We start from the raw sequence: 144,179 nt of genomic DNA, 5'->3' as shown, positions 1-144,179 counted from the left end.
AAAATTTTAATAAGTTACTTCTATTAAATTGCATCCTAGTAGGGATTTATAGCCTTGTAAAATATCAACTATTTTGGCTGGATTTGCTGTTTAGATGCCCCTTAATATTCGTCGTCTCACGTTTGCGTCTAGTACAACAGTGACAGTGAGGTCACAATAGATCCACAACCAACCTTAGGCCAACTCGATCATCTAGGAAGAGAAACCTTCTCAGAAGATCGAATTCCGTTATACAATGTATGTAAATCGAGTAAACCGGAAGAACATATCCCATAACAAACAAGTTTTTTTTAAGTTTTCTCAAAACACTGCGACACAAACCTGTGCACGTATGTGCCATAAATCCTTCTCTAGTGAAACTCATCACTCGCACACTTAAACATGGTCGCCGCCATCTTGGAAGATAAATCTTCCAGCTTCGAGACGGAAGAGGTAGAAGATCTTCTAAGAGCAGAAGAACTGCAAATCGAGTGACCGAAAGTTATATTCTAGAAGAAGAAGAGTGCAAATCGAGTTGGCTTCTTGCGCACTAAGTGCCGATATATTGCGTCTTTTTTCTTGGGTTGCAAGCGTCCACGACGATCCGTTTGTAAATGGATGGAGAAAATCCATTTATAACAATTAAACAATAGTTTGTTTTTATGTATTTATTTTTCGTATGATATATACAGTTGTAGAACGTTTAAAGGTAGACTTTTAAACAGGATTGATCTTGCATTTATATTTAGGAAATTTTTGTCTGTGTACATATATTTCTTATCACATTACGTGCATATTTAATACTATACACGCATATTGATTCGTTCCACATAACACAACATAAGACATTCGGGAAGATTATGTACCTGTATTCAAATATTGTCTATGTCCTTTCGGCGTGCTAACGGCAAATTGGATATTTGCGTTCGTGTTGTTTATTAGGTGCTAAGTGGAGATAGACCAAGAATTCTTGCCTGATTGACTTGATTTGATTATGATTTGTCATCACTCCTCACTAAATGATATAAACTCCGTGTACATTGTTTACGTATAATATATAGTACCACAATAGTATTCTTCATTCGTATCTTTTGTACGGTTATAATGTTTTGTAGTGACATTTCCTTTAGTCGATATTAATGCAATTTCATTTCTGTAAATCTACACTACACCCACACGCGAGGTTTGAATTATTGATGTCTTTTAAAAGCAGTTGTACATGAACAGTTCCCATTTCGCGTTCGTTGTGTGTGGTTCCTGTGAAGTCCACGAGTGCGTAAATGGTAACAGTGTGTATACCCTAAACATCGTGATGTAACTTAAACATAACTTCCTTGTAAAAGGCGACCACAATGTATCCGTATTAAATATTTGAGGTAAAAAACAATTATTTCAAGATATATGTTATTTCCCATCATTTGTCGTTTGCGATACAGGGGCTTAACACGTCCCATCATATGACCAAGGATAAAAAATTAACACTATAGTCCGACCCATAGATCACTTACTGGGTCATCTCATAATGAACGTTCCAAGCCCCTATGCTTCCATTTAAGATTCCAAGCGTACGTATGCAGACGCAGGCGAGGTGTTCCGTTGGATCCTAGGTGAGGTGTTCCGATTGGATCCCATGGTACAATTGTAGGTGTTCGTCGACTATCGACATGAAAAAAAGTACAATGATGGAACAACACTGTGAGGAAATATTCTATCTACTTTTACGATATGAAATTCGATATGCTCGATAGTCTATGATATACCTGGTGGATCCGTTGATATATCTGGTGATTTCATTGTCATTCCTGAATGTTCCATTGATATACCTGGTGGTTCCATTGATATACCTTGTGGTTCCATTGATATACCTGGTGGATCCGTTGATATACCTTTTAAGCCTCGTGTTTGGCAACTTAAGAATCTTCTCCTCGGGTTGAGATTCCCCTGTCTCATCCCCAAGGGCGTGGAAGATTCTATTATTTTCACATGCTTCACAAGATTATCCTTCGGTTGCTAGGGAAAAGATAAATCGATCAAATACTGAGGGGTAAAGGCAGCTAGCAGGTGCTTTATGATGCTGCTCACAGTTACGTAACGTTATCATTTATGTTGAGTAACAATGTCGTAAATGATGACGTCATCAATTTTGACGCACATTCCAAGGAGCATTTTAGATGGTGAGATTAAAAAATCATAGAAACTTACATTTGCTTCCAAATATGTGAGAAAAAATAATCAACCATGGATCTTTCCGCGAACGAGATATCCCTGTCCACGAAAAAGACCCATATTAGATTATTTAAGCCTCAAAGATCAATAAATAGGCTGTTACAGACCACGCCACACAGAAAACCCGTGGGATCGGCTGGGAACACCCCAACGTATTGGACCAGGTGAGCAATCTGTTGAAGCGGCAGATAAAGGAAGCCATCTGGATACCCGGCAGTGGGCAAGTACTAAATCGAGATGAGGGGGCACATAGACTCTCACACATATATGACAAGGTATTACTCAAAGAGTATCAAAACAGTCATTTCGGTCCAATTGCAATACTACAGCACAGTATTGTACACTGCAGTATAGCCGAATTCGACATCGACGTTTTACGCCCTTATGTACACATGCTGTTCTGCTCATTTGTCTGCTGAATGTGACAGTGTACAAACCATACTAGTCATCGAAACGTCACGTATAAACATTCATTGGTTATGTAATAACATCCTTTCATAAACAATATTTCGTTTCTTGCCAGGAATAAAACTCTGATCACCAATACAGCAGCCACGTGGGTCTCGGCTTTTCTTTCGGTGCCTATTCTGTGTGAAACTTTCAATTTATTCTCCGAAACTGAAACAAAAGTAGTTAGCCTTTCATCTGAAAATAACATAAATTCAAACCAAATGTTCTGGATAAACGAAATTTATTTGAACACAAATCCACCGTTATGTAGTTTTGATCTTCAATGGTAATTACGGCTTTGCAGGTTATAAAGAAAATGTTTGATATTTTTATTACCGTTTCCATCACGTGTATAACAGCGATGAGTGATTGTTTCTCTAATGAAACTTCTCATAATTCAAAATTAACTTCTTAATTCATAGTGAACGCATGAATTAATTTTGTCATTTATTTGAACGTGCGGCTAGCGTAACTTGTTTACACAATTAAAATGTCATATCAACCTTCCTTTTTCCTGTTAACGTTTTTTTGCTTTGTTTTTTTTTTCCCACTCTGTATAACACCATTTGTTTTTGATGAATTCCGAGTTTCATCACCGTCTCGGGATCATCTTAAATGATTCATTATACAGCATTTACCGGAACCTTTAAAATAATGCTCATAAATACACGCACAGAAAACAAAATAATTATCGAAACCTCATAATCATAGTAAAATCCTTGAAAAAACAGTGACAGTGGAAACTTTCCATAGTTACTAATGTCGTTCATTACAGTTAGTTTAGATAAAACTAAAATTAAAGTAACATGTTATCAATAACAACTGAACTCTCGTGTTTCAGGTTCATTTAGTATTAGACTCGTGGCAATCACAATATCACATTTTTCAGTCAGTAGACCCTTTTCAAACACGAGTCGAACTTCTAGTTCTTGTAGGTAACGGTTATGTTTTTACTTATCACATGTAACAGATCGGACACTGACTTAAATGTCCTGCGCTCAAATCTCAAAAACATAACCACAAAAAACAGTAGCTAATTGATCGTCCTCTGATAATTGATCGTTATCACTAACAGTAGCTAATTGATCGTCCTCGTTGACAACAATTGCTAATTGATCGTCCTCGCTGACAACAATTGCTAATTGATCGTCCTCGCTGATAACAATCGCTAATTGATCGTCCTCGCTGACAATTGCTAATTGATCGTCCTCGCTAACAGTAGCTAATTGATCGTCCTCGTTGACAACAATTGCTAGTTGATCGTCCTCGCTGATAACAATCGCTAATTGATCGTCCTCGCTGACAATTGCTAATTGATCGTCCTCGCTAACAGTAGCTAATTGATCGTCCTCGTTGACAACAATTGCTAGTTGATCGTCCTCGCTAACAGCTGCTAATTGATCGTCCTCGCTGACAACAGTAGCTTATTGATCGTCCTCGCTGACAACAGAAGCTAATTGATCATCCTTGCTGACAGCAGCTGCTAGTTGGTCGTCCTCGATGACAACAGCTGCTAATTGATCGTCATCACTAACAGTAGCTAATTGATCGTCCTCGCTTACAACAGTAGCTTATTGATCGTCCTCGCCGACAACAGAAGCTAATTGATCGTCCTTGCTGACAAGTTGCTTATTGATCGTCCTCACTGACAACAGAAACTAGTTGATCGTCCTCGCTGACAACAGTAGCTAATTGATCGTCCTCGCTGACAACAGCCGCTTATTGATCGTCATCACTGACAAAATAAACTCACTTGTCCTCCCTGAGAGCAGTCGCTAGATTGTCCTCGCTGATTCGTCCTACGTGACAATAGTTTTTAATTTCTCCTCGCTGACATAAGTAGTTAATCATAGAATTGTAACCTCGCTGAAAGCAGTATTTGCATTTGTCCTTTCTGACAACAGTAGCTACATGTAGATCGTCTTCAATCGATGACAACAAACTAATTTATCAACGCTGACAATACCCATTTCGAATGCGTTAGTAAAATCTTTGTGAAACGAAACAAAAGTAACGATGTGCCCCTGCTACAAAGTAGGCTAGCTAATTATAATTTGCTTTCTTTTTAACCTGACACTCGTCAATGATAGTTCCACCTTCTCCTACCGTTTAGATTTTTTACTGGGAATTTACCGAGTGTATGATTGGCGTCATTGTGGGAGCAGTACCGTCGTCTCAATCACAGGCGCTTGCATAGAAAATGAGAATTAACAACAGGCCCAGGGGCCTTAACGGTCATCTGACTCAAAATCAAAAATGTGTTTTTCAATATGGCGGCCATCTTGGATTTCAGATCGGCCCGAAAAATAACATTTGGTGGGGATCATCTCAGGATCATTTCTGGCAAGTTTCAGCCCAATAGCACTGGTGGAACTTGAGAAGAAGTTTAAAATGTGTTTTTCAAGATGGCGGCTATGGTGGCCATCTTGGATTTCGGACCGACCCGAAATATAACAACACTTGGTCGGGATCATATCAGGATCATTTCAGGCAAGTTTCAGCTCAATAGCGCTGGTGGAACTTGAGAAGAAGTTTACAATGTGTTTTTCAAGATGGTGGCCATCTTGGATTTCGGACCGACCCGAAAAATAACAACACTTGGTCGGGATCATATCAGGATCATTTCAGGCAAGTTTCAGCTCAATAGCACTGGTGGAACTTGAGAAGAAGTTTAAAATGTGTTTTTCAAGATGGCGGCTATGGCGGCCATCTTGGATTTCGGACCGACCCAAAAAATAACAACACTTGGTGGGGATCATCTCAGGATCATTTCTGGCGAGTTTCAGTCCAACAGCACTGGTGGAACTTGAGACGAAGTTTAAAATGTGTTTTTCAAGATGGCGGCTATGGCGGCCATCTTGGATTTCCGACCGACCCGAAAAGTAACAAGACTTGGTGGGGATCATCTCAGGATCATTTCAGGCAAGTTTCAGCTCAATAGCAATGGTGGAACTTGAGAAGAAGTTTAAAATGTGTTTTCAAAATGGCGGCTATGGCGGCCATCTTGGATTTCGGACCGACCCGAAAAATAACAACACTTGGTCAGGACCATCTCAGGATCATTTCTGGCAAGTTTCAGCTTAATCCCACTGGTGGAACTTGAGAAGAAGATTGAAATGTGAAAAGTTTACGGACGGCGAACGGTGCACGGCGGACGACGACGGACGAAGCACGATGGCTATAGGTCATCGTGACCCTTCGGGTCAGATGACCTAAAAAAAAATGATATCAGTGGTATGTGTACCGTGTAATACGGAAGGCCGGAAACTCCGTCACGAGCGAAACGGCATCCCATCTCACTTCAATCGACTACAAAACACCTTTATTCAAACTGACACGGTGCACACTATATGCGACCGTCATCAGGAAACATTCATCTTTACCTACCGTGTCACTCAATACGAATTGTTACATCCAAAACACAAGAATCCGTGAAAACATCGCCGAATTTCTCGCTCTGAACGCCATTTTTCAAACGGCTCCCTCAGCCTGTCCAGATTCTTCATTTACATACGAAGTTGAAAGGTCATGTGATTGTATAATCCGCTGTCGCCAGGTGCACTTTCTGGGGTCATCTCGGCATACTTTATTTTACATGTGCATGTACAGGACGTCGTTTGCGAGATCACGGACTAATAAGATAGCATGTGTTAATGCCAGTGATGAGATCGTCCTTTTCTTTTCTTCAACTGCATCATTTCGGTAGTTGTTGAACTTCGTTTTGAAATCGAAAGATTGCATGTAACGGTGCTCAGTAACTTGTTCAAGACAGGACCGGGGCATTATACCACGAACTAGCAGTATCAGTTGAAATTTTCCGAAGTTAAAATTTGGATGGGGTAATAGCTGATAGTTGTTTGATATTTTATTTTTTATTGAACTTGCCATCTATTTAGGGTTATGCCTATCTTCAATTTAAAAAAAAATGGATCACTACATGACTAGTTAAAAAATATATAGACCACACACAAAACATGTATCGGTAAGAATAAGAGGTTATTCTAGGTGTTCTGGCGTTAGCCCTAATTACTATAAAATTCTGGCGTTGACACAAAATAACTACTACTACCCCTCAAGTATTCTTTTCTTTATCATTTAAATTCAGTTTCTTTATTCTGTAAGCACTTCAGCCAGTAATTACATAGATAATCAGTATTACAAAGAATACTTTACAATGCGTTAAACTCTCTCTCCCCCCCCCCCCCCCCCCCTTCAAAACCCCCTAAAATTGTCAAAGTCAGGGTACCTTAAAAAATGATTTCCCGTATCAATCAGCGAAATGATAGTATAAAATCATCAAAAAAACATCTCTCATATACTTGTTTTTATAAAACACACCAGGTATGAATCAATCGTGAAATACACTAGAATGCAGGATTTAGCATTTACCTGCTAAATTTTTTTAGGGAGATTACCCCCGGACACCCCCTCCCCTCACCTCCCCTCCCCCTATAATTTCGAACGCACCCTAATTGAAAATCCTGTGTCCGCCCCTGATTGTTGACACTAAGCGGCCAAATGTTATCAAGTTTATTAAAATCAAAATCAAGTAAATGAGTAATACTGTTTCGAAAATTTGAATAAAAAGGGGTTTAAAATAAAATGAAACTCCTCAATATTTCGATAATCATACAGTGATAGATCTATAGGTAAGTCCCGAGTCTTGTATGTACTCCTAAAATTTTGATTGAACTCAAAGAATTTCTGGCAAACATTAAATCTTGGCAAACATTAAATCTAACATTGTGGGAAATGAAAATAAATTGAAAATGGATCATTGATCACAACGTACAAATCGTTGGGCAGGTCTGAAGTATGATCTTCGTATTTGACGACGACATGATATTTGTAAAATGTGTAGAAAGAAATGAACAGGTCTGAAGTAAGTAATGTTGGTACACATGTATACGTTCCGGTAACCTGATGACAGTCTTATTCGTGATTCACTTTTCTTTTTGTTCGTCCAGATTTCAGTAAACTGACAAAAGTAAATCTATAAATAAGCATTTTGTTCTACCTTTGTGACGAAAGTATGCGAATCTATTTCCCATTTATATTTTTTTTTTTTTTTTCAAGTATAAAATGTCTAGGCCTTCTACGTGAATGTGATTGCAGAATAGGCATTCTTGACTTCGTTTGCTTTTCCTGTGTACTGTCATATACGTTGCATGGTACTCTCACGTTCAAAATGATAAATAATTTATGATTATAAATCATCATTCATTGACGAAACTTTTCAAATAATCGTAAATTAGACGAAACTCTTCAGCGAGCCGAAGCGTTTTCCGGACAAAATGCATGCGGAGATGACCCCCAAAAGTGCACCCGATGACTTGACGATTATATAATCGCGTAACCTTTCAACCCCATATGTAAATGAAGAATCTGGACAGGCTGAGGAAGCCGTTGGAAATTTCGGCGATGTTTTCACGGATAATTGTTTTTTGGATGTAACAATTCGTATTAAGTGACACGGTAAGTTAAAGACGAATGTTTCCCGATGACGGTCGCATATATAGTGTGCACCGTGTCATTGTGAATAAATATGTTTTTTAGTCGATTGAAGTGCGATGGGGTGCCGTTTCGCTCGTGACGAAGTTTCCGGCCTTGTGCTCAACAGATTACACATACCACTGTCAAATAAAAAAATTGAAAATCACATTTCCTATGCAAGTGCCTGTGGTCTCGATCGCTGTGTATTTTACCTTGACGTAAGCTCCGATCACAATGACAAATATATTTTACAGATGATCGACTAAAATCGAATGAAATAATTAATCAATTGCTGATGAGTTTCATTTTAGCTACCGTATATCAACATTTTTTTAGTTATTTAATTATATAGTTGAGAACATTACATTAATACATAATTTGACCTAGATTTGCATTGCGGGCGTCATCGATGAACCACAATACAGTACACTTACCCCTGAGATACTTTGTCGTAGTTTTGAATTAAAGAGTATTTATAAGTCAATATAATTCGTTGTCCTCGTTTTACTTACTATGGGCTGTCGTTTCGTGTATTCTTCGGTAATCGTATGGGTTTTTTTCCTTTTGTTGTTTTGTTGTCTGTTTTTTTTTTCTTTTTTTTTCTAAATGCTCAAGAGTCAAGTACCAGATTCATTATACCATGTTAACTCACCGGAACCACTAGATTACAATATCTTTTTTAAATGAAGTCAGCGTTCTCTCGTTATTCCGGTGATTGGTGACAAATGTTCAGGCTGTATTCAACAAGGATCATTGAGGGAATTCTATAATGAGTTTATACTCTCGGGTTTGAATAGATATCGTCCGGCGATCTGGCAATGATATCAAATATACATGCATATGTATGTAGGACATAGCGCATTGTATTTCCCATACGAATACTATTCATTGTAATTCTGTCAGATGTCCCAATACAATAAACTTCTGGTGTATTACAAAACGCAGGTTCCATAGGAATTGAAACCTTCTACAGGGACAATAATATGTTCAGGTCAAAACTGAATATTTTATACATTGTTTTATGCCTAGTTTTCGCATTTAGCTCAACATTTTGTTCTTCGGTGAGTCTGATTGTAAAGGCAATGCCTCGTCAGGATGTAATACCTCAGACTGGAGCAGAACACACAGCAGTACTAATATATTAATGTCTATTTTTAAGTGAAATGTACCATGGATCCAAGTCCGATGTTGTATCGATTACCATATATTTCCCTGGGGGTTCATATCCTGTAAATATACGTTTAGTAAACTAATATATGCATACCCATAGCGACCAATGCCAAATGCAACAAGAGGCCCATGGGGCCTGTATCGCTCACCTGGTTGGATTTGACCAAATGTCAAAATAATGTTCATGTTCAATTTGTTAATACATATACAAAAATGTACTCTCTGAAAGACCATATGGGTTATTTTTACACCATAATGGTGTTTAAAGAAACTAAGTCCCTTAGGGTGGGGAAAACCCTTTGGCCTATTTTTACATAAGAATTGTGTTTATCCCTTAATGCCCAGCGATACTATACATAGTTATGGGATTGAGGGTCACAGTAACCATTTATGCAAAATCTGTTCCCCCATCACCACGGATGTTTCTGGATGTTCCTGACCAAATTTAGTTAAAATCCATTCGTAACTTAATGACTAATAGCGACTTAAAGGATTAACCCCTATTTTCCCTATCGGACCCCACTCCTCAGTCCCCTGGGGATTCAGAGTAAAAATTTATACCAACTCGGTTCCCCTTCTCCAATGAATATTCCTGACCATATTTGGTTAAAATCCATTTAAAACTTTATGACTAGTAGCAATTAAAAGACTAATCTCTATTTCCCCTACTTGGCCCCGCCCCTTAGGCCCCTAGGGGTACAGAGTAAAAATTTATATATAAACTCTGTTCCCCCTCCCCTCAAGGTTGTTCCTGACCAAATTTGGTGAAAAGCTATTCAATACTTTAGGACTAGTAGCGATTTAAAGGAGTAACCCTATTTCCCCTATTTAGCCCCGCCCCTCAGGCCCCTGGGGGTTGAGAATAAAGATTTAAACAAACTCTGTTCCTCTTCCCCCAAGGATATTTCTGACCAAATTTGGTTCAAATTCATTAATAACTTTATGACTAGAAGCGATTTAAAGGATTAACCCTATTTCCCCTATTTGGCCCCGCCCCTCAGGCCCCATGGGGTTCAGAGTAAAAATTTATACAAACTCTGTTTCCTTTCTGCCAAGGATGTTCCTGACCAAATTTAATTCAAATTCATTCATAACTTTATGACTAGAAGCGATTTAAAGGAGTAACCCTATTTCCCCTATTTGGCCCCGCCCCTCAGGCCCCTGGGGGTTCAGAGTAAAAATGTATACAAACTCTGTTCCCTTTCTGCCAAGGATGTTACTGACCAAATTTGGTTCAAATTCATTCATAACTTTATGACTAGTAGCGATTTAAAGGAGTAACCCTATTTCCCCTACTTGGCCCCGCCCCTCAGGCCCCTGGGGGTTCAGAGTAAAAATTTATACAAACTCTGTTCACCTTCTGCCAAGGATGTTCCTGACCAAATTTGGTTAAAATTCATTCATAACTTTATGACTAGTAGCGATTTAAAGGATTAACCTTATTTCCCCTATTTGACCCCGCCCCTCAGGCCCCTGGGGGTTCAGAGTAAAAATGTATACAAACTCTGTTCCCCTTCCCCCAAGGATGTTCCTGACCAAATTTGGTGAAAATCCATTCAATACTTTAGGACTAGTAGCAATTTAAAGACAAGAGGCCCATGGGCCTTAACGGTCACCTGAGATTTGAAATATTTCAGTTAATTTAATTTACCCTTTTTGGCCCCGCCCATCAGCCCTCAGGGGTCAGTCAGGGCCAACATATGCATATTATCAAACTTTCATCCCATGCTAAAAATGTTAACCAAGTTAGAATGAATTCCAATAGAAATCAAACAAATCAGTCAAAAATGTAATTTCCCCATATAAACTATAGTAAAATTTAACCCCTCCCCAGAGGGCAAACTTATGACCCCCGGGTCATTAAATTAATAAATTTTAGTAGAGCACTTTAAGACCCTTCCAACTATGAAGAGTATTTGATTCTACCTTATTTCGGTCTTTAGAAAAAGATTTTTGAAATTTCAGCCAATTTGACCATTTTTAGCCCCGTCCATCAGCCCCTCCGGGTCAATCAGGGCCAACATGTGCATACCCTCAAACTGCCATCCCAAGCTGATAATGTTAACCAAATTAGAATGAATTCCAATAGAAATCAAACAAATTATAGTCAAATTGTGATTTCCCTATATAAACTATAGTAAAGTTTACCCCTTCCCCAGGGGCAAACTTGAGACCCCGGGGTCAAGAAATTCACAATTTTAGTAAAGCATCTTAAGACCCTTCAAACTATAAAGAGTATTTGATTCCAACTTATTTCGGTCTTGAGAAGAAGATTTTTGAAATTTCAGTCAATTTGGCCCTTTTTAGCCCCGCCCATCAGCCCCTGGGGGTCAGTCAGGGCCAACATGTGCATGCCATCAAACTGTCATCCCATGCTGATAATGTTAACCAAATTAGAATGAATTCCAATAGAAATAAAACAAATAAAAGTCAAAAATGTGATTTCCCTATATAAACTATAGTAAAGTTTACCCCCTCCCCAGGGGCAAACGTGAGACCCCTGGGTCATGAAATTTACAATTTTGGTAAAGCACCTTAAGACCCTTCCATCTATGAAGAGTGTTTGATTCCACCATATCTGAGAGTAGAGAAGAAGATTTTTGAAGTTTTAGTCAATTTGACCCTTTTTAGCCCCGCCCCTGAGGCCCCTGGGGGGTGGGGACCATATAATTTACAATTTTGGTTGACCTTTAGCCATAGAAGCTTCCTGCCAAATTTCATTGAATTTGGTTTAGGGGTTTTGGAGAAGAAGTCGAAAATGTAAATTGTTTACGGACGCACGACGGACGACGGACGACGCATGACGGACGACGGACGACGCACGACGCACGACGACGGACAAAAGGGGATTAGAATAGGTCACTTGAGACTTTGTCTCAGGTGACCTAAAAAAGTTGACGGACGACGGACGACGGACGCTGCACCATGGCATAAGCTCACCGGCCCTTCGGGCCAGGTGAGCTAAAAACAAGAGGCCCATGGGCCTTAATGATAATCTAACATGCAGATGGGAGAATGAGCAACTTTCCATTTTTAGTAAAATTCCAGTAATAATCTGTTTTCCATGAGCGTAGTTTTGATCAGAAATAGGCAAGTCTACTAGTAGGTATAGTAAATCAAAAAGTATTTAAAGTTAAATTTGAGCTAAATTCTGCATATGATGCTCCTCTCTTTTGTCCTTAGAGGTCAAACTAACATTACTTATTTAAGAAATCATTGAACCACTTTCAGTCATTAATATCAACCAAAAGGTTTAGACCTGCCAATTTCCTTTTTGGATCTCATCCCTCCATTCCCATTTATTTAAGAAATGATTGCCAATTTACCCAATTTAATTAAGACATGGGTGGTTTTCTTGATGATCATGATGTTTAAGACCAAAGGTTGCAATCTATTGGAGCATCAAGGAGTACCCTTTTAAAACAATTTTAGAGAAGTTCCCCTTATGGGACCTCTAAACCTTTGTTTCCTGAGGTGGAACCTACCTCATTTATTTCAGGGGAGGTGTAGGAATCTTAAAATAAAAAGTTTACAAAAGGAGCATGACGACAGACAAGACACCATGGCAGCATGTCTCTTCTGGTCAGCTGGCCTAAAATAGTATATCTTATACAGCTGTATTGTAATTTTTTTACATTGATTAAGTATTTATTCAGCAAAATGTCCAAGGTGCCTTAAGAGCAAGTCAAGGTCAGTTGGATGGAGTAGGGGATACTATGAGGAAGGTGGTTTAAATCCTTAAAGACAAGTACAGAAGTATTTTACCTTTAATCAAGGGTAATGGTAACTTAGTAATTAGCAGAATATATTACTAATAATTATACATGCATCATAGATACAATTTTCATACAGGTACATGTTAATATATCTTGTCTGTGATGTGTTACTCCAAGAAACATAATGTTGTCAAATCATTCAAATGTCTTCCTTTAATATTATCAATCGTCATTTATGACAATATACACCAAACTGACCAGCACTGCTCAAACCTAGTTTAATTTGATAATTATTACTGGCTTCATATACACCCTACACACCTCACACACACGTATGATGATGATATCTAGTAGTTTATATAATGTTTTATCTATCTTTATGAAACAGTATGTAAACTGTCTCCCAGGTATTTTCTCAGTTAAGTATGCACAGAATGTGTTCCCTTAATGTGTTAAGTTAAAATTTCATTAAAATCTTGAGCTCTGATACATGCATCAATATACTTTTTTTTATAATTAAATATTGAAAAATTACCTGTGGCTATAGTCACACTGCTTTACACGTATACATGTATTTACAGTATCAAAACAATTAATTCTGTTGTCAATTAGGCTTATCATTCAGACAAGCATAATTCATCAAACTGCATACATAATTTAATGGAAATTGGTCAAGAATGTAAATACTGAATAGAATTCAAGACCTACAACAAATGTATACAAGAGGCCCAATGGGCCTGTATCGCTCACCTGCCTCTACACAAAATTGCATTTGATTGAGGTCATTTCTACAGATACTATGCTGATAACAACTTTATTTAAATATCAGAGTAAGCCAGGTTTATTCATGTCAATATATTTTCTAGTCCGTCATTCCAGCATACTATCGGCCTAAGATCGGTTCTTGGCGACTCTTGGCTCTAAGCATGCTACAGACAGGCCCAATATCAAGTCCATTGGCCTCTTGGTTATTGAGAAGTTGTTTGAATATTATAGCCTATTTGACCCATGTGACCTTGAATGAAGGTCAAGGTCATCTATTTGAACAAACTTGGTAGCCCTTCACCCAAGCATGCTACAGGCCCAATATCAAGTCCCTGGGCATCTTGGTTATTGAGAAGAAGTTGTTTGAAGATTATAGCCTATTTGACCCATGTGACCTTGAATGAAGGTCAATGTCATTCATTTGAACAAACTTGGTAGCCTTTCATCCCAGCATGCTGCAGGCCCAATATCAAGTCCCTGGGCCTCTTGGTTATTGAGAAGTCGTTTGAAGATTATAGCCTATTTGACCCATGTGACCTTGAATGATGGTCAAGGTCATTTATTTGAACAAACTTGGTAGCCCTTCATCCCAGCATGCTACAGGCCCAATATCAAGTCCATGGGCCTCTTGGTTATTGAGGAGAAGTCGTTTGAAGATTACAGCCGATTTGACCCATGTGACCTTGAATGATGGTCAAAGTCATTTATTTGAACAAACTTGGTAGCCCTTCACCCCAGCATGCTACAGGCCCAATATCAAGTCCCTGGGCCTCTTGCTTATTGAGAAGTTATTTGAAGATTATAACCTATTTGACCCATGTGACCTAGAATGAAGGTCAAGGTCATTTATTTGAGCAAACTTGGTAGCCCTTCACCCCAGCATGCTACAGGCCCAATATCAAGTCCTGGGGCCTCTTGGTTATTGTGAAGAAGTCGTTTGAAGATTATAACCTATTTGACCCATGTGACCTAGAATGAAGGTCAAGGTCATTTATTTGAGCAAACTTGGTAGCCCTTCACCCCAGCATGCTACAGGCCCAATATCAAGTCCTGGGGCCTCTTGGTTATTGTGAAGAAGTCGTTTGAAGATTATAACCTATTTGACCCATGTGACCTAGAATGAAGGTCAAGGTCATTTATTTGAGCAAACTTGGTAGCCCTTCACCCCAGCATGCTACAGGCCCAATATCAAGTCCTGGGGCCTCTTGGTTATTGTGAAGAAGTCGTTTGAAGATTATAGCCTATTTGACCCATGTGACCTTGAATGAAGGTCTAGGTCATTTATTTGAAAAACCTTGGTAGCCCTTCACCCCAGCATGCTACAGGCCCAATATATAGTCCCTGGGCCTCTTGGTTATTGAGAAGAAGTTGTTTAAAGATTATAGCCTATTTGACCCATGTGACCTTGAATGAAGGTCAAGGTCATTTATTTGAACAAACTTGGTAGTCCTTCACCCCAGCATACTTCAGGCCCAATATCGAGTCCCTGTGCCTCTCGGTTATTGAGAAGAAGTCGTTTGAATATTATAACCTATTTGACCCATGTGACCTTGAATGAAGGTCAAGGTCATTTATTTGAACAAACTTAGTAGCCCTTCATCCCAGCATGCTACAGGCCCAATATCAAGTCCTGGGGCCTCTTGGTTATTGAGAAGAAGTCGTTTGAAGATTATAGCTTATTTGACCCCTGTGACCTTGAATGAAGGTCAAGGTTAATTATTTGAACAAACTTGGTAGCCCTTCACCCCAGCATGCTACAGACCCAATATGAAGTTCCTGGGCCTCTTGGTTATTGAGAAGAAGTTGTTTAAATGAAAAAGTTGACGCCGAACATGACGGACGACGCACCACGGCATAAGCTCACTTGCCCTTCGGGCAGGTGAGCTAATAAATACAATAATCAGAGAAGGGACATCAGTCATATCTTAACAAGAGTACTCATAGGTACAAAGCTCACCTCATATTGCAGGTACAAAGCTCACCTCATATTGTAGGTACAAAGCTGACCCTAATATTGTATATCACTATACCTTTCAACTGGAATCTATATTGCAATATATTGGTATTTTAATTAATACATATGGCAATATTTAAAGGCAAAATTGATACATTGTACCATTACTAGGAAACATGTTTGATTCCAGGAAATAATAGTTAACCCTCCCACCAAACCTGAAACCAAATATTAGGACCCTAGTACACTTATAAATGAGTTTATTGATGCATTACAGAACTTGCACCAAAAAAGAGTACCGCATGGCAGAACAGTATACATCTGTCGAATATATACATGTACATGTACTATCTTGCAATAAAATCAGATTTAAAGAACCTTAAGAGTGGTTAGCTTGTATGCTATAAATCTCACCGCTCACTACAAAATCAATATTGGATTTTCTAACGATTTGAGAAAAACAAGTAATTAAAAGTCTTCACCTTCATTAAACAGAACTTGTTATCATAATTATGAAGCCTTTCAAGTTTCAAAGAAATCAATAGAGAAATGTAGGAGATCTCCCGACAAGATTGAAGTATTAGATAAAAACTAAGAGTAATAAATTTTGCAACAATAGTTCAATCAAAGATCTTTTCAAGGAAACATATCATGATTTTAAAGCCAACCAAGTTTAAAGAAATTGGTTGCAAAATGTAGAAGGAGATCTGAAAAAACTGGAAGACTGAAATAAACAAAGTTGAATCAAAATATTTTTCGCGAAAACAATTTCATATGTTCATAAAGTTTCAAAGGAAATTGTAATAGGTCAAAAAATGTAGATCTACGGTCAAAAAAAGGTTACGCCAGACAGGCGGACAACGCCATACCATTACACTCTCGTCAAATTTTGATGGGCATATAAAAACTTCACATTAAATTTGACATTAAAAGATTAAAACGGCATTTTTTCCCGAAAAGTGACCAAACTCGTGACTACAAAAAATATTCCCTCCACTGCATTGAATATGTACCATATTGAGGATTCAGGACTTTATAAGGTACACTTTGCACAATACAATCACAGATATAATGCCATACATCCGCCATAGATAGTTCAGCAGTGATTTGGAAGATTTCTGCATGATAAATACATGGTAAGATCTACTAGAAGATATTCGCATCAATGTATCATTATTTCACAAACAGCACCATAATGACAACAAGAGGCCCAGGGGCCTTAACGGTCATCTGACTATAAATTAAAGACCCTTATACTATTGTAGTATGCATTCTCTGTAGCAGGTTTAGTGGCAGGCCATGGTGGCCATCCTGAATTTCTGACTGACCCAATAAATAACAACACTTGGCCAGAACCATCTCAGGATCATTTCTGGTAAGTTACAGCTGAATCCCACTGATGGAATTTGAGAAGAAGTTTGAAATAGGTGTTGTTCAGGAAAACCATGATTGCGCAATCATGTTACAAAATGGCTGCCGTGGCTGCCATGTCAAAGTTTTTACGAAGCCGAAAAATAACAACACTTTATTGGCTCTCCTTCCTTAACATCCTCACCAATTTCCAGCTCAATCGCACCAGTGGAACTGGAGAAGAAGTTAAAAATGTGTTTTTCAAGATGGTTGCCATGGTGGCCATCTTGGATTTCGGAACGGCCCGAAAAATAACAACACTTGGTCAGCATCATATCAGGATCATTTCAGGCAAGTTTCAGCCCAACAGCACTGGTGGAACTTGAGAAGAAGTTTAAAATGTGTTTTTCAAGATGGCGGCTATGGCGGCCATCTTAATTTCGGACCGACCCGAAAAATAACAACACTTGGTCGGGATCATTTCAGGATCATTTCTGGCAAGTTTCAGCCCAACAGCACTGGTGGAACTTGAGAAGAAGTTTAAAATGTGTTTTCAAAATGGCGGCCATCTTGGATTTCGGACCGACCCGAAAAATAACAACACTTGGTTGGGATCATATCAGGATCATTTCAGGCAAGTTTCAGCTCAATAGCACTGGTGGAACTTGAGAAGAAGTTTAAAATGTGTTTTCAAAATGGCGGCTATGGCGGCCATCTTGGATTTCGGACCGACCCGAAAAATAACAACGCTTGGTCAGGATCATATCAGGATCATTTCAGGCAAGTTTCAGCTCAATAGCACTGGTGGAACTTGAGAAGAAGTTTAAAATGTGTTTTTCAAGATGGCGGCTATGGCGGCCATCTTGGATTTCGGACTGACCTAAAAAATAACAACACTTGGTCATGATCATATCAGGATCATTTCAGGCAAGTTTCAGCTCAATAGCACTGGTGGAACTTGAGAAGAAGTTTAAAATGTGTTTTTCAAGATGGCGGCTATGGCGGCCATCTTGGATTTCGGACTGACCCAAAAAATAACAACACTTGGTCGGGATCATCTCAGGATTATTTCTGGCAAGTTTCAGCCCAACAGCACTGGTGGAACTTGAGAAGAAGTTTAAAATGTGTTTTCAAAATGGCGGCTATGGCGGCCATCTTGGATTTCGGACCGACCCAAAAAATAACAACACTTGGTCAGGATTATATCAGGATCATATCAGGCAAGTTTCAACTCAATGGCACCAGTGGAACTTGAGAAGAAGTTTAAAATGTGTTTTTCAAGATGGCGGCTATGGCGGCCATCTTGGATTTCAGACCGACCCGAAAAATAACAACACTTGGTCGGGATCATCTCAGGATCATTTCTGGCAAGTTTCAGCGCAACAGCACTGGTGGAACTTGAGAAGAAGTTTAAAATGTGTTTTCAAAATGGCGGCTATGGCGGCCATCTTGGATTTCGGACCGACCCAAAAAATAACAACACTTGGTCAGAATTATATCAGGATCATATCAGGCAAGTTTCAACTCAATGGCACCAGTGGAACTTGAGAAGAAGTTTAAAATGTGTTTTTCAAGATGGCGGCTATGGCGGCCATCTTGGATTTCAGACCGACCCGAAAAATAACAACACTTGGTCGGGATCATCTCAGGATCATTTCTGGCAAGTTTCAGCGCAACAGCACTGGTGGAACTTGAGAAGAAGTTTAAAATGTGTTTTCAAAATGGCGGCTATGGCGGCCATCTTGGATTTCGGACTGACCCGAAAAATAACAACACTTGGTCAGGACCATCACAGGATCATTTCAGGCAAGTTTCAGCTTAATCCCACTGGTGGAACTTGAGAAGAAGATTGAAATGTGAAAAGTTTACGCACGGCGGACGGCGGACGGCGCACGGCGCACGGCGACGGACGAAGTATGATGACTATAGGTCATCCTGACCCTTCGGGTCAGATGACCTAAAAATGTATATACTGCTCAGCACTTTAAAACTTGATATTGTATCACAAGGTTCTGTCAAAATAGTTAAGTTTTAATTCTTTATCACAGTCTAACATCTTAATTCTTTATCAAAAGTAAATTTTCAAGTAGCTTTTAATCTTAAGTCAAAATCTTCACAAACTTTTTATCAAAAGTCCAAAATCTTGGCCAGCTACTTATTCTGTATATAAATTCAAAAGTCTTTACTGATATTTTGTTTATTTGAAAGGGCAGAATTTCATTATCTTAAAAACATCGTTTGAAGTCTCAAGTTCTTTTCAGAAGTTCAAATTTTTAACTCTTTAAGAAATCACCAGTCTGAATTAATTAATTTAAATCCAAGATCTAAACAAACTTATCAGAAGCCAAAAAGCTTAATCATTTTACAGAAGCACTATCAATTAATATTGTGCTTTTGTAAAATATAAAAAAATAAAGTCTCTGGGCACAAATAAGAACAATAATTATATATAAAGTGTCTTCCACAAAATATAAATACTATATCAATATTCCTTTACCATCAAGATTTACACGAGGAAGGAGGAGTAGCCTCCCTTACAGTGAATCTCCCTAATACAAGTCAATCTGGTATCTAATGGTCTGTTGGAGAAGAAAGGATCAAACTTTTTATGTCTCATCACAAACTGTTCTCGGATAGATGCATTGTTGGACTGGTCATCTTCACTGCCAACAACAGCATTGAATGAAATGCTAGGTTCGTGTGTGTTAAAGGTTAGTGAAAAACATCCTTCCTGGGTGTCACGGAACAGTGAATTGTAACTAGATATATGGTGAGGTAAAACTGGTCCCAATATCTCCAAGATGTGAACAGATTTTATCTGTTTATTGTTGTCCATTTGTTTGACCAAGGAATGTTTTACCTGTTGAAAGAGAAATAAACTCTTGATCGTAACCTAAAATAAACTTCACATCAAATATTTCAGCTGGTTGGCCATCATGTTCAACTTTATCGTAATCTCAGTTTACTCTAGGCCTGCATTTTCATCCATGATGTACTCTAATCAGCCAACAGGCCTGTATGTTCGCCTATAATGTACTCTCATCTCGCAGAACCAAATGTTCACGCATGTACTCTCATCGCATTGGACTGAATGTTCATACATCAGATAGCACACCTGAATTTTCACACTTGTTCACATATGTACTCTCAGATCACAGGACTAAATGTCCACACATGTTCAAACATGTACTCTCAGATCACAGGACTAAATGTCCACACATGTTCAAACATGTACTCTCAGATCACAGGACTAAATGTCCACACATGTTCACACATGTTCTCTCGGATCACAAGGCAGAATATGTAAATCTTTGTTTTGACTTTTAACAGTTAATTGGATGGATAACAAACAAAGAATTCATTACCCATCACGTCAGTAACAAAACAACTCATTACCCAACCCAACATCTTAATATGCTGTGATTCAAATCAGCATACAAATGAATGTATCTTCCCTGTGACAAACATACAGATATATCAATCTTCCCTATCACAATTAAAAATGTTACTGACCTTGTGAGATTTGAGGGTGGCTCCTTTGAATGAGGTAGGGGCAAGGATGGTAGGAGGCAGACCAGCCTGGGGTCCCGAGATAGCCACACAGCTGCGGCAGTTGAGAAGGTAGTTATACAGTCCCTGAACATCAGGGCCAGTCACACAAACAGTAGACTCTGGCCTGTTGTCAATCATCTTGAATCCTTCTCTCTGTCTTCATATAGTTAAAGGGACAAATTTCTAACAGATCTTTAACTACATGAAGTACCAACACTAAAATATACTAACTAAACTTTTGAATAACTATACATTTAGGACCGATAGTAAAAGATATTAATTATAACATAAGAAATTCTCCCTAATTACATATATGTAAAAGGGCGCATGATTGATTAAATTTAAATCACTGTTTCCACTAGGGATCAAACCAGGGATCTCTGGCTTACTAGTCTAATGCTCTACACATCGAGCTTAAGAGAAGATCTCAGCTAGCTGAACAGAAATTCTTTTAACTTCATTTCCATTTCTATTTTTTTAACTACATGTTTAATATCGATCACAGATACAAAAGTTCTGACTCCTACACATTTTAAAGTTAAAGGCAACTGTTCATACAAAATGTTTAACATGTATGTCTAGGTTTGCTTCTTAAAAAGGATACATCTTAACCTTGTTAGGTTCAAGTGATGGGAACTGCTTTTTGTCAAGACCTATACTCTCTAACCAAACTGAGGCCCCTTCATCTGTATCAATCATGTCATCATCATCATCATCTACATGTTGATATGGTTGCGCATGCTTCTGATGCCTGATGTAGAAAGAAGCAGTTATTGTTTTTATACACTGTCTGGGATAACATCAGGTTATACAGATATATGATTGACAGGTCAAAGCCACGTGATGCAATACCAATGTTTTCACCCCGGCCCTCACACCTTATAATTATCACAGTATCACAACCCTATGATGTTTCTACAAACTTTTTGACTTGGCCCTGAGGCCCCAAAATTATCACAGCTGTATGACATTTCTAGCTGTTTTTACCCCATAGGTTTCATATTCACATGTTTATGTTACAAATATATTTCTCCTGATGTAGAGATAAAGGGATGTCAACCAAATCTAATCCACAGTCATCACAGGTATTAAAACATACCATATTTGACCTAATAAGGGCGCAGGGCGCGGGTAATTGACAGTGGGGGCGCCCTTATTAAGATTAGTTATTCTGAAGTTTTATGAAACAGACTATACCTTATAGCAGAATACCCAAGGTTGTGGAAACGGTAAAATATTCAGTCATAAAAATATTCCAGATGAAGATATCTATTCATTATCATATATTAAGCTTAAACATCACTTGAATACTCCTGTAAACTTGTAAACCATGCCAGCTGATCTTTTGACCAGAGAATGTGTGTTCCACCATTTATGTTCAAATGGAACTCTTTTGTGTTCTATTTATAGAAACAGGTGATTTCCCAGATCATATCAGACATCGTTTTCTTTGACCTAATAATTGATTTACAATGTCTTTTACTAGCTTTCTGTTCTGAACAAAAGTTATTTATCAACAAGAATGAAGTCTTTACTTTATCTTCAAATAAAGATGGTAAGTTATTATTTGTATGTGTGTTTAGTTTTGGGTGCTCTTTGCACTGACATGTCATCTGTAGCCTGTAGGAATACACAAAATGTGGCGAAAACATGTGTTCCAGTTACTTAATTTGCTGAAGAAAATTGAACACATAAAGTAGCAAAATATTTCACATGAATTATTACTTTTGAACACCATTTTGACACTCAGTCAAAGATTTAGTTCCTTGAAAAAAGGTAGGGGCGCCCTTATTAGGTCAAATACGGTATGTGAAATTGGCTGGTCAAATACGGTATGTGAAATTGGCTATCTCATGATAGTACATTACCCAGGTTCCTGCTGACTTTCTGATTCTGTGTCTGGGTTGATGCTGCTCCTCCTTCGATCTAGTAGTGGCATGGTAAATGATATATCTGTAGGGTAATATAAATGTTTGAAAAAGCAAAAACGTTTGAGACTTGATAAATGCATGTTGATTGTAATATTCTGCAAGCCAAAATAATATACTCTGTTTTTACACGTATGTGAACAAATAAACAATGTTGCATATTTGAAGTTGTTATGATAAAATTTGTCTAAACCATTGCATGGTATATACTTCACAGGTCCTTCAGTTGAGGTGAGCTAATAGCCTATCAAATTTCAAACAGCATTCTAACTAGAATACTGACAGGTCAACAAGGGCACCATCAAGTTGCTATATGTCTCAAATAACCTTAACCTTTGGTCCAGTGACCTTGATCAAATTTGGTCAGTTGACTTCTCATTTAATTTTGACTTACGGTACTTTGCTTCATAATGTCATAACAAAATGTTAATCAGTGAAAAGATACAAAGTTTGACCTTGACCTTTAATCTGGGACCCAGAGGCACTGACATCTGACTAAGACCATTTGTTAGCTGACTTATTGTGTGAAAACTACCATCAATTTTGCTTTGTAATTTCAAAATGTAAGTAAAAAGCTACACAATTTGTCCTTGAACTTTGACCTTGCAATTGACTGTTAAGCTTTCGACCTTGATGCTTGGTCAGTTGAGTTATTGTTTAATTCTGTCCGTACAAAGCATAGAAATAACTTTAGGGTTGTCCAGTATGTGAACTTTATTTTAGGAATTTTCTATCCCTGTTGTAATGATCCATCTACATTGCATAAATACATGTGTATAAAGCTAAACAAGAGGCCCGTTGGCCTTAACAGTCACCTGAATTTTGATATATTTCAGCATATTTGATCCCTGGGACCCTGAATTAAGGTTAAGGTCATTTATTTGAACAATCGTTATAGCCCTTTACCCATGAATACTACAAACCCATATCAGGTGTCTGGGCCTCTTGTGAATTAGTTATCAAAAAGTAGCTGTTTAAAAATTTTAGCATATCTGACCCCTGTGACCTTAAATGTCAATGGCGATCATTTGAACAATCTTTAGCTCTTAATTACCCCCAGAATGCTACTAATGCAATATCAGGTCTCTGGGCCAGTTGGTTATCAAGAAGAAGTTGTTTAAAGATTTTAGCATATTTGACCCCTGTGACCTTAAATGAAAGTCAAGGTCATCCATTTGAACAAACTTGGTAGCCTTTCATCCGAGCATGCTACAGACCAAAGGCGATCACAACAGGTCAACTGACTGAGACTTTGTCTCTGGGGACCTAAAAAAGCTATTTGTATTAAGCATCTTACCTTCACCTTTCAGTGATTCTCTCATGCCCCTGGTTGTTGGGCTGAGTAGGGCACTGAGAGTTGTCTGTCCTGCTATTGTTGATGCTCGGAAAAGCACAGAGAACTGGTGAGTGCACACATAGAAGTAGGGACAGTGCTGGGCACGCAGCTGATGGAAAACTGAGGTGAAGCTCTCAGTCCTGTAATAATGGCAGTAGATACATTTTAACAAAACAAATTTCCATACAAAAATTAAGGGTTCAGAGCAATCAGTGGTCATCCAGAGTATTATAGATAAGTATTTCCTAGAAATCTCTAATAGAAAATTTGTGGAGCACTCAAACTTGCAACTTCATGTGTTATGCCTAATTTTTTTGTTTTTCATTTCAAAGTATTTTTTGAAAAACCAATTAATTTAACAGGAATTGGGAAGCAGGCTATACCTATACAAACCCTCTCCCTTGGGTTACACACATTTGAAACAATAACAGAATTATAATTCTGTCATTAAACCTATATTTTCATTATATATTAAATCATGACAAAATTTCAAAAATATGTTTTATGGTAGAATATATAACCAGTGATGATATTAAAACTGGGAAACTCCCCACTCAGACTGATTACAGGTAATCTCTAATGTGATGCTCCACTCTCTATATGTAAATGAGCTGGCCGCTGCGGATAATATGTCATGCTACATGCATGCGTGAACTTGTTTTGAAGAATGGCAGACTGGCGATCAAAGCCACACATCAGAATTAAGCCATAAAAAAAGTCAATCAGAAATCATCATGAAAGAAACTTCTCAGCATTTGATAAACAAACCCATGCTTTTCTGTTTATCATCCTGGATACCGGGTTGTAACTTGGTATGTGTAGAGGGTTACTATGTTCACGCTATTTTTTTCAGATGTTTATTACTGTAAGTCACTTATATTTCGCGTGGGATTTATTTTAGCGTTATTTCGCGAGGAGAGTCAAACGCAAATTCAAATCCCTCGCGAATATTTGTATAAGAATGACAAGAATACTGAGTGACGTCGGTTTTGAATCTACCGTAATCTTTAGTTGGTGAGCAAACATCATCGTTAAAGTAATCACAGAATGATAGATTATATACGGATATGTTTTTATATCACAAAACACCAAAATTTCACACACAAAACAAACCCACTGAACACTGATATTGTGGTTGAACTCCGACTTAATTAACTTCTAGACGACGTTTTACATGTAGTTAATTTAAGTACAATAGATACGGTCCCGAGGATCCAGGATGGTCACCCCGAATAGGTCGTACTTTATTACCCACGTTGTTGTAAGTTATGTAAGGTTACATGTATACATAGCACTTCACATGGCTTGATTCTCGAAAAAATCTTTACCATAACAAAGTTGAAATCAAACAAATTTTTTACTTAATTCAAACATTCAGAGCAAATAATCGCCTGGAGTATAAATCATTCGCAATAGACTGTCCCGAGAACTGTTCATCGGTATCACTGTATACACACGTACGTTAATTACAATGTACGTTAATTACTCACGACCTATTGTAGTCCCGTCATCGTCCAGGCATTCTTAATGAGCAGTAGGTTTTGTTCAATGTCTGACACCGGCTTTGTAAGCCATTTAGCATGTATACAGGTACGGTAAATACAATTCAGTATGGCCAGACACAGATATCAGACGATTGAATCACATGACTTTTCTTGTACCGTCACATGACTCTCATAATCAAAATGGCTACCAACATGGAAAAATCGCTGATCTGTTAACGTCATTCGCGAATTTAAAGTCATTATGAGATCAGAATTCGCGAAATTATGTATTCGCGAATAAGTAAAATTAGGTGAGTTCGCGAAATTAAGTACTCACGGAATATAAGTGATTTACAGTACATGCTTCATTTTAGAGTTGTTGACGCTACTCTGCATATTTGAAGGAAATTAAATGAAGATAAACCTGTAGGGGATTATGAAGTTTAGCTTGATAAAGTTTAAGATCTATAAACAAAAACATTGAGAGGCTTTAACATATTAGCACTGCCTTGGAACATTAAGTTTTTAGTATTAGTCTTTTTTAATGGATATAAAAAGTTCTGATAGATGCCTACTAATTAAAAAAACACACTACTATTTATAATGTATACTATACATATATTTAGGATGTCAAGTCAACTTGCAAATGCTTCCATATTAAACACTACTTCTATGTATGTTTTAAGCATAAAATGTAGATGAGATTTCCATGGTACTTAATACCACATGTACACTGATTGTGTATTACCTTTGTGTTAGGGAGATTTCAGACTGAGGTTCTCTGATCTGAACTTAACAGTTACACTTATTAAATGGAGATTTCTCAACTTACCAGTCTGATTGTAGCGCTGTTTGTACCACATTATCTAGTCCTATACTTGCTGTCCTGTGTTTTAAAGGAGAGGTAGATACAAAATCAGTGGAATTTACATCACATATAATTGTTGTTTTAATACATCATTAGCAATGCCAGGTCATAGTTCATGAACATTAGTATCAAAATGTATATAATAACATAGTTCATGAACATTAGTATCAAAATGTATATAATAACTATCAGATCTACAAATCTAGAAATCTAAAATTATTTTACAGCTGCAAGGTAGATACAAATTAAAAGCTAGTATGGGTTCTCTGTAATACCGACGGTATTTGCACAGAAGTAAATTAAACAAAAATGTTTCCGAACTTAAGTGCTGTACGCACTGGTGCAATTTTCTAACATATATGACTACCATGAATAAATGGTATACATGTTTTGACATGTAATTTTTTTTCTTCTTGAAAAACTAAGTGATTGATGAATACTTTTGAAGTGGCCATGAGTCAAGGTCAAGTTTGCTGCTACTGTTTTAAACATAAATTTTGCAGGAAAACATCAGATTTATTAATTACCTTAATTTAGCGTCTGGTACAATTCTTGGAAAGAGTTTCATCCATGGAAGACTAGGGTAAATCCAGTACAAACCAGACTCCTGGAAGTAAGCCTTTCTCTCAGATTCCTGCACCGCCACCTGGAGTGCAAGGATGCAAATGAGTTTGATTTTCAATGAAGTTCAGTGGGGCTTCACATTTAATCTGTAATAAATGTCTTTTTGTCAAATAAAGAAGTTGGTAGTAAATAGCTGTCAAAACTGATGAAACATCCAGTAGGTAAAACAAATATCCCATGGGGAGCATGATACTTGGTTTGTTTGGTTTGTTTTAAGGACGTGCCAGGTTTGGAGGTGGAGGAAAGCAGGAGTACCCAGAGAAAAACCACCGGCCTACAGTCAGAACCTGGCAACTGCCCCACGTAGGTTTCAAACTTGCAACCCAGAGGTGGAGGGCTAGTGATAAAGTGTCGGGACACCTTAACCACTCGGCCACCGCGGCCCCATGATACATGCACATCCTTGTATATGCAAAGATATTTACCTATATGAGAAATGGAGCTGATATTCCAAGTAAAGTTCCTGTGAGGGATGGTGTTATAAACCTGAGAATATGGAGTACTTGTGTTATCAGGGCATCCAGTTGACCCTTGAGATTAAGCAATCTTAGAAATTAACTAAGCATTTCTCAAAAATCTGAAGGATCAAAACACATCTTCTAAACCCAAGAGTCAAATATTATTTTGGGGAGTCAACGACATAGTTTCAAGGGTCTACTGGATGCCCTGGTTATGTAAAATTCTTATGAGGGATGGTTATACATGTACGTACACCTGTGTATATTTACGGGGAACCTGTAATGTGTTAAGTTTGTATGAGAGATGGTGTGTGTTTCTAGAGAACCTGTAAATTGTGTTACCTACATACAGTTCCTATAAGAGATGGTGGTAAAATTGTACATACCTGTGTAGTTGGCGTTCCTGTGAGGAACTGACTAATTCCCCTAGCTTCATCTACAGTACGTAGTTGTGTGCACCATAATAAGGGCTTTTCTGATATTACCCTTAGTTTCACTTTCAGACTCCAGTCTACAGGAATGATTTCATTTCTTATAATATCTTGTTTAACTTCCTCTTGAAGTTCAATACATTTCTGAAAAAATAAATGTATGATATGATTATCACTTTGTCTGATTCAATATAGTGTTGTGAATATATATTGGAACACTTGAAGTTTATCTGATATCTTGTTAATTAGTTATAGAATTGACACAACATTAAAAATAAGAAATATTCCACAAAACTCATTTTGTAACTCTGGTACTAGTAAAAGAACTCATTGTACTTGGCTATGGTAAAATACTAGCCACTTTTTAAAGACTTGACCAAGAAGAATATCTTCTAGTTAAGAAATCCAGAGAAAGATAATCATAATAGCGAAGACAAAATGCAAAAATTTACTTCTGTATACAAAACATGCAGTTACCTGTGAAGATTGTGCTTTTTGCTTTTCCTTGAAAAACTTTTCAATAAAATCAAACTGTGACTTGCTGTCATCATCATCTAAGGAATAAGGTTCATTCTGGCTAGGATTAGATGTGGATCTCTCAATTTGTAGTGATCTTGAACACTGGTTTCCTTCATTTTCCTGTTCCTATATGATTGATAATATTTAGTAAATTACACAGACAAATTATACAGTATATAAAACAGGGCTTTTCTGTGATTTGGGAAAGGGCCTTAATTTTGTCTCATTTTGGGAAGAAAATTGGTAAATTGCCAGATTATTGGGAAAGATTTTTTCAGGAGGAAAAAAGACATTGGAAATATTTTTAAATAGCTATATATTATTTGTAATTGAAATAAGTTCTTGTCACGTTCAGTGTCTCTTGCTGTATAAATCAGAGTCTCTGTTTAAATCTGCAGTCATCACAAAGTAATGATATTAAATCAGGGCATTTTCTGGCGGCTTTTTGGGGCCATTAATAGGCCCATTCCCAATTGAAATTATTTCATATTTAAGCCAAATTCCCAAAATTTGCAGTTTACTCCTGAAAAAATCTTTTCAAATTCATTAATTTTCTTCCCAGAATGAGACAAAAAGGCCCCTTCCCAAACCAGTTAGAAAAAGCCCTGTATTAGCAAAAGATTATAATAAAAAATTTCAAAAGACCGCTTGTACAAGTTAAAAGAAACAGTATAAGCTGATGAATAATGATTAAAAACCTACACCATGCAACTAGGGTAGCTATATATAGGACCCTTCAGTGTTGGTTTAGTTTGGTTTATTTTGTTCAACGTCCTATTAAACATCCAGGGTCATTTAAAGACTTGCCTGATTTAATTTGCAGGTGGAGGGAAAGCCGGAGTACCAGGAGAAAAGCCACTCCTACACCTGTAGATAGTATACATATCTGTCCCATGCTGGTTTTGAACTTGCAACCCTGAAGTGGAGGGCTAGTGATAAAGTGTCGTGACACGGCCACAGCGGCCCCCTGTTAATGTTGCTAATGGCCGGCCAAAATTACAGAAATTGAGGAGGAAAGTCATATAGAAAAAACAAGGATGGGTAGTATTGCAACAGCAATACAAAGTCCCCTGCCTGAGCTAGGACTGCACCTATTTATTTCGCATTTTTATAACTACATGTTATACTGAACATGTATACCAAGTTTCGTTAAAATCGGAGTAGTACTTTAGAAGGAGTTGCCCGGACAAGCCTCAGCCAATGGGAAGCTGGCGGCCATTTTGAAAATTGGTTTTTCGAAAAAAAAAAAGAAAAAAATGTGGGATACACAACTACATGTTATACTGAATATGTATACCAAGTTTTGTTATAATCGGAGTAGTACTTTAGAAGGAGTTGCCCGGACAAGCCTCAGCCAATGGGACGCCGGCGGCCATTTTGAAAAATGGTTTTTCGAAAAAAAAAAAGAAAAAAAATGGGGATACACAACTTCATGTTATACTGATCATGTATACCAAGTTTCGTTAAAATCGGAGTAGTACTTTAGAAGGAGTTGCCCGGACAAGCCTCAGCCAATGGGAAGCCGACGGCCATTTCGAAGAAAAAAAAAGAAAAAAAATGTGGGATACACAACTACATGTTGTACTGATCATGTATACCAAGTTTCGTTAAAATCGGAGTAGCACTAGTACTTTAGGAGGAGTTGTCCGGACAAGCCTCAACCAATGAGAAGCCGGCGGCCATTTTGAAAAATGTTTTTTTGGAGAAAAAAAATGTGGGATGCACAATAACATGTTATACTGATCATGTATACCAAGTTCCGTTAAGATCGGAGTAGTACTTTAGAAGGAGTTGTCCGGACAACTGTTGCGTGACAGACAGACAGACGGACGGAGGGTAAACCTAAAGTCCCCTCGTTTTTCAAACGGCAGGGGACTAATAAAAAAAATGCCCTAGCTTGGGCCTTGCAAATTGTCTGTCAGGTGAGTTCTGAAGTATTCTGATAGATGATGTTTCAAGGTTCAACAACACATCTCGACAGTGTGATCAGGAAAGTTTGATGATTATGATTTGTTTAAATTATTTGAACAAAATTTTAAAGCCGCATACTCCCAAACAACCTAAAATTCAAGTTGCACACATGTATTAATGGCAATCCAAGATGCTCATTCACGCTCTCCTAACATTAAAATGACCACTGGCCTGGACGCTTGACGGGGGGAGTCCTTGAGACATCAGTGTATAAAATAACTTGTCGCATCTATATTTATAGCGAGATTTGTCATGGAGCCGAGAACGAGGATATAACGTGCATTGCACATAAACTACACACATGGCCGTTGTTTACATATCGAGCATACGTGAACATTGCCTAATAATGCTTTAATTTAAACATATTAACTGAATATTTGCGTAATACCCAGGTAACTGAACAAAATAAACAAGCATAGTTTACATTTAAAATATAGCAATATGCATACAACAAAACATTGATAAAATCTTAGATCGGTGAAGTTGAAAATGTTCAAAAGCTAACCAGCAATCCAAAAGACGTCCGAAAAAATTGGAATTTGAATCTATTCCCTTTTCTTCTCTCGTTATGTTCCAAAGAATAATTTCCTTTCCTAAGGAAATCCTCAGGGTTTTGCCAATTCCACACACTTTTGTGTCTTTTTTTTGGCAGAATCTATCTGCTTTTTCTCAGTTCCACGCTTGCTGCATTCTGCCATTTTGTATGGACTGTAAAACCTGCCGTTGCATTAATATTGTGGGACTAATTTTCAGAGAAACTTGGTCCAGCAGCCACAGTTAATTATTATTTTGGGGAATTCCCCGTATACTTTCATAAATACACATTTTCTTTCAGTTTCTGATTCATGATAATCTGTTAGGTATGTATCAAGTCCGAAAACTGTAAAAAGCTCAAAATGTAAACATTGATCTATTCATGAGTGTATGTGGCTTTAATTTGTAATTTTGTATCCATTCATCCCAGCTACATGCTAAATTAATTGACCAAAAACATCAGCTGCATGCTAAATTAATTGACCAAAAACTCAAACACATGACCCTTGGTTCAGTTGCATCGGTAATTGAGCAAATATCTATGTATAAACATGCTAGTCCTTCATCCTGGTATGGCCATTCTAGCTAGTGCAATTATGTTATATATTGTGACAAATGCTGTTTTCAACATATTGAATTGGACTCGGCCAGTGGCCATGTTTCACGGGACGAATAGTTATATATCGGAATAACGACTCAAAGGCCTGTGTGTAATACTTTAAATAATGTGTATTCAGTAAAACATGTACGAATACGATGTCATACACATGGGCGCAATAAGATAAGACATGAGCAATGATAAAACAGAGTGTCAAAAACAAGTCCATTCATTACAACAAACAGGCCCAGTCTGCCTGAACAAAGGCAGACGATTTACAAAGAAAACTCTGTGATGACTTGACCTAACACTATTACGCATGTTACGACTCGACTTCACACTAGCTATTACGCATGTTACGACTTGACTTCACACTATTACCTTAAGAACACAAGACATCTCGACTACATAGATTGACATCTCTCTCTCGTGACAAGACATTCCGACCCACACACACGCTAACAATGAATAGGTGCCCGAGCCGGTTATCCAGGTGTGACGGCTAAATATAGATTGTCTCACCTGGAGAGCGGCACGTGCACATGAACATGACAATAAATAAAGGCACTCGTTCACTCACATAAACACACGTATCTATACATACATACACAGGCTAACAATTACATGTCATACGATAAATAAAAACTAACTACGTGACAATATTATGAATATACCCAAGATATACGTAGCTCTTGGTTATTGAGAATCAAAGAAGCTAACTCAATATTAAGATTTAAATATAACATTGTTTAAGCTAGATTTTAACGACAGACAAAAATCCAATAGATAGACTGGTGTCAATATATATAACTTTATAATAGCTAGGAAGTGCATGCCTGAATGCCTCAATTTCATATTTTGGGATCAATTGAAACTAGAAAAGATAATTGAGATAGGTACAAATGTAACTTAGGAATTTCACCCTGGCATATAGCTAAACTTAAAGGCATATTCCCTCTAGCCTCACTCTGAAGCTAGAAGGCGACCATACAACCATGTACAGTATTTACAATTAAATTAAAACCTGGCCTGCTACATAGGGTTATGACAAACAGTGTGGACTTACAGTCCATTTACAGACTATTAGTTTATAAATAAAGAGTATACAGCATTGAATGTACTTGTACATCTGTAACCTAAGTTTCAATATAAGGCCTAGACTAGTAGCTAGCTAGTGCAAAGAAATAGCCACTTGTTAAAAATTACTTAAAAACATCAATTGGTGAACATAATGTACGTTTTAAAAACAGATTTATAATTGGATAATGTGATTGATCGACCCCTATTTAATATTTATCTATTTATCCAAGTATCACTTTGTCCCGTTAATGTCATGATCATTTATATTAATTCTTAATGTTTATACCTTTTCTTCTGTTCTTCCAAGAAATGTAAACAAAACGTTTTCTTGCAAATCAATTGAACTTGGTGACATTTCTGTATGTTCAGACTTCCGTCTCTTTGATGGAGAGTCGGTTTGACTTTCCTGTGGCTGCGAAAAAGGATTCCTCCTCTTTGAGTTTGGCTGCAAAAACGCATTTTTGGGGCTGAAGATGGCAGACAGTTTGTCGGGTGTTTTTTCAGTGGTCTTTTGCAGCGCGATTCTTTTCTTCTTCCGATGTTTTTTCATAATATCTGAAGGTTTTTTCCATGTTGGTGAGCTTTTTGGGTCATCCATTGCTAAACGTTAAATACATACCGTGTGTGAGCCTCCGTGTATCGTAGGATTTACATTCACTTTTCCCGCTATGTTATCAAACTTCTTATCAACGTTGAGCAAAATGAACATATTATTGTGCGTCAACGATACAAGCGTTCTTTAGATATGGATCGAGGGATATTCCAAACTGTTTCCAGTTCCGGACAATCCAAGGAGATGCTTTTTAAAATCATTGAAATTCAAGCCCGATTAAAGATACGACGTGTCGTTGAATATTTTGATAACGACCATTTTTCTTAATCAAATATGATATAGAAAATATGAAAAAGAAAGTACTAAAATTCGGCTCTCTTTTTTTTTTATTAATTTCTTTTCAATTATGTTTTCTCAGATAACATGTACACTGCATCCTCAATTCATTGTTAAGGAATGTTTTCGAATTTCTTTTGACAATGTGCTAATTTGTTCTAATCAATTTTGTCTGTAAACATCTATAGCCTGTACAATTTAGTCAAGTTTGTTTACTTTTTTTTTAATTTTCACTTATTATTTTATGAAATTTTACTTCTGTGCTCCTTATGAAGTAGCCTTAGCCTGATATTGATACAAGCTTAAGTTTTCCATGCATTTTTTAATTAATTGTAAGGGGGATCCTAATCGTATAACCATACGATTATAACTCTATACACTGTGACTTGTACTGCATGCGCTAAGTTGTTTGTTGTTGTTTTTTTTTCAATGTTTTTGTTTGCCGTATAATTTGATCTTGTTTGTAACAATTTTTTTATTGACTCAAAAATGACATTATCAGTCTATAACGAAAACAATGTCGTCACTATTTGAAACGTCGCTTTTGATTTGCAGATAAAAGGTATAACAATTGCTAAGAGATAAGAGATCATCAAATATAACAGACTTTCACAGGGATTTTGTATATAAATGAAATTATAAGGAATATATTTTATGTCCATCACCACAGATGCATGCAAGATATTGGAACATTCACTTTTTACATGGCAGTGTTTTGCTGTTTTGTGTATCTGTTGCACTGATTAACTGCCTTCAGAGGGTCCAGAACACTGCAGCATGCACACCTCGTTTCTACGGGACGCCAAATTAACATATATTCAATCAATTGAACCTACCTTCAATTATTTGAAGATAGGTTCAATTAGTTGTAGATAGGTTTAATTCAATTGAAGATAGGTTCAATTCAATTGAAGATATGTCCACTTATTTGTATATATCTTTAATTATTTAAATAAACCTATATGAACCAATAAAGATCATCCAATGGTGGGCGTCAAAATCTGTCTGTGATCTCTTGTGTTGGGTCATTGTTTACTAAACACGTGGACATGTATATATATCGGTGTGTGTGTGTGTTCGTTATAAAACCCTACTAACGAGAGCATCCAAAAAACTTTAGTGTGCAAACATCAAATTTGACACGTAGGAATGCATTGTTCATAGCCGGACCGGTGCGCATATGCGAAATTCAGTGTGAATGCGCAATGACTATTTTCATTTCTGTTTTAATGTCGACCAGAATAAAAAATGCAATCCTGAAAGGCCGTATAGTAGCTTTTAACGAATTAAAGCATGTTTACATTGGGTGAAAATTGGTTTGATTTTTTTTTTCAATTGAAACGTATCTTTTAACCCAAATTCAAAATAAAACTTTGAACTGATGCAAACAGAATATGCCATCTCCTTCGTTATTTGCATGATGGCATCATTCACAGGCAGGAGTTTAAATTTGAAAGTTGTAATTAAAGTCCTCATCAAATAATGATTCTGCTGCTTACAATAATAATTTTCATTTCGATATGAATTACATGCACTGTATGTAATGTATTTTAAACTGAATCTAATGCGAAACCCCTTTTTCTGCCTTTTAAAAATGTCTACAACATCATCTTTGTTTATTTTGATGTCCCCGTGGATGTGCAGGAGCGCTAACGCGGATAGGCGTTTCTCCCCAGTGGTTGCCCTCAAGCACGTTTTAGACTCAAAATCACATATACACCTTTTTAATTAAAATTGAAAACGAATATCATTTTCTTATGGAATGTCCCTTATACTCAGAAATTAGGGTGTTTTTTTGTATCGGAAATATTATGTTAGACCTAATATGTTTAAATTGATAGCTGTCTTGTCATCAGAGAGCTGTACATGCAGCATTCAAAACATGGCCATATATATTTACAAAGCAAATGAATTAAGAAATGAAATACTGTTTAACTAAGAGACATATGAAATAACGTGTACCGGTATTATTATCATTCGCTTACTTCATGGTAATACTGTTTTTCATGCTTTAATGTTCTGACGTGAATACTGTGACGAAATGTTTCATTTATCAGTGTATCAGTTGTCGTTGGCTGAAATCGTACCAGTACTATTATATCTATAACTGTACCTACTGAGTATTAATCCTAGTATGTATTGACTTTTTTAGCCTATCTATAACAAAGGAGTCCATTGGCAGCAGGTCATATGATATTACTTTTTTGTGACAAGCTGGGATGGGGAACCCAGTACGTCTCCCGAGGCTAAAATTAATTAATTAAAACAGCTTGTATTTCAATTAATTTGCAACAGTTATGTTTGTAGAATTTAAGTTATATTTTTATCGTAACCGCACATACAATAATGTCTTAATAATTTGGCTACTGTGATTATGTATAGCTATTCCTCAACCGAATTACAAGTCAAGGTATTGTAATTGGCGTTTGCCTGACATTCATACAGTTTTCACAGATCTTTGGATCCAGCATCTGTTCTCAAAAAAGATTTCCAAACTCCGACTATTTCTAATACATTGTCAAATAATTCAGTATCCGACAATAATTTGTATTTTACAACGCTGCAACTTGCAAGTGATTACATTGTTGTACTGGTCTATTATCTTATTATTTGTTAGAATCACGTCACTTGACACATATACTTTTGGGTTTAGTTTGGTATGGTTTATTTTGTTTAACGTCCTATCAGAGACGTATATACCTGATATACAAGTCTCTGGTCCTATATATTAACATCTGAACCATTTGACCCAGTGCCTGGGAGTCAGTGCCTGGGAGTTGACCAGCGAGTCGATCTTTTGTAATGAAAACCGTCTAATGTATAGGTATTTTTTTTCTTGGGGAGGTGGGGAACATGCCAGAACGATAAAAAAAACCCGTTAAACAACGTAATCTGGATTCAAAATACACGTCATCATAATGATTTTAATGTAGCGGGGGATGTTATCGTATATGTACTGACAGGTTAAGCTGACAGGGTTAAGCTTAACGCTAACTATATGCCGTGTCTGTACTATCAGACTATGTGTACCCGTGTCACCTTGACCTTTGCTAGTCCTCTGTTCACGTGTGCTCTCTGGTCGATGTTTTTGTCGTGCATTGTTCGTAGTCGCTTGCTTTTTCGTCAGTGTCTGTCGTGCCTGTGTATCCTCTGTCGTGATTGGTCCTTATTGTTTTTGTTAAAAGGTGGGATAAATTCAGGGTGGTGTACAACATCTAACAGTCACCCCGGACTAATGTTCTAACCTAGAGTCGCGAGTAGAGGTTGTAACCTAAATCGAGATCGTATACTCGGCAGTCTGATGGATTAGTTTCCTGTGTGCTGTCACGTCTTCCTCGCCAGTACTACATGTAATGTAGCGTTAGGGTATGTAGGGTCTTGGGTGGGTAGTATCAGTCGGGATGTTGGGTTTAGTTAGGTCGTACAGGTATGGGGGTGGCTTTAGGTTAGGATGTTTATTATATAGCTAGGCATATGCTGCTGTCCGTTTATATGTAATTTCATGTTGTAAATGTTTGTCATCATTAATAAATGGTTAATTGTAGTTCAAGACGTTTGTTCTCTCTCTATACGACAGATACAAGTTATCCATCGAACCTGGGTTGTTGGTCCACAAGGGCAAGTCGGGTGCGGTTTGACGTACGCAAACTGGGCCCGACACGCTCCTGTTACATTAATCAGCGACCTATATACTAGTATATAGGTCTCTGCATTAACAAGACGTTTCAATCTCGGTCTTAGCATTGTATATCACAGGACGTCTCCGGTCTTAGTGCCTGATCGCTTTTTCATTATTTTTAGATGTTTGACTTCTTTTTGGAAATTGATGTGCACAACTGCGTTTTTGCGTCGATGGTAACTACGCCACTGAGAATTAAAAAAAAAAAAAAAAAACAAGAATTCACTTTTCCCGCAATATTATCAAACTTTTAACAAACGTTGAGCAAAATGATCATCCTATCAAGCGTAACCGATCCAAACGTTCTGTAGATAGGCATTGGGGATATTCTAAATTGTCCGCTGTTCTGGACACGGCATATTCCGGTAGGAAGTACAGGCTCCTAGGATGCTTATTGACATTAAGTCCGAATACGGATACGTTGTTTTAGTAGTAGCTTCCACATGGATCCTCTTAAACTGGATGGCAATGAAGGTATTCGAGGCACGACGAATATATTCTATACCGGTGAGAAAACATCCTTGACATTCATTTATCAAACATACATGGAACTTGTACTTAAGCGGTCAGACCGATTATTGCAGCTACGATGACGTATTCTTTTTTTTTACCTGGATATGAAATATTACTTATAAATTAGTATATCTTGAAGGAATTTATGAAATATCAGTGAACTGTAGACAATGAGTCTGTAGATATTGTCCATAGCTTTCAAAGCAAAAAACCCTTCTGACTGGAGCAGATAAGTAGGTCAGTCAACATAAAAGCAAGCAACACTCAATTCTAAATTTAGAAACGACGCTACGTACCCGTTCTATATAATAACCCTGTCAGATCTACTGTAGGCCAAGAGCACACCCTTTTTTTTACAAAGATGGAAGCGTTTACCTTGTCTTCTGACTTCGGATATGTTGTCCTTGTTGTTGTTGCAACCGTTTTCCTGTTGCAATGGTTAGGGATACAAGTTGTTATGGCCAGGAAGAAGTATGAAGTTTCTGTAAGTTGGTATTTGTTGTGCAAAATTTTATCTAGCCAAAACCAGAAAGGTTTATGGCCATTGTTATGATGCCAAGCGATAATGTGCTCGTCAATTCGCTGAGTAGGTCTAATCGTGGAGTATCGTCCACTGGAATGGCAGTGGTTGCATTAGCCTGAGTTTCCTCTGGACATAGGTGTCAGGGCCAGAGGAAACTCGGGCTACGGTTGCATCGATATCATTGAAAGATTTGTTTACCAGCTACCGGTATCACATTCACTAGCTGATCAGGTCTGTTTGTTTGGAAACAAATTTTTAAAACATAGCTATGACAATGTGCTGTGGTATAATGTAGAGTAATGTTATTGTCCTTGTTTGCAATTTTTTTTTTCTGAATATTAAATGCAATCACAGTTGACATCACAGTCATATACATATGCATTGTACATACAATCCTGTGATGATGAGTTAAGTTTATTGTATCTATAGAAATGTCTAACTCTATGATAAAACAAATAAATAAATGAAGTATCATCTATCATATACAATTAAGAATGATGCATAAGGAGCCTATACCGTAGATATATTAATACCGAAAGGGTTTTTACTTTTAACATAGTATAAAATTCCAATAATATGTATACATAAGGTCTCACCAAAAATCCAAGTAATGAATATACGGTATGCGTAAAAATGGAGAGTTGTTTCGGCTTTAGGGTCGCCATCATTAGAACTGATGACAGCTACGTATACCCTATAGCCGAAAACATGTAAAGAATGCTCTTCAATAAATCGGGCCATTGATGAATGAATCTCTGTGTTGGGCTCACCATTTTTACACATATAGAAATAACAATGTATTTTTGAAATAAGTCTATTGTACTACTTATAATGAGCAAGGTTTTTATAACTTTAATTTTTAGAACTATAGAGTAGATATTTAAACAATGTGTTTTACAATCAAGGTTCCAGTCTAGCATTAATATTTATCTTTCTTTGTATACAGTAGGATATTCGTGCTCACTAATTAATACAGTTTTGTTTTCTCGTGACCTTTTGTTATTTATCTTTCCTGTCAGGTAATGAAATCATTTTTTTAACTTTTCAGTACCCTAGGATGTACAGTGATAATGATGACCGATTCAACTGTGTACAGAGAGCACATCAGAACACGTATGTAAATTGGTTACATTTAAAAGAAAAAATATCAGAAATTGAATGAATATTATTGAAAGAATTGCTTGATAAATTCTGATACAGGATACTAGAAAATCTCCCCCTTGTTTGAAAATTAGGAATCGGCCATATCCTGGAGGCCAAAATCGTCAAGCTCAATTTTAGTCCAAATATTGTCAATTGCGCATGCTCCCCCTTTCCATTTTTATGATGTTTTGTAGTGATTGCATATTTCATATGTTTTGTTTAATTTGCTCCAGGTTGGAAGTGTATCCCACATACCTAATACTGCAGATATTTGGAGGCCTCTATGCACCGGTAAGCACCAGCATATTAAACATTGATTTGTTTTTTTTTACCAAATGTAAATACAGTATTTTTTTAAGCAATATTTTATTTTCTGTCATTTACACAATGAAGTTTGGAAAACAAGCTATATACCATTAATAATTCTCCTCATTTGAATATGACAAAAAAAAATGCAGTTTTCTAGATTAACAGTGTTGTCTGTGTAATATGATGTATTTTTCTGTTGTAGAAACTTGGGGCTCTCTGTGGCCTGATCTGGTTGGCTGGACGAGTGGCCTATGCATTGGGATATTATACTGGTGGTATGTTCAAATATTTCTTCAATTTGTGATACAAAAATAGATTTCAGGTTAAATTGGCAAGGACATCGATACAGCTTTATTTTTGTGTGCTGAGAGAAATTTTTACTCTGATGTTTATGAGCATATTTCATTATGAGACATATCATTTTCTTTTGACTTATATACATGTATATGCTGTGGCTAATCTAATTGGTAAATTTTAATTATTTACTGCAATGTTGTCAGCTTATACAGTATGCTTTGGTCTGGTCATTTATATTACACCTGTATATCAGTATATCAGATTAAATTGTTAGAAAATCAAAAATATTAGAATCACCAAACCTTCATTACTGAAATCAATATTTGGAAGCTGAAACAAAAAATATAATACATGTAGTATCTAAACTTGTATAAATGTGATATGTGTACAATACAATTTAATGGTATTCTACAAGATGACCCTGATACCACTCCTTCATCTTTGATTTTGAAGGGATATGACTAGTTAATACATTACTGCAGGTAGCTGACACTGCTGGTGTTGTACACTTCACACTATTGGATCTTGTGTCAATAACACAAGCAGAGTTATGTCCCTTCATATAGTATGACATAATTTATATATCCAATTTTGTCAAGGAAGAGAATGTTATAATTCTAGTATTTTTCTCCACAATAACAATGTGCAGAACTATTATATAAATTTGCAAAAGAGAAAAAGAAAAGAAAAAGAAAGAAAAGAGATACCAGTAGGTTGTTGGAATGCACATAGCAAATAGCAATATGGATGACTACATACAAATCGTAATTATCTCAAAACTTATTCTTCAACATCAGATAATCAGATATCATTTTTCATTTTGTAGACCCAGAGAAGAGAAATAGAGGAGCTTTTGGATACATTGGCTTGCTGACTCTACTCGTCTGTACCGTGATGTTTGGTCTATCACTCCTAGGTTTCATCTAATCCACCATCAAAAATATCTCCTATGGAACTTCATTTGTGCAAACACTTTCACTGCAGCAATATTATGGTGATTGAGGACTTTGATGTTGAGTACCACAAACTCATATACAGTGTATATAACCAATTAGGATAATCACATACCAATCTTATATACTAACTCTCTTTGTCCTATCATATCAGGAAACTCATAACAGTTTAGAATGTATTCAATTATTGAATATAGGCCTATAGGAATTCAAATAATGAATATTCATTCCTTAATTACATCTTATGACAAATCCAAATAACAAAGTTTAGTTTCTGTGGAAGGAAACTGAGTGCCCTGTCATGTACAGCTTTGTACATATGTATGTGGTCTATGATATGTGTCATGTTTTGTAAATTCATATTCTCAGGAATGTTAGAAACTTTTTGTCATCCTCACAAATGCAGCTGATGCCATTTCTCTGTTCTTGTTTTGTTTATTGAATCATTTGGACATATTTTTACATAAGGATATTTGATATTTGATATATCCTATCATGGTTGTGTGTTCTATCATGATGTCTACATTTATAGAGGTTACACAACGAGTGATTGTTGTTGGATATGGAATTTATTTCACTTGAGTAAGTTATTTTTTTTTAAGATTTAAAAGACACGTCTTTTGTAATTTTTAAAAAATAACTTAAGAGTGTGAAATAAAAATCACGAGTCGCGTGACCTGTTTAAAAGGGAACGTGGCCTAGTCTAATTTTGCGTATGCAAAAAAATGCACTAGTGGAATATAACATACCAGTCAGCACATTTATACAATGGCCTGAGAGTGGAATAACACAGTGTATTGTATTGTGGTAGAAATGAGGATAACCCTGGTCTTTTAGTTTTAAATTGTCTCCTGACATTCTTGTATCCAAGAAATTGTAATGTCTAATACATGTATGGTTATCTTTGTAAAATAAATAATTAAAGTTTGATTTTTAATTAACATCTTTTTGTCATGATAACTGGCCTTTAGAGTGTCTATTGATATGACTGCGTCTCCATTCTATATAAAAAGTTTAAGTAGCCAGGTTATTGTGTACATTGACACTTCTTCAGATAATTGAGATGTACACTGTTAACTTTCCCTAGCAACAGGTAATTCTTTTGTTTCACATGACATTCTCCTCAAAGTCCGCTTACCAACAAAAACTGTAGAATTATAAACCATTTTGAGGGATTTGTTACAAACTCCTATAAATCTTGGATACAAATGAAAATCATCAGATCTCAAAATAAACTTAATACAACCAAGACATCACACAACCAACATGTCATGGTACAAGTCCTAAATCCAACACGTCATCATACACGTCACACAACCAACATGTCATGGTACAAGTCCTAAAACCAACATGTCATAATACACATCACACATCACACAACCAACATGTCATGGTACAAGTCCTAAAATCAACGTCATCATACACGTCACACAAAGTCAACACGTCATCATACACATCAAACAAAATCAACATATCATCATACACGTCACATAAAATCAACACGTCATTATACAAGTCATAAAATCAACACGTCATCATACAAAATCAACACGTCATACACATCACACAACATGTTATCATACAAGTCACAAAATCAACATGTCAACACACAAAATCAATATGAAATCAAACGCGTCCCACCAAATCAACATGTCATCATACACGTCCCACAAAATCAACATGTCATCATACACGACACATCTAATGAACAAGTTCTACACGTCGCACAAAATCAACATATAATTGACGTCACAAAATCAACATGTCATCATACATGTCCCAAAATCATCATGTCATCACACACGTCACACAAAATCAACATGTCATCATACAAGTCGCACAAAATCAACCTGTCATCACACACGTCACACAAAATCAACATGTCATCATACACGTCGCACAAAATCAACCTGTCATCATACACGTCACACAAAATCAACATGTCATCAAACACGTCCCACAAAATCAAATGTCATCATATACGTCACACAAAATCAACTTATCATGCGTCACACGATTAACGTCATATATACGTTATAACTAACATGTCTACATTGATGCGACACGCTCAACATGTCATCATACATCGTATCATTGTACATGTCATTGCAAGTGTCACATAATTGATTTATCATACACGTTACACATCGTGTCATTGTACATGTCACAACATGTCATTACACAGTCACATAACTGATTTATTATTCACATTACACGTCGTGTCAGTGTACATGTCACAACATGTCATTACACGTGTCACCGTATCATACACGTTACACATCGTGTCATTGTACATTTCACAACATGTCATTACAAGTGTCACATAATTGATTTATCATACACGTTACACATCGTGTCATTGTACATGTCACAACATGTCATTACACGTGTCACCGTATCATACACGTTACACATAGTGTCACTGTAAATGTCATTACAAGTGTCACATAACTGATTTATCATACACGTTACACATCGTGTCATTGTACATGTCACATCAGTATGTCTTCATAACATGCAAGAAATCTTAGGTAAAAAAGCAACATGTAATCGTACACTTCAAACATAATGAATATCGAACATTAACACAACACGAAACACACGAATCGATTTTAAATTAGTGACAAGTCTTTTAATGGTATGATTTGTATATATATCAACATGGTTAACATTATATCTTTAACACATACAATGTATGACATTAGCTACTCACACGATTTGAAATTAATTATCGGAACACTAATCGGTGTCAATTTGACATCATACACACACCGTTAAACATTTAACTATGTAACATTACCTCGCCATATTGACAATCGTTATTCACCAACAGACACTGATGTATTCGTACAAATAACTTCTTATCATTGTATTTACAAACATAAATTTACTGTATAAGTTTATAGATAACATGACAAGTGTCTCAAAATCTTTGGCGACGACAAAGAAAAAAACCAGTGGCGATCCCTTTGGCTTGTTTCACTACGCTTCCCTTTTTTTTTTACTTTCGCCCGAATAAAGCTTGGATATACATGTAGTCGTTTTGAAAACAAGCATGCTGATCTTCAATACTTTCGTTTTTTTTTTTTTCGAATTCGAGCGCAAGGCTATAAATAATGTCAGACATACGCACAAATGCCCCGCAAGGAAGCACAAGTCTAAATGTCTGGTACAATGGTAATTTCGTTACTTATTATAAAAAACGAAAAACACACATTTAAACATCTATTCATGTTTTAAATATCATTATTAAATAATTAAGAACACGAACACCCAGTTCCGGGTAATCACACACATGGTACAGCTGATCTCTTTCACTGGTGGTCTAGGAAAGAGAGACAATGAGGCGTCAATTTAGTATTTCTACAATCAATTTGAATAAATCTACGATTTATATCGGGAAAAGGAGTTTTTCGATAAACACGGAAACAACTCCCAGTTCTGAACTGATAGAAATAGATATTGTTACATTTGCATATAAAGTTGGAAATGAATCAAACTGTCTGACTGATAACGTTGCAAACTGATCAGACTGTCTATACTGTGTAACGTAGACGTGTTCAGAGTGGCCTTGGTGGCCTTGGTGTATTGCCAGGCTGGCTTAGGTAGTACCTGAAATAGAGGTAAAGAGGTTATGGGACTATCATAAACTGACCCTAGTTTCTTCAACATTTCTTCAATAAAATATCTCTCAGGAAAGTGTTATAGAGTTAATGGAATGTTCCTTAGATAAGATGTGTACCTCGAATCCGATAATGAGTTATTATTTTCAGTTAAGGAGTATTGCCCGGGCCCCTGTTTCAGTTGAAAAGGGTCATTGAAAAGCATTATTGAATTTAACGAAAATATCATAATTATAGTTAGGGAACTTTCCCTAAATTCAGTAATCCTTTCCTATGGATAGTTTTATGTATTAAATAATTCCCGTAAGTTCAGGAATATTGACGCAACTGGTGCCAGGACTTCTAAACAACTTCTGTTTCCAGCTTGCCAAAGAGCTATGCAATTTTCGAAAGGGAAGTCTGAGCTCAAGAAGAAGTACATGGAGTGAAACATCTTTTGATAGTTAGTGTAGAATAGAGAACTGTACTGCATTTAAAAGTGTATAGAAATCTTCGAAATCACATAGGATCGGGAATAAGATGTCATGACACATTAACTTCTATACAGATATTTCTGAGTGCAATGTACGTCAAACTAAATTATATATAAAATGTGAAAGTGGTAGAATATACAATGTACACATGTATATTGAATTCCCTTGGAGAAGGAACGGGACACTTAGCCCAGTGAGAAGACTGCCTTAGACTCCGTATCTATCCTGTTTGTAAACTGGAGGATCTGATCCCTCTGGGTGAACGATTCTTAGTTCAATGTTGACATGACGTCATTGCATTGTTTGTGTGATATCATACATACAATTGTTCTAACTGCGAAACCAACATAGCCAATGAACGTCTCAAACTCTAGTTCATGACTAGAAAATGTATCACCTTAAATATTATACACCTCCCATACATACTGTTAAATGTACATCAATAGAGTTATTTAAGTTATTAGATGAGAAATCTTCAAAATATTATGATACATTGCATATCTCCGCAGAGTAATACATGTTAAGTGATGTAGTGATATGTGGATATGTAGGTGATAATGCGTTGTCAGTGTTAAAAAGTATAGTTTCTGATAAGTATGGCATTGATTAAGATCCACTCCACTTACCTATAACGCTGAATCATGTTCTTCAGACCCTGTGCTATCGAAGCCTTTTTGTTTACGTCAAAAAAACTTCTGTTTTCCAAGGTTATTGCAGAAACAAGACTATCCGTTAGAGTTCTCCTGGCGTCTCTTTGGGTAAGTGTGTACACCTGGGGACAAAAATAATCATGATATTCATAATATACAACAACTATCTGGTGCACATGTAAACATACCGTAATTTTTATTTTACATGTATGCATATATGTTTCGCATCTGGTAAGTATTATATCAACTAGGGGTAACACTTGAAGATCGGACGACGTTGTCTTCGACAATGAGAGTTAACATTGTGTGCAGAGCTGTCGACCAATCAGATTGCCCGTTGCAAAACCATTCTAAAATGTATAGCCTACTACAAGGTACGTTACTGAAGTTTGTGTGCATTTGATATTTTAGTTGGATTGAACTTGAAAGTAAATCGAAGCTCAACCACACCTCCGTCTTTTCAAGTGTTACACCTTGTTGATACAGTAGGAGTATAGTGGAGGCCATATTTATCTTTAGATACTTGCGAGATGAGGACGCCTATGATGCTATATAGTCTACAGTTGAGTCTGTGTTACACAAAGTTCAGATACACATCACCATATCAATACTTTTACACTTCGCACATATTATATATCTAGATCTATAAATAAGTCTGCGTTAGAATCTAAATACAACGTTGACAGGTCAGTTTTTATATCCTTGAATTTTACAATGATTTTCGACTTCTTGGTAGCAGATGGTAAGCTATTTCACAAGTGACTGTCCGTAACATGGTGTCCAAAGGTAAACAATGACAAAACACTTCCTGTGCTACATTGTACAAACTATTTTTTGAACAGACATATTCTATACATTATCAGGTATCTTTAATTTTATTTGTCTTTTATTTTTATTGTATCCGTGCATGTCTTTTACTGTTTGAGTCGGTTTTAATAGCTCATTAGAGCTTATGTTGATTTTGTTATGATATATACCGACTAAAAATAAAGTTTGAATTGAATTGATTTGAATGAAATAAACATTGCCGATACGTAAGAGAGACAAATGTCACATGCTCAATTATACGTACGACGTCATGGTGCTGATCGTAGAGGATGATGACTTGTTGGTCGCATGACGTAAAATCCCAATACAGCGACAGATAGTAGGAATACACCCGGGCGTCCTGTAAGATACTGTCCATGCTGTTGGAGTCACTGCAACACACAACAGAACACCACTGCATTGCACTGCACAATGTCTTTCAAAACTCGTGGTAAATTGAGAAGTTTTTAATTAGGATAAGGAACAAGGCAGATTATTAAACTCTTATCCAATGTGTTATGTCAGCATGCTGTTCTTTGACTGTAACCTTGTATTCACGTTAGGACGCCAGTGTGGCGCAGAACCCTATGTATGAAATAACGAAATGTCCCTCTTCCCTAATGTACCCTTATATATCAATGGTGGTAGGTTGACCTAACTCAAGACACACGAGTTTGACAGACATTTTCGCCCCGTGGCCCATTATAGGATCCGTATTATAATTATGGACCGTTGGTTAGGAATTTGAATTACGTCGTCAAAACCCATGTAGTCCAATCTAATTAAAATTAGACATGTAGAATAATTCCGCTCCTTTACAATACACAGCAATAGAATTATAATGTAATTGTATTGCAATGTATCTTAGAGTATCGTAGAGGAATGGAAATTACAAGTCTAATTTTAATTAGATTGCCATGTAGTCTTATACTTGTCGCTAAGTGTCCATTAGCACAGTACATGTAGTTGTACAATACAGCGCATAATTTTATGCTGAATAAGGAGTTGTAAAGGGGTCGTAAATGTTACAAAATGTCATAGTAAGTGTTGGGTTACACATATTGTTTTAGTATGATGACAAATTATTCGACTACATTTGATAAGTTGTCTCGTACAATGCATGTAACTTCGATTACTGGACACTTTAATAGTATTTACGCTAAAGTTGACCTTAGCCCCGATAAGTATGTCAGAAGATCCGTATTGTTGACCTTAATAAAATAGTTCAGTATCGTGGCTGTATCGTTCTGGTGGGGCTATGACCCAGAAGGTTCTACCCAGGTAACACACCATCCTATGTAGTTACTGACCAGGTATCTAGTTACTGACCAGGTATCCCCTGACAAGTAAGGAAACGCTGACGGATAGACGGTATTATGTGGATCATTAGCTTACAGAGAACGACAGAATACCGCTAAACAGAAAACAGCATGAGCACAGTTCGGCGGTTTTCTTACGAAATTTCCCACAGGGGCTTGGCACGATTTTTCGAACGACAGTCCATATATAATGCATATATACACTGTATATGGACTATCGTTTGGAAAATCGTGCCAAGCACCTGTTGAATTTCCTTCACGTTTCCTTTTCCAACATCCTTAAATGACAGTAGCTGTTGAAAGGACGCTAAACAAACCAAAACCAATTATTTTCCAATAGGTCGACCACAGGAGTTCATGAAAGATATATATATATGAGATGGATTGCACATGTATATGTGCAACACATCTCATGTCATTTGTAACGAACCCCCTGTGGGTCAACCTGCTATAAATCATTCCTCACTTAATGATTCGTTTCATTTGTGGCATGAGTGCCACCATGATGACGTATCCATTGTTGTCAGTTCGACACGACTGGCAGCCACATGTGGTGGTTCTCTCTGTCATCTTCAGCAGGGCATCTATAGCGGTCGCTGAAAGGAAATTATAATGTATATTTCATGTCGATTATTGCAGAAGTTGTCACATAGCGAATGTCATATCTATCATACAAAATGTACAGCATAACCCACCTGATTTATGAGAATAGTATACATGCTAACTTCACAGTAATTGTTATTCTGCTCACATATGTTATAGGAACTGGCGTCTATAATGTGAATGTGTAACACGTGCCCAATCCTTTTGTTGTATTTTAGCATTTCCATGAAAATCTACAGATGTGTATTCTAATCTACTGCTTTTACCAAATTTCATGCCCCTACGCGATATTAGTGACCATTTATTTTTCAACTGGTTATTAGATTATATACTGCATGATATATATACGAATGACGTCATACCATCATCCGAGGAGATGATGTTGTTGGGGTCACAGATCCAGGACTCGGTGACCTCTGAGTGACGTCCACATCTGGTGGGTTCATAGCGAGGGTCGGGAAAGGACACCACGTCCCATACTGTCTGGGACTGTACCACAGCAGCCATCACACCTACCAGACACGCCAAATAAACTCCGGAGTTCATTGTACTTAGCGTTTGTTGTCAAATACCCAAACTCAATCTAAAATAAAATGTTTACATTATAAATAACTTGATTAACCAAGGTAATGACATTTCAACAAATTCAAATGAAATCATAATTCTAACACGTGACCGACAAACTCTTGGGAGACAACAAGAAGATTAAATTAGACCAGATGCTCCAACAAGTAAGCGTCTTATGCTGCATCGACGGATACTATTTCCCAATAAATCTGATGTCTTCAAAATCCAAATTCTATTAATTTGGATATTTATGACACATCCATTAGTCTAAGGTCTAAGAAGGGTAGAAGTTTATGTAAAAGGCTTTGAAAAACATCGCTTCAGTATAACCAAGGATTTAATGATGTTTACGATTTTATAATAAACGACGATACACACATAGTTAGCTTCTTTTGGAAACCGGAAATATTACGACAGTGCTTACTGACGAGGTCAGAACTATGTGTAGCAACTATAACACTACAATTAAACGTACACTGTGCTTTTGAGTATGGTTCTTTATCTATTTATTTATTTATGATTAACCGTATTTGCATAGATTGCAGTTACCCCTATGTTCTTGAAACTCTAGTTTAGGGAAATACAGGAATACTGATAGACTACACACTAGACTGGCCATCAGCCAAACAACAGCTCAGCTAAATTATAATATTTGATTATCTCCCCCTAGTTTGAAACTGATGATAAGACGTAATTATTATATCCTAGATACCAAATTATAAAACTCGTTTTATAGCAGGTTACACTACGCTGAGCTCTATTTCGTGATATATAAAGTTAGCGAAGATGATTTTATAGATGATTTAATATTCTAGACGCAGGGGGTTTGTCTATTATAATAATGTATATAACGATGTACATTCACCTGTGGTCATATATGTTTACCTATGCATAAAGTTATAATTACCTGTACCTACGTTTTTAACCCGCGCATACATAAAAAAAAAGTTTACGATCATTTCACACTAACAAGTTGGATTGAGAGGAGTGCAGAAGTACTATGTATTTTGGCACATTTCCATTTCCAGTGTGTGTTCGTTACAACGGTTACATAATCTGTGTGTAAACGTCAAATTTGTTTTGTAGAAATACAAGCCGGACCGATGCACACATGCGAAATTGGTATGAACGCGCAATGAAAATGTTCGTTTCTGTTTTGATTTCCCCCCAATAAAATACGAATGGAAGGTGGTAGAATTAACAAAAATATAACGATAAAGAAATAAAATGTTTGAAATATATTACAGGAAATAAATAAAAAAAACGATGTTACGTGTTATATTTTGTTCCTGTAGTTGACAACCTTTCCCGCTAAATTGGGATCAGCTGTTTAGCGATTTCATTAATTGGCCTGCTGTTACGTCTATTCGTATAACGCAGAATAAAAGAATGCCGATATAATTTTTAACAACATTACATAAAAGAAAACACTGGTTTTTTTTAAAACTCCTTTTTTTACAGATATTTCAACATGACGCACGTGCGTCATTTAAAATATCTGCAAAAAATGCAGTTTACATATAAAAAAAACGATAAAAAACCCAGAAATCATTCCTTAAGTGACTGCGAGGGTTATAATACAAATATCATAGCCGACCTACACTGCTCTCCGGCAGAGTAGGCTAATACATTTTGCTAAATTGCATTCGAAATGTTTGATTATACTAAATATTACTCCAAAGTTACACGGCATCCGCTATTTGTAGCATTTAATAAAAAAAATAGAAGTTCATTGTTTTGCAACACTATTGTCAATGGAAGGGAATCGTAGTTCTGACGACCATCTGTTAGAATTTGTCCGTCAGTCGTCCAGAGCTAAGTTATCGCAGCTATATATATATATATATATTATATGTATAAATAATATCATAGGCACTGATCTGTGTATAGTACATAGCAAAGGCAATTTTTACTCAATCACCAGATACAAGTGCCTATGCACGTATGTATGTATATATATAAATAACAACAAAGGTATACATTGATAACGAGGTAAGCATGCAACAGGATACTGACTCCTCGCTGTGCAATGCTAATACACGATTTCCTTTCCACATTCTTACGACCGTACGTCATGACAAAGGAACACCTCGAACGTTACAAAACAAAGTTAAAATGAAACCAAAATCATCCATAAATGACCCAAATCGCTCATAAACAATAAATCGAATTGGTGCGGAGGAATTTGTTGATGCGAAGAAACGGGGAAGAGACAGGAGAAATGGAGATCTAGAGGGGCTGAAAGTTTACAACTAAGAGCGAAGTAACTCTACCACCTTACAAATCATAATGTAGGTATCAAAGGCTCAATAAATCTTCATCAAAATATCCACAGGAGCCATTTTAATGTTTTAGATAAGAAACTGTGTAGACTTACCAGCCCGTATCGTTGTGCGTGTTATTCCTTTGTATCCGGAAATACGAAATACAAGCAACTCATTGAAACCCGACACTTCTCGTACCGGATGCTGGAGTTGCTGAGCAGGAGGAGGAGGGGGAGGCTGCCGCTGTGTTCCTAATGAGATGAACCGCATGGCTATGCCGCTTCCTTGGCAACCAGTACACAATTCTAACTTGTTAGGCATATGGTGTGGGTCAGTGACGAGACTTTCCGCGGCTGTGTGAAGTAACCTCAACATACGACATACAACATACGACATTCAAAACTTCATATCTTGTGTTTTTACCAGCCAACGAGGTAACTTTTGAATGTTCAGCGGCTGAACATACGACATACGACATTCAATTTTGATTTTGAATGTTCAGCGGCTCGACATACGACATTCAAATTTTGAATGTTCAGCGGCTCAACATACGACATACAGCATTCAGTTTTTGAATGTTCAGCCGATCAACATACGACATTCGGCATTCAAAACTTCATATCTTGTGAATCTGAATGTCGTATGTCGTATGTTCAGCGGCTGAACATTCAAAATCTGAATGTCGTATGTCGTATGTTCAGCGGCTGAACATTCAAAATTTGAATGTCGTATGTCGTACGTCGAGCCGCTGAACATTCAAAATCAAAATCTGAATGTCGTATGTCGTATGTTCAGCGGCTGAACATTCAAAAACTGAATGCTGTATGTCGTATGTTGAGCCGCTGAACATTCAAAATTTGAATGTCGTATGTCGAGCCGCTGAACATTCAAAATCAAAATCTGAATGTCGTATGTCGTATGTTCAGCGGCTGAACATTCAAAATATGAATGTCGTATGTCGTATGTTCAGCCGCTGAACATTCAAAAGTTACCTCGTTGGCTGGTAAAAACACAAGATATGAAGTTTTGAATGTCGTATGTCGTATGTTGACCCGCTGAACATTCAAAATTTGAATGTCGCATGTCGTATGTCGAGCCGCTGAACATTCAAAATCAAAATCTGAATGTCGTATGTCGTATGTTCATCGGCGAACTTTCAAATCGGAATGTCGTATATTCGTATGTTCAGCCGTCTGAACCTCAAAAGTTAAATCGTTGGCTGGTAATGTCCGTATGTCGTAATGTTTAGCGGGTGTACTTCAAAAAGCTGAATGTCGTATGGCGTATGGTCAGTCGCTGATCATTAAAATTTTGAATGTCGTATGTCGTATGTCGACCCTGAACTTCAAAAATCCAAAATCTGAATGTCGTATGTCGTATGTTTCAGCGGCTGAACATTCAAATCTGAAGTCGTAATGTCCCGTAATGTTTCAGCCGCTGCACATTCAAAGTTACCTCGTTGGCTGGTAAAAACACAAAGATATGAAGTTTTGAATGTCGTATGTCGTATGTCGTATGTTGAGCTAACTTCAAACAGCAACTTTCCGCCATGCTCGAACAGTCTGTTTTAGTGTCGTCGTCTAGCATATTTATTTTTTAGTCCACATATCATCAAACATCTATGGCAGGCAGTTTTTGTAATTACCTTTTTAATTAAGATATCTGTACTTTAATATATATATCTTTTTTAAATACAGATAACTCTATCTAAATACTGATACATATGCATTAAATAGTTAGGGATTGAGTATATGTATTCAACACAAAATAGAGATATATCTGTTAAGAACAGATATCTCTATTTTGAACATAAATACATATATATCTTTATAATTTAATTAAAGCTACATCTAATTTAAAACAGATTACTGAATTTTGTCAGTAAATACACATATCTCTAATTCAAATTAAGATAAAATGTAGGTGCATTAAATAGGTAAAACCCCAAACGGTATGCCAAAATAGCCATAAGAATGTTTACCTATTTAATTCAGTTATCTGTATTTATATAGGTTGAGCCTAAGTTACAAGCCAATGTCCTGGGACAGTTATACTTTCGTGAAGGTTACTTCCCTTTACATTAAGTCAAACAGGGTATTTATATATTGTTAGCTCGCCACAATCTGATGGTTATCATTAGTCAGAGAGCGATTCTAATCGAACTATGTGTATGGTCTGTCATCGTCCGTTCGTCTAAAACATTTTTTTTTATCGCTAAACTACTGGAAGGATTTTTTTCTCGAATTTCATCTATAGGAGCCTTTAGACTTTAGTTGTGAATGTCCAGTTTTAAGAGTAACCGTAATAATATGGCCGCAGAATCTCGCATCAAAAATATTGCCTCTCCCATATTTTATGTTAAATAGTGCTAGCCGGGAATGTTAGGACTGATCGGTCATCAAGGATTATGGATTTTAGAATATGGTATAGCTATTCTTTATAAAGTACTTACGGATCTCTCTTTATTTTCAAATGTTCATCCCTCTTTGACTCCTCCTACATACATTGTATATACACTTTATATATGTGTCATGCTAAAAAAAAAAAAAAAAACTAAAACAGAACATTTGATTGACCAATCACTCAACTGTGATTTTCTTTATTCTAATTCTTCACAGATAATATAATTTTACGCACATGTACATGTAATATGGAGTCGAGTGCAAAGAGCGATACAACCCACGATATTGGGGGATTCTGTGCGGCAGACGACACGCTGGTTCTTTCATTTACATTTCATTTGACGACCATGAAACCATATTACCTACCTAAAACCTAAATAACTTGTACATATCAGCAGTTTGGTGTGGTCAATTTCGCGTCTTATGAGAAGAACAAAGGTACAATGAGGATTTTGTCAATGCAAAAGACTATTAAGCGAAAAGTAGGCGATCAAACTTACAAAGAACCGAAAAAGATCGTGCAATAGAAGGCGTTAATATTCCCCTCGGATCCCTTGTTTGTCAGTATTATACATCGTGTTTAATAAGCACATTAAATGTTTATAACTTAATTTTAACTAATGAAAAAAGAGCTACTGTCAATGCTACAGTTGGGATGAGATACAATAAACAATGGATTCGTGATAGCTTGGTGTTAGAAGATTGATGGTGCCCGTTTAATTGTTCTAACACATTTGGTCCTTTAAGAGCGCATTAAATAACCAGGTCAGCAAACTTGAACATGCAGTTTGTGAATGTCAGCACAAAAAAGGTGAAAACAATTAATCATTGACTTAGTAAATAATTGAAGATCTGACATTTGGATATAAGAGGGGTTGAAGTTAAGGTCAACTGCATTATAATGTGCAGTGTATATAATTCTTGTGAACATAGAAAGGTTATTGACGGTAGGAACATATCATTAAATTCAAACTAGGTCAAAACTGACAGCTTCTCTATTCTATTATTTTTATAACAAAGTGAACGACATTATATATTTGTATTTATTCCATCACAGGGACTGGTTTCCCTGCTATAAATTCGTTCTATAAAACGCTCTATAACACACTGCACTGTTAGAAGCACATCACAGCGTCATGTGGAATCATGCTCCTGTAACCTATCATTATGCAAAAGCTAATTTATCAATCAACACAATCGGTACAGGTATTTATTCGTAAGAATAACAATGAACATGAAAAGTATGTAGGTAAACGGTGATATAAAATCTACACAAAGTCGTATCAATTATTAAAATATCTGACAGCACTGAACATGGAAACATAACTGGTCACTTCCGGTGTCAGTATAAGTGACGTAGAGAAATGTGCCCGCCACATGACATTTCAGTGAAATGACATTATACAAAGCGACTCTGAATTATGTTTGTCGGCCCAAAGTTCAGAAGGTATCGTCGTCAAACGAATTTAACGTGTTATTAGGGTTTAACGGGCTGCCTACCTTATGTTGACTTTGAGGTGATTGCATTCTGCCATTTAGGTCACGCTATTGCCTCTGTGGTGAAAGACAATCAATGTTATAGAGAGATCACTAACTGCATTCCCTTCTTCCCTATTATCATAAATATATATAACTCCTAACTTTCATGTCCATGACATTGAATTGGTTTAATATTTAACACTCGTGTTGGATCCTCTAACCTGTTTTAACTGACCATCCCGTAGTAGCTAATTAACCTATGTAATGACATCTCATGTCTACAGTAGTGGGCGCCTGTCACCAACTAAGGCGTCACAACAGGGCCAATCATGACAATCCTTAACTACTGATTTAGCAACTTAAATGTTTGAATATGAGGAAAGAATGATATGACATTGTAATCGACAGCTCTATATATAACATCTGCCTACAAAACAATACTGGTTGGGCATCATAAAAGAGGAAATTTATAAGACAATTAAGTTAATTGAAAATGAAGGCAATCCGGATGTTTCGACTGTATACGACCTTGCCAAAGATCCGACATGCATGTCTCCCTATGGGAAAATCAGGGTTAGATGATTGTAAGGACGTGTTTTACACATGTGACTCACTTTCACTGATGGAGAATTTGTTTGTTTTAAAGAAACATTAAATCTTGTAGCATTGTCCTAGATAGAATTTCGATCTGGCAATATACACTTTAAACATGTTCCCTTTACGAGAGTGTTGAACCATCATTCTATCTGGAAATATTTTTTTTGACATTTTCTTTTTATTTTGTAGCGTTTCATTTCAATAAAACGAACATTGTAATAGAGAACAAGCAATTGCATTGAATCAAATAACATGAGTTCTTAGAGAGGGAGAGAAAAAAGACCTGTGCATGTCAGATGATGCTGATGCTTTTATGTCAATGACTAAGACAGAGATATCTGAAGTAGTTATTGAAAAGGTCGCCTACGTAATAAAAAATGTAACCTCAATTTCCAGGGAAATGCCATTCGTTGAGTTTCGGAGGCCCTGCTGGTTAATTTCATTGATAAATTAAAGCTGACTATGTCGTGAAGGAAGAGTTAATTGTTATCCCTCTTCGCCTTGTCGTCATGTTTTTGCTGTTGGCAATTTGAACCTTTCCGAACCTGGTGTCATCGTGGCTTCCAGACATGGCTGACGGGGAGGTAACGGTACAGCAGGGTCGACGTCGGTAGAAAGACGCTGGGTTATATGTCAGTGACTGACGATGCTCCATACGAAGCGGCCTGTTGCCATGTATATGGGTAGTGTATTTGTGGACACAGGTGTTTTCTGAAGAGGTCTGCTTTACTTGGAGACAATGTAACGCTGTAGCGCTATGTAGCTATGTACTATTTGAGTACGTAAGATAAGGAATAAAAGTGTTTACCTACTAGATCAGTAGTATTACGTATAGTCCTGATAGTACATGTACAAATTTAAGATGGAGCAGGAGAATTCCGAAATCGTTTCGTCAGAAAATATCCAAATTGAGGAAGATATAAGTACCGTTGAAAATGTATGCAATGGACTGGAAGATGCAGATAAAATTGATAAAATACCTTCAAGAGGGGATGACGGAGAAATTCGAACGTCTCCAGAAGACAAGAAAGTAACCGTACAAGGTATTTCACAGTGTGTTGGAAAATTTGAATTCTTTATCATGATGTGAATATATTTTCTTTTTGCAAAATTAGCTTACTGTCAATGATATACATGACCGTATGAAATTGTCATAAGCTATGTTACCTGTTGTACATTATTATATACTACTGACTAATATTTTGTTTTATACATTTAACAAAGTCTCCGAGTATAAACATTGTATATAGAAACAATAGAAACCTACAGTAGTTGTCCTATAATTAGTCTTTAAATCGTAGCTTTATTGAAGTATTAAATCATATACTGTATATCGTGTGCCATATAAATATTAAACTATTTGTATATACAAATTATATAGATTCCTCTAAATCATCATTATCTTGTTGAATGTGATGCCAGAATTTTCCTGTCCCATGATTATTTCCTAATGACAATTAACATGATAATAAAAATGGCGTAAGAAACAATGACTTGCTGATGAGAACGTCATAAAATGTTGATGGCAATCTATGCTGGTAAATAGCATGATTATAAAAAGGGCATATGTGCATGACGACAGAAGCATGTAAATAACAATGACGTGCTGTTAATGACGTCATAATCATGATAATAACAATGACGTGATGGTAAGGACGTCATCTAAGGAGTATACCTTATTTTGACTGCATATATATACGGTAGCATGCCGAAAATTTCCTATGGTTAGCACTTTAGCGCTCCATAGGACATGTTCGTTGCCAACTGCGGGCATACTACCGTATACGCAGTCAAAGTGAGGTACAATCCTTATATTTACATCAAACAAATCGTTTAAATAGAGTACGAAGAAAATAAAAAAAATATTTTATACCTTTTTTGTTTTTAATTAATTTATATATTCACAATCCACGATTTCAGTCTCATTTTAACTATGGTTGTCAAGCACAACGTGTGTTGACACATATTTAGCAGTGACATGGTCAAATGTAACGTCACAAATAGACGACGTCATAATCATATAACCGATTCTCGCGCTTATTAATATACAATGTACGTTAATTCATTCGCAGTCAGAGTTTACTAAGTTGAAGAAGAAGTGTAAATACAACCAATAATACATACAGAGGTCCTGGCAAGATTTGTTATTTCTATTACATTATAGAACATCAAGATATCAGTAATCAACTTGATTGAAATAAAAACCTACACCATGACTGCTTTATATCATCACTAGTAACGAGATATATTCTGATTTTGAGCAATCAGTTACTATTATCTATAGTTCCTCCCAAAATTAAGAGTAAAATGAATGTGCAACATATATACAAAGCATTCAGTACAATTACACAATAAATATTACAAATATACACTTGATATGTATGAATTTGCATATAAAGTGTAAAATCAATACAGCATACCGGATTATTAGAGAAGATTTGCACTTATTATAATATATTAATACGAGATAATAATACTAATACAGTCCAATATATAGACAATAGATGTATCGACGCATTTGTAAATACACCCAATAAAGGTATATCATTATAATATACAGTCAAAAAGTTGTCTTCCTTCGTCATTTGTGTTGCTAAGTTATATATCATTATAATATATATGTATTTACATTGTATATTGCAATATACAGACCATAACTGTTCTATGCCTATATGTGATCGTATGTAATTTACCTGTGTCGTGATAAAGGGGCAGATTTACTTGTCTGTACTGTCGTTATTACTACTTGACATATAACTTCGGAGGATATACATTTGTTGGTCTGGGTCACGCAAGGGTGAGGGAGATGCCCACTTGCGATGTGCTACCTTCCCACACGCGTATATTCTTATTCATTGAATCTCAAGTATAGTTGGTACTGGTATATCATGTTATATTGGTATGTTTGCTACGTGCACATAGTTTAAACAAAATGTTATATAATTATACCCATTCATCTTGTCTTCACTAATTTCGTAGGTAATATTTCCTCCAATCAATATACATGTATGTAACATTTCAGAATCTTGAAGCGAGTGTAAATAGACACTAAACAGAATATCATTGATGTTAATTAATTGCATTGTCGTACCAGATGTGTCATTGATCTTCATAAAAAAACCAACACAATTATGACATAATTCCATTGTAGTCAAGCTATGAATGGTAACAACTATTTTCATTATGTAGTAAACATTCTCTATATTGAGGAAATTGTAGTGCTAACTTCCATAAAACTTTTAAGATTTAAGTTTACCCTGTAAAATCATTATCAAATTTCATACGTTCATTTAGATTGTGTTCCTCATATTTCATCACAGCATTATATACTGTATTTTCCCAGTCATTTCCGTTTTCAACAAAATTATCTAGATTATGGTAAAGTGAATACTTTTTTAATAGTTTGACCTAAGAATGATAATTTCCTAATGTCTATAATTGTCCGATAGAGTTCCAACCGAGTAAAGATGTACACATGTCTGTTCTGGTTCTTTTTTCAAATCCTTTAATGGATTTAACAATAAAATGCTATGCTCTTTTCAGCAGTAATATTTCGGTTTTTGTCAATTGCTGAAGCTCGCATCCGTATAAGGCGGATGGATAAACGTTAACTTGAGTAAGCTTCGCTCCTGTTAATGGCTGAGAGCACTAGGATGTGCACCAGAACGGACAAGGGACATTGTACCCGACCGTATCGTATTACATGTTAATGCTGTTCTCTCAAACGAGTTCCGTTGATCCAGTACCAACATGTGTAATGCTGTAAGTCGTTGGCATCATACAATTGCAGAGATGAAACACATTATACAAAAATACAAGGTGCTATTATTTGGATTTCTGAAAGTTACAATTTAGGTTTTTACAGCAGAGAATTAGAAACGTCATTTTTTTTACTATAATTCTCATAACTGATATAATTGTTTGGAGACTTTTAAGACCCGTACTCACCAGGCAAATGTCGTCTGGCCGTGTAGGAACATTAACATTTAGGTGAACTGTTGCTGCATATAAGCCAGATTTTTCAATTTCATTCAGTAATTCATCAATATATACGAGTACTAAATACATTTTGGCAGACAACGCCCCTCCTTGTAATATTCCACGTTCTGTTTTAAGCATGTATGAATGTAATTCATTAAATAAAACTTTCAACATTTGTGCATATTTTAGTAAAATCCACGTCTTCGGGTTTAGTCCCGATTCAAATATTTTATACAATAATCCAGCGTGCCACACAGTGTCAAACGCTTTGTTAATGCCGCGGTGGCCGAGTGGGTAATGAGTCCCGACACTTTATCACTAGCCCTCCACCTCTGGGTTGCTAGTTCGAAACCTACGTGGGGCAGTGACCAGGTACTGACCGTAGGCCAGTGGTTTTTCTCCGGGGATTCCGGCTTTCCTCCACCTCCAAATCTGGCACGTCCTTAAATGACCCTGGCTGTTAATGGGACGTTGCACAAAATAAACCAAGCCAACTGTCTAAATTATTTAGTTTCCTGCACGGGGATGCGGTACTACTGAAACAACAACTGTGGCTCCACATAATTGGTGGTTCTACTGAAACAGCAACTGTGGCTCCACAGGAAGGGTGATACTACTTAAACAGCAACTGTGGCTCCACATGATGGGTGGTTCTACTGAAACCGCAATTGTGGCTCCACAGGAAGGCGGTACTACTGAAACAGCAACTGTGGCTCCACATAATGGGTGGTTCTACTGAAACAGCAATTGTGGCTCCACATGATGGGTGGTACTACTTAATCAGCAACTGTGGCTCCACAGGAGGATGGTGCTACTGAAACATTAAGTGTGGCGGCACATGAAGGGTGCTGGCATGTTGCCGAAGTTTGCGTTTACGATATCAAGATGAAAAGAGACTATTTGTAACCATTCACCATATCTATTGCATTTATTTCGTCGGTGAACGGATCGGTCAAAATTGTTTCATATATAATCGGAACTAAATTATACTCTCTAAATTTACTGATCAGTTCAGAGTTTGCATTGTGGATTCTTTTTTGCGTTTTGTTCATTGATCAGTGAACTGACTTCTAGTTGCCATATTAAAGTATTTATTCTGTGAATCTCGAATGAACTGGTTCTGTTCTGCGAGGGGAAGACAATGAAATAACTTCTCCATGTAACGGCCCTTTCATTTGGATCACCGTGTTTGTTACGTAGTTATTATTTATAACTTATAAAGAAGTCAATAAATATCACCATTTACTGAGTAAATATTTTGCATTAATCAAGATATCAACCTATCTTTATTATATAAGGCTAATCAAAATGCTCTGTGAAAGTACTTGAGTTCCGCCTTGTATAGTGTTTTGTAGAATTTTGTTATAATTTTATAGCTGAATACTAAATACGTGGTCATAGACTTATGATACAAATCCGTTTCGGTTAGTACATAATATCTATTTCTCAGAATCAAACACCACAAGCTTATCCTTACAATTCCAAAATTGATCCCTATTCTGGATTCAATATATATCTGCCATTTGTACTTAAAATAAATCCATATCTACCATCATTATAACAACTGTTGTTTTGGAATTGTGGTTGAATGTGAGGCATACCATTCTTGCGGTTGATATTTGTTTTCGGTAAATGTTTGATAGCCTGGCAGTGCTATATCTTTCAGTAACATCAGATTAATGTTGATGACAATGTACATCCCGACCACCGTTCAATGATTATATGATTCAAATGCTTCGCTAACATGGATATTCATCATTATCCTCTTGATTAAATTGGACCTCTGCCTCACATCGGTTAATATCAGGGTGTTCCGATTTATAAAATTGACTTCATCCAAAGACGATAATTGTTGATGTATGGATTATTTGGCGGAGTCAGTTAGCTGGGTTGTATTTGATTTGGAGCGGATATGTCATACTGTAAAACATGTATTTCTATTGTTCTCTAGAATTTATATCCTACAAACTCGCGTGGTATTTACCACCTTACTGCAATATAAAAATGGATATTCGAGGAACAATAGAAGATGAAATTTCATGTGTCTCGCATGCATGTTTGATATTAACTTGGAACAGAAAAACTGTTTCAATATCATAAACATGTACAGTCGTGAACGATTCCCATCATCACGGAATATATTAATCAAGGTATGGTTGGATATTAAAACGTCTGAAAAAACTTTTTTTTTTGTGTGAAATCAAATCAACAATGTCGCGAAGACATGGTGAGTCAGTGATATATAAAATACATTTCCATCACGAAATCATGCCGATTTCTTACCCCGGTCAGACAGGATAATTGGTAAGTAGGTTACCTTTTATCCGAATACATCTGTTGAATGTGGAAATCGCCGACGCCAGGCTGCGATATTCACCGACATGTTAGTATAAAGGATCGATAATAAAGACACCTCGAATCAACCGTTTGGGACTCTTCTCCTTCGTGGTAACAATCAGACACGCGCACTGCCTGTCAGGTTGGCAAATTGATTTGGCTTTACGAATTGTCTCTTGTGAACAAAACGATCAGGAATTTAGTCATCTTGAAGCTTTTCATAGCTCTCTAAATTGCTTTTTTGTAGTTCAATTTTCTAAATGTTTCAATCCATATTGTATGGAGTGTGTTGCACCCTTGTTATCCCTGGGGAACCCGTCTATGGTTCTATCTGGGATTATAGACCGGGATATCCAGATTGCTCGGAAATCTGTGATTACGGTCGGGATTCCTGTTTACGTGTTTAGCACAAAAGTCATTACGGAAATAGAGAAAAAAATAGACACGGTGGTTTAGAGTCGTGCTTAAACAATTCACCAGCGTTCTCATACAGCTGTGAATTGAAAATTTGTCTTCGGTGTTGAATTTGAATAATTCTGTGTATGACACCTACTACAACGTAGTATACGATTCAGTCAGTTTGAAACTGAAATTCTGAATTTCCTACAGTTTTCGCAAAAATCGATGAAATATCAGGCATTTATATACACTCTCGAGCAAACCTGGATTTTAGCTAGAAGTTGCAACGACAAACAAAACTGGGTATCAGATAGCTGTATCAGTACTTGTTTTTGTTTAGCTACAATGCAAATATATAGATATGTAAAAAAGATTTCCCCTTTAATTGTTCTATTTTGTTTTCGCCAAATTTATTATATCTTTCTTAATAATCATAGAGCTTCATGTTTGGCAAGAAAATCTAATTGCATACGAGTATAACATCTCTGCTTTCATAAATCATTAATTTCATTTAACTGCCGAAATGATGACTTTCTTTGTCCGATGATATTGAAAACATTATAATGAAATGTAAAATTTCTCTGTTTTAATGTCAGACTTTATCACTGTTTAACTGTCAGACTTTATCACTGTTTTAATGTCAGACTTTATCTCTGTTTTACTGTCAGACTTTATCACTGTTTAACTGTCAGACTTTATCACTGTTTTAATGTCAGACTTAACCTCTGTTTTACTGTCAGACTTTATCTCTGTTTTAATGTCAGACTCTATCTCTGTTTAACTGTCAGACTTTATCACTGTTTAACTGTCAGACTCTATCTCTGTTTTACTGTCAGACTTTATCTCTGTTTAATGTCAGACTTTATCTCTGTTTAACTGTCAGACTTTATTTCTGTCTCTGTTTTACTGTCAGGCTTTATCTCTGTTTTACTGTTAGACTTTATTTCTGTTTTAATGTCAGACTTTATCTCTGTTTTAATGTCACACTTTATCTCTGTTTTAATGTCACACTTTATCTCTGTTTTAATGTCAGACTTTATCACTGTTTTACTGTCGGACTTGATCTCTGTTAAACTGTCAGACTTTATCTCGGTTTTACTGTCAGACTTTATTTCTGTTTTAATCTCAGACTTTATCTCTGTTTTAATGTCAGACTTTATCACTGTTAAACGGTCAGACTTTATTTCTGTTTTAATGTCAGACTTTATCTCTGTTTTAATGTCACACTTTATCTCTGTTTTAATGTCAGACTTTATCTCTGTTTTAATGTCAGACTTTATCACTTTTTTACTGTCAGACTTTATCTCTGTTTTAATGTCAGACTTTATCACTGTTTTATTGTCAGACTTTATCACTGTTTTATTGTCAGACTTCATCTCTGTTTTAGTGTCAGACTTTATTTCTGTTTTAATGTCAGACTTTATTTCTGTTTTAATGTCAGACTTTATCACTATTTTACTGTCAGACTTTATCACTGTTTTACTGTCAGACTTTATCTCTGTTTTACTGTCAGACTTTATCTCTGTTTTAATGTCAGACTTTATTTCTGTTTTAATGTCAGACTTTATTTCTGTTTTAATGTCAGACTTTATTTCTGTTTTAGTGTCAGACTTTATCTCTGTTTTACTGTCAGATTTTATCTCTGTTTTAATGTCAGACTTTATCTCTGTTTTAATCTCAGACTTTATCTCTGTTTTAATGTCAGACTTTATCACTGTTAAACGGTCAGACTTTATTTCTGTTTTAATGTCAGGCTTTATCTCTGTTTTAATGTCACACTTTATTTCTGTTTTAATGTCAGACTTTATCACTGTTTTACTGTCGGACTTGATCTCTGTTAAACTGTCAGACTTTATCTCTGTTTTACTGTCAGACTTTATCTCTGTTTTAATGTCAGACTTTATCTCTGTTTTAATCTCAGACTTTATCTCTGTTTTATTGTCAGACTTTATCTCTGTTTTACTGTCAGATTTTATCTCTGTTTTAATGTCAGACTTTATCTCTGTTTTAATGTCAGACTTTATCACTTTTTTACTGTCAGACTTTATCTCTGTTTTAATGTCAGACTTTATCACTGTTTTATTGTCAGACTTTATTTCTGTTTTAATGTCAGACTTTATTTCTGTTTTAATGTCAGACTTTATTTCTGTTTTAATGTCAGACTTTATTTCTGTTTTAGTGTCAGACTTTATCTCTGTTTTACTGTCAGATTTTATCTCTGTTTTAATGTCAGACTTTATCTCTGTTTTAATGTCAGACTTTATTTCTGTTTTAATGTCAGACTTTATCTCTGTTTTAATGTCAGACTTTATCTCTGTTTTACTATCAGACTTTATCTCTGTTTTACTGTCAGACTTTATCTCTGTTTTAATGTCAGACTTTATCTCTGTTTTACTATCAGACTTTATCTCTGTTTTACTGTCAGACTTTATCTCTGTTTTACTATCAGACTTTATCTCTGTTTTACTGTCAGACTTTATCTCTGTTTTAATGTCAGACTTTATCTCTGTTTTACTATCAGACTTTATCTCTGTTTTACTGTCAGACTATATCTCTGTTTTACTGTCAGACTTTATCTCTGTTTTACTGTCAGACTTTATCTCTTTTTTAATTTCAGACTTTATCTATGTTTTAATGTCAGACTTTATCACTTTTTTACTGTCAGACTTTATCTTTGTTTTAATGTCAGACTTTATCACTGTTTTATTGTCAGACTTTATCACTGTTTTATTGTCAGACTTCATCTCTGTTTTAGTGTCAGACTTTATTTCTGTTTTAATGTCAGACTTTATTTCTGTTTTAATGTCAGACTTTATTTATGTTTTAATGTCAGACTTTATCTCTGTTTTACTGTCAGACTTTATCTCTGTTTTACTGTCAGACTTTATCTCTGTTTTAATGTCAGACTTTATTTCTGTTTTAATGTCAGACTTTATTTCTGTTTTAATGTCAGACTTTATTTCTGTTTTAGTGTCAGACTTTATCTCTGTTTTACTGTCAGATTTTATCTCTGTTTTAATGTCAGACTTTATCTCTGTTTTAATCTCAGACTTTATCTCTGTTTTAATGTCAGACTTTATCACTGTTAAACGGTCAGACTTTATTTCTGTTTTAATGTCAGGCTTTATCTCTGTTTTAATGTCACACTTTATTTCTGTTTTAATGTCAGACTTTATCACTGTTTTACTGTCGGACTTGATCTCTGTTAAACTGTCAGACTTTATCTCTGTTTTACTGTCAGACTTTATCTCTGTTTTAATGTCAGACTTTATCTCTGTTTTAATCTCAGACTTTATCTCTGTTTTATTGTCAGACTTTATCTCTGTTTTACTGTCAGATTTATCTCTGTTTTAATGTCAGACTTTATCTCTGTTTTAATGTCAGACTTTATCACTTTTTTACTGTCAGACTTTATCTCTGTTTTAATGTCAGACTTTATCACTGTTTTATTGTCAGACTTTATTTCTGTTTTAATGTCAGACTTTATCTCTGTTTTAATGTCAGACTTTATCTCTGTTTTACTATCAGACTTTATCTCTGTTTTACTGTCAGACTTTATCTCTGTTTTAATGTCAGACTTTATCTCTGTTTTACTATCAGACTTTATCTCTGTTTTACTGTCAGACTTTATCTCTGTTTTACTATCAGGCTTTATCTCTGTTTTACTGTCAGACTATATCTCTGTTTTACTGTCAGACTTTATCTCTGTTTTACTGTCAGACTTTATCTCTGTTTTAATGTCAGACTTTATCTCTGTTTTACTATCAGACTTTATCACTTTTTTACTGTCAGACTTTATCTCTGTTTTAATGTCAGACTTTATCTCTGTTTTACTATCAGACTTTATCTCTGTTTTACTGTCAGACTTTATCTCTGTTTTAATGTCAGACTTTATCTCTGTTTACTATCAGACTATATCTCTGTTTTACTGTCAGACTTTATCTCTGTTTTACTATCAGACTTTATCTCTGTTTTACTGTCAGACTATATCTCTGTTTTACTGTCAGACTTTATCTCTGTTTTACTGTCAGACTTTATCTCTGTTTTAATGTCAGACTTTATCTCTGTTTTACTATCAGACTTTATCTCTGTTTTACTGTCAGATTTTATCTCTGTTTTACTGTCAGACTTTATCTCTGTTTTAATGTCAGACTTTATCTCTGTTTTAATGTCAGACTTTATTTCTGCTTTAATGTCAGACTTTATCTCTGTTTTACTGTCAGACTTTATCTCTGTTTTAATGTCAGACTTTATCTCTGTTTTAATGTCAGACTTTATCTCTGTTTTACTGTCAGACTTGATCAATGTTTTACTGTCAGACTTTATTTCTATTTTACTGTCAGACTTTATCTCTGTTTTACTGTCAGACTTTATCTCTGTTTTACTGTCAGACTTTATCTCTGTTTTACTGTCAGACTTTATCTCTGTTTTAATGTCAGACTTTATTTCTGTTTTACTGTCGGACTTCATCTTTGCTTTACTGTCAGACTTTATTATTATATTTTACTGTCAGTAAGGTTATATATTTGTTTACTCTATGACTGAGCTTCTGTTTGCTATTTTTGGGTGTTATTAGTTTATTTTGGTCAACGGACCCTACTTACAGCCAGGGTCATTGAGTGACGGCAACATCTACTGAAATATGGAATGGTTCATTATTGGTCGAGGCATTTCGTTTGTTGAACTGATTGATCAACCCACGTATTCACCTGAACTGGTGAGGTGAAACCACTTAAGGTTTATATGTAACCGTTCGACTTTAAACACCGTGTTATGTTAGCTGGCGTGTATACTACCGATAGTATTCGATTATATACACAAGTGAGTCGGCCGGGACAAGGATGGTTTTTTATGGCCAATGGTTTTGTTGAACAGACAATAAATTTTAAAGATGTTCTCGATACTATCATACGAATAAACGCTTCTGATTAAGTCCCCAAAGCAATCAATAATATTCCACCAACCGCCCGCCATTCCCGGCATATGTGGTGCACACAGTACAGCGTGTTTCGACTGACATAAACATTGGAGGTCGCAGTCTCACAGGGGCACTCTCAACGTGTGCTTCGTTTGTGTAAGAATGTTAGATATGGCGGACGAAGGTCAGACGCCAACAGAGTATACTCAGTGTTCCCTCAGACTTACCGGAAAGGAAGCATGATTACTGGGTAGGGACCGGAACACACACTGGTATCAATATGATGGGTAGGTAATTATATATAGCTCGTTACTCTACCATAGAAACAGTACAGGAGTGTGTTCATGTGTGGTGAGTGTTACATGTGCGATTGGTTTGTTTATATTGGATACCTGTTATGGCACGTGTGAATACGACACATGTGCATCCGTTGTGTGCAGATGATCGAAACACGAATTTCGTATAGCATTGGTATTACAAAAACAGCACGAGGTCGGAATGCCGCTCGGATATTGTAGTTACATGTATGCCGTGTTTACCTTATACCAACTGTTTTGTTCAATACCACCCAAACATACGTGTAAACATATCAGTCGGAACCTTTGGAAATGTACTGAGTTATGTTGTGTAGATAATGGCAGTATAATTGATATACATGTATGAAGCCCACAGACATATCTATAGGGTTGCTGGAATGTGGATGACAATGGGTATTGGCCACAGGTATATATAATACTAGGCATAAGGTAATTTAGTATACAGGGTAAAATATACATGTATACATGTACCAGGAAGGGCTAAAGAGGTAATTCACGCCAACCGAAGCTGATAGGACGACACATAATGTCAACATTTTACACTACTTAACCCTTCACTCCGCGACAACCATAATCCCGACCGTAAATTTTCAAAGAAACATCTAAATCTCCTATAGCTTTATTACAATGAGACCAAACCTGTTTATGCAATAGAAAGAAGAAAGTGAAACAAGAAATATCTTTATAAAAGATAAACGGCATAGTTTTAATGCTGGTGGTTATAATGTAAAACTGCTGGTGAAATAAATCAACGAACTAATGCGTTTCAGCACGGATAACAAAATTATATCAGTTTGATACATCCACTTACTCAGTTTGCATTCAATCTTAACTTTGTTTCGTTTTTAACTGCACATACTTGATCTTGATCAGTAACGCCACCTGTCATTTGAATCAGGAATATAATTTTATTAATGTGTCATTTGAAAAGATACATCCACGTATTCAGCTTGCATTCAATCTTTACTTTGTTTCGTTTTGAACTGCATATCTGCATTTTGCATTTACCGCTACATTGACAAATCACATACTTCATCTTGACCAGTAACGCCACCTGTCGCGTCATATCCGGGGCCAAAAGAATATTATACGGCTATGCCGAAAAAGCAGAACTTCCCGGACACGTACGTAGATGTGTCATTAAAGGGAAATAATAAATCAAACTGAGGGAAATCAGACGACCCATGTACAGTGTTGTAACGGTTCAGGGTAGATAGAATGTACGATGATAATTCAAATCACGTATGGTGATGGTTCAGGGAAGATATATTGTATGGTGATGGTTCAGGGTAGATAAAATGTATGGTGATGGTTCAGGGAAGATATATTGTATGGTGATGGTTCAGGGTAGATAAAATGTATGGTGATGGTTCAGGGAAGATATATTGTATGGTGATGGTTCAGGGTAGATATAATGTATGGTGATGGTTCAGGGTAGATATCATGTATGGTGATGGTTTAGGGTAGATATAATGTATGGTGATGGTTCAGGGTAGATATAATGTATGGTGATGGTTCAGGGTAGATATAATGTATGGTGATGATTCAGGGTAGATATAATGTATGGTGATGATTCAGGGTAGAAATAATGTACGCGGATAGTTCATGGTAGATATAATATATGGTGATGTTTCAGGGTAGATATAATGTTTGGTGATGGTTCAGGGTAGATATAATGTATGGTGATGGTTCATGGTAGATATAATGTATGGTGATGGTTCAGGGTAGATATAATGTGTGGTGATGGTTCAGGGTAGATATAATGTATGGTGATGGTTCAGGGGAGACATAATGTATGGTGATGGTTCAGGGAAGATATATTGTATGGTGATGGTTCAGGGTAGACATAATGTATGGTGATGGTTCAGAGTACATATAATGTTTGGTGATGGTTCAGGGTAGATATAATGTATGGTGATGGTTCAGGGTAGATATCATGTATGGTGATGGTTCATTGTATATATAATGTATGGTGATGATTCAGGGTAGATATAATGAATGGTGATAGCTCAGGGTAGATATCATGTATGGTGATGGTTCATGGTAGATATAATGTATGGTGATGGTTCATGGTAGATATAATGTATGGTGATGGTTCTGGGTAGATATAAGGTATGGTGATGGTTCTGGGTAGATATAATGTATGGTGATGGTTCAGGGTAGATATAATGTATGGTGATGGTTCAGGGTAGATATAATGTATGGTGATGGTTCAGGGTAGATATAATGTATGGTGATGACTCAGGGTAGATATCATGTATGGTGATGGTTCAGGGTAGATATAATGTATGGTGATGGTTCAGGGTAGATATAATGTATGGTGATGGTTCAGGGTAGATATAATGTATGGTGATGGTTCAGGGTAGATATAATGTATGGTGATGGTTCAGGGTAGATATCATGTATGGTGATGGTTCAGGGTAGATATAATGTATGGTGATGGTTCAGGGTAGATATAATGTTCAAGGTTTATGAAATGTACGGTGACGGTTGACGGTAGAAATGTGGTATGTTGTGGTTCAGGGTTATTTCAGATATTGTAGATACCAGTCAAACCTGACGGGTTCGATCGTATTTGTGGTATACATCAAGTGTAAATATTTCGATCATACAAGTAAATAATTAAAAAGAAATATCGTATTAAGATGTATAAACACGTAGTTTTATGATATATAGGATTGGATTTGCTCTCTGATCAATGTTTTATTAGCTTGGCCGCAATACGGGAGTGGGGGATGTGAAATTTGGAAACATAGACGTTATAATGTTTTTTCGAATATAACCCGTTATATCTCATCGATTTTTGAGAAGATGCATGGCAAACCAAGGGCGATGTCTTCACGAGGTGTCCCGCCCGCTCTACTGACGCAGTGTATAACTTGATATTCCCGTCAACAAAATCATGTGACATTTCGGCTATCAAAATGATATCGGGCATATAAATCGCATGGGTTCATGCAGGGACGTCCCTGGTTCATGCTGCACAAATCACGTGGTATCGCGGCCGCTCAAATGAACCCCTAAATTATATATCTCCATCGGCTAACTCACGGTCATGTGGTTTTTCCCCGGTCCATCCTGCACAAAACATGCATGCGAAGTCCTGGCACCCAAATCACGTGATGTTTTGACCACCCAACTTGTCGTTCAGATCGCCAAAGTCATGCAGTTGTCTGACCAACTAAACCTCGTGGCCTTTAAAAGGCTCTCTCAATTAGTACCTGCCGTCGTTATCAATAGCTATCAGATCGCGGACTGAATAACTCGTCAGTGAGCAGTTATTCGGTTGGCCAAGCATTGCAAACACAGATTGTGTGTTATTCATTAACGATAAAACATTCCAAGGGTCCCCTCACCCTAGTCGACTGTCTTATGGACGTTACTCGTCTCTCGGTATCTATACAGTACCACTACACTAAGTACAGGTTCTTACTATTTGTTTACGAATTCTTCCGGATTTAATCTACAAGACACGAAAAAATACGGGAAATATAGTCCACAGGACACGAACACATACTGGACATATAACATACAAGACACGAACACATACTGGACATATAACCTACAAGACACGAACACATACTGGAAATATAACCCACAAGACACGAACACATACTGGAAATATAACCCACAAGACACGAACACATACTGGACATATAACCCACAAGACACGAACACATACTGGTCATATAACCTACAAGACACGAACACATACTGGACATATAACCTACAAGACACGAATACATACTGGAAATGAAGCCCACAAGACACGAACACATACTGGACATATAACCTACAAGACACGAACACATACTGGAAATATAACCCACAAGACACGAACACATACTGGAAATATAACCTACAAGACACGAACACATACTGGAAATATAACCCACAAGACACGAACACATACTGGACATATAACATACAAGACACGAACACATACTGGACATATAACATACAAGACACGAACACATACTGGATATATAACCCACAAGACACGAACACAGACTGGACATATAACATACAAGACACGAACACATACTGGATATATAACCTACAAGACACGAACACATACTGGACATATAACCTACAAGACACGAACACATACTGGACATATAACATACAAGACACGAACACATACTGGACATATAACCTACAAGACACGAACACAGACTGGACATATAACCTACAAGACACGAACACATACTGGAAATAAAGCCCACAGGACACGAACACATACTGGAAATATAACTCACAATACATGAACACATACTGGACATATAACTCACAATACATGAACACATACTGGAAATATAACCCACAAGACACGAACACATACTGGACATATAACCTACAAGACACGAACACATACTGGACATATAACCCACAAGACACGAACACATACTGGACATATAACTCACAATACATGAACACATACTGGAAATATAACCCACAAGACACGAACACATACTGGAAATATAACCCACAAGACACGAACACATACTGGAAATATAACCCACAAGACACGAACACATACTGGATATATAACCCACAAGACACGAACACATACTGGAAATATAACCCACAAGACACGAACACATACTGGAAATATAACCCACAAGACACGAACACATACTGGACATATAACCCACAAGACACGAACACATACTGGACATATAACCCACAAGACACGAACACATACTGGATATATAACCCACAAGACACGAACACATACTGGACATATAACCCACAAGACACGAACACATACTGGACATATAACTCACAATACACGAACACATACTGGACATATAACCCACAAGACACGAACACATACTGGACATATAACACACAGGACACGAAAACATACTGGACATATAACCCACAAGACACGAACACATACTGGACATATAACCTACAAGACACGAACACATACTGGACATATAACCTACAGGACACGAACACATACTGTAAATATAACCCACAAGACACGAATACATACTGGACATATAACCCACAAGACACGAACACATACTGGACATATAACCCACAAGACACGAATACATACTGGACATATAACCCACAAGACACGAACACATACTGGACATATAACCCACAAGACACGAACACATACTGGACATATAACCCACAAGACACGAACACATACTGGACATATAACCCACAAGACACGAACACATACTGGACATATAACCCACAAGACACAAACACATACTGGAAATAAAGCCCACAGTACACGAATACATACTGGATATATAACCCATAAGACACGAACACATACTGGATATATAACCTACAAGACACGAATACATACTGGAAATATAGCCCACAGGACACGAACACATACTGGAAATATGACCTATAAGACACGAACACAGACTGGAAATATAACCTATAAGACAGGAACACATACTGGACATATAACCCACAAGACACGAAAACATACTGGAAATATAACCCACAAGACACGAACACATACTGGAAATATGACCTACAAGACACGAACACAGACTGGAAATATAACCTACAAGACACGAACACAGACTGGAAATATAACCTATAAGACACGAACACATACTGGAAATATGACCTACAAGACACGAACACAGACTGGAAATATAACCTATAAGACACGAACACATACTGGAAATATAACCCAGAAGACACGAACACATACTGGACATATAACCCACAATACACGAACACATACTGGACATATAACCCACAAGACACGAATACATACTGGAAATGAAGCCCACAAGACACGAACACATACTGGACATATAACATACAAGACACGAACACATACTGGACATATAACCCACAAGACACGAATACATATTGGACATATAACCCACAAGACACAAACACATACTGGAAATAAAGCCCACAGTACACGAATACATACTGGACATATAACCCACAAGACACGAACACATACTGGAAATATAACCCACAAGACACGAACACATACTGGAAATAAAGCCCACAAGACACGAACACATACTGGACATATAACCTACAAGACACGAACACATACTGGACATATAACCTACAAGACACGAACACATACTGGACATATAACCCACAGGACACGAATACATACTGGATATATAACATACAAGACACGAACACATACTGGACATATAACCTACAAGACACGAATACATACTGGAAATATAACCCAGAAGACACAAACACAGACTGGACATATAACCTACAAGACACGAATACATACTGGAAATATAACCCAGAAGACACAAACACAGACTGGACATATAACCTACAAGACACGAACACATACTGGAAATAAAGCCCACAGGACACGAACACATACTGGAGATATAACCCACAAGACACGAACACATACTGGACATATAACCCACAAGACACGAACACATACTGGACATATAACCCACAATACACGAACACATACTGGACATATAACCCACAAGACACGAACACATACTGGACATATAACCCACAATACACGAACACATACTGGACATATAACCCACAAGACACGAACACATACTGGACATATAACCCACAATACACGAACACATACTGGACATATAACCCACAGGACACGAACACATACTGGACATATAACCCACAAGACACGAATACATACTGGAAATATAACATACAAGACACGAACACATACTGGACATATAACCTACAAGACACGAACACATACTGGACATATAACCCACAGGACACGAACACATACTGGAAATGTGACCCACAAGACACGAACACATACTGGACATATAACATACAAGACACGAACACATACTGGACATATAACCCACAAGACACGAACACATACTGGACATATAACCCACAAGACACGAACACATACTGGACATATAACCCACAAGACACGAACACATACTGGAAATATAAGCCACAAGACACGAACACATACTGGAAATATAACCTACAAGACACGAACACATACTGGACATATAACCCACAAGACACGAACACATACTGGACATATAACCCACAGGACACGAACACATACTGGACATATAACCTACAAGACACGAACACATACTGGACATATAACCCACAGGACACGAACACATACTGGACATATAACCTACAAGACACGAACACATACTGGAAATAAAGCCCACAGGACACGAACACATACTGGAAATATAACCCAGAAGACACAAACACAGACTGGACATATAACCTACAAGACACGAACACAGACTGGAAATATAACCTATAAGACACGAACACATACTGGAAATATAACCTACAAGACACGAACACATACTGGACATATAACCTACAAGACACGAACACATACTGGAAATAAAGCCCACAGGACACGAACACATACTGGAAATATAACCCACAAGACACGAACACATACTGGACATATAACCTACAAGACACGAACACATACTGGACATATAACCCACAGGACACGAACACATACTGGATATATAACCTACAAGACACGAACACATACTGGACATATAACCTACAAGACACGAACACATACTGGACATATAACCTACAAGACACGAACACATACTGGACATATAACCCACAAGACACGAACACATACTGGACATATAACCCACAAGACACGAACACATACTGGACATATAACCCACAAGACACGAACACATACTGGACATATAACCTACAAGACACGAACACATACTGGACATATAACCCACAAGACACGAACACATACTGGACATATAACCTACAAGACACGAACACATACTGGACATATAACCTACAAGACACGAACACATACTGGAAATATAACATACAAGACACGAACACATACTGGACATATAACCCACAAGACACGAACACATACTGGACATATAACCCACAAGACACGAACACATACTGGACATATAACCCACAAGACACGAATACATACTGGAAATGAAGCCCACAAGACACGAACACATACTGGACATATAACATACAAGACACGAACACATACTGGACATATAACCCACAAGACACGAATACATATTGGACATATAACCCACAAGACACAAACACATACTGGAAATAAAGCCCACAGTACACGAATACATACTGGACATATAACCCACAAGACACGAACACATACTGGAAATATAACCCACAAGACACGAACACATACTGGAAATAAAGCCCACAAGACACGAACACATACTGGACATATAACCTACAAGACACGAAAACATACTGGACATATAACCCACAAGACACGAACACATACTGGAAATATAACCTACAGGACACGAACACATACTGGAAATATAACCCACAAGACACGAACACATACTGGACATATAACCTACAAGACACGAACACATACTGGAAATATAACCCACAAGACACGAACACATACTGGAAATAAAGCCCACAAGACACGAACACATACTGGATATATAACCTACAAGACACGAACACATACTGGACATATAACCTACAAGACACGAACACATACTGGACATATAACCCACAGGACACGAATACATACTGGATATATAACATACAAGACACGAACACATACTGGACATATAACCTACAAGACACGAATACATACTGGAAATATAACCCAGAAGACACAAACACAGACTGGACATATAACCTACAAGACACGAATACATACTGGAAATATAACCCAGAAGACACAAACACAGACTGGACATATAACCTACAAGACACGAACACATACTGGAAATAAAGCCCACAGGACACGAACACATACTGGAGATATAACCCACAGGACACGAACACATACTGGACATATAACCCACAAGACACGAACACATACTGGACATATAACCCACAAGACACGAACACATACTGGACATATAACCCACAATACACGAACACATACTGGACATATAACCCACAAGACACGAACACATACTGGACATATAACCCACAATACACGAACACATACTGGACATATAACCCACAGGACACGAACACATACTGGACATATAACCTACAAGACACGAACACATACTGGATATATAACCCACAAGACACGAACACATACTGGACATATAACCCACAAGACACGAACACATACTGGAAATATAACATACAAGACACGAACACATACTGGAAATAAAGCCCACAGGACACGAACACATACTGGAAATATAACCTACAAGACACGAACACATACTGGACATATAACCCACAAGACACGAACACATACTGGAAATATAACATACAAGACACGAACACATACTGGAAATATAACCCACAAGACACGAACACATACTGGAAATAAAGCCCACAGGACACGAACACATACTGGAAATATAACCTACAAGACACGAACACATACTGGACATATAACCCACAAGACACGAACACATACTGGAAATAAAGCCCACAAGACACGAACACATACTGGACATATAACCTACAAGACACGAACACATACTGGAAATAAAGCCCACAAGACACGAACACATACTGGAAATATAACCTACAAGACACGAACACATACTGGACATATAACCCACAAGACACGAACACATACTGGACATATAACCTACAAGACACGAACACATACTGGAAATAAAGCCCACAGGACACGAACACATACTGGAAATATAACCCAGAAGACACAAACACAGACTGGACATATAACCTACAAGACACGAACACAGACTGGAAATATAACCTATAAGACACGAACACATACTGGAAATATAACCTACAAGACACGAACACATACTGGAAATATAACCTACAAGACACGAACACATACTGGAAATAAAGCCCACAGGACACGAACACATACTGGAAATATAACCCACAAGACACGAACACATACTGGACATATAACCTACAAGACACGAACACATACTGGACATATAACCCACAGGACACGAACACATACTGGATATATAACCTACAAGACACGAACACATACTGGACATATAACCTACAAGACACGAACACATACTGGACATATAGCCTACAAGACACGAACACATACTGGACATATAACCCACAAGACACGAACACATACTGGACATATAACCCACAAGACACGAACACATACTGGACATATAACCCACAAGACACGAACTCATACTGGACATATAACCTACAAGACACGAACACATACTGGACATATAACCCACAAGACACGAACACATACTGGACATATAACCTACAAGACACGAACACATACTGGACATATAACCTACAAGACACGAACACATACTGGACATATAACATACAAGACACGAACACATACTGGAAATAAAGCCCACAAGACACGAACACATACTGGACATATAACCTACAAGACACGAACACATACTGGAAATAAAGCCCACAAGACACGAACACATACTGGAAATATAACCCACAAGACACGAACACATACTGGAAATATAACCCACAAGACACGAACACATACTGGACATATAACCTACAAGACACGAACACATACTGGAAATAAAGCCCACAAGACACGAACACATACTGGAAATATAACCCACAAGACACGAACACATACTGGAAATATAACCCACAAGACACGAACACATACTGGACATATAACCCACAAGACACGAATACATACTGGACATATAACCTACAAGACACGAACACAGACTGGACATATAACATACAAGACACGAACACATACTGGACATATAACCCACAAGACACGAACACATACTGGACATATAACCTACAAGACACGAACACATACTGGACATATAACCTACAAGACACGAACACATACTGGACATATAACCCACAAGACACGAACACAGACTGGACATATAACATACAAGACACGAACACATACTGGACATATAACCCACAAGACACGAACACATACTGGACATATAACCCACAAGACACGAACACATACTGGAAATAAAGCCCACAGGACACGAACACATACTGGAAATATAACCTACAAGACACGAACACATACTGGACATATAACCCACAAGACACGAATACATATTGGACATATAACCCACAAGACACTAACACATACTGGACATATAACCCACAAGACACGAACACATACTGGATATATAACCCACAAGACACGAACACATACTGGACATATAACCTACAAGACACGAACACATACTGGAAATATAACCTAAAAGACACGAACACATACTGGACATATAACCTACAAGACACGAACACATACTGGACATATAACCTATAAGACACGAAAACATACTGGACATATAACCCACAAGACACGAACACAGACTGGACATATAACCTACAAGACACGAACACATACTGGAAATATAACCTACAAGACACGAACACAGACTGGAAATATAAGCCACAAGACACGAACACATACTGGACATATAACCTACAAGACACGAACACAGACTGGACATATAACCTACAAGACACGAACACATACTGGAAATATAAGCCACAAGACACGAACACATACTGGACATATAACCTACAAGACACGAACACATACTGGACATATAACCCACAAGACACGAACACATACTGGAAATATAAGCCACAAGACACGAACACAGACTGGACATATAACCCACAAGACACGAACACATACTGGACATATAACCTACAAGACACGAACACATACTGGAAATATAACCCACAAGACACGAACACATACTGGACATATAACCCACAAGACACGAACACATACTGGACATATAACCCACAAGACACGAACACATACTGGACATATAACCTACAAGACACGAACACATACTGGACATATAACCCACAAGACACGAACACATACTGGACATATAACCTACAAGACACGAACACATACTGGACATATAACCTACAAGACACGAACACATACTGGACATATAACCCACAAGACACGAACACATACTGGACATATAACCTACAAGACACGAACACATACTGGACATATAACCCACAAGACACGAACACATACTGGACATATAACCCACAAGACACGAACACATACTGGACATATAACCCACAAGACACGAACACATACTGGAAATAAAGCCCACAAGACACGAACACATACTGGACATATAACCTACAAGACACGAACACATACTGGATATATAACCTACAAGACACGAACACATACTGGACATATAACATACAAGACACGAACACATACTGGACATATAACATACAAGACACGAACACATACTGGACATATAACCTACAAGACACGAACACATACTGGAAATGTGACCCACAAGACACGAACACATACTGGACATATAACCCACAAGACACGAACACATACTGGACATATAACATACAAGACACGAATACATATTGGACATATAACCTACAAGACACGAACACATACTGGAAATATAACCTACAAGACACGAACACATACTGGAAATATAACCTACAAGACACGAACACATACTGGGAATGTGACCCACAAGACACGAACACATACTGGAAATGTGACCCACAAGACACGAACACATACTGGAAATATAACCCAGAAGACACGAACACATACTGGTCATATAACCTACAAGACACGAACACATACTGGTCATATAACCTACAAGACACGAACACATATTGGACATATAACCCACAAGACACGAACACATACTGGAAATATAACCTACAAGACACGAACACATACTGGACATATAACCTTCAAGACACGAACACATACTGGAAATATAACCTACAAGACACGAACACATACTGGAAATATGACCCACAAGACACGAACACATACTGGTCATATAACCTACAAGACACGAACACATACTGGAAATATGACCCACAAGACACGAACACATACTGGACATATAACCTACAAGACACGAACACATACTGGACATATAACCCACAAGACACGAACACATACTGGACATATAACATACAAGACACGAACACATACTGGACATATAACCCACAAGACACGAACACATACTGGACATATAACCCACAAGACACGAACACATACTGGAAATATAACCCACAAGACACGAACACATACTGGACATATAACCCACAAGACACGAACACATACTGGACATATAACCCACAAGACACGAACACATACTGGTCATATAACCTACAAGACACGAACACCTACTGGAAATATGACCCACAAGACACGAACAGATACTTGACATATGATATGGACACACTTGATACGTTAACCAGCTATGGACATGCTTGTAAATATATATCAGATATGAACATACTGGATATGTTAATCAGAAATGGGCAAATATAATAGATATGATTGATAATTCTGGGTATTGCAAAAGGGTAAAACCAAAACAACCAAACCTCTAACTACACACAGAAATGATCTGTACCATCCTTGATTTAAATGCTAAAATTCGATATGTTTTTTACTATGTATGAATGGAGTTAAATTGAACATCTAATTTTTTATTTGAATGCTTCAAAATATGATATATTTTTACCCGATGTGTCCTGAAGATAAAATACACGTCCATGGGCTTTTCACTTGTATAAATGAAATGTTACTTGACACCTTTGATGGATCATAACTGGATTTAGAAAACTTTTAATTTCATATGAATTTGTCATTTAAAAAAAACGTAGGTAACGTTATGTACAGATGTACGAAAGCCGGCTGGGACCATTTTCGTAGAAGAAAATAATATTTTTTTCGCGTTATACGCGAAAGTTTCGCGATATAACGCGTTAGTTTCGCGTAATAACGCGAAAAACATATTATTTTCTTCTACGAAAATGGTCCCAACCGGCTTTCGTACAGATGAGTTGAAGGTTGATTTGTTGTTCTTGTTTTTTAAGAATATTTTTGATTGGTTGTTGACTTGCAGAAAAGTGATTGGTTGATGACTTGTGGGGTATCTCGATTGGTTATTGGCGTGTAGAATATTTTGCTTGGTTGTTGTATTGGTAGAATATAGAGTGGTTATTTTAATGTTTATTTGTTATTTATTTGACGAATACATTAACTAGGCCTGGAGTGTTCTGGTTTTAGATTATTTTCTGGTGGAATAGTTCTTAGTTAGTCGACGTATAAAGATAGAGAAGTTGGAACACTTAACATACACTTCCACAGGTCGTCCCTCCGAATTATCTTTAGCAGCACACCATTTCACTGCCATGAAGTCCCTCATGGCATCGACACCGCGATAGTTTTGAAACCCGAACCCGAATTATAAATGAAATATTCATCTTTAATTAAATTTCTGTTTTTATCGTCCTCGTCGAAATTGCTTTCACATAAACCGTTAAAGGTTGCAGGTTGTTCTCGCCAGTTTTATGTTTATAATTACCAAATCCTCCCCGGAGAAACGCTCCAGTTAAATACATCAATTACACACACCTTTAGCAGACATGTTGGGGTGTTAGTACACTTTACTTCACTTAAGTGTTAGCGCTGAATTAAGTTATGCGTAGATTGTGTTAGACAGCTTTAATCTAGAATAGAAGATTACGAACACCCGCATCGATTTTACTGACGAACACATTTTAATTTTAAACACACATCCACATCGTCACACAAACAATATTAGTAATACACACATATACACATATTTTTTGCACACGTATGGAAATCATATCGATTTGAAAATGTACGAAGATTTTAAAATCCTCAAATTATAATGTAGTTTATCTGTCCAATTACATGTAACACACATGGCCAACCCGAATAGTGTCCAGGGAGATAATCACTTCTGATAAAATCCCAATAAAATTTAAAGAAGACATTGCCAATGATCATTGTAACATTCTGAGGTGTCATTAACACGACTCGATGGTACTGGCCTAATTACTTTTTTTCCATGTAATTTGTAAACAGCAGAATTAAAGCCAATCTTTTGTGGCCAACTCAAACGTCTAAAGGACGCATTCGATTATATCGTTGCGAGTTGACCAACATCAAAAGCGCTACTCCTCCAGTACATTGGGCCGCGGTGGCCGAGTGGTTAAGGTGTCCCGACACTTTATCACTAGCCCTCCACCTCTGGGTTGCGAGTTCGAAACCTACGTGGGGCAGTTGCCAGGTACTGACCGTAGGCCGGTGGTTTTTCTCCGGGCACTCCGGCTTTCCTCCACCTCCAAAGCTGGCACGTCCTTAAATGACCCTGGCTGTTAATAGGACGTAAAACAAACAAACAAACAAACCTCCAGTGCAACGGAGGGATTTTTTGTCCAAAACTAGAATAGAACACCTGGTAAGACCCAACTGAATCAGATTATATATATATGTAAATCTGAGGCGTGCTAAATGTCACGACAACTCAAGATTATGTGTTGTGTTTCGTCAACGATTCTCAGTATCACAACAAAAGATCTTAAAAATTTGTCTTCGTTGTTATTAAAAAAAAAATCTCGGATTTGAAACAGCTGATACATGTAAAGTGATCTTGTGTTAGAGTCACAGCATCATTAACTTCGCAGCGTTCGCGGGATAATAGAGAGCCAGATTAGTGTTGTGAATGTTTTTGACAAGATACAGCTCCCGGCTTAGGTAAGGGACACCGATAGGATCTTGTGACACTCAGCTCCAGAACAATAAATGGCTTGTTTGAGAATACGGGACACGATTTTGTCTGAACGTTTTTTTTTCAAATGATATGCTGGACCCCACTGACACAATATAAATTACTTATGGTATAGAGAATATAAAGAATTCACGCGCTACTCTTGACCTTTGGAATTGTTTGTGTTCGGTCTGATAATAGAATAGTTTTTTAAATGCTGGACTTATTATTCTGGGGACATCGCGTGTGTTGCATTACTTGCAAGACCATACACATAGAGAATGTACGGTAAGTGTGGTTACATTTAACATACAGGGTATGTACGGTAAGAGTAGTTATAATTAACACATACAGGATATGTACGGTAAGTGTGGTTATAAGTAACACATACAGGATATGTACGGTAAGTGTGGTTATACATGTAATTAACACATACAGGATATGTACGGTAAGTGTGGTTATATTTAACACACAGGATTTGTACGGTAAGGGTGGTTATTATTAACACACAGGATATGTACGGTAAGTGTGGTTATCAGTAACACATACAGGATATGTACGGTAAGTGTGGTTATTATTAACACACAGGATATGTACGGTAAGTGTGGTTATAAGTAACACATACAGGATATGTACGGTAAGTGTGGTTATTATTAACACACAGGATATGTACGGTAAGTGTGATTATAATTAACACATACAGGATATGTACGGTTAGTGTGGTTATAATTAACACACATGATTTGTACGGTAAGGGTGGTTATAATTAAGTTATAAGGTGGCAAAGTCTAGGCTGGTGATGACTGTCAGAGACTCCAAAGATGAGAAGATCAGGAATGTTTGGATTGAGACTCGGACAGGACGAAAGTGGTCAGCAAGCAGCGCGGTTCAGGAAGCAGAAAGTAGATTGAGGCACGGCGACATTGTTGGGACTACCTGCATTGGAAGACAGGGGCTTGGGACAACACAAGTGCAAAGGTGGGGATCAGCGGACACAGTAAGTAGGAGGAAGATGGTCCAAGACAACATCAGGGAAAATGGAAGAAGAGATCCGGAAGGCAAAGATTGTGGAAATTGGAGCACAGGGTGCATGGCCCAGATGGGAGACAACTGAAAGGCGTCTTACATGGTCAGACATCTGGCTGTTGGAACCATGTAGAATCCAGTTCCTCCTGCGTTCAGTGTACGATGTTCTACCAACACCTACCAACTTGCATCGATGGGGAATGACAGAAAACCCCAACTGCTCGCTATGTGATCGTCCGGGTAACCTGGCCCATGTACTGTCATCGTGCAACCCTGCTTTGACCCAGGGGAGATATACATGGAGGCACAACAAGGTTCTGCGGGAGCTAGCAGAAACGTTGGAGAAAGAAAGGCAGAAAAAGAGGAGATATATGAAAGATCTGGAGAGACAGGCAGCAAAACAACAGCACACCAGAGAGGGATACTGGACGGACCTCACAACTGGGAGATTCGGGTTGACTTGGGACAAAGACTGGCTTTTCCAGAGGTCGTCCAAACCAACCTTCGTCAAGATATTCTTCTCTGCTCACAGCAAGGGAAGATAATGATAATGATTGAGCTTACTGACCCCTGGGAGGAGCGTTGTCACGAGGCATACGAGCGGAAAAGAGAGAAGTACGCCAACCTTTCTGATGACGTGAGAGCGAAAGGATGATGTGTGTGGGTCATGTCAGTAGAGATGGGGTGCAGAGGATTCCCTGCACAGTCCATGTGGAGGATGTTTGCTGCTGAAGGCATACGGGGGAAAGACCGAAGGGCAGCTGTACAACGACTGGCAACAACAGCAGAGAAGTCGTCCAGCTGGCTTTGGTGGAGAAGGGAGGACAAGAGCTGGAAGCCATCCATCGACGGGCAGTGATTTGGCCAATCACTGTCGACTCGCCACCTTTAGGGCGTTCCAGGATAGGAGTCGAAACGCCCAGTGAGAGGTGGTCTTGACTGACGACGTCGATGGATTTTGCAGTCAGAAGACTGTATGAAGGTACATACATGATATGTACGGAAAGTGTGTTTATAAGTAAAACATACAAGATATGTACGGTAAGTGTGGTTATTATTAACACACAGGATATGTACGGTAAGTGTGGTTATAAGTAAAACATACAGGATATGTACGGTAAGTGTGGTTATTATTAACACACAGGATATGTACGGTAAGTGTGGTATAAGTAACACATACAGGATATGTACGGTAAGTGTGGTTATTATTAACACACAGGATATGTACGGTAAGTGTGGTTATAATTAACGATGAGTCGGAATGATATCAATTTATTATAATTAGTAGAAAAGTGCCAACAACCATATCCAGTTCGTAACTGTTCATGGTATTGTCTGTTGTTGGGTCGATAAATCCAGGTATCGACCGAAAATATAATACATGAAGCATACACCATGGCATTCCATCTCCACTGACCGATTTGAAACGTACTTAAAACCTATCTAGGACTCTCGTTAATTTCATTATTAATAGGAGATCAATAAGGCTGTTTTCACAAGTTATAATTGTTTAACAGGAATGGATAGTGTTAGTTTATATTAATCAGTTATAAAAGACCTCGTGTTCTCAGTTATCGCGTTGTTATTAATAAACCGGAAATTTACCCACTTCCGTTTCATACTATTCCGTAAGATTATACTGTGTATTGTTAGCAATAGGGTATAAATAGCGGGTGCACGTGTAGTTCGTTAGCCAGACGGATGCGTTGAGTCGCAGTTCAACTCATTTCTCTAGCTTTTACTGTAGGCTATTTTATAGTTAGGCTATATTCTGTGGAACCGGGGATAGGTGATTTGTCACACTTCAGTAGGCGAAGCAATTTATGTTTTAATATAGTACATGTAGCTACTGTATTGGACAGTTTGGTGTGATTTAATTATTGATTTTTTTTTTTTTTTGTAACAGCTGTTAAACTCGTCTAATATCTACGGGGTATAATGAATGTCTTTGAAGTTTACCTGCCTTTCTAGCTTTATAAACTGGTATGGAACCCAGAGTACCGATCCTGGGTTCACTATGTGGCTATAGCTGTTCATGACTGGACAGATGGAAGCCCCGCCTGTTACAATTGAACATCTGTATCAACCATAACAGTTCTTCATCTGGATATAAAAAATATAAGTATGCTAATGTGGTCAACAAAATGTAAAAGTCACAAGAAAAGACAAAAGATCACGTCTAAAATTACATTTGAAAAATACATAAATACAACCTGTTGAAGTATCGCCAATCATACCGATCAATGTTTATCGAGACAATCAAAGACGATATGACTATCAACACCCGGAGTTGTCGATCCTAATAATCGCTATGGACAAAAAATGGACAAAATCGGAACACGAGTGATAAGCAGCTAATAAATCATCCTCGTTACTCCAGGGATAACGGTGTACTTCGGGGATAACGGTATACTCCGGGGGTAACGATGTACTTCGGGGGTAACGGTGTCCTTCGGGGATAACGGTGTACTTCGGGGATAACGGTGTACTTCGGGGGTAACGGTGTACTTCGGGGATAACGGTATACTCCAGGTATAACGTTGTTCTCCAGGAATAACGGTGTATTCCAGGGGTAACGGTGTATTCCGGGGGTAACGGTGTATTCCGGGGGAAACGGTGTACTCCGGGGGTAACGGTGTATTCCGGGGGTAACGGTGTATTCCGGGGGTAACGGTGTATTCCGGGGGAAACGGTGTACTCCGGGAGTAACGGTGTATTCCGGGGGTAACGGTGTTCTCCAGGGTAACGATGAACTCCAGGGGTAACTGTGTTCTCCTGCGGTAACGGTGTACTCCGGGATTAACGGTGTATTCCGGGGATAACGGTGTATTCCGGGGGTAACGGTGTTATCCAGGTAATCTTGTATAACGGTGTTCTTCGGGGGTAACGATGTACTCCAGGGGTAACGGTGTAATCCGGGGGTAACGGTGTATTCCGGGGGTAACGGTGTACTGTAAGGGTAACGGTGTACTCCGGGGGTAACGGTGTACTCTAGGGGTAACTGTGTACTCCGGGGGTAACGGTGTACTATAGGGGTAACGGTATACGCCAGAGATAACGGTGTACTTCTTGGGTAACGGTATACTCCGGGGGTAACGATATATTCCGTGGGTAACAGTGTTCTCCAGAAAAGTGAACATAACCACTGGGATATCAAGGTGACTTCGAAATATAATTAATAACGCTTTGAGTATTGTCAACCATCGGGTTATACGTGACGTAATATGATACATTACCAATACGACACAGCTTCAGCTTCTCTTGTATACATGCCCTTATGAAGATCTCTCTTGTCGACTCAGGCTAGACTACTACTAACTTCCTCGCCTAGATGGCTATGGTTGTCAAAGCATTATCTGTTTCATAATTAAAACCCAGTTCTCCCGAAGTAATTGCTAAATAATTGACAATCATATTCAGTCCATTAGTGTGCTATTGGTCAGACGTCTCGTGTAACTTACGTCCGTGTGTTTCGGGTCATTTGTTGTTGGTCAGATATCTCCTAATATAACAACCGGTGTATGTATGTCGTTGGTCAGGAAGGCCAGTTAGCTTTATCTATTGGGGCCATTCAACTTTGTTTTATCGCGCTGTTATCTGTAGTGTCAGCGTGTTTAACAATGTAACTTTACGCGCAAATATTTCATGCATTGTTGTAAAACGCTACTGTTCTTAAACATTGTGTGTATATGTACTTACTCCTACCTTTATTTTCCGTGAAATGTCAGGCAAAGCGCTGAGCCGCGGTTCCTCCCTGGAGAACGGTCTACAGGTCAAGCCGATTCTTCCGCAGTCGCCAACAGAGGAGGAAAAAGATGGCCGACTGGCAGTTCCTGGTGGACAACCAAGGGTTTACAAACGACGGTGGATCATGGTCTTTCTCTTCTGCTTCTACTCCTTGAGTAATGCCTACCAATGGATTCACCTCAACATAATCGCTAATGTCATCATTAAGTATTACAATCAGAGCCTACCGGAAGACACATTTAAAAGGGAGACAACCGTAGATTGGCTGTCTATGATTTATATGTTGGCATACATTCCTTTGATCTTCCCTTCTACATTTTTGTTAAACAAGAAAGGATTACGAGTGGTAGCTATTTGTGGTTCATTTCTTAATGCACTTGGATCGTGTCTAAAATTAGCATGTGTTTCACCAGACCGATTTCCTGTGTTAATGTTCGCTCAGACAATATGTGCTATCGCGCAAATATTCATTCTTGGACTTCCGGCACGTATTGCTGCCGTTTGGTTTGGACCCAATGAAGTGTCAACAGCCACATCACTTGGGGTGTTTGGAAATCAGGTAAGAATAGTTACAAATGCATTATGTTCGGTCTTTAGGACCAAGGTAAGGGTAGTCAATAAAATGTTAGGTGAAAGCAACGTACTTTTTAGGGTTTGGGATTTGCATCAAAATGACAATATTACCACATGTTACAATAAAGTTTAAACCAACGAGAAATGTAACGATTATATTATTAACTTGTGTATTTAAATGAAAGAAAGAGCATCAATAGCATTAAAGTTAAAGTATAACTACCAGTTTCTATTCATGACAGCTGCCATTTATTGCTTATATCTGAAAAGCCTATGTTATACACGAAATTTACTTCTGTATGATCATTGTATGTGATATACGTGTTAAACTCTTAAACTCTATTTCTGTATGATCACTGTATGTGATATACGTGTTAAACGCTATTTCTGTATGATTGTTGTATGTGATATACGTGTTAAACTCTACTTTCTGTATGATTGTTGTATGTGATATACGTGTTAAACTCTATTTCTGTATGATCATTGTATGTGATATATGTGTTAAACTCTATTTCTGTATGATCATTGTATGTGATATACGTGTTAAACTCTATTTCTGTATGATCATTGTATGTGATATACGTGTTAAACTCTATTTCTGTATGATCACTGTATGTGATATACGTGTTAAACTCTATTTCTGTATGATCACTGTATGTGATATACGTGTTAAACACTATTTCTGTATGATCATTGTATGTGATATATGTGTTAAACTCTATTTCTGTATGATCACTGTATGTGATATACGTGTTAAACTCTATTTCTGTATGATCATTGTATGTGATATACGTGTTAAACTCTATTTCTGTATGATCATTGTATGTGATATACGTGTTAAACTCTATTTCTGTATGATCATTGTATGTGATATACGTGTTAAACTCTATTTCTGTATGATCATTGTATGTGATATACGTGTTAAACTCTATTTCTGTATGATCATTGTATGTGATATACGTGTTAAACTCTATTTCTGTATGATCATTGTATGTGATATACGTGTTAAACTCTATTTCTGTATGATCACTGTATGTGATATACGTGTTAAACTCTATTTCTGTATGATCATTGTATGTGATATACGTGTTAAACTCTATTTCTGTATGATCATTGTATGTGATATATGTGTTAAACTCTATTTCTGTGTGATCATTGTATGTGATATACGTGTTAAACTCTATTTCTGTATGATCACTGTATGTGATATACGTGTTAAACTCTATTTCTGTATGATCACTGTATGTGATATACGTGTTAAACTCTATTTCTGTATGATCATTGTATGTGATATACGTGTTAAACTCTATTTCTGTATGATCACTGTATGTGATATACGTGTTAAACTCTATTTCTGTATGATCACTGTATGTGATATACGTGTTAAACTCTATTTCTGTATGATCATTGTATGTGATATACGTGTTAAACTCTATTTCTGTATGATCATTGTATGTGATATACGTGTTAAACTCTATTTCTGTATGATCATTGTATGTGATATATGTGTTAAACTCTATTTCTGTATGATCATTGTATGTGATATACGTGTTAAACTCTATTTCTGTATGATCATTGTATGTGATATACGTGTTAAACTCTATTTCTGTATGATCATTGTATGTGATATACGTGTTAAACTCTATTTCTGTATGATCATTGTATGTGATATACGTGTTAAACTCTATTTCTGTATGATCATTGTATGTGATATACGTGTTAAACTCTATTTCTGTATGATCATTGTATGTGATATACGTGTTAAACTCTATTTCTGTATGATCACTGTATGTGATATACGTGTTAAACTCTATTTCTGTATGATCATTGTATGTGATATACGTGTTAAACTTCTGTGTGATCACTGTATGTGATATACGTGTTAAACTCTATTTCTGTATGATCACTGTATGTGATATACGTGTTAAACTCTATTTCTGTATGATCACTGTATGTGATATACGTGTTAAACTCTATTTCTGTATGATCACTGTATGTGATATACGTGTTAAACTCTATTTCTGTATGATCACTGTATGTGATATACGTGTTAAACTCTATTTCTGTATGATCACTGTATGTGATATACGTGTTAAACTCTATTTCTGTATGATCATTGTATGTGATATACGTGTTAAACTCTATTTCTGTATGATCATTGTATGTGATATACGTGTTAAACTCTATTTCTGTTTGATCACTGTATGTGATATACGTGTTAAACTCTATTTCTGTATGATCACTGTATGTGATATACGTGTTAAACTCTATTTCTGTATGATCATTGTATGTGATATACGTGTTAAACTTCTGTGTGATCACTGTATGTGATATACGTGTTAAACTCTATTTCTGTATGATCACTGTATGTGATATACGTGTTAAACTCTATTTCTGTATGATCACTGTATGTGATATACGTGTTAAACTCTATTTCTGTATGATCACTGTATGTGATATACGTGTTAAACTCTATTTCTGTATGATCACTGTATGTGATATACGTGTTAAACTCTATTTCTGTATGATCACTGTATGTGATATACGTGTTAAACTCTATTTCTGTATGATCATTGTATGTGATATACGTGTTAAACTCTATTTCTGTATGATCATTGTATGTGATATACGTGTTAAACTCTATTTCTGTTTGATCACTGTATGTGATATACGTGTTAAACTCTATTTCTGTATGATCACTGTATGTGATATACGTGTTAAACTCTATTTCTGTATGATCATTGTATGTGATATACGTGTTAAACTCTATTTCTGTATGATCATTGTATGTGATATACGTGTTAAACTCTATTTCTGTATGATCACTGTATGTGATATACGTGTTAAACTCTATTTCTGTATGATCATTGTATGTGATATACGTGTTAAACTCTATTTCTGTATGATCACTGTATGTGATATACGTGTTAAACTCTATTTCTGTATGATCATTGTATGTGATATACGTGTTAAACTCTATTTCTGTATGATCATTGTATGTGATATACGTGTTAAACTCTAATTCACCATACGGTGTTTCAAGGCACCTTTTCCAATGTAACAATTACAAACTATATTTGGGGTTGTGTCCCCCGCACAAATAGGTCGGAGTAGCTGTTGGATTTCTAGTACCGCCGTTGATAGTAAGGAACAGTGATGACTTGGACGAAATTGGTAACGACCTTTGGGCAATGTTCATAGGCACGGCTGTTGTGACGGGAAGTCTGTTTCTGTTGGTTATCCTAGGTGAGTTAACATAGTACATCTGTACTTATTGTACCACAAGGGTCTGGCTCCAATTCTCAACCCAAGGTCAACTTGAAATAATAGAGCCATGGATAATTGAATAGTTCCCTGTGGCTAGTACGCTTATCTATGTGAGTTAATACTCTTATGTTAAATACACAGAGAGAGTGCCCTAGTGCTGTACTTATATGGTAAGACTTCTACTAGTACGTGTACTATAATATATAGAAAACTCCTTTGTAGTCGGAGTTAGGGCCTCCATGTCAGCAGTTGAGAAAAAAATAGAACGAGTTATCTGTATCAAACCAATATTATTATTTCTTTATTTCCTCCAAATTGAAGAGTTACAAAAAGAAATATACATTGTTGTCAAAATACAAACTAGTATCATCAATTGGTAATTGAATGAACATAAACACATCAGTTAATTACGGAGATGAAGGGATAAGGTAATACATTGTGAAATAGTTAAATAACTACAGAAAAAAGGTAATGTAAATAGCAAATAATACAAAATTATTATAATGCAACACATTTTCTGTTTTCAGTTTTTCGAGAGAGACCCCTCACGCCGCCAAGTAAGGCACAGATGATTGCTGTGGAAAACGAAGCCAATGAACATTACGGGAAATCTCTCTTGAACTTGTTCAAAAACAGAGGATTTATGATACTGACTATAACGTATGGTAAGTATTGTAAAGGTAATCGGGTCAACAATAACTACAGAGAAGATTTGTGATACTGACTTTAGCTTATGGTAGGTATCGTAAAAGTTGACGGTGTCGCCACTAACTACAAAGAAAGAACTGTGATATTGACTAATCATTATTTATCTTATATAAGGCAAAGCGGGTCATCAGTAACTTAAATCAGAGGATTTCTAGTACTGACTGTAGTTAATGTTCAGTAACGTAAAACTGTTTGGTAATATTTATTTATTTATCTATCTTTTCACTACTTAACCGTCCATGAAAAACATACTTTAATTTGTAACGCATGCTTTCATAATATGGTTAAGATATTTACATTTGATGTTCAAGGCTCTCTTCAGTCGCTTTGCAATTCTAATTACACATATATAAACAAATTTCAGGTATCAATACCGGATGTTACTATGGTATATCAACGTTACTTAATCCTGTAGTCCTCCATTACTTCCCGGTAGGTAAACCTAATATTCGGATACAAGTGTTTTATTAGGTTTCCATTAACAAAAAAGGTTAATAACTGCTGTTTATAAAGAGAGTAAAACATGGCCGAGAGGTTTGAACCTAGCTATTGGTAGATATATCTGAAATATAGATTGTCATTTCAGATGTTTGTTAATGTTGGTTGTGTTGGCGTATTATGCGTATATAGTGCGACATATGTTACCAAATATTATGAAGCATTTCCGGTTTGATTAATTATCGATCAGGTCTTAATTTCATGGCAGCATCCTTAAATACAAATGATTTCAATGATTATTTTGATATTTACCATTTTCAAAGGGCGAGGAAGAAAATGCCGGACTTATAGGACTGACCATCGTGTTGGCTGGAGTAGCAGGGTCCATTGTGGCCGGAATATGGTTGGACAAGACCAAGACATTTAAGTAGGACATTTACTACATCGTCGGTATAACATATGTCGATGAGTCAGAGATGTTCATTTTGATGCTGGTCTATGAATTGAGTTAAAGCTCTTTAAGTAAATGTTGATTACAGATATATAAGTATTAGTAAAATAATATAAAGAAATAAATATCAGATCCCAAGTTCAAGTGTAAGAAAAATGCATGCTTTAATCTGGTGTAACAATCAAACAAGGCAAACGCTTGGAACAGCATACGCATACAGGACTGATATTTTGTCAGCGATACAGCGGACACTATTCAATTTTCTCTAAAATATGGGAGAAAATTTTGCCTGTTTTGTTAAATGTAGGAGAATCAACATTGAATATTTAGACAGCAATGATTACACTATATCACATCCATGGTGTTGTTTTATGTTACAGGGCGACAACACTTGGAATATATTTCCTATCCCTGGCGGGTATGATAGCTTTTACCTTCACACTAGACCTCAGTCTGATGTGGGTGGTGTTCGTCTGTGGTGGATCTCTAGGGTTAGTTTATATTCTATATACCTTTTATATACATAAATCACAAATCATTGGTGTAAGTGCAGTATATCCCAGGGTTACTTGCACAAGACCGCAGTGCACTCTGGGAGAGATTGATGTTGGTTGTAGATCTCAGGTGTTTGTTTACTAAAAAAATTATCAAGTGAAATATACTATAATTTGATAGAATAAACAACGGATTCTTCCTACCAGACATAGCAACATATATCAATCCAAATTTAAAGTTTGGTAAATACAGCCGATAATAATTTAACTTCCACAGCGGTTTCGTTCCTGTGAAGGACTGGTCAGTGATGCTGAGATTCACAAAAATGTGCCTACTTACATAACTACATTCGTTTGTACTGGACTTACGTTACATTGCGGTAATTACAAAATAACACAATAACAAGTATACATCTATCACAGAAACGAGAGATTTAAACATGCTATTCATTTGGAATGCTTGCTTTTAATGTTTATCTTGCATACGGACTCGAATTAGCTTCCCCTTTTTACATAACTGATGTTAAATTTGTCAACAGGTTTTTCATGACTGGCTATCTACCAGTCGGATTTGAATTTGCAGCCGAAATAACATATCCGGAATCCGAAGGGACATCATCCGGACTGCTGAATGCATCTGCCCAGGTGTGTTGATATAGCTTTTAAGGAAACATGAGTTATGTCCCTGTTATCTCAGTACACATGTACATAGCTAGAAATCTAAGCTCGATCGAGATATCACTGGTGAATTTGAACTTTTTTTTACAAGAGCCTTAAAACGTTAAAATTTTAAAACATCTCTTCTTCCTATACTAAATTTATCTATCAACAATATTCGCCTTTTTCCTGCTTTTTTGCACCAAACATCAAAGCAATCATTATAAGAACGTTTACATGTTTTCCTTATATCTAATAACGCAGTAACGGTATTATTTCAAATACATGTTTTAGGATGTTTCCGTTATATCCAGGGGATCTAACAACATGCGTGTCATCCCCTTACCGGGGAGTTATGTGATGTTTAATACAAAGGTTTATAAACACATGTCATTATAACTTAGAGACACCCGTGCTTAAACTCCTCCTAAAGAAAAAAGAAGGGGTTCTAATTAAATTGAACTTAGATCATCATTGAATACGCAATGAAAACAACATCCTTTTCCTATCGTACAAGTGAAGGGATTGGTGATAAATTATGATGGATGAATTTCTGGGTGATGGGAACTTAATGATGCTTAACTGGATGTATCATTGGAGGCGAAGAGGGTGAGGTCCAGAAGAGGGTGAGGTCCAGAAGAGAGTGTGGTCCAGAAGAGGGTGAGGTCCAGAAGAGGGTGAGGTCCAGAAGAGGGTGTGGTCCAGAAGAGGGTGAGGTCCAGAAGAGGGTGAGGTCCAGAAGAGAGTGTTGTCCAGAAGAGAGTGGGGTCCAGAAGAGAGTGGGGTCGAGAAGAGAGTGTGGTCCAGAAGAGAGTGGGGTCCAGAAGAGAGTGGGGTCCAGAAGAGGGTGAGGTCCAGAAGAGGGTGGGTTCCAGAAGGGGAAAACCAGGCAAATCTTTAAAAGAATGCTTCTGCTTCCTATGAAGGGTTTTAACCGCATTTGATTTGAAACATTTGTAATCGCTACCGGGTAATTAACTAGAAAAACAATGAGTAACGAATACACTTATTATCATCAATGGTATAATGGATATAGATAAATAAACTTACCCACTTTTTGTTCTCATTATGGAACAAAAACCTAAAAAAAACATCATTTGACCCATTATTATATACCAAATTTAGCAAAATTAAATGTTCAAAAGCTCATTCTTCAGTACCTGAAAATGAGTTTTACATGTAACTTCCCACGGACCCCCTTTATTGTACAGATAAGTCGGTCTGAACAGGATCTGCATTGATGAAATAACTGCTGTGATGTTTAACAGATAATGTGAAAACCTAATCTCAAGAACATTGCATAACGAAAACAAAAGAAAAAATCTTAATTGTGGAAACAGAAGATATCTTTGACCAGTAAGGGCATGGCCTATTTGCTTTTCATCTAACACCCACACATGTCATGTATTCTATTTATAGATAAACTACCTATTGAAAACAAAGCAGTTAGGTGAAACTGCATATGAGCTTTTGACGACGCTGGAATTAATGTCCTTTTTCAATAGTTAAAATTCAACAAATTCACGTTTTTTAGATTAAAAGTTTTAAATTACAGTTTTATGTTTTGAAATGTTATGATTAATTATTTCTCTTTATAATGCAGTAGTATTTGTCCTACGATATTAAAAAAGTAGTTTTCCAGGACCAATCAAATAGCGTTTAACATATCCAATGTAATCTCCTTACAGACATTTGGAATCATTCTGACCATCAGTATGAGGGCTATGCTGAGTAACGTCAGTGTACTTGGAGCTAATCTAACCGTGTCGGCAGTTCTCCTCCTCGGTACCATTCTTACATGTAAGTGTAAACTGTCATACCAAACGTGTGGTGTTGTTTTTGATATCTTTTTCTGTACATGTGTGTGGAAAATAGTGCGGTTTATGTTATCGAAGTATATGCATAATGTTAGTACCGACGACTTTTGGAGTTATTCCCCTTTTTTGGATATCTATACTAAATCTTTTGAGCTTGATACATGTTCTCGGAACCTGCAATAAAATATACTTATACATCCAAGATTGATGCCTTTCGGTGATATTTGTTTGAGTTCTGCCTCTAAAATATCCCGTTACTACGCGGTATTAGAATAGATTCGGATGATTTCTCAATTGTGACAAAATACGCAATGCCTATGTAGACCAAATGAGGTCTTGCTCTTGTGAAATAATGTATCTTTGAGGAAAATAAACTTCTTTGCTTTGGATGTGGCACTGAAGCTGTCATATGAAGTGTTATTTGACATTTCATGTAACATAGCATTTCTTTATATATATGAAACTATTGATTGATTTTCGTCTATGTTGTGCCAACCATATTTTTAGAATAAAACATGTTTGTTCATACAGGTTTTATTGGGGCAGATTACCGCCGCCAAGCAGCTGGAAAGGAGGTATATAGTATAAACACACCTTTGAATACGGAGAGTAGTCAGAATACTAACTATACAAAGGCATTCTAACGTAAATATATTTTTCTCAGCTATGTACTCCATCACGTGTAACGTCACTGTGCTACGTCACTGCATCTCAACCCCTGTATACCAAATTATCACTTGACGTGAATGAAAGTATGATGGCATATACAATACTCCACCCGTACACCAAACCATCACACTGCGTGAGTCCAAGTAAAACGTCATAGCTAGCACTCCATCATCGTCATGCAGTCATTCGACGTAACGACGTAAATCAATGTATGATGATTCTGTTTTACCCCACGTTAGCACGACACCTGAACACCAAGTTCTCACTTTATGCTAATTACCGTACGACGTCACTATTTCACAGCACATTGTTGTCTAAATTTACTTGTTTTCTACGATATATTCTGCATAACCAATAATTTTTTGACTTTGTTGAACTCAAAGTAAAATACATACATCCCTTTTACAGTATATAATTTATGTATTTTCATATAATTAAAATAATATGAAATCTGTTTTTGTAAAAAAAAAGTTATTTTGATTAGGCTTAAAGTAGTGCATTTAGACAATTAGACAATTATATATTAAGTTCAAAAAGAAAAGAATAAATAAATTCATCGGCCTTTAATTATTTTTAGTGCATTATCGTTATTGAAGTATTTCAATTACAATAACCTTATTGACAATGCATGCATGTATGTCTTTTATAATGTGTTATTCATTTGCAGATCGTAGAAGAATTGGACAATATTGAATACGAAGTCCCTGCTCCAGTGAAGAACCCAGAGGAATTGAGCAAATTATAAATGGGAAACCTGACACCGAAAAGTTACCATCTTACTAACGCCATAATCTCTTTTGTGTGCCAACAGGAGAAGGGGTGACAATGTAATAGTTCTGATGGAGAGTCAAACAACAATTGTTCATGTTTTACGTGACAATGTTATAGTTCTGATGAAGGATTCAAACAACAATTGTTCATGTTTTACTATGTGTAACTTTTAAACAGTCAGCGCCATTGTGATTGCAAGAAAGCTTTACATCTAGGGACATTATAAAATATTTGTATACATTTTACTTAATCGAGATCGCCTTTTGTCCGTTGGCATATATCGTCCGTATTGTTTTTGAAAACAAATGACATTTTCGACTTCTTATCAAAATTAACTTAACGTAGGTCCCCGATGGCTCGACAAACTTCTTCATCAGACCCAGCAATACTAGAAAATCGGTTTTATTGTATTTGACAATTTGCAGCTGTATGATATGATGTGTTTGTCATAGTGGTGACAAAATCACAGTCGCGGTATTTGCTCAACAGTGATAGGAAATCACTCTGTTTATAAAATATTTATTAACACCAACAAAATATCGGAGCTATCTGGCGACTTTTAAGGCCGAATGATCTCTTGTAATTAACGTGTTCGATTTCTTTTTTATTGTATTTACTTACTCTCTGCACTGTAAACAATTGTGTGCTCGTGTTTTAATCATAAGACTAACGTGTAAGGATTGATAGCTCGTTTTTATTTTGATAAGTGCTTTTGTATGTATGTTTGATGGAATTTATCTTCATAACATTCGATTTCTTCTGATCTAATATATAATTACTTGTCAGTTTTCATTTTACCATCTCAAGATAATGTCATGTTTAAGTGTCATTGTTTATATTTAGATATGATGTTTTGTCTGTCCCTCAAACTAAACATAATACTATGCTTATGTTTGTTTGTTATCTCCCTTTGGATACTAACTACTTTTTCATTACATTGCATTTGGATAAAATATGTGATTATATTTTCCTATATAACATGGTAGTGAGTATTAACAATTTGAATATTGATATACCGATATAGCATAGCAACCTAGCCATCTCACAGCGGTTTACAAATCAACTATTTTTATTACATCTTTTATGGTATGGTCAGTCCAGTTTGTATTACACCGTTTATGGTATGGTAAGTCCAGTTTGTATTGCACATTTCATTGTATGGTCAGTCAAGTTTGTATTACACCTTTTAATGGATGGTCAGTCCGGTTTGTATTACACCTTTCAATGGATGGTCAGTCCGGTTTGTATTACACCTTTCAATGGATGGTCAGTCCGGTTTGTATTACACCTTTCAATGGATGGTCAGTCCGGTTTGTATTACACCTTTCAATGGCTGGTCAGTCCAGTTCAGATTACAAATTTCATGGTATGGTCAGTCAAGTTTGGATAACACCTTTCTCTTGATAGGTATTACTTTGGTATTGTCTTCTCTTTCGTGACAATCACCACTGTTAAAACACCTGCCGTTCTGGGTCATGATTTTCTTTTTCTTTAAAACAAATCGCCATACTTTTTCTTCTGTGTTTAAACTCTTTAGAAACGAAACCCTATATATCCTAATATAGTGATTTGCATTTATAATAAATAATATGATGAATTGATGTTGAGAACTATCAGATTTTTCCTATTTGCACAACACTCGTAATGTTCACGTCATCAGTTAAAATGTTAAACCACTTTAAACAAATTTAATATTCCGATATTGTGAAGTTGTTTAGTTACCCCACTGGCGTCGACATAACGAGGTTTTTCTTTGCGAATCAGAAAGACAATTTCTTACTTATTTTAAGTATTGTAGCATGGTGGTATTTATTTTTTGTATATGCAGGTTCAATGTATATATGCAAAGTTTTAATCAAAGGGCGATATTTTATAAATAGTGCTATGTTCAAAAGTGTAGGTAGTGCTATATATGTTATCAACGTGCTATTACATACCAATACTTGACGGAGTTCCCCGAGAAGTTTTACGAAGATTTTAAGATTTATTTGATGGTGCTTTAGCAATCTTACTCCCAGTCCTTTCCCTTTACCACCACATACTATTTATATATCTATCACTACACTACGCATGGTTTCTATATGAAAAAGCATGCATAGCACTGTGTTAATTAACTGCGTAATGATATCACATGTTTTACATTTATCTTTATTGATGTGCAAGTTTGAATTTATTTTGAGACGTTTCGATGCTTCATTGTATGATAGTTTGTATTCCTGTGAGTGATTGGTCAGTGTAATTTTGTTCTCTCATCAATGCAATTATTATGGTGATGGAAATCAAATCTGCATGATCATTTAAAATAGAAATCCAATACAATTGTTTTACTTATCGCCAAACTGAAGATATTTTAAGCAATTTCGACAGCTTACCATTAACTTTCAAGATACAGAGATGCGAATTTACTCTTAAAGAATAGGTATTAATTTGATGCTTACATCAATTCGCCTTTTCAATAAAGAGAAGAGAAAGTTAGAATCTGCTCCCTTCCTGTTACTGTAGAATCATTCTTCACCACATACAATTTCTTTGTTATATTCACGGTAATGAAACATGCTATTTTTTGTGAGGTCATACTTATTTCTGGACCAGAAAATGTTGCCCGGGTGGTAGTGTTCTTTATTGTTTTCATTTAATGACCTATAAATAGATATGATACAAAGACAAAAGGTCACGCAATAACATCATTCCATTATTTAACCTTGGCGTGTGTGAAGTGTTATTCCTTATGCTATAAAAGATCTGCCAATCGTTTATCGATCACAAACAGAATGGAACAGTGGAAGCATGAAATAATTCATGTTTTAGTTACCTATTATATCATGAAGTCAATTTTTATCTTGACACGACATATTTCCATCAATTAGCCGACCTTGATCATAACATTATTTCAAAGTTTCTTAATAAAATTTGTAATGATTAAATACATGTATTTTTTATTATGAATTCCCAAAAAAATGAAAATACGTTTGATTGCTATACAGCCTACTTCTTCTTGTCCACTTACCTTGCCTAAACCTGACGTAAATTAGTAACAGGTGAGGTGCACAGGCCCATTGTACCTCTTCTTATTATTTTATTTTTTTCTGTTTATGGTTACTACGAGGCCAACATGTTTTATGTCGTACATCTAGTGATGTAATGTGCTCAAACTATGTTGTATTGCCATTGTTTTTGACTTTCATAACATTATGTGCTGCTACCAGTGCTTGAGCAAACGCTCCCGTATATAATTGATAATCATTGATATCAATTTTGAAATTAAAAAAATCAACTGAATTGGATGTATTTGGTTTGCTGTTGATACAGGTAGACACACCATCATCACTATTTAAACAATATTCACCTTTTGTCTAGGTCATCGTGTTTATCATTCAGATAAGTGTTACGTTTTCTCGGTTTGTTACATTGTAAGTGAATATCAAATTACGCGACTGATTTCTATTAGAAGAGTTCAGTGTGGTTGACGAATATCCAATTCAAGCCTTTACAAGACCTTAATTATCTATTCTAAGAAACTCTTCATTTAATATAGCCAAGAAAAGATACCACTTTTTCCTTTGAGCATGATGCTAGTCTATTTGGGAATCTTACTACCAAATTCATCAACTATTCTAAGAAGAATTAACAAGAAATTACACTAGTACGTCAACGTTTACAGACAATACTGTGCTCGACATGGATTGCATTCCAAATGGCCGGAGCTACTTGTCGGACATTATGAATAATAGGGTCCCCACGACAGATCCCATAGGTGTCCAGATCAGAGATACCCTGAAGTCGTCCCACCGGCTGAATTAGTGTTGTGTTAATGGTTGGTTTACTTAAAAAAAACTCGTCCGACCTAAAAATAAGATTGGACGAACACTATTAATATGAAAAATAGCATTTTTATTTTTATAGTGAAAAATGTGTCCATCATTAACAAGTTGGTTTAACTTAATATTTTTATTCTATTTCACTGACATAGAAAGACATATTTTTAGTCATTATAATTATATCGTCTCTAAACTTGTTAAAATAACTGTGTCATTGTCAAAGATGATAGCATCACTGAGGAGTACACATTTTCGTGTAGTCCCTTGCCACCTTCATTGGATCAAGTTCTCGTAGAATCTGAACCCCGTTAACATTTCATTCAACCATACCTATTGCAGTGTTCCTCTAGAATGGTTAGAGAGAGATTGTTATGCTGAAACAAACAGTGATTCTCTTATTTGTTCACTGAAGTTGGATGACCATGCATTAGTCGTGCACTTTTCTGTTTAACCAATATCTATCCAACCAGGGATAATCTTCACACCGTGGTCAACATTTTAGAAATTAGGAAAAATGGGTTCAGAATGTCTTGTATAAGGTAAAGCCCTTCCTGGCTTACATAACAAACATAAGTCTAACAACTACATCTTATACCACAAGCTCTTCTGCTGTGTGTAATGACTGTTGATAAGGGCCGACGAAAACAGTATTGATTAAACAGAAAGATATGTACTATTTGAACTGATTTCAGTTTTGTTTAAACGCATGGCAGGCTGACGGAATGTCGATGTGATGAGTAAACCAAAGATTACACACTGAAGAGTATTGATAACTGTTTAAATCAATATTAATGCAGTGTGACTAATTTTAAAATGTTATTTCTAACTGTAGCTCGATCACGTGGGTCCATTGTCATAATATTACCCCATACAAAGTAAAATTACATAGGTCTACGCACCATCAATGGCACTATGCACAGAGACATATTTTCGGTCGATTACACTCAGCGTGCTGAAACTTATTCAAAATTATTGTTGCTGAAGTCAATCGTTGCTTCGTTTTGTTATTGAAGCGTATTGTTACTATGAGCTTTATTTTCTTTCTATTGTTAACTGTCTAGGTTGTCATTTCACTCAATGCACATGGACAGGTTAAATTAAAGCAGGCGCTGGTGATGTGGTGATGTGTATTATACAATGCCAATGTGTACTTACTGTAGCCTGACCTGTTATACACGGCACAATTTAACATAACCGTTAAATCCGCTCGGTAATTAGAGACCTACGAACCTATATAAGCTTAAATCCTTCAAACAATACATACTGTTGAACACTTGCTGATCGTGTTAGACCTTAGGTTGGCTGAGGATTAGGAGCGATACACCAACGTCATTAACAGGACGAACAGCAATGGAGCCATGACTACATAACTACTCAACGTTCTAAATATTATACGGTACGTGACAATGTTTGTTTTATGATTTAATAACATGGTGATCCAGTTATCTCTATCAGTATTATCTGTTATACGAAACTCATGCCAGGTCATCAATACAATAGTAATATTTAACGGTTTCAACAACTACTTAAATTTTACGTGCAAATGCAGAGTTAAGAATTGAAGGGGCAACTGTTCATACAATGTATGATATTGACAGTCGTTTTGTTGATAACGTGGTATTCAGTGGTAGTTATGATGCCATCTAAGGGTTCGATATCCACATGTATTATTTTCCTCATCGATTATTTAGATATTTTCAGTTTTGGCTTATCATGTTCCTCAATGTGAATATATTATAAATACAAGTCTACCATTATTGTATTTACGGTTTATGGTAAAACAACCATATAAACTAACAAGATAAATTTGTATAGAAAAAATGACAGCCATATAATTCACCATTCAAATCACATGTCCGACCCCATCAGCCAGGATCTTGCTCTTGACGATGTTTAAAATAGGGTCGTTAAAACACCTGCCAACTTTCGTCAAGTGTCTGTGCATTTCAATGACTAATCTCAAACCTTTTTTTCTTTGTAAGTTCAAACTCATCAAACTCCACTTTCAACTTCCAACAATGACACGGGTTTATGCAAATAGCGACTAGTTGGCTTGAAGTGAATTTAATCCGTGAGCGAAATGCGCGCAATATGATGTTTACCTTCATAGCTCTGTCATTTATATCGACCAAATATATAATTTCATGATAATTCCGTGGTGTAATCAAGTCCAATGTAAGGCCCTATCAGCTGATTTATAAATAAAATGTACAGTTCATAGATGTACATCTAGTCTTGTGACTACCTGTATAAAGTTCACAGGCCATAATTGCAGCTCTATCAAGCAAGCCACATAAGGGAGAAATGTTCCATTATCCATTTGGAACCTCGATACTGCCACAGGTTTATCATCATCAAATGTAGTCATCCACATGTAAAGTTTTGATTTACATATAATTACTATGGGTTGGCATACAACAATTTGGATTTTAAAGTTGGGATGAACTAAGAAAAAACCTTTTGCGATCACACAGAAGTTAAATTGTACATACAAAACCTATTGCATTTAACAATCTTGAATAACTACAAACTTATCCCAACATTATACATGTCATGCTAATCGCAATTTTATCTACGCAATGTTTTTTTTTTTTTTTTTTTTTTTTTAAATATTTTTGTACGTAATTATATAAAAGATATATGGAGTAATCCCCCTTATATATGTTTTGTATGTTTTTGACAATTTTCATATTACTTACATGTCTTCTGCATTTCGAATATTTTCAAGCGTTATTGAAAAAGGCAAAAACAGCTGCACATGGTATCCTGTTCATTATTCGCATGAACTTCATTTATTACTAAATTAATATTTAAAGGAATTGGAATCTTATATGCGGCTTTACGTATATCTTTCTACGATCCCTATGCTGATATATACATCTTTCTCTTCCTTATCTTACACTCTACATCCATTTCGCTAGTTTATGTTGGTTTCCACATTATACCATATATAACCTTATATTTACCATTGTATGGCACTGCCACTATATAACCCTACCAATTCAGTTGCGAGGTCACCAGCCTATGAACTGCCAACAGGAAGTGATCTCTGCTACTGGTAAGCGCGGGAAATTTGAATTTGAAAATTTCAAAACAAAAATCGCATGACAAACAAAAAATCGCAGATGGTAAATATAAGAATTGAACGGCTTTCAGTTGGAATTCATAGTCAATATGAATTCCAACTGGACAGAGGCAAATTCAACATGAAGCGCTAGCGCGCTTCATAGAATTTGCATCTGTCCAGTTGGCATTCATATTGACTATGAATGCCAACAGAAAGCCGTTCAATGCTTAAATGCTGATATCTACATGTTACTCTGTAGTGTGATTGACAGTTCTCCTATCCGCCTTATCCTTAGATTATCCTTAGATGTACATTTTACCTAGAAACCCAATGCATAAATCTAATTTTCACTCATGACTTCATACTGAAGTATGTGCGTCACTATTGATATTTACGTACTTCTATGTTATAGAATTGAATATTTTAAAAAGTTTTTTTCTGTCTCAACACTTTGGATATAATATCACGGACGGTATGCGAGTTATTATATATGTTAATCCTTAAATGTGTAAAGGTCAACTATGATTGATCATGGTGTACTTTGAATTACCGAATATAAAAACATATAACATAATCGCTTTTATACAAGTAATCTTGATAATCCTTATTCCAGTATGGTTCTTGGTGTATAATCTATCACGAAATTCATTTAAACATTACCAAGTCTCATTAAAGGGATCTATGACCCTTTAAATGAGGATAGAAATTGAATGTAGATTTTATCTTGTTTCAAATCGTCATATTTGGCAGTTATCACATTGCCTTGCTGTACTTTAAATATATATTAAGCTGTAATGGCTGCTATGGGCAATACTCATGTTCAAATCTATAAGAAGACTGATTAACGAATTTAGTCTGATCACAACCTCATTTTCGACGATTAAATGCAATAACAATCCTTTTGATATGTAATATGGTCTTATCTATGTAATAATTGTAAGTAATGATGTTTTATGTAAACACGCTGGTATATTGCCCAGAATATTGTTGTATTTTGTAACACTGACATTCCAAAAATATTGTATGTTTTCCACTTTTATTTCAGTCTATAATACCCACCGCTTGTAGCGATGTCTGGGTCCCCGGTGACGGTGAAAAAACCACGTCCAAAGAATGACTCGGTGGCGGCCTCTATTAAAAACATTCGAGAGCAAAAAGGTCTCGAGAGACAGCTCACACACATCGAGAAACTATGGCACTTAGAGCTGAAAAATCTAACTCGTGAAAAACTCGAAGTCACATATGAACTTACGCGACTCGAGGAGGAGAAGCAACATCTGGACTATCTGAACGAAGAGGTGGAAGGAAACAACCTCAAGACATACACCGACACCATCAGGGACAAAAACGGACAACAGAAGGAAGAAGATAAACAGATTGATAAGTTTAATTATCAGAATTCCGAGTTGAACAAGGTACAATTAAGACTACCCGATGTTCATAAACCTGTGGATATCTTAAAGGAAAATGGATTACACCAGTCAATGCCGGTAGCAAAGAAACCGAAACTATATAGATCTAATTCTATTCTGAGACACCAGATTCATGCCGAAAACAATGTAAGTTTTCCTACAGAGAGCACAATCACACGGACAGAATCAAAGGAAAATGTGAAGAATATCAATTTACCTGACATTATGTGTTCCGACCAGAGCAAAACAAAGTTTGTGAGGATGATAGAAAAGGATGTGGAGAGATTTATAAGTAGTGAACATAACGTTGCAGAAACGCCCAGTACGCCACGTTCCAAATTTTTCAGGCGAAAAAAGCAGTTGTCGTTTCCTCCTCTCACAACCATGCGTGACCGACGACACACGGTGCTTTAAATAATATATTTTCTGCAAATTTCTTTAATTTGGCTCACAATGAATAATTGTTATCGATGAAAATTTGTTCCAAACAAATCTAACAGTACAACACTGATGCTATTTCTGCGTAATTCATTACAAAATCAGCATCAGTCTGATATATTAATTGAATGACAACTAAGCAATATGGAGCTAGGACTTGTTGTATAACATATGTAGTACTTTTATCGCACGCGTTGTTTGTAGACAGGGGTTTGAAACGTAAAACTGTTATCATTGGTGCCATAATGTGAACAGTGATGTTAAAGTGACAGTTACCTGTATAATATGTTCTGTTTATCTTCGAAATAAATATACTGCACAAAAATAATCAATCGTTTTGAAACACTTCCGATTTGATTAACAGAATTATATTTTTAGTTTTAATGTGGATATATTGAATATTTGATGTAGTTACGAGTGTTACCCTTATGGGACGTCTATACTATTACGAAGCCTTTGTTTTTAAAATGTCCTCACTTGCTTTTCAGTAAAAAAGATCAGATAGTTGTATGATGAAGTCAAATGCATATTGCGTCATACCTTATATACTATTCACTTATGTGTCGGGTATACTGTAATACCAATAGGGGTATATGTTGCGTTGTAAAAAAAATGTTTTCGAGCTAATTGTTCCGAAAAATATCTCAGCTCTCTCTCTCTCTCTCTCTCTCTCTCTCTCTCTCTCTCTCTCTGCCTCTCTGTCTGTCTTTCTTTCTCTCTCCGTCTCTCATTCCCTAGATACTACATTGGATTGTCTCACTACAAGTCAAAAGTACACAAAATATTATATTGTATTGCTTTACTACAAGTCAGTACACCATATATGACATTATAATATATCACTACAAGTCAACAGTACACCACATACGACATTTTAATGCCTCACTACAAGTCAACAGTACTCCAGATATGACATTGACATTTCTCACTACAAGCAAACAGTACACCACATATGACATTACAATTTCTCACTACAAGTCAGTACATCACATATGACATTCGATTTTCTCACTACAAGTCAACAGTACACCAGATATGACGTTATAATTTCACACTACAAGTCAACAGTACACCAGATATGACATTAGAATTTCTCACTAGAAGTCAGTACACCACATATGACATTAGAATGTCTCACTACAAGTCAACAGTACTCCACATATGACATTAGAATTTCACACTACAAGTCAACAGTACACCAGATATGACATTAGAATTTCTCACTACAAGTCAACAGTACTCCACATATGACATTAGAGTTTCACACTACAAGTCAACAGTACTCCACATATGACATTATAATTTCACACTAAAAGTCAACAGTACTCCACATATGACATTAGAATTTCACACTACAAGTCAACAGTACACCAGATATGACATTAGAATTTCTCACTCCAAGTCAACAGTACTCCACATATGACATTAGAATTTCACACTACAAGTCAACAGTACTCCACATATGACATTATAATTTCACACTACAAGTCAGTACACCACATATGACATTAGAATGTCTCACTACAAGTCAACAGTACTCCACATATGACATTAGAATTTCACAATACAGGTCAACAGTACACCAGATATGACATTAGAATTTCTCACTAAAAGTCAACAGTACTCCACATATGACATTATAATTTCACACTACAAGTCAACAGTACACCAGATATGACATTATAATTTCTCACTACAAGTCAACAGTACACCAGATATGACATTAGAATTTCTCACTACAAGTCAACAGTTCACCAGGTATTACACTGCATTGTCACATTACAAGTCAACAGTAAATCAGACACAGCAACTGAATGGTTTATTTACATTGGATGATAGGACTAAGATTTCAACATTGCATGAGTAACACATATGTTCATCAGTACGGGGCGATATCAGGGAGACCTATTTTATAGTATATCATTGACCATTTGACAAGTGCTTATTATTATATAAATATGCAGCTTAAATCTTTAATACGGACATATACTGAAGCGCACAATTCAGTCGTGAAACATGTATCTATATAACATATCGAAAATCAATTCTTCAAGTATAATTCAGTTATGCAGAGTATCACAAATCATTTGAATATTCATCAGCGTAAACTTACATATTCGTTTTTGTGTGTGAATTAATGGAACTGTACATTGACATGTGCAAATCGTATAAAGAGCCTATTATCCGCGTCCTCCTTACATCCTACACAGTATTATACTTACGATCTGGTGAGATTAAAAGATCAGGATAGGATTAACATATTATTGAAAAGCTTTAATTGTTATATACGATATGCAACGACTCTGGGTATTATATATTGTTTATAACCTGGCAATTTATGTATAATCAAAATAATCTACACGTGTCAAGAGAGGATAAGATTTGAATTAAAACAATTGATTAAAATAAGCCTTTAGTTTCTACAGTATGCCGCTATGGTAGGGACGCCTGACGGGAGCGGTATAAGAAGTTATTATGCTTTGTTATAATGGGTAGCGAGAAAGTTTTCTCCTCCTGAAGTGGCGGTCTGGTAGTTTATTACATTCATGGATTAAAAGCCAAAAACAAAAAGAAGAAAAAAGATCGTTTAAAAAGTATACGAAGGACAATTTGAAATAGAGAAAACTGGAGATGACGCTCTCGTTTTCGAACAAGTTTTAAGCACATTCTTTATATCGACTATTTATACAATAACATTTATAACTTTAATGTCAATATCTTGTCTGATATTACTCTTTGTTAAAAAGAAGCCAAAATTCTTTGATAGGGATAATATTGCATAGCAAATGGATCACAATAACTCTCAGTTTCCCACAGGGCCTATTGTAACTTCTCATTTGTACAGAAGATACATAACAAAGAAAGGGGATTCAACTCATTTAACAAACAGAAATATGAACAAACCCATAGCTGTGTAATTCCCCTTAAGCGTTATCACCACACATTATAGGTTACCAAAAATGCCGAACTGCTTGAACTACATTGTGTTTTAATTTGCCAATGCCGATGGATACTTTTTTGTTTTATATAAGTATTGAGAGCTTCCTAATAGAATTGCACAGTTACAACACTGATATTATATACATGATAGCAAATGATAGCAAGAATGATACATTCATCGTACTTTGGAGAAGCCATTGAACGTTTACCGAATTTAGTTATTTCATTAAGGAAAAGGAGAGTAACATGTTTAATGTTGCAAAGAAAAGAAAACTGTTACTTAAACGATTCATCCATGTCGTTATTTATATGCCCCAAATGCAGCCAACTCGACATTACCAATGGTGTTTGTAACATTATCCCTTGCCCTGCCCACCGAAAACGGTCATGTACACTTTGGAGTTACCTCACTTTGATTACACGTAAAGCTCATGTTTGGGGAAACAAGTTACGATTCATTCTAGTCGAATCCATTTGCACATACATCATGATTTGGAAACACGGCATTGATTGTTGTTTATCCGAGTATGTGATTTCATTAGATTGTACAGCCTGACTAAAGTAAATTAGTTGATGAACCCATTTTCAAATAAACCTCCCTCAATCGTTAGCTGCAAACTATTTTATAGAAGATATTGCAAGGAAACATTTAAATACACGTAATTCATGTGTTGAAATCAATCTAAATACGCATTGATTGTTACACACAAACAAGATACTAGCATCTAAGAATTGGTGATAGATTTACAAGACGCGAAATGAATTATACCGCATTATACCACATTTAGTCAGTAGGACTGGTCAGTGATACTGAGGGACTAACGTTTACGAAGTTTTGTTATACGATATACGACGTTATAAACTCATATGTGAAAATATAACACTAAGTAATCAAAAATCAAGGTGTTCTGTTTACTAGCTTGTATATTTGTGGCCCGTTCTAAGACGGCGAAGGGGTAGTCTCGTCTCGGAGTCTGTCTGTATACCATGGCATTCACTGATATGCTCTTTAGTGTAATTTTTTTTTCAATATTTCTACAAAAAGACAAATAAAAAAAAACGTATTTTGTCATGATGCGTGATGTCATTTTGTTTACATCCTCCCGAGTATTGTACAATGAAAACATTTATAAGTTCGTCATAGGAATGCAACAGCTGGGTTATACATCCTCCTCCCCAATCCCTGGAAAACTCAATAAATCTACAAACCCAAGATATTCTATCACTGTCCCTCTTGTACAACTGTACAATTATTTGTATTTTCTCACCATACCATAGTTACCTCCATTTTTCACGTTGATTATAACTCTGTGCATTTCCTTTTTCATCACACTTATTCATCTACCTAATTCATCTACTCTGCATCCATCCTTTTCTCTTCTATGAGCAGACAATCAAATTATAGTAAAATGTCGGAAAGACAATAGCTTCTGTTTGTACATAGAAATAATTCAGAGGTACTAAGCTGAAGGAACGGATATGGTTATTGAAAAGAATAACAAAACATGCAGCTGCACGGTTTTTACCTGACTTGTTCTAAATAAATCCATCATGCGCTATAAATTTCCGCTATTTCAAACTGAACATTACTCATCATGCCGCTAGACACCGAATATAGTCGGTGCGACGAAATGTAAGCTGTAAACAAGTAACTAGTTTACTAGTATATCTGGGTCTGAAGAAGCGGGTAGTTGGTAATTTTTTCACAGATCCTGTGTTTCTTCTTCTTGCGTTATCCCTACGTGAATGTTGGCAGTTACGAGGCCTGGATGATGCGCACAGGGAGGAACAGTTCAAAAGAATACCTGGGTTATAATTACAATCAAATCTAATGTTAACACAATATGTCTAACATCCTTTCTTTTATTTTCCTTCCTGAACTATGGTACACTTTACACCTTCCCCAGAGGGCAACTTAAAATCTGGGGTGCACCACGAGGACTTCCAACAACTTAAACTGTTTGTTTCCGCTACATCCGGGACAACAGCAGAAACTTGTCTCAATCACAGGGGCTCGGTTTCGGGTTTTTGAGTAACATATGACATCAGTAAACAACCACAACTTTATAAATTAAGTATTCGTATACATTCTAAAACCTTATAAAAAAATCGGGGTTATCGATGTATAAAAATGTATGCATCGATAACCCCGGTTTTTTTAGACCACAGTCAATGGCTATAAAGTTGGTCAGGAACTTATGAGGAAAAGTCCAATGCTTCTTTCGTGTTTATACCCCCCAAACTGTGATAGTCGGTATACTGGAATCGGAGTATATGTCCATCTGTCTATAGCAGGATTATAACTACAATTATTTGTGATCCTATACATTTCAGCAAATGCAAAAAAAAGTGTTACAATTCTCCTGTCAGTTATAACCTCTTAATTATGATTGTAAACTGAATGTGTTTTATTAAGACTTGCTCCGCTAAATTCAAATACTAGATTATCTTCCCCTAATTTGAGACCAAAATCAAGCTCAATGGTACTTATAAATATGATATTCTTAAGACGGAGCCAGTACTCACTGATGGGTTGGACATACACTGATATTTTGATTTCTTTATTGTTATGCGAGTTGTGCCCCCTTTTCCTATGCTTAGCCAGCGAATACCACTTACAATATGGCAGTTACTTGCTTTTGATTATATTATTTTAGATATGGATAAATAGGCAAGTATGATCCCTTCTCTTATGAATTTAGACAATTTGTAATCTGACGTTGTGGACTTTTACGTACTCTTTTGACCCTTTCAAACTTATCAACAAGGGTTAGAACCAAGGTTGGAATCACGATGGATTTATAGCAACGGGTTCATCGGCAATCCTGGCGACAATTCTAGTTACTTTCTGGCATATTGTAACTCTGACTAGATCTAGATTATTTCAAGTTACACATATATTTTGTTTTGATTTACAATATATTGATTATCGAGGAAGTTGTGCTTCCATTCATCACCACTTCTAATTATATGAATATATATGTCCATTACTTTATACATTTATTATCAGAGCCCTTTACAAATTCTAAAAAAAAAAATCGAATGGTGTATTTATATGTTTAGAGTAGTGAATATAACTTGTAAAATCTTCCTATCAAAACAGGTGATAAATCAGATATCACCACACACTATTACTTATACAAATATTTAATTACAATGAACTTGTTTATATACAAAGTCAATACTTAAACCACAATCGAGATACTTTACGGGGTGTAAGAATCAAAATTAGTCCCGTTAGTGCTAGTAATATTTTGGTTAGAATCTAACATGGTATGGTTAAGGTATGTACAATATACCAAGTACTGGTTAACAGCACATCATCAACTTCACCTGGTAAACATATTACTTTATCAATGGATTTAACAGAAACGTGTCCTTCGTGTTGTGTTTGTTAACACTGCCTATTGAATCACCTGAGTTGGGTTGAATTAATATTCAATATATACAATGAACAATGGAAATTATTATGATATGCAGAAAGCTATGAAACGTCAGTAATAAATACTTTTATGTTCCCCATAAACTACTAATTGAACACAGCAACGTTCAGGTGTGTATTCTACAATAACATTATTATAATTATATCAAAACAAATACAGCATGCCTTAAGCTTTTTTGAAATGGGATCTCAGTGCAACTCTCTAACACATTTACATTTTATGTTACAATAAGACAACGTCTACTAGGACAGGCAGTGGAAAAATCGATATGTTTGTGATACATGTTTTGCTATATTTTATCCACAGGTTTCATTTCTCAGTAAAATTTCTCTTTGATACATTGGTCTGGTTATCTATTGCTGTAGGATAATATCAGCAGCCTTCTCCCCTATCATTGTCGCCGGACCGTTTGTGTTGCCTGCGGGAACATTTCTCATAACCGAAGCGTCGACGACACGTAGACCGGAAATACCCTTCACTCTGAAAGGTAAAATACTAAACAGTGAACAAGAAGAGCCCGATAAAAATAATATTCAAGACACTATATCTACGGAGATTAGGAGTTAATATCAGTAACAGTACACATTTAATAGAGGATATCGTACATGAATATCAAAGTATCTGTTTTGCCTTGTCATATATTTGTCTGATATGTTTGGTAGAGCACACATTATCTAAGCTTTGCTCGTTAGATATTTCAACATTGAAGTTTCACTCTTTGAGACTTCAGGATGGTGTTTGTTGTATTTTAGTCAAGTTTTAGACAAAAGTGTAGCACGTACCCATTTTAATAAGAATAATTAATAAACATAAAACACAACGAGGTCTTTAAATCGAATTCTTAAAATGTTATCTTTTGTACGTTGACATGATCAATATTAACTTATTTACAATAGACATAAATGTAGAATGATAACATTATACGAGTTTTACATATTTTTTGCTCCTCTAACGTTAGATAAAAATCATCCTCATTTTTCCTCAATGCTAATTTAATCAATCCCTGCATAAAATCGACAAAAGCTAGATTCCAATCGTACTTATGTACTATGAAACAATATCTGTATAAAGGGATCATTACCTTAGCTTGGTATCCACTACAGAAGTCTTGTCGTCTTTAGCCCCCATTCTGCATGTTGAAGTAGGATGGAAGACAGTCAATGTGTATTGCCTGACATAACAATCCCAAAAACTGTCGGAGCGAAACTCGTGTTGAGAACACAGGTGATAGAAAGGTGATTTGAAGTTGACATCTATACCAATAGATCTCATTGTCTCTGTGTCAACTAACCTCTCCACAAAGCGTGTTCCTACGGGAAATAAATTCATATTAATGGAAGACCAACACAGAATACCGATATAATAAAAAAAAAATCGACAAAGCTAGGGATATATGAACAAAACATATCTGACACCCGCCACTCAATCTAGATCAAATCCGGGTTATTCTCAACAGGAAACACACGGTGGTGACAAAAACGGAACCATTAAAAATTCAACAAGCATCGAATACGGTTGACTTGATATCGCACAAGGAAATGGAATATTTCCAAATGAAATCACAATGACAACCACCAATTTTCTTAGGGATATTCATCAACATGCATCCCTCGTATCCCTTCGTATGTTGTTATTTTTTCGCCAGTAGTCGACATCTAGCATATAAATCGTGATAATGGAGAGAGGCCTTTGAATATAAAATTAACTGGGACAAGTAAACACCGGTAGGGAATAAAGAGATCTTAAAATCTAGAAAGTTCATTCATTGAACCTTGATTTTGATGTAAGTAATTAAGACTTAATATTCCTCTGCCGGGCATAAACAAATCATTAAATAAACATTACAATGAAAACTGATCAGTTTATTGTTTTAAAAAAATTGTTATCTAGAATCATCAAATAAAACTATATTGATATTAGTTTAAGATTGTTACTGACGCATACACGTCCACTTTAATAACGCCTTATAAACCGTATTCAAAACATTAAAAGCCACTGTAACTGCAAACTTCCACCAAGACGTTTGTCCAATGTATCTCTCTCACATTAGAAGACTTTATTCCCAGCCCTCCGTCATAAATATATTTACCCGCAACGAGCATTTTAGCATCATCCGGATGTTCTAAGTAGTGTGGATCGATTACTGGGTAGTCAAATGGATCGGTGCTCTTCAGTCTGATTGTTCCTCTACTTTTGGGGTGTAGAAGTACTGGGTAGATGGTAATGGACATCGCATCCTCACGTAGAGTGAAAATTTTATCGTCAACCTGTATGTTATCAATATATATGGTACATATATCACAAAAAATTTGAGATCAGATACGTTTTTATAATCAGTTTAAATAACTACACGTAAGTACACAAAAAATTAAGTTAATTTTCTTGCGATTTGTCTTGTTTCGGGATTTGCTTTTTTTTTTTTTCTCTTTTTTTTTTTTTTTTTTTCTTTTTTTTGCACTCAGAGTACTTGAGAAATGGTTTTCAGTCTGCAAATTTTTGAAATCTTTGACCACATTATTGTTTCAAGTAAGCAAATGTGCATACATACACACACGTATTCATACATACATACATACATACATACATACATACATACATACATACATACATATATGAATACATGCATACATACATACATTCACACAAACATACATACATTCACACATACATACATACATACATACATACATACATACATACATACATACATACAAACATACATACATGTAAATACATACATACATACATACATACATACATACATACATACATACAAACATACATACATGTTAATACATACATACATACATACATACATACATACATACATACATACATACATACATACATAAATACATACATACATACATACATACATACATACATACATAAGGATAATTTGCTCTCTGGTTTTTCATCCTCAATAATCATCACAGTGCATAAGTTATTGTTTTATTTAATAATGAAAGCAATCACTTAAAGATTACATTTTCTTTTCATGTATGAAAGATTGTCTTATGCATGCCTGTTATATAATAATATAAAGTCCATTGTATAAAACATAACAGGCAATGCAATGCAACAAAAGAAATATAGAAATATTTTATATTATATTTTCATACATTAGAGTTACAATATTAACAGGAATTATTTTCTTCTGTTTCGATTTGCAATAACACCAAAGCTCATTTTTTAGCTGTCTTCTGAATTTTAATTGCTTTTTTAATATATCTTATTATATAATTTTAGATACCAATCATTCCGGTATACCAATTTTTTGTCTTCCTTAGTAATAGTATATGCAGCATTACACACACGTTAACGAAAAACATATGAATTCACATAGGTAACAACAGTAGCATTTATTGATCTCTAGGAAACATGGAAATAGTAATTCACTTTATTTATTACAAAAGCAATAATATTTCGTTCATGTTATTGGTGGATTAGCTTTTCATGGTTTCTTATAACTCATATTTGATAAAATGGTCTAGGTGAATTTAGTGATATGATTCAACTCGCAAGTGATATAAAACTTTTCACCAGTTAAACTTAAAAGGCAACGCTGCCTCCACGATCTTATAAAACGAATTTCAGTAGATTTACCTCATCTCTGAAATTAAAATTGACTGCACCTTTCATGCTAGGAGGGAACAAATGTGCACTGTGAAAAAGCAGCTGGATGTCGGAGGTCCTCCCCGCGTCTTTTGTTAAGTTAAAGTCGTCATAGAAAAACGCCACTCCATCCGAAAGTGGACCGGACATATATCCTAAAACGGTAGGGTAGAACCAAGCATAGGATCAATCTGATCTACATATTTGAAAAAAAAAAGTCTTCTAAACTCCAATCGTGAAAGCTGAAATTGTTTTGATCATTCCGAGTAATTTAACTCATTTGACATCTGGTATCAAGTTCCAGTTGCGTGCTCGCTGTTAAAAACATCTAGCAACGCTTTCATCAATATTCCTTAACTTATACATTTCTATAAAAAAAAGTCTTACCAAATTTAAGGAAAGTTTCTTAGCCAATATTATTTCCTAAAGTCTAATTATGTTTTCCTGAACAGAATGTTTAGCAAAGGAATTTTCTTAAGTAATGAAGTATTGATGAAACTTGGGCCAGAATTTCTGAAAAGTGTATAAGACCTTATGGATGTCAGTTAGCTATTTTTGTGGTTGAAAAGAACTCATAAAAATACGACTATACAAATAACTTGTCACCACGAAATAAAATCTCACCTGTTCCTAGGAAATCGTACTGCAGACGGGTCCACCATGATGTCAGTTTCGCTAGATTGATTGGGCCGGTAATATTGACAGGGAACGGCATAGGAACTAGTATGTGGTCCTGTAAGTTTTCTCCTACTGGGAGATCAGCTTCAACTGTAATCTAGAACGACCCAATACATATCTGATTCAACTGTAATCTAGAACGACCAAATATATATTTGACTCAACTGTAATCTAGAACGACCCAATACATATCTGATTCAACTGTAATTAGAACGGCCCAATACATATCTGATTCAACTGTAATCTAGAACGGCCCAATACATATCTGATTCAACTGTAATTAGAACGGCCCAATACATATCTGATTCAACTGTAATTAGAACGGCCCAATGCATATCTGATTCAACTGTAATTAGAACGGCCCAATGCATATCTGATTCAACTGTAATTAGAACGGCCCAATACATATCTGGTTCAACTGTAATTAGAACGGCCCAATGCATATCTGATTCAACTGTAATTAGAACGGCACAATACATAACTGATTTAACTGTAATCTAGAGCGGCACAATACATATCTGATTCAACTGTAATCTAGAGCGGCACAATACATATCTGATTCAACTGTAATATAGAACGGCCCAATACATATCTGATTCAACTGTAATCTAGAACGGCCCAATACATACATGTATTTGATTCAACGCTGATCATACTGACAGTTTAGTCTTTACACACGGTGGTACCTTATTCATGTAGGAACAGGTTTATCTTGGTTGAACTTCAGATCTACAACTAATTGATAAAGAGGTAGAATAATCTTTGATTATACTTATGTACCGCTAGATTTGGTATCAGAAGCATGGCAGACGAAAACGCTATTAGCAAACGTTTGAACGGTGTTCAACATAAACCGCGTCTTACAATTAAATATTCGGAACATTAGATATTATTACAATTCAAAATTTGCCTTTAAATTTACGACTTACGTACCCCAAATTTCTTCAGGTGTTCTTTTGGTCCGACACCAGACAACATCAATAACTGCGGGGAATTGATACTGCCTGCAGATAAAATAACTTCCTTCCGCGCGAATGCTTTGTGTTTCCTTCCATTTTTAATGTATTCAATTCCAATCGCCCTCTTCTTCTTTATTATGACCTGTATAAGCATATAAACTACAAGACAAAACAACTACCATCTGACATGTAAAATATACATATTTTTTGTCGGACATTTACTATGATCTAAAATTTTATATCACTGCATTTAACAAATCAACTACAGCTCTACTTTCTCTAATATGATTTTTTTTTTATAAAATAACTGTTACATGTAAGTATATTTTGATTATTTGTTTAGGTCTTTTGCACAAACCTTCGGCTGTGGAGGACTGTTCAGTGACGCGGTTGATAATACATGTAGACATGCACTTACCGTTCTGATGAAGTTCAAGATTGAAATTATAAGATACATTACTTTTTTAGTGTTTTCGAGCGCTTCCAAGGCATCAATACTTATAACCCCTTAACATCACTGACGAGTCATAGAAGGAAAAATAGTTGTAATGTGTCCCTAACCCAATTGACGAGTCATCGAAGGAGGAACCAACTTTATCGTGTCCTTAACACCATTGACGAGCCATAGAAGGAGGAAATAGCTGTATCGTGTCCTTAACACCATTGACGAGCCATAGAAGGACAAAACAACTCTATGTTGCAGTTTGAATCATTTCGTTTCTGTTGGGTCTGATTCACATCTTTGAAGTTGTTATTGTGTATTTTGTACAATTTTAGGATAATTACTTTTGTTGTGTGGGAATTGGGGCTGACATGCAGATTACGTCTTCCAATATGAGGTTTCACAAAGGCCCTATAATTGTCCCAGCGCTCGCCATGTTTTATGTTTGACTGCATCCAGGAAAACCCTAAAATAAACTTAAAACTTTAAACCTAAAGTATGCTTATTGACAGAACATCATTGGTTTTATTCTGGATACTTAACATCCCTATACTAACCAAATGACAGAATAGCTATGTTGTTATTCTGGAAACATTACAACCCAGTATCATTTTCTTGACAGAACATGTTCATAAACGTGCGGTTTCCTTGTACCAATACATGACGCTGTCAGAAACATTATACAATTAATATTATTATTATATTCCATATAGACATACATAACTGAATGTCTCTTTGTAAGGCTACATTATTGCTGCTATAGTCCATGTTATACAAAATGACACACAACCTACATTATTCAAGCTCAGCATTTTTTATTTTTATACCCCCCCCCCCCCCCCCCCCCCTAAAAAAAAACCCACGTGTACAACAGACCAGATTTCTTCATACTCTTACCAAACACTTCATTCCAGATCTACATGTACCTGTTGACCAAACACTTCATAAGAGATAATTTCAGGACCTGCCATGAAATCCGAACACATTAGAGGAATCCAATAGTCACTAAAAGTATAATTCTACAATCCATACATCTTCATCATAGACATCGCTCCGTGAGGACAGACATACTTTTAGTCTTTTCATCTATGTTAGACAGTGACATAGCCATCAGCAAATCAAAACTTGATAACAAGGACCCTTACCAATCTGATCTTTTCCGTTGCAGTCTACGACGTTGTAGCCCAGATCCTTCCCCGCTTTCAAATACAGTTCCTGCATTGGGGTTGTGTTAGGACGGGTTATTGGCATAGGGCCACCCGTTCCTCTATAATCTTGCGTCGAGATAAATACACAGAAAGTGTCAATAGTGTTTTAATGTCAGAAACGATTAGCCGTTTTGTCTAGATTAGAACATCAGTCTGCAGTTTATGTTACAGGGATATTATCGATAGAGTTATGCACTATACAATTTAGTTATACCTTAAATAACTATTAGCAGAATATTTAGGAAATTTAAGTCTGTGATTTGAATTTGTATTATATTCTAGGTAGATATATAGGTCTTAGAGGAAGCAGAAATCCTGAATTAACATTTATATGACTAGGGGTTGTTATACGCGGACGTTTTAAGTTTATATTTCATTCTATTATTCAATTTCGAATTTAACGTCTGATAAAATCAAATTGAGCAACTGTTAATATTTCGTATCATTAGGTTCAGAAAATTGCAACAAATACCTGAATTCTGGAACTCCTCAGCTAAAACGTCCTCAAACTTGTGGAAGTACGGGAGGACATCATTATAACTCCAGCCGTCACATCCTTCCTCTGCCCAGCTATCGTAGTCGTGTCGATTACCTCGCACAAATGCTAACCAGTTGATCGAACTACATCCACCGAGAACCTTTCCGCGTGGCCAATTGCTCCTCTGTAAAGCATAATTCATTCTTCATGATCTGAATCTGTAAGATATTATGAACTGGAACATTTATTGTGATGCGTCAATGTTATCCGGCTATTGAGTGCACATCAAATTACTTACACCTGTTAACAGGTTGATCTCCAAATAGGAGTGAGATTTATGTCTTGAGATAACAGTAATTTAATCTACCCTTTACATGTTCAGATAAATGTACACTTTTTTGTACTTATAATTATTTATACTTGGTATATCTATACATGCATATCAGATGTAATAAGGATGTACATGATGTTTCTGGGCTAAACATGCGTGTTTCTGTGGCTCAGTATAATAATTCCAGTCCTGTTCCGAATTCAGTATCAGCATGGCTTCCACTGGAACCCGGATGTGAGGGTTTTCGTCTTCGGAACCTCCAGCCTCCATCAAAAGCACGTCATTGGTTTGATCCTCTGATAGACGACCAGCGAGGACAGATCCAGATGATCCTGCTCCAACTTTTTTGAAAAAAAAAACAAAACAATTCTTTCATTGCATTGTTGTTTTGAAATGATGAAATTCTTTAATGAGCTATCAATAATACTCTAAACAAATCACCAAAAGTCTTGATTTTTAGGAATATCCTTTGGCTGAATCAGTAGATTTTATACTATCAATTCACCAGTGACTATGAATATTGTCGGATTTAATTAATCTATTTTGTATTATATGTTTTTCAAAGTCCTGAATTCCAACTTCGAAAACAGAGACTATTTTTATATTCTAAATATATGCCGTTATGTCTGAGAATAATAATAATGATTTAACAGTAAGTTGACAGCATCCTTTATTGATACTGCTCAATCGAATTAATATATTTGATCAGTTAAAATGTTTGAAAAAAAATCGTCTAAATTGCTAGAACGTCTTTTTGCCCAAACTACCCTTTCTTTTTACGAAATAGAAAAGTTGTTTTGTATTATCAAGGCGAAAATCAGAATTGAACGTTTTCCGATAAAAATCCTTATGCATATTATCAAATATTCGTTTATCTTTAAGCGCGATCTTCCTTTTTTCGTTTTTAAACTCAAGTACTAAAGCTAAAGTTACTGAAATAGTCGCATGTGTGTTTTGGGACAGAGATATGATGTTTGTTGTGTATCCGATATATGGTGGCATATTTCGGGTAACGTAGCTATTATATTAGATAACATGGGGAGGGGAAAATAGGTCGCATATGAGAATAAGTCGATTCATTCTCGCTTAGGCAGGTGTGACTATAGTTAGTACTAACATGAATTAATGTGTACTTATATGAGATGTAGTGGTTATTTACCGATGATGTAGTCGTAAGTTTCGTTCAGTGTCACAGGGAACACTTGGTCACGGTGTCCAGTAGAATACATATACAAAATGGCGGCCAAAACAGTGAAGCATGCCGTGTTTTTAAATCTGTCCATATCTGTAACAATCAAAATTGCGGCTTTTCAATTATGTTATTGTAATTTATGTCCGTATGCATAAAACATATGCATTAATGTTTGCATCATTATTTCATTATTATGAACAGCATTTCAACAAAATCGTCATTGAAAGTCATCATATGAAATCCACTTATACATAAGACGCTAGGCGTTTATTTCTTATAGTTAATGTTGGCGCAAATGTGGCCTACTTTGGGTGGTCGGGTGGCACAGTAGTAACGCACTTATCTTTCACCTAAGCGGCAGAAATTTGATTAGATCATGGACAAAAGACGTGATTTATCCGAGTTATTTCGCGATTGTAGAAAACATTAAGTTGACAGTTTATAAATCTGGGTCAACATATCAAATGAATGATCTAAAAAGTTGTCGTACATAGATTCCTTTAGCAATTAGCCCGATTATTCCAAAGTGTATATTTATAAATAACATAATGAGTTACAATGACGAAGCTTATCATGGTACCAATATCTAATTTTCATTCGTGAAAAGGAAGTTTTCATTCGATTAATTCAAAATACAATGTAGTACAATGCCTACAATACGGAAAGTAACATACAACGAAAAAGAGTGACGTTGTCACTGCAATCGAACGAGTAATAATTTGAGTACTCACCTTTTTCAAAGTAGGGAACACTTAAGATAAAAATCGGTAAACAATGGTTTCGAACGTTACCGTCTCATACCATAATGAATGAGTCTATCCGTATCGTTTATGTCTCTCAGGGAGACCGATGACAGTAACGCCGTATCATCGTCTTATATGACGTACACGTACGTGTGTAGAAATAGGACATTAATGCATACCCTACAGTTATATATGTCACTTCACGGTTCAAAGCCGGCGACTACATGACTTGAAACCTCATTATTTTATCTAAGTCACCACCCCTACAACTTGTAACACAATTCCTTTAAATGGCACACACGTCTCATCATTCCAGCTGTCGCCTAGCATGTGAATACTCGACCCTTATTTAACCATGCAGCTTTCGCAATTGTGTGTAATGTTCAGACTGGTTGCCCCGTGTGTGTGATTATATGAACGATTGTTATACATTGTCAATTTAAAACGTGCTGAGGTTGAGTTGGCACGCCATAATGCTGGCTTGACATGTCATTATGTTGGGTCAGTATGTCATTATGTATGATTGAACAGAACAAAAAAATCATTATGTTTTTAAATAAATACACCATTTAATCATTTTCCGTCAGTTTTCACAACCGGATTTCAATTTTCGGCGTCCAACCTTATCTGGATGTTTTCGTCGGTCCTCGTGTTCTCGAATGATCGGGTGACCTACTAAAGACTACCTTAACTCTTGGTCGGTAAATATGACCAGAGCACCCGATTAACGTTTTTTTTTTTTTTTTTTTTTAGCAATAAACATAATATAGTAAATCGTAGTTAGAAAGTGGAGAAAAGTGTTGTTTATCCTTCTATCTATTCACGTAGAGTTATTTATTGGCGTTAAAAACTGGCATTATTTTACAAACATTGGATAATTTTTGTAGGTATCACTATGTCGGCTTCGGCGGCGGGGTCGTCCGCATAGAGGTATCCGTGCAATAACTCGGGTTCGCTTAGGCCGATCGAACTCTTTAGTTTTAACTCTTTTAGTCTTTAATTTAATAGAGATCTTCCATTCCAAAGGTGCTTGTTTGGGATTGCTTTCCAGATCCGAAGGTCAAAGTTCAAGGTCATTGTTACTCAAAATAGAAAATTCGTTTCCGTGCGATAAATCAAGTGTCCTTGGACCGATCAAACTCAGACTTCATGCAGCTCTTCTTTACCAAATGTGCTTTTTTGGGATTGCTTTCCAGGTCTGAAGGTTAAAGGACAAGGTCACTGTTAATAAAAGATAGAAAAATTGTTTCAGTGTGATAACCCGAGTTCCCTTGGAACGATCAAACTCAAACTTCATGCATATATTCCTTTCTAAGTGTTTGTTTGGGTTGTTTTTTAGGCCCGAAGATCAAAGGTAAAGCGCGCTATTACAAAAACATTCGTTTCCGTGTGAACTCTTGTAATCTCCCAACGTTCTGCGCAGGCGACACATCGACTTCGGTTGAATTCTTGATTTTATAGCAAGGCTCTGACTATCCTCCGCCCCAAGCAGTTTATTAAAGAGGAAAGATAGTTATTCGGACAGTCACTATGGTATGGCATTGCATTCACCTGAGGTGTCTGTTTCTCTGGCTGTTCTACATTTCGTGTAAGGATCCTGCATCTTAACAAATATTTTATACACAAAAGTAACAATTTACATTTTCATTATATGGACTTAAATATAAGAATCACAACCTAGTTAAATATTCATATAAAAATCGTTCCATTGTTATTAAATGTAAGCTAATATCGCTTTAAAACTCGATGCTCCGGTGAGGTAGGATGACCTGTTTTTAGTTTGACAGTCTAGATTGCATTGTGTACCTGCGTGGTGCATACAGGTGTATACGAATGACATACTAGGTGCGTGACATCGTTTCGTTAATAAAATACCTGTAACTGTATACCATTAGCCTATATATGTGGCACCCTGTTAAATAATGTATTTATGCGTTTTATATTTGTCTGTCGGTTATTTGCGTTTTCCGTAACCGCGTAAGCGCGGGTATACTTTCGTTTCGTTTGTATGTACCGTTGTTATAGTGGGCCCCGAATAGGTATACTATTGTTATGTATAAGTGTCGTATATGTATGGACAATGACTGACCGCTTGACCCGTGACATGCGCTGTCTAATTCTTTCTTCCTTTTCCCGCCTAATCTTTCTTTCCTTTCTTACTTCTTATTTGGGATTTGAACAGAGCAGATCTATATATGTAAGTCTTGGTCAAAGTCGTTTTTATTTGATATCAAAGTATTACGATAATGTATAGCATATTTATAATAAGCTATATAGTATTTAACCTTTTATTTTCTTGTGAGAAAGATACCTAATATATTCAGTGTTATTTTATCAATGTGTGATTGTTTAGGTGCGTTCGATTGTAATGGTTATCGTGTACATGTATCGTATAGTTATATCTGTTATTCGTATATTTTAGGGACTACAATTCCAGTTAATAAATAGTATTTGGAATGACTTAACCTGGTTGTTTGGTCTGTTGGTTCGACGGAGAGAACCCCCCTATGACAATTCTACATATATACAAACAGTGGTTGTTCGTAAGTCTTTCCTTAGCTTGTACCTCATGAGGACATTTTGATGTTTACTTAAAAGTGTCTGTGTGGCGATTCTTGGCAACCCCAGGCTAAAGGATACTGTAAATTTTATGTTTACAGTAGTTGCTTATATCGTTTAAAGAAGGCAATTTAATTGTGTTACCTTTGATGAGTCTCTGCATTTTTATTGTTTTATGAGTCATGGTTATGATTCTAGTGTATATGATAATTTTTTATTGCCATCCTTTTGGTGGCCATTTTCAATCACACATGTTTCTGTTGCCTCTCGCTTAAGCTTTTGTTCGACAACATCTTTACATGTAATACCAAAGTATGAGTAGCAGTGAACTTGATTTTTAATTGCTAAATACCTGTATTTTTAGTGAGGAATCATTAAAATATTATTATATCGGTTATTAGATTGCTTTTATTTCATTGGCTCTATACAGTAATATTTTCCTGTTTCTTTCTCGAAATTACCAGTTAGTATTTTCGAGTTAAAAGTAAATAAATTGAAGTTACTACTATATTTTCAAATATTGGTATCAATGTATTTCATTTTTCTTCGTTCGACGTAATGACATTGTCATTTCCCTCTCCTATCGTCTGTATAACTTTTTTGTTTTGTTTTGTTGGTTTTTTACGGAGAAACAATCCCATCTAGCAAGTAACAGTAACTTCAATCCTGATCGTAGAATTAGTTAAATGTTTAAAGGGTAGGTGGTGGCAAGTGCACAAAGTGTCATGTTAATCGAAAAGATTATGACTTGATACATGGAGGTCTAAAATCTATCGTAGCAGCGATCTCAATTTTGACCTCATGATGTTAAAATGCCAACTAGTACAATATATGATGATTGTGTATAAGTGTATTGAGCTACTCGATTGTCGGACAGGTCGCGATTATTGATAATAGTTGATTCAAATATATGACAAAAATGTTTTTTAAACATGAAATTTGAGAAATTATGATAACAATCGGCAGCATTTCGGATCAAAATAAAGTGTTTGGAAAAAAACTTTTTCTTCAACTCATGTCTCAAAATAACACCTCATTAAACTAACATAAGTTGTGATAGATACTTTTTACCCTCTTTTACTTGAGTAACAGGAATGAAAAACTTTCAAAAATTGGCTACTTCTCGTGAGTTAGTATATGCTAATCTTATTCAATTTTTATTACTTTCAGTTGATAAAAAATGCAAATGCTTTATGGTTAAACACGTGAAATATTTCAATACACTTTGATACAAATCATGAATATGTTCTGTTATTAAATTGTGTGCTAAGATGCGTAACTTTTAACTAACAAACCAATATTTGAAACTCTAAGTTTGTATACTAACATAACTGATGTTAGGGTTACGTAGTGTAATGACTGTTTTTAGCGTTAGGGATTGAGGACCGTAGTAAATACATGTACCTTCGGCGTGCAGTCCATTGTGTTAATCCTTGTCACTGATTGGCTGGCCTCATAGCAGCTCGATAGTTTACCGGTACATTTTTGTCCGCACGCTCCCTTCTACTCAGGACTCGGTAGGTAACAAATCGTTGCATTATAACCATATAATGGATAAATAAAACATATACGCTTTGTTAACGAGAGTGGAATAGCTTATATACTTTTAAACTCGAATGTTATTAAATATTTAAACGATGCTATTTTGGTGATCATAATTGCAAAGGTCAAGGTCACAGATCTAAAAATAGATTTTTAAAAAACGATTTTAGAACGACCTTAACTTCACGAAAGTTTGTTCGATTCCGTACGCACCTAGTGCGTCTTGTAGATCATGTTCGGGGCTAACTTTTATCCATGCCATGTTATCAGAGAATATGTCAAGGTCATGTCGGAAAAAAAATTCTGAAACTAAATATTTTTTTCATTGCGCATGAAAGAACATGAACTACTTAGACGGAGTGTGCAAATTTTTGGGGTCATCGGATAAAAAATGACGGAGATATGACACTTTGAAAATTTTCAAAGTTTTTCCCGCCAAAATTAAAAAATCGAGCAAAAATGCCTTAATCTTTTTCAGTTCCTTTATTTATTCATATACAGATATGATATTTGGCACAACTATAGGACGTAAGGGTGACTACAAAAGAAGTTACTTTTCATTGACCTTGACCCTCATTCAAGGTCAAACAATCCAAAAAATTAAAATTACAAAAAATTGTTTTGAATCAGGTTCTTTGTCTGTTCGTTTGTTTCCTTGAACAATCGGTTCTTGTTATAGTTCATGATTGGGGCTAACTTTTCTCTTTAACATGTTATCAGAAAATATGTCAAGGTCAAGGTCCCAGAACGAGGTCAAATCGAGGTCAATTTTTTTAAGTTCAAAATGAGTTAATTTTTTAATTGCATTGCGAAGTGCATGATTAATGAAGACGAACTGTGCTAGTTTTATGGTCGATCGATTAAAAATGGCGTAGAAATGGCACTTCGAAAATTTTTCGTTTTCCCGCCAAAATTCAAATTTGTCCCAAAAATGCACATAATTTCCCTTTGCTCCTATATCTTTACACATACAGATTTTATATTTGGCACAGTAATAGCATGTACAGATGCCTACAAAATCCATTGCGTGTTTCATGTATTGACCTTGACCGTCGTTCAAGGTCACAAAGGTCAAATGATCAAAAATTGAAAATTTCAAATTATCTTTCAAACGGTTTATTTTCATCGTATATAAAAGAAAACGGTCTTTTGAAGATGTTTGCAACGTTAGAAGGTCAAATCATCAAATATATTTCAGAAAAAAACCACTTTGGAAAACATTTTACTACCAAAATTAAATATTATTCTTCAATTACACTTGAAATGTTTTTCTTCCAATACTCTGACACCTACATACTTGATGATTGGCACATCTATAGCATGAATGACTGGCTATAAAAGGTATGCAAATCTTTGACATTGACCTTCGAAGTTCAAGGTCACAGACAGGGTTGAAAGTCAATTGATAGGTTAAAGAAGGGAAGCGAAGAGAAAAACGAAGAGAAATCGTAGGTAAAACGTACAAAATCGTTCGTCAGAATGAGAACATGTCTGCGATCATTTTCTAGTTGGAAATCCCGTGTTTTGATCTTGATCAAATCTAGTATTAATAATATTGGTGCCGTCGCTATTTCCATTGTCAGTGATTTCTTTTATATATATATATACATGTATATAACTTGTAAAAGGAATTCAAAAGATAATTGGCACACAGGAATAGTCCTTCAAATGAAAGACAGCTTTCCCATAATTATCCCAAACCTGTGGGAGAAATTTACGATTCATTGTAGTATTTCAAATCGTATTATTAACACTTTTCAGAAAATGCATTGGCTATTTATTTTTAAATTGGACTTCGTAGAATTTGTTGAAGTATTTGTTCCTGATTACAGATCTACATTTTTACCGGTGCAATATTGTTACATGATAGGATACATGTCTCCACTTTTCGATGTGGGATTTTTAGGACGATAACATGTCATTGATGTAAAATGCTTTAGTGCACTAATTTTCATCACATCCTCTAATAGTACAAAACAGTTGAAGCAATTCTCAATTTATAATCTTTACATATTAAACTGTGATGCTGATAATTGCATTCGAACCTGTCCATTTTATATATCACCAATTGCATAACAGTTCCTTGAAGCACGGCTGACCTTCCATGCTGCTTGATATTGCACTTTCTCTTGACCGGGTTTAATCTTTCTGAGAGAACAAGTGTCGTTTCAGGCCGTTCATTAACATACTAGACTACGTAATATACATATTTGTTTCTTCAATTTCAACACTTTTTTATTGCAGACACCGATTTACAATTCTCATTTTATTCCGTGCTGCAATGATTTAATCAATATATTTACTATATACCAAATGCTCCGACAAAATAATTATACGTAAACCATAAAGATTAATAATAATACAAATTTCTTCCAGATCTCGTGCTACAGACCTCTTTATGTGTAGATGTTGTCCCGTCACATCGGACGCAACTCAACTTAACTATGAAAATATCGATACAATCTACACATGAGTATCACGCTGTCATTAAAATATTGTTACAATTTGTAGGTTACCTTGACCTGATTAAGATGAACTATAGTAATAAAACTGTATACTTGTAGTACGCAGTCTCCTTTTTATCTGCATATAACATGAAATGCATATTGAAAAACGTTTACGTTAGAAATGCAAATGCATGGTTTACTTTGACAAATGAAGTCATTAAGACAAAGGCAGAAACTGAAATGCAGACATGATCATGATGTGCTTTTTTCAGTGATGTTAGGGGGAGGAGGATGGTAGCTTTAGTCTACTAGTTTTATGCATGTACTTTATAATGCTATGAATAATATCGACTTATTCTGGCCGTATTCAACTAATGAAATACACAAAATCGATATATATATATATATGCTTCATGTGCATTCTTTTATAACAGGTTGATGTGAGCAAGGGACAAAATAATAACTAGCATGTTATAAGGTTAACCGCTTTTAAACTTCTAAGGTTAAAGCTGATCGACACACACAATGCACCATATAAAGTATTCTTGCGTCAAAATAATAGAACTACTTGTGCCATATGCTTCATATTTATTCATCGAATTATGCAGTCAAGTTTATTTCAAATAAACTCTTTGTGGACAAGTAGAATGCTAAAAGGCTAATACGGGCAAATTAGTGAAGTAAACAAAATATGTTTAATAGTAGGAAAGTTTTAACTCATTTCATTTTCTATTTCTGGTAGTTACGAACTTTCTTCTGATGTAGTGTGAAGCGAGACAAATGTCCTCTTGTTTTGATTTTGGATGTTTGTTACCTCCCTGAAGTTTCATAAACGGTTGTGATGTAGGCATCGGATGGCAAATTACTCCCGCGTCTCTTTTGGAGTAATATGTGGCATCAGTAATTGACAGCGATTACTTTGTCGACATCGACATTTGGATATTGTTCACCTCCCTGATGAGTAGCGCCACCTTTATGTCAATGCAGCTGATCTGAATCACGCAAAGTAAACAATATTGTAATAAATCAGTCAAGTACGTTTCTATTTTATCGCATTTCTATTCTGTTATTAAGGGTACGTTTTCCGTTACGTAGATTGTGTATATTCAACCCACGTGTAATATAACCTAAAAGAGCTGTGATTGGCTGGGTGCCAAGTTTTCTCAAATTGTCCTCTAAAGGTAAAATGCGAGACATAAGGAAGAAGACAGTTGCTGGAAAGAAGAGAAGATACAATCCCAAATTAGGTCACCTACATTACCATACAACGGAGGCAGCAGGTACAAAACTTACACCCTACGAGCTGGGCAGTCGTCGAAGAAAGAAAAACGGAGAGGAAATATGGCCATTTTCGATATCATATATGTCTTATTGTACACTTTTCTATGATTATCTACACAAATGTTTGTATGAAACATGTAAATATAACCTAACATTCGCTCATGGCTCATATAAAACAAATGAAACCATCAGAGGGTTATAACGTATCTAACGACCGAGATATCGTCAGAGGATTATCACTTATCTAATGACTGAGATATCATCAGAGGGTTATAACTTATCTAATGACCAAGATATCATCAGAGGATTATAAATTATCTAATGACTTAGATATCATCAGAGGATTATAACTTATCAAATGACCGAGATATCATCAGAGGACTACAACTTATCTAATGACTGCGATATCATCAGAGGACTATAACTTATCTAATGACTGAGATATCATCAGAGGACTATACTTTATCTAATGACTGAGATACCATCGGAGGGTTATAACTTATCAAATGACCGAGATATCATCAGAGGACTACAACTTATCTAATGACTGAGATATCATCAGAGGGTTATAACTTATCTAATGACCAAGATATCATCAGGGTTATAAATTATCTAATGACTGAGATATCATCAGAGGATTAGAACTTATCTAATGACCAAGATATCATCAGAGGATTATAATTTATCTAATGACTGAGATATCATCAGAGGACTATACTTTATCTAATGACTGAGATATCATCAGAGGACTATAACGTATCTAATGACTGTGATATCATCAGAGGACTACAACTTATCTAATGACTGAGATATCATCAGAGGATTATAAGTTATCTGATGACCGAGATATCATCAGAGGGTTGTATCTTATCTAATGACCAAGATATCATCAGAGGACTGTAACTTATCTAATGACTGAGATATCATCAGAGGACTACAACTTATCTAATGACCAATATATCATCAGAGGATTATAATTTATCTAATGACTGAGATGTCATCAGAGGATTATAATTTATCTAATGACTGAGATGTCATCAGAGGATTATACTTTATCTAATGACTGAGATATCATCAGAGGATTATAACTTATCTAATGACCGAGATATCATCAGAGGACTATAACTTATCTAATGACCGAGATATCATCAGAGGACTATAACTTATCTAATGACCAAGATAGCATCAGAGGACTATAACTTATCTAATGACTGAGATATCATCAGAGGGTTATAACTTATCTAATGACCAAGATATCATCAGAGGATTATAACTTATCTAATGACTTAGATATCATCAGAGGGTTATAACTTATCAAATGACCGAGATATCATCAGAGGACTACAACTTATCTAATGACTGAGATATCATCAGAGGACTATAACTTATCTAATGACTGAGATATCATCGGAGGCTTATAACTTATCTAATGACCAAGATATCATCAGGGTTATAATTTATCTAATGACTTATATATCATCATACCATTAGCGGGTTTTAATTTATTTTATCTTTTTAATGAGGTCATCAAACAATCAGTTGATTACTCACGTAATATCAATTATAATGATGCAGCCTGTAATGGGAGCGTGTATTGCTTTTTCTGACCAAAATATTTAAAACTGATCTGCTATGAAACCTTCCCAGGTATAAAAATGAAACTAGTTACCTTTTCCAGCACTGTTTTTATTCTATAGAGATTCAGTCTGTAGTCCACGGCACTGCTCTCTCGAACTAACTCTAACTCCTCCAGGAAGTCTGGACCGGTAGAATCTGAGATGGAACGAATATCACGTATCAATCAGTATCAATTACATACACAATTATAAACACACAATTATTCAGATAAGTTTTCGTATATCACAACCAGTCCAGTTATGAATGATGTGAAGACCATGCTTCATGATAACTTATTTGAGATTTCAGGTTGGCGACATTGCTAATGGATTGTTAGTCCCAAAGGTATATCATAATCTGTTCGTCCCGTTTTAATTTATTTGTATAGTTACTCAGTTCAGAATATGTACATGTATTTAACGTTCCTTTGGTATACACTATTGTAAATTTATGACGTTTATTGAAATTATTGGTTTTAACTTTTGCAACTCCCCACCTAGAATTTGACATTTCTATTGACGTAGTTAGATATTTCTGGTCGCTTCATATAATCAATGTGGGTCCTTAGCATCTCTTACGAGCCCTAGAAAGCCGAAATAACTATTTTCTTTCTAATCTATTTTGGCTCCACTATCTTGTGATTTTGTACAATCATTTCATAACATTTGACATGTATGTTTGGGGGAAAAAACATAAAGAGAGAAATATGTAAAAAGGGAAACTAGAAGAGATAGCATATTACAACATACCTAGTACATAACACATTATCTAAAGAGGGATATCCAGACGGTTAATATATGGGTGTGAACCATTCTAAACTGCAATATTGTATTATTTAGCCTTGCCCCCTTACCCATTGATGACTTTATCTTGCATACAGTTCGATCGCCGAAAGCGCAAATTACGTTTTCGAGATAATTACATTTCATTTTCATTCAGGTGCAATAATTGATTATAGCAAACAATTTGCTAACACACTGTGTAATTTGGTATTCTCGTTTTAGCCATAATGAAAATATGTAACTTATCTTTAATGGATAGGCAATTTCTGCCGATCTATCCACCCATAAATATTTGACTATGAATTAACATACACGTAACATTATTTAGATAAATATTGCACGTCAAATTTGTCTTGCAACATTCTAATATATATATATTTATTTTCATCGCTTTGTAGATATATGTAGTTGTAATAATTGTAAATTAAATCAATATACATGTATGTATTATATAATACTGCTCTAAATGAAACCGTGTCATACCTTATTGACATTCTATGCACTAGCAAATCATGATATACATTGTCTTGAGAAATATGACAATGAACTTATGTTGAAACCGTGTCATACCTTATTGACATTCTATGCACTAGCAAATCATGATATACATTGTCTTGAGAAATATGACAATGAACTTATGTTGATTGATCCCGTACGTTTATTTTCAAGGCAGATTTATCAATTGTTTGTGGTTTTTCCAAAAGTTGAAAGACGAGTTATAATCGCGGAAACAGACTAGCTCTCACCACATTGTGATATACTTAAGTTCTTGATTAAGACTTTTTTTGTATTAACTTTGCATGCATGTGTTCATTATGATACTGCGTTTGGACTAAAGCTAAACTATTGATTTGACAAAAAAGGGAAATAGAAAAAAAAACTGTCGGATAAAAACAATACTTTTGTACTTCCGTATATTTTGTGTTTCATCCTGATAGAATAGTTGCTTAATGTAGACTTCGCATACTTCTAGAATAGTCTCTTAGACTACAGTGATACAGTCAGAAAAATATTTTGGATTCCTGGTATTGAATCAAATCCCATCCTCCTTCCTTATCAACTTTGGTAGATGGAAATAAACAAACTGTATTTGATATTCAGGATGTTACATGTACATGTAAACACATGTTTTTAGCATAATTACAAAGTTAAAGTATGATGTACGAAATTATTGTCGTGGTGGTCATAATTGCCAAGGCAACAAAGAGTAGATGAGAATATATAAGTATTACCAAAACCCAAACTATAATTAAAAAACAACCAAAGCAATGATATCTATTTATAGGGAGACTCTTGCATAATTCAGGGAGTTTCAAATAAACTTACTTACCTGAGATAGCTCCAAAAGGTGATTTTAATTATACGAGATAATATAACTTACCACAGTCAGCATTGACCGATCTAGTCAGCAGCCATAATACACAAAATATCCTTAGATTGGCCATCATTGTTAGCAGCCTTCTTTGTCTGTATCAGTGCGAGTCTACTGTTGAGAATGACATCCAATATACTTTTATAGTCTGGTGATCCCACGCATGGGGATGAACCAAGGTGTTTAGTTTATTCGCCATGTGATGCAATTAATCCAATCATACTTTAGATAGGAATGGTCGCTTCACCCAGTTTATAGAAATTGCTGATCTAATATTTATTATTACCCACATCTTGGTGGCCTGATTTTGACTCCTTACTGGTATTCCTGTTCTGTTTTATTTCTTGTCGATGTAAGCTGTAATCATTTGTGGAGGATTTATATACCTGTTATATTTATATATCGTATTTAGTTTTCATTCAATTCTATGTTGATATCAAATTGATCTCTCTTAAGTGTTCCGTGTCTGTTCAAACGATAAGAAGTATCAGTCTGTACTTAGAATTGCAGTATTGCGATCAGGTATTCTGTTAATAAATAAATAGCAATGTATCTGTCATGAATCGTAAGATCTGCCATGTTTCAATTATTTAAGTTAAACGACAAGTTAAACTTTTAACCGTAACTTTCACCATTAATTGTTGTTTGAGTTTACTGATGATATAAGTTATGTGGGCAATTTACTTTCTCTACTCGACAGAGAGTACCTTTGATACGCGTACGGAATATACACGAGTCAAAACAAACCTACAGCAACTTGCTAAAATGGTTAGGTGTGTCTTTTAAAGGCATATTTATATCGCGTACTGTGAACAATCAAAATCAAAATTATTAAGATATGTTATATTTTGAACTCCTTTACAATTTTCGAATTAAAACAATCCTAGAAATAGCACCAAGCAGGTGCCCAACGAGCTTTCAGTGTCTAAAGACCTACAAAAGGTGAAGTATATATTGTTACACTAACTATTGTTACACCCTGATCTAATATAAACAGGTAATTAGGGGGAAGGGTTACAATAGTGGACGAAGCAACTTGCTATTTGGAAACGTTTTCAGTGCGAGTGAAGTCCTGTGACATTTGAGAAATAGGACCTTTATCGCCTTTATTCATTTTGAGTAAAACAATTATCTACACGTATTGTTAATTATACATATTCTACATTATTGTTAAACTAATTGTGTAAAAAAATTGTTTTGCCAACGTACAATCACTACACATGATACCGCTGTAGTTTTTCTTAAATTTCATATTAAAGTCTACCTGGGTTGTTCTATCAATGAGAGTATGTACGTCCCTTTCTATTTACATAATGTATATCTCCACCACTCCCTCGCTTCGCTGATGAACCCTTGTATGCCGAATGAGCTATATGATAGCTTTATCTACCACTTCGTCATCTACTTAACTAATGATATCATAATAAGCATTCAAAATTGATAAGAATCATTTAATGATGAACCTTCAGCATAGCGCGATATCAGCCACTGGTATTTCAATCAATCGATGAACAAGCTGGATTGACAGTTGATGCATTACTAATTGCTATATCAACTAAATAACTGTTTTGATTGAAAATGTATGCGTTTAACGTCAATTTGTTAAACCGATATTTATTATATAATCGTCAATTGCGGAAGTGGAAGGTCTACTCCATTAGCAAATTGTTGGAAAAACATCGATTTATATTTCATTTCATGGCCACGATTCATCCATTTTTTGTAAGTTGATAAGGTTATTCACCACCAATGAATGAACATATATATACGTCTAAATCTCAGTTTACCTAATTTATATATAATTGCATTCATTGCCTTTTAAAACTCCCACGGGGTTAGCCTACTTCCTACACGACTCCAGTTAGCATCACTGATGAGACATACAGAAGTAGGCCGAAGGAAATGTAATAGATGGGAGTTTGTCATCGACATTCTAGGAATCCGACATCCAAGGACAAAAAGAAACATTTAAAACAAATCATATTGATGTAACGACGCATATTATGTATAAATGTGTGTAAAAATACCAAAAACAGGTAGTAATGTACCACTACTAAGGGATGAAAATGTGTCTATGAACATCATTACTGACAAAATGTAAAATAACGTTGCTGTCGTCATAATTATTTGAAAAGAATGTATCGAGCATATTTCTTCTTTAGACGTGGATATCGGGTTTGGAGATGTTTTTGTTAACACATTGCCAATTAGGTCAATAAAATCTTTTGTCCCCTTGGGGAAAGAAGACGTTTAAGAAGACTCATTAGTTGAAGTCATGATGCCATATGTATTGTTACCATAACGCCATGCAATTGTTGTGAATCTTCACATCAGTTGCATACCTCGATCATTTTTTCTGTCATATTTATAAATTAACAACATTCAGTAGAAATATAAGAAGGACTACGTCATCCTCCAACGTATCAGTGTCTTAATGTTCCGGGGTAGAGAAGAAAGAATAAAAACGGGATCACATTATGAATGTGGGAAAAGAAATTCTCTCACCCTGGACAGGGATATCCGCAGTTTTACCGGGCTGAGATTTTCTTATCTCACCCTAGGGAAAAGAGGAGCTACACGTGCTCTTTGAACGTGCTCTTGTTCTCGATAGGGTAACGTCACTATGACCTGACCCGGAACGTTTGAATGCTAAATATGCATAAATTGTAGTATTTGTTACAGGATTTATCTAACATTTCGCAAAACGTTAAGTATTTTACTTATGCAGCATATATATCTAACTCTTAAACTAAAGTAATTTCGACTTCATTCCACACGTTGAACAGTTTCAAACGAAACAATCCTTTGAAAAAGTTCATATTTCGTGAAGCATGCATGTCTGATCTTCCAGCATACTGTTCGAAAACTCATGGGTCAAAACTCTGACCTCTGTAAGCTGACCAGTCTTTGTTTTCATACAAAGCTGATTACTATATTCACGAGCTTATCCGAGGAAGTAATATACACCTTGAAATGTCCTTTAATTTCACCTATAGGTTTGTAATAAAATAGAATTGAGGGGTATAATGTATAAGATGGAAAAATATTGCATAAATTAATCTAAAACAAATACATCAGATGAATATATGCGACACCATCAACAGTAAGAGATTTACATACTAAAACTACGTTGGTTGAAAGGTTACTTTCAAATCTTTAAAATAAGAAATAATACATGTCTAACCTTTACTTATTAAATTAATGAAAAGCATGACAAAGTAGTGTGCAAACGCTTATAGCAATCAAATAGCTTAAGTTTAATCACTTTTTTGTAGAATGAATGATTAATTATCTAAGAGCGGGTGCCTTTGTCCTTTAATATATATACTATGCTATCCAATAAGTTGTAACTGAATTAAAATGAATATTTAGAAAAGTAATTAGATCATAAAATTCTTTAAGCAACGATATTTATGCTGAGCGTCTCCGAGAGACAAGTAGACGTTAGTGTGAGTCACTTGAACATTCTTGGTATCTACAAAAATTCATCATGACCTTGGTACAGGTACTTATATAGTAACAGGAATTTATCTAAAGGCAAATTTTTAAACGAACGTGTCTCCTGTATTTTTTTCTTTCTGACTTCAATTTGAATTTTTCCTATTTTGGGTAAAATAACTAAAGTTAATATTCGGAAAATCACATTTTGAGAAACATTTGTTAAATTGCAAAAATAATTTAAGCTAGGTTTGGATGATCAGGTTGGGATAGTAGTTTGGCGGTATGCACACATTGGCCCTGACGTTGTCCTAGGGGAAGATGGGTGGGGCAAACTGCATTTGGACTCAGGTGACCATTAAGGCCAATGGGACTCTTGTTACTTTTTTTTTATTTTAGCCCCTTTTAATCAATTTTGAGTTATGATGTCGCCATGTTGTTTTAGTCAGTTCAAATAAATCAATAATTATTAAGTTTGTTTTATATATATAACCGATTGATATGGTAACATTTTCCCAATACTCAAACACTCACATTGACAAGACGTTCATACATTATTAACGTTGCAATAGTGCAAGTTCAAGTCACGTTTCTCTTCCCTTACGGTGTTTACATATTCCAGGGACTCGATATACAAGGATGTGTGATCATCATCAAAGTTTCCTGACTAATGTCTACTACTGACGGGATAAATCAACAACAAAAGGTTTCGTGAGGTGCATGTTGATGAAGACCTTGATATAGTTTTATGGTCGACGTAATGATTTCATTTGGGAAATATTCTATTTACTTGTGTGATATGAAGCCAACAATGTCCAATGCATGTTGTTATTCAAAGTGGTTCCGTTGTCACCACCTTAGTTTTCATTTTGAGTATTTGACATAATCTGGACCTGACCTAGATATGTATGGCGAGTACTGTCAATGAAACAGAGTCCGCTTACCCCTTTTTTCAAGTCTATTCATGCAAATATTTATTTTGATAATATTTTCTCTTCCTGTGGTCGATACATAGGTAGAATTTTTTTTTTAAATATATTAATATTGTTGATATCTAATACTATTTTTCTAATGTTCACAATACTCATCAAATATTAATTTTGTAATTTAAAAATACATACAACTATGATATTTGCTAACGATTGAATTTAGTCGGTGATAAATAAAGCAAGTATTCGGTACAGATATTCATAATGTTACACGTGTAATTGAATGCAATGAAAGTGTATATTATGAACTCCCACTATACTGGGACAGACAGTGTACTGATATTGTGTCGAGACTGCATATCTTAGCCGGAATTACCTCCCTTCCACTATATTGTTTGCGCTACAGTACTTCATATAGTGGTATTTCGGTTTAAATTAAATCTTGTATACCTATAACGTTTGTGATAGTGCTTTTTATTATATATTAAATGAAAGTTGGGATAATCAATGATAAATAATAAATGTAAACGGAACACAACTCAAACCTTTGATATACAACGTGTATGTATATATTCATATACATATCTATATTACAGAAACAATGGATATAGTGATTACCTAATGGTAACCATATGTTGAATTGGTTCTTTTTAAATATTATATAGGTGTGGATTAATCAATTTATGTACATTATTTTCTATTTTGTTTCAACTCTTTCAAAGATTGATGTCAGAGACACTCCTAATTTTATCATAGACACCATATTGAATGTTACTTGTAAGTTGAACTTTGGTGGTATTAACAATAATACATTCTATTGATTTATATTAAAGGTAAAATAGGACTAAACATTTCCTCGCTGTAAATAGTGCGTTGGTCTTTCACATCCCGTGTGATGAGAAGGAACATCGTTCGTTTGTTGATGATAATGCAATCTTTTCAATGTATAAACACCTAAACCATATCTAAATATGTTTTTTTGCATGTTTGTGTTAAATGTTTAAAGAAAACTTTGTGTACGTGCATTTAATTATTTATGTTCACAATGTTCATTATTTAGTTGTTATACAGTTTTTAATGTAGTAATCAAAAACAATTATCATGAAATATTATATTATGATATATGTTGTCAATTACATTTAGTCATTGAATAATACTTTTTTTTCAAAAACAAGTATCCGGTAGTGATCTTTATCTTTGCAAGAATTACCTCCCTTATACTACATCTTTTGCGCTGCATTACGTTCACATAGGGGACTTTTGTTTGTGTTTTTTGATATATCTTAAATGTGATTTGATGGAAGGAAACATGACCAATGATAAATCTTAGATGTACACGAAACTCCAAACTTTGATATCAAATGTTTTCTATGTTTCTTTGATATCTAATAAATATCTATATTACAGATAAATGGATGCATGATTACTTTATAAGAACTACATTTTTACAATTACGCAATATAACAGGTTTTATAGGACTAAATCATCGTTCCATGTTCTTAGTTCTTGTACTTTAATTCAATCAAGATATTACTTCACAGACACTTTTTCTGTCTTAACTTTAGCAGAGGGACGTGCTTTCGATATTTACTTTTTATTTAAACTCTTTATTTAATCCATGTTACTGTATCAATAACTGCACGAACATTGTAAAGAAAGAAAGTAATTCTACAAATGGCAAAATTGTTCACAGCGACTTACAGTAATGTTTTCCATTCTCTCGGAAGCATTCGGCATATCTATCAATGCTTGAATATACATCATCTGTATTTAGAAACGGATTAAAGAGATCTGTCCTACCCATAAAAGGTGAAGAAAACTAATCCGCTTTTTTTTATTGTTGTATTTTGGTTTTCTATATGTTAACGCAAAAATGATGGTCTGTTGCAATACCTGGTATCACAATTCTAGTTATATTTTACTTCTCTAAATACAAGATCATGCTTTAACGTATGTCCGAGAAATCATGACGAATATAAGTAATTGTATCGAGGATTCTTGACAAGGACCATGCAATATATTCGATAGCTTTAAAATAACATAGGAAATATAAAAGCAAAATTATATTACTCATTATTTCTTATTCTAATATAACATCACACTAAATTGCCATGGGATTCCGACGTCGCCTATTCATTTGATGTGCTTTTTATGGTTGTACGGAACTGGTGCTGTAATAAAAATAAAAATTACTACAGGGTCCTCCATTACTATGAATCGAAGAGACTTCCTATGCATAGTGTCTTATCGGTTACTAATCATTCTAATATATGAACTTAAATACTGAATCCTAGAGTTCTTATCCCCAGGGTTTTAATTGTACATTTTGTAGCATATTAGCTTTGGTATCGTGGTGAAGTCCAGTTCTATTTTTTTCTGTAAAATTTATAAACCCGAGAAAATTTTTCCAACCGTAACATGTCCACCATTCTACACCAGAACCGATAAACTTCTCCTAAATTGAAGAAAAAATCTAATAGCTGCTGCAATTCCATCTCACCCAGCGTTAATCGTGTTTTAATTCATCTTCTATCTTGCGAAATGAAACATTTTTCAGGTTGCATTCCAAACACGTCTAGGAAGTCTTCTCTAAATAGTAATCCTTATGCCACCGATACCGTACTCAAATGAGAACACAACTATCCACATATGTGTCTATGCACTTCCAGCTTCGACAATGGAGACAACTGAATGGAACCTTTCAAGTACAGATGTCACGTACCTCAATGTATCAACAGTTTACCGAAAATATTGTCTCGGTGTTAATCAGAGACGAAAATTCACGGAACGAAATGAATGTCAACTCTCTATCGAAATCTACCAAACCCTAAGAGTCGACGAAACATACATTATCAAGTTTGTATTTTTTTTAAACATTATTATTTACGTTCCTATTTCTAAATCATTTAAAGTCACCATACGTTGACCCTTACTACATGTCTTTGTGTAAAGGGACTGTTAAGAACACAATTTTGTTTATCAAAAAGTACCAATGTAACAATTAAGTTGATATGAGTGCACATCTAGCCGCTATGATAACGCTACGGTATGGAAACTTTTTCACGTGTTTTAATAAATAAATAACAATTATGTAGAAACAATGATCAATTATAGATTTCCTTTGCATTTCTCATCGTCTCAACGACCTTGTGAAAACAATTACTGACATTTGTGGACTTTGCCATGGTCACGACACGGATGTTACGTAATACATCGGGTTATGAAATAATTATATCCTACTGGGGCAAGTGCTACTGATTTTTTAATCTTTTAACACCGATTGACACATTATTTAATCACACGTTATCCTTGACACGTCCGGGTTACCCTGTTACATCCCAGGCGTGTTCACGACACGTTGAGATTATTAGTGATAACCGTACGGTTTCCGTTTATTTTATTCATATATATTTTCATATTTTTTAATTCATTCGAATAGTGACACAGTTCAGAAGATACATATATACAGTGTATGCAGTGTTCTATTGAAATGCAATATTGAAAACCATTCACTTTAGTAATTTACAGGTCTGATGCGAATCTACATCCATGTTTAAGTTGTTGTTTTTGTTGTTTTTTTGGGTTTTTTTTTTTTTTCATTATTTCGAGTTTTGTTTTGGCCGCCTCATCTTATCAACACTTTATGTCCTTAGCATCACTGAAAAGTCCTAAATCGACGAGACATCTTTATAGTGCAGTATAATTCATTTCTATTGTATCTAACGCTCACTTTGTTTTGAATGTGTTATTGTGAATGATTTTAATTAATGTGACGTCTGGTCATAATTCGCTGTACCCTTTTGCTTTTAAAAAAAAATTAAGTTGAAAATGAATTTTGAATAAAACTGTTTATATGGCAGCATTAAGACAGGCGATAATTCTTGTTGATGTGTGATCTATTGTGTATATGTAATACGAAGTGCAGGTACTTTATTGTAGATTTCACAACTCTATCATCATACCACCGATTAGACTATATTTAAACGTAGACGAAATGAACAATCACAGGTAGCACCATAAGCACCATAAGTGCTTACGCAAGATCTTTATGAAAGTGTTGCATTATTCTGAAACGTCAAAATAAAGGTGGAAAATGAAAACTTATGGACATACAGTAAGGCAATTTGATGTTGGTGTTCTCTTGAAAACGATATGTTCAATCGAAAACACATCACCAGATTTTGATTATCGCATTCAAATATATATACGTATATAATATACTTTTAGTCAAGTGTGATTAGATTATCCAATTTGATAGTATTCATATTTCAAGATTAACTTGATTAATGATTAATGATATGCTCTAAAAGTTTGCAAGTTGTTACAGGAACTATTTATCCTTCTAATTTATACATTTTTGTGAATTTCTGATTGGTTAGATGCACTTCCTTTTGAGAACTAGTTAAATTGGAGTTGATTTCCATGATGGTTGTTATGGATACAATATCGAACGGAAATTCCCCTTGTATTTTTACAAAGTTTAAACGTTTTATTTGTTAATATTTAATCGCTTTTAACCGAAGATTGCAGCTTTGTTCCTATGTCTACATTCTGAATTTTGCATCAGTCAGGTTAAACATTTTAATCAATTATAGAATTCAAGAAATTCTTCATACAAGGATTGAAGCCGCGATGACACCAGATTTCTTTTTTGATGTAATAATTTCAGTAATAAACATGATTTATTATACATTGTATGTATCTTACGAAAAGTGGATTACAGCAAGCCAATTAAACAAAAAACACGTTCCTAGCGTACGCCATTAGAGTGATCTGTATTGACAGAGACATTATCTATATATGTCTCTGGTATTGACCATCACAAACTCTCAATGAGCTATATGTTTTAAATGTGGACTATTGTTTTTTGATCAACACATTTACATGTACATGCAAAAGCATGATATACTAGAATATTTGTTTGTAGTTTAGATATGTATATTGTATTTGGTCAATTGAATTTATCAAAATACAGTATTCTAATATTTTGTTATCATGTTGGCATTCTCTGTTGCTCTTGTGTGATATTAAAGACGTCATATGATGATTATTGATATGCAGAGGTATTTCCGTTATCACTATATTTTTTATTTTTGTTTATTTATTTATCTATTCGTAATGACTTAACCAAGGTTTGACCTAGATTTGCATGGCCGGTGTCGTCGATGAAGCCGAGGACGCTACCCTCCTTTCAGACAGCATTTCTGCATTTTGTTGTTCATATCTTGTCCTCCCTTTGTCGATTTTGAGTTAGAAGTATGGTTTCGTTTTAATATCGATATCCCATGTTGTAATTGATAACTAGACATCTAATTTACCTGTAAGATTTCCTACGCATACAATATATGTTCCCTAACCTGCTTTTTTGTGTTTCGCATGTTATGCACTACACCGTGGTTATAAAATGATCGGCACAGACAGCCAACTTTCTCCGACGCCAATATCACTATAGTGAAATCCGGGTCCAGATTAATGTTTGTATCCTGCTGGAGAAGTGCTTGTCATTATTTATCTCAATCAAAATTACTTGACATATTAACCTATAGTTGCCTATCCCTGACTTTTTTTAGATATCCATCGACCTTTCTGGTGGGATTTTGACACGTGGAGAGAGTTTCATGTTATACTATCCATATCTTAAATATAATTTATGACATTTTATTGGTATTTTATATGCACATCGTGTACATTTCGACTTAAGACGAAATCCATAAGTAAATGGTACGAAAAGGTCACATTTTCGTTCTCGAATACATAAAGGGAATTTATGCTGCGCTGCTGTGA

At 35.9% G+C, this 144,179-nt stretch overlaps 6 protein-coding genes across 8 annotated transcripts; 3 read left to right on the top strand and 3 right to left on the bottom strand.

Moving 5' to 3' along the window:
- Positions 1 to 19,068: 19,068 nt before the first annotated feature.
- Positions 19,069 to 33,187, bottom strand: LOC117327640 (protein downstream neighbor of son homolog). The gene is made up of 10 exons (XM_033884705.1): positions 32,773 to 33,187; positions 28,262 to 28,429; positions 27,740 to 27,928; positions 26,799 to 26,917; positions 26,236 to 26,289; positions 23,881 to 24,059; positions 22,524 to 22,608; positions 21,260 to 21,406; positions 20,617 to 20,812; positions 19,069 to 19,963 (listed from the first exon to the last, which is right to left on the bottom strand). Exons 1-10 carry the CDS (start codon positions 33,082 to 33,084, stop codon positions 19,610 to 19,612), a joined length of 1,803 nt encoding a protein of 600 aa, XP_033740596.1. The 5' UTR covers positions 33,085 to 33,187; the 3' UTR covers positions 19,069 to 19,609.
- Positions 33,188 to 37,392: 4,205 nt separating this feature from the next.
- On the top strand, positions 37,393 to 41,729 carry LOC117327639 (microsomal glutathione S-transferase 3-like). Of its 2 annotated transcripts, none has more exons than XM_033884704.1 (5): positions 37,393 to 37,561; positions 39,139 to 39,203; positions 39,467 to 39,524; positions 39,745 to 39,817; positions 40,666 to 41,729. In XM_033884704.1, exons 1-5 carry the CDS (start codon positions 37,442 to 37,444, stop codon positions 40,764 to 40,766), a joined length of 417 nt encoding a protein of 138 aa, XP_033740595.1. In that variant the 5' UTR covers positions 37,393 to 37,441; the 3' UTR covers positions 40,767 to 41,729. The 2 variants fall into 2 exon arrangements, with proteins under 2 accessions (XP_033740595.1, XP_033740594.1); XM_033884703.1 differs by lacking the exon at positions 37,393 to 37,561 and adding an exon at positions 37,864 to 38,051.
- A 1,669-nt stretch (positions 41,730 to 43,398) lies between these two features.
- On the bottom strand, positions 43,399 to 51,363 carry LOC117327638. The gene is made up of 6 exons (XM_033884702.1): positions 51,212 to 51,363; positions 48,630 to 48,850; positions 48,131 to 48,260; positions 46,611 to 46,737; positions 45,515 to 45,660; positions 43,399 to 44,404 (listed from the first exon to the last, which is right to left on the bottom strand). Exons 2-6 carry the CDS (start codon positions 48,811 to 48,813, stop codon positions 44,353 to 44,355), a joined length of 639 nt encoding a protein of 212 aa, XP_033740593.1. The 5' UTR covers positions 48,814 to 48,850; positions 51,212 to 51,363; the 3' UTR covers positions 43,399 to 44,352.
- Positions 51,364 to 67,280: 15,917 nt separating this feature from the next.
- Positions 67,281 to 100,943, top strand: LOC117327637 (feline leukemia virus subgroup C receptor-related protein 2-like). 2 transcript variants are annotated; one of them, XM_033884701.1, is made up of 11 exons: positions 67,281 to 67,498; positions 87,801 to 88,378; positions 91,497 to 91,638; positions 92,187 to 92,324; positions 92,732 to 92,799; positions 93,129 to 93,232; positions 93,637 to 93,747; positions 94,290 to 94,395; positions 96,096 to 96,207; positions 96,756 to 96,869; positions 97,561 to 100,943. In XM_033884701.1, the coding sequence occupies exons 1-10, from the start codon at positions 67,492 to 67,494 to the stop codon at positions 96,866 to 96,868; spliced, it is 1,479 nt and encodes a 492-aa protein (XP_033740592.1). In that variant the 5' UTR covers positions 67,281 to 67,491; the 3' UTR covers position 96,869; positions 97,561 to 100,943. The 2 variants fall into 2 exon arrangements, with proteins under 2 accessions (XP_033740592.1, XP_033740591.1); XM_033884700.1 differs by having other exon boundaries at positions 67,287 to 67,498; positions 96,756 to 96,799.
- A 1,807-nt stretch (positions 100,944 to 102,750) lies between these two features.
- LOC117327636 lies at positions 102,751 to 106,727 on the top strand. The gene is made up of 2 exons (XM_033884699.1): positions 102,751 to 102,878; positions 105,595 to 106,727. Exon 2 carries the CDS (start codon positions 105,620 to 105,622, stop codon positions 106,373 to 106,375), a length of 756 nt encoding a protein of 251 aa, XP_033740590.1. The 5' UTR covers positions 102,751 to 102,878; positions 105,595 to 105,619; the 3' UTR covers positions 106,376 to 106,727.
- Positions 106,728 to 111,236: 4,509 nt separating this feature from the next.
- On the bottom strand, positions 111,237 to 125,171 carry LOC117328374 (glucose dehydrogenase [FAD, quinone]-like). The gene is made up of 11 exons (XM_033885902.1): positions 125,132 to 125,171; positions 120,626 to 120,834; positions 120,157 to 120,346; positions 119,622 to 119,750; positions 118,821 to 118,942; positions 118,009 to 118,176; positions 117,022 to 117,172; positions 116,389 to 116,552; positions 114,872 to 115,049; positions 113,864 to 114,092; positions 111,237 to 113,262 (listed from the first exon to the last, which is right to left on the bottom strand). The coding sequence occupies exons 1-11, from the start codon at positions 125,169 to 125,171 to the stop codon at positions 113,136 to 113,138; spliced, it is 1,707 nt and encodes a 568-aa protein (XP_033741793.1). The 3' UTR covers positions 111,237 to 113,135.
- Between the last annotated feature and the right edge of the window lie 19,008 nt (positions 125,172 to 144,179).

The sequence above is a fragment of the Pecten maximus genome, chromosome 5 (genome assembly GCF_902652985.1).
Source record: "Pecten maximus chromosome 5, xPecMax1.1, whole genome shotgun sequence".
Classification (NCBI taxonomy): Eukaryota; Metazoa; Mollusca; class Bivalvia; order Pectinida; family Pectinidae; genus Pecten; species Pecten maximus.
This window is presented reverse-complemented; position numbering and strand designations above follow the sequence as displayed.

Coding starts and splice junctions, on each gene's coding strand:
- LOC117327640 (XM_033884705.1), bottom strand. CDS start 33,084: ATGGATGACCCAAAAAGCTCACCAACATGGAAAAAACCTTCAGATATT. Junction 26,918..27,739: donor CAGGAACGCCAACTACACAG/GTATGTACAATT, acceptor CTTGCACTCCAG/GTGGCGGTGCAGGAATCTGA. Junction 24,060..26,235: donor ACAGCGCTACAATCAGACTG/GTAAGTTGAGAA, acceptor CCATTATTACAG/GACTGAGAGCTTCACCTCAG.
- LOC117327639 (XM_033884703.1), top strand. CDS start 37,929: ATGGAAGCGTTTACCTTGTCTTCTGACTTCGGATATGTTGTCCTTGTT. Junction 39,204..39,466: donor CAGAGAGCACATCAGAACAC/GTATGTAAATTG, acceptor AATTTGCTCCAG/GTTGGAAGTGTATCCCACAT. Junction 39,818..40,665: donor ATTGGGATATTATACTGGTG/GTATGTTCAAAT, acceptor TTCATTTTGTAG/ACCCAGAGAAGAGAAATAGA.
- LOC117327638 (XM_033884702.1), bottom strand. CDS start 48,813: ATGAACTCCGGAGTTTATTTGGCGTGTCTGGTAGGTGTGATGGCTGCT. Junction 46,738..48,130: donor CAAATGAAACGAATCATTAA/GTGAGGAATGAT, acceptor TGTGTGTTGCAG/TGACTCCAACAGCATGGACA. Junction 44,405..45,514: donor AACATGATTCAGCGTTATAG/GTAAGTGGAGTG, acceptor CCTCTATTTCAG/GTACTACCTAAGCCAGCCTG.
- LOC117327637 (XM_033884700.1), top strand. Junction 88,379..91,496: donor TTGGGGTGTTTGGAAATCAG/GTAAGAATAGTT, acceptor CCGCACAAATAG/GTCGGAGTAGCTGTTGGATT. Junction 92,800..93,128: donor TAGTCCTCCATTACTTCCCG/GTAGGTAAACCT, acceptor CCATTTTCAAAG/GGCGAGGAAGAAAATGCCGG.
- LOC117327636 (XM_033884699.1), top strand. CDS start 105,620: ATGTCTGGGTCCCCGGTGACGGTGAAAAAACCACGTCCAAAGAATGAC.
- LOC117328374 (XM_033885902.1), bottom strand. CDS start 125,171: ATGACTCATAAAACAATAAAAATGCAGAGACTCATCAAAG. Junction 120,347..120,625: donor GTTTAGCCCAGAAACATCAT/GTACATCCTTAT, acceptor TATGCTTTACAG/AGGAGCAATTGGCCACGCGG. Junction 117,173..118,008: donor AACACCTGAAGAAATTTGGG/GTACGTAAGTCG, acceptor GGGTCGTTCTAG/ATTACAGTTGAAGCTGATCT.